Genomic DNA, 144,179 nt, shown 5'->3' with positions numbered 1-144,179 from the left:
CGATTTCGATGAAATTTTGCATATATAGTTAGTACTATAGAGGACTGGATCTAGCCAACTTTTAGTAAGATCGGTTAATAAATAAGGGTTCTATGGCCAAATTTGGGAAAATCGAGCGATACATATATATGGGAGTTATATCTAAATCTGAACCGATTTCGATGATTTTTTGCACATATAGTTAGTGCTATAGAAGACTACATTTAGCCAACTTTGAGTAAGATCGGTTGATAAATAAAGGTTTTGTGGCCAAATTTGGGAAAATCGGGCGATACATATATATGACAGCTATATCTAAATCTGAACCGATTTGAATGAAATTTTGCAGACTTGAAGTGCGATGGAAAAGATTACCTTGTGCCAAATTTGGTGACGATCCGTTTGAAAAAACGCGCAACGTGACCCTATTTGTCGAAATCGGGCGATACATATATATAGGAGCTATATCTAAATTTGATCCGATTTCTTCCAAATTCAATAGCGTTCAACATTGTGCCCAACAATTCATTAAAATCGGTTAATAATTGCGACCGGAATCCTGTAAACAACAAATACATGGACAGACGGACGGACGGATGGACACCAAGCGCTAGATCGACTCAGGAGGTGATTCTGAGTCGATCGGTATATATTCTATGGGGTCTAAAATCAATATTTCTGGTAGGCACATTTTTTGGCCGATCAAACTTATATACCCTGACCATTATGTGGTTTAGGGTATAAATATAAAAAGAGAGAGTTAAACAAGTATATACGACCGTAAGTTCGGCCAGGCCGAAGCTTATGTACCCTCCACCATGGAATGCGTAGAAACTTCTACTAAAGACTGTCATCCACAATCGAATTACTTGGGTTGCGGTAACACTTGCCGATGGCTAGGTATCTTAAAACTTCCTAACACCGTCTTCTAAATTACGCATGGAGCGTATTATATATTAAACTAAAAAAGGCCGATTAAATACGTATATAGTTAAGTTTAAAGTTTCTATAGAAATAAAATTTTGACAAAATAAAATTTTGACAACATTTTCTATAGAAGTAAAATTTGGAAAAAAAATTTCTATAGAAATAAAATTTTTACAAAATTGTCTATAGAAATAAAATTTTCACAAAATTTTCTATAGAAATAACATTTTGGCAATGTTTTCCATAAAAATAAAATTTTGGTAGATTATTTTTGGCTCGAGTGGCAACCATGAATAGGAACCGATATGGACCAATTTTTGTGTGATTGGAGATCGCCTATATATAACTATAGACCGATATGGACCAATTTTGGCATGGATATTAGCGGTCTTATACTAACACCACGTTGCAAATTTCAACCGGATCGGATGAATTTTGCTCCTCCAAGAGGCTCCGGAGATCAAATCTGGGGAACGGTTTATATGGGGGCTATATATAATTATGGACCGATATGGACCAATTCTTGCGTGTTTGTTAGAGACCACATTCTAACACCATGTTCCACATTTCAACCGGATCGGATGAATTTTGCTCCTCCAAGCGGCTCCGGAGGACAAATCTGGGAATCGAATTATATGGGGGCTATATATAATTATGGACCGATATGGACCAATTCCTGCATGGTCATTAGAGAACATATACCAACACCATGCCGGATCGGATGAAATTTGGTTCTCTTAGAGGCTCCGCAAGCCAAATCGGGGGATCGGTTTATATGGGGGCTATATGTAATTATGGACCGATATGGACCAATTTTTGCATGGTTGTTGGAGACCATATATTAGCACCATGTACCGAATTTCAGCCGGATCGGATGAAATTTGCTTCTCTTAGAGCAATCGCAAGCCAAATTTGGGGGTCCGTTTATATGGGGGCTGTACGTAAAAGTGGACCGATATGGCCCATTTGCAATACCATCCGACCTACATCAATAACAACTACTTGTGCCAAGTTTCAAGTCGATAGCTTGTTTCTTTCGGAAGTTAGCGTGATTTCAACAGACGGACGGACATGCTCAGATCGACTCAGAATTTCACCACGACCCAGAATATATATACTTTATGGGGTCTTAGAGCAATATTTCGATGTGTTACAAACGGAATGACAAAGTTAATATACCCCCATCCTATGGTGGATGGTATAAAAAAAATGAATTAAAAGAACTTCCTGTGTAGTTAACATAAAGGACTTTTTTCCTGGGATATTGATAAAAATAAAGAGTGAAATTGGTGAAAAATTTTGTTTTTTGGCTTTTAAAATTTCTTCATTCAAATGAACTTTTAAGGCACAACTTCTAAAGCAGTGAAAAGGTTCCGAAAACGAATTACTTCCGTCTATGAGTATGAGTGAAACCTCTTAAACTTTGACTCTGTAAAGCCTGTACACCTCTAAAAAGTGGAAATTTGTCGTGAGACGCTTGCTCTGCTGTAATCACACTACAACCTTCAATAATGGAGTCATCGCTTTGAATTTGGACGCAGATTTTTTTGTCTGCAAATCAATCTGGAAGATGGGCTATATCGGCCAATATTTCCATAAAGTCTTATATAAACAGACACCGCAATTGATTTGTACAGCATCTAGATACCGCAATTTTCATCCGATTTGTCATATAGGGCATCTAGACACTGCAATCCTATTTGTCTGAAATTCGAAATATAGGGGAATTTCAAATTAATGATGTGATGTGTTTTGGTATAGTCCCTATATACAGTGAAACCTCTGAAACTTGCACACTTTGAAAGCCGGGCACCTCCCAAAAGTGAACAGTTGTCTGGGGACATTCGCCATATTAACACATTAAAACTAACCTCTCATATGTGGACAAAATTTAGGCGACCGTGGGTGTCCACCTTTCAGAGGTTTCACTGTACAGGGTAGTTGACATAGAATCCAACAATGTAAAGCGATATATTTTTTCTTTATTATACCCTGCACAACAGTGTGGAACACCGTATTATAATTTAGTGAAACCCAAGAAAGATGGTCAAGGCCGGCCCCATGTCTGATCTTGCCCTGTCCGTATTTCAAAAATGATCAAAGTATAGGTTGCAGTTTTAGTCCAATCGCTACACTCAGATGACCACAGAGTTTGCACAAGGAGTAGAATTAACATTCTTACTATGAATGTTCCATATATATTTACTAACATTGTGCATCATCCTAGGACATTGGCCGGTTTAAATTTTAGGTCTAGAGATTTTAAAGAGGTTTTATAAGTTTTGTTTTTGTTTTTTTTTTTTGTAAAAATTAATTTATATTTGAATACGAGTATTAACGGTAACATCTATTGCTCAAATATCGCAATCAAGAAAAGACTTCATATTAACTCCACAACAATACCTGAAGCAAACTCAATTATAAATCCTCTTCCTGTCGTACAATGTTGGTCAGTCGTAAACTCCAACTCTGACAATTGTATTGCACTTTGATTTGTTACAATCATTTCGATTTTCATTAAGAATTGCAATTAATTCCATTTGAACAAATCTACGGAGGAAAAATCATACAAAACGATTTATTTTCATTGCTCTTGGTTGATTGTGGAGTCTTAAAGGCCAAATGTTATACATGCCCAATCTAAAGTTGTAACTCCTTAACTATTGATAACCATCCCACTACTTTATCTTATGTTATGACAAGTGGTGGCTAGCCACTGAGTAGTGGTCGCTGGATCATAGCCACAAATGTTGTTGACCACATGAAGGAAAGAGCACCATTAGCAAAACCACTTGTTTTGATCATTACACTCAACCAGCAATCACAAAACTTGGGAAAGAGAGAATATGAACAAATATTTGAACAATTGCATTCAATGCAAACCTAATTCAGTAGGATCGGAATCGAACAAATTGAAGCGGGTGTAAACTTTCAATTAATAAGCAACTGTTTCCTCAACGATTGCCAGCAAATGAAATATTGAATAGGAGATGGAATGACTCGAATAAATAGTTCACTACTCGTCTTTACACCCTGAACCTCATAGTGGTCAGGGTATAATAGCTTTGATCTGCCAAAAAAATGTGCCTACAAGAAATATTGATTTTAGACCCCATAACATTTATACCGGTCGACACAGAGTCAATCTAGCCCCTGGTCTCCGTCCGTTCGTCCATGTATTTCGTATTCGCAGGATTCCGGTCGCATTTATTAACCGATTTTGATGAAATTTAGTACACGGCGTTTCTTTTATACCCTCCACCTTAGGATGGGGGGGGGGGGGGGGTATATTAACTTTGTCATTCCGTTTGTAACACATCGAAATATTGCTCTAAGACCCCGTAAAGTATATATATTCTGGGTCGTGGTGAAATTCTGAGTCGATTTGAGCATGTCCGTCCGTCCGTCTGTTGAAATCACGCTAACTTCCGAACGAAACAAGCTATCGACTTGAAACTTGATACAAGTAGTTGTTATTGATGTAGGTCAGATGGTATTGCAAATGGGCCATATCGGTCCACTTTTACGTATAGCCCCCATATAAACGGACCCCCAAATTTGGCTTGCGATCGCTCTAAGAGAAGAAAATTTCATCCGATCCGGCTGAAATTTGGTAAATGGTGTTAGTATATGGTCTCTAACAACCATGCAAAAATTGGTCCACATCGGTCCATAATTATATATAGCCCCCATATAAACCGATCCCCCGATTTGGCTTGCGGAGCCTCTAAGAGAAGCAAATTTCATCCGATCCGGCTGAAATTTGGTACATGGTGTTAATATATGGTCTCTAACAATCATGCAAAAATTGGTCCACATCGGTCCATAATTATATATAGCACCCATATAAACCGATCCCCCGATTTGTCTTGCGGAGCCTCTAAGAGAAACAAATTTCATCCGATCCGGCTGAAATTTGGTACATGATGTAAGTATATGTTCTCTAATGACCATGCAAAGATTGGTCCATAATTATATTTAGCCCCCATATAAACCGATCACCAGATTTGACCTCCGGAGCCTCTTGGAAGACCAAAATTCTTCTGATTCAGTTGAAATTTGGTACATGATGTTAATATATGGCCTCAAACACCCATGCAAAAATTTGACCTCCGGAGCATCTTGGAAGAGCAAAATTCTTCCCATTCGGTTGAAATTTGTTACGTGATGTTAGTATATGGTATCCAACAACCATGCAGGAATTGGTTCCTATCAGTCCATAATTATATATAGCTCCCATATAAACCGATCGCCAGATTTGACCTCTGGTGCCTTTTGTATCGCCGGATATTCAAAAATTTCCAATAATAGCCTTATGTTTGACCTCATTTATTAACCGATTTTACTAAAATTTAGCGAAGCAACTCCTTCCTCTTCCCAGTGTAACTTTTTATTGCATCGGAGCTGTAGAATTCTTTGGAATTTAAATGGTTTTAGCCCAAGCTCATTTTGCAATATCCATTCTCGCGATATGTTCAGATCTCTAGTAAGTTTTCTACCACTGCAGCGTGGATTTCGATCAAATCTGGACTTTACCTCTTTTGGATCATTTCTTGTGTTGTAACAATTTTTTTTCATTTTTTGGTCCTTTTTGAGGACGCGATACACCATTGGCAGTATCATTGTAACGAGCAGTGGTACGAAAAATAAAATATTTATTCGTATTTAAATGCTGGAGATAATCGATCGTCACTTTTGGTTTTCTAGCCAAATATAAAGCAATCACACTTGAATTCCATGACAAGGAAATGTATTCCTGCATCAAAATGCTTTTGTTAGCGTATAAACAATAAAATGAACCGTCGCTGGAATAAATTTGTCTGCTTTCAAATGAGAAACGGTGAAATGAGAAACGGTGAAACAGTTGCCTCTCGAGCCAAAACAAATACATTTGCCAAAATTAATACATGGTAAAATTTGGAGAAAATTTTACCAAAAAAACTACCAACCAAAAACTGTTATTTTCCAAAATTTTTTCCTATAGACAATTTTATAATTTATAGTTTATAATTTCGATAGAAAATTTTTTCAAAATTTTAATTTTTGTTTTCGAAAGAAAATTTCTAAAAATTTTATTTCTATAGCCAATTGTGTCAAAACTTTAATTAAATAGCAAATTTTGTCAACATTTTATTTCTATAGAAAATATTGTCAAAATGCTATTTCTATAGAAAATTTTGTCAAAATATTAATTTTATTTTTATAAAACATTTTGTCACAATTTTATTTCTATGGAAAATTTTATCAAAATGTTATTTCTATAAACAATTTTTTCAAATTTTTATTTTTCTAAACTATCTTTTCAAATTTTATTTCTATACAAAATTTCGTCAAAATTTTATTTCTATAGAAAATTTTGTCAAAATTTTATCTCTATAAAAAATTTTGGCAAAATTGTATTTCTATAGAAAAGTTTGGCAAAATTTTATTTCTATAGAAAATTTTGTCAAAATTTCATTTTAATAGAAAATTTTGTCAAAATTTTATTCCTATAGAAAATTTTGTCAAAATTTTGTTTCTTTAGAAAATGTTGTTAAAATGTTATTTCTATAGAAAATTTTGTCAAAATATTATTTCTATAGAAAGTTCTGTCAAAATTTTATTTCTATAGAAAATTTTGTCAAAATTTTTTTTCGTTTTGTTTTGTTGGTTTATTCTTCAATCATTTTGTTGTTTTTTGATTTCAGCTTTAAACCATACATTGACTAAACTACAAGTGCAACTTAACCAACAGAGGAAAAGAATGTTTGTCAAATTTATTTGGACAAAGCCCCTACACGCTCACAAAAAATCGCTTCTGTAACATATACTCCCAAACATATTTTGCTTCAAGCATATACATTTTTGGGTATTGCCCAAACATTTATATGTTTGATCTCTTCCATTATATAATATGTTTGAAAGCATATTGGTCTAAACAATATATGTTTGGGTAGTCTAAGTTCCAACCTTTTTGTATTTTTGCATCCAAATTCAATAATGTTGTCTTCCAAAAAACAATATGTTATTATGTGAACATATAATATGTTTGGAAGCATTTTGCACCCAAAAATATTATATGCTTAAAAAAAATTCTCCCAAACAATATTGTGCTCAAAATTGTATTTATTTATTTATATATTTACAATCATAATGAATTATGAAAATAAACAGGTAATATAGGTGCTAACAACATAGGTTTTCGACCTGAATGCTCAAAATTTTGTTTCTGCCCAATTGTATATTCCCCCACATCTTTCTCACTTCCACGAGATTTTTTAGTTCTTAGCACCTTTTTCTGTAATATAAACATTGTAGAAGAAATTATCCAATTGTATGATTTTTTTTTTTTTTATTTTAATTTTACCTTTTGCCGGACGGGGATTCGAACAGCGGACCACACAGTTTGTAAGGATCAAGGAAGTAGCTGATCAATTGCCCAAGGAAAAATAAAATGTTAATTTTGTAATAACAAGCAACAACCACCAACTTAATTCAATATCGCTCCCTGTTAAATAGCGCTCCAAGCTACTAAACACATATATGTTTATAGGCTATTTCTAAATTAATATATGTTTGCATCCAAGCATATTATATTTACAAACATTTTATGTCCCAAACATAATATGTTCCAACATATTATCATATATGTCCCAAACATGTTATGCTAGTTTATGAACATTATATGCTTGCACTCAAAAATATTGTGTTTAAAAATTTGTGTTCCAAACATATAATGTTTATAGCCAAACATATGAAAAACAGTCTTTTTCATCCGTGTACAGACTGCAGGATGGTTGGATGGACGCAGGTTTCGGAATTACCTCCTTAGCATCCTCTACTTGCAGCAAAACTATCAACCAATTATCAGAATAAATTCAGGCAGTTCACTAAACCTAAAGTGAACCACACTTGAACCTTCCGAAAAAAGGTTTATGATAGCCGGCCTTTGCCGAAACAAATTTGTACTATCATATCTCTTTTTCTATCGTGCGTCCATCCAACCATCTTGCAGTCTATAGGGCTTTACCCAAATAAATTTGACAAACATTCTTTTCCTCTGTTGATTAAACTACAATTGTAGTTTAGTCATTGCATGGTTTTAAGCTGTAATCAAAAAACAACAAAATTTTATTTCTATAGACAATTTTATCAAAATTTTATTTCTTTGGAAAATTTTATCAAAATTTTATTTCTAGAGCTAATTTTGTCAAATTTTATTTCTATAGAAAATTTTGTCAAATCTTATTTATATAGAAAATGTTGTCAAAATTTTATTTCTAGAGCTAATTTTGTCAAATTTTATTTCTATAGAAAATTTTGTCAAAATGTTCTTTCTATTGAAAATGTTGTCAAAATTTTATTTCTATAGAAAATTTTGTCCAAATGTTATTTCTATGGAAAATTTTGTCAAAATTGTATTTCTATAGAAAATTTTGTCAAAATTTTATTTTTATAGAAAATTTTTTCAAAATTTTGTTTCTATAGAAAATGTTGTCAAAATTTTGTTTCTATAGAAAATTTTGTCAAAATGTGATTTCTATAGAAACTTCTGTCAAAATTTTATTTCTATAGAAAAATTTGTCCATATTTTATTTCTATAGAAAATGTTGTTAAGATTTTATTTCTATGGAAAATTTTGTCAACGTTTTATTTTTAGAGCAAATATTGTCAAATTTTATTTCTATAGAAAATTTTATCAAAATTTTATTTCTATAGAAAATTTTGTCAAAATCTTGTTTCTATAGAAAATGTTGTCAAAATTCATCAAAATTTTATTTCTAGAGCTAATTTTGTCAAATTTTATTTCTATAGAAAATTTTGTCAAATCTTATTTATATAGAAAATGTTGTCAAAATTTTATTTCTAGAGCTAATTTTGTCAAATTTTATTTCTATAGAAAATTTTGTCAAAATGTTCTTTCTATTGAAAATGTTGTCAAAATTTTATTTCTATAGAAAATTTTGTCCAAATGTTATTTCTATGGAAAATTTTGTCAAAATTGTATTTCTATAGAAAATTTTGTCAAAATTTTATTTTTATAGAAAATTTTTTCAAAATTTTGTTTCTATAGAAAATGTTGTCAAAATTTTGTTTCTATAGAAAATTTTGTCAAAATGTGACAAAATTGTGTTTCTATAGAAACTTCTGTCAAAATTTTATTTCTATAGAAAAATTTGTCCATATTTTATTTCTATAGAAAATGTTGTCAAGATTTTATTTCTATGGAAAATTTTGTCAACGTTTTATTTCTAGAGCAAATATTGTCAAATTTTATTTCTATAGAAAATTTTATCAAAATTTTATTTCTATAGAAAATTTTGTCAAAATCTTGTTTCTATAGAAAATGTTGTCAAAATTTTATTTCTATAGAAAATTTTGTCAAAAGGTTATTTCTATAGAAACTTCTGTCAAAATTTTATTTCTATAGAAAAATTTGTCCACATTTTATTTCTATAGAAAAATTTGTCCACATTTTATTTCTATAGAAAATTTTGGCAAGATTTTATTTCTATGGAAAATTTTGTCAACATTTTATTTCTAGAGCAAATTTTGTCAAATTTTATTTCTATAGAAAATTTTGTCAAAATTTTATTTCTATAGAAAATTTTGTCAAAATTTTATTTCTATAGAAAATTTTGTCAAAATTTTATTTATATAGAAAATGTTGTCAAATTTTTATTTCTAGAGCTAATTTTGTCAACATTTTACTTCGAGAGCTAATTTTGTCAATTTTTTTTCTATAGAAAATTTTAGCAAAATATTATTTCTATAGAAAATTTTGTCAAAATGTTATTTCTATAGAAACTTCTGTCAAAATTTTATTTCTATAGAAAAATTTGTCCACATTTTATTTCTATAGAAAAATGTTATTTCTATAGAAACTTCTGTCAAAATTTTATTTCTATAGAAAAATTTGTCCACATTTTATTTCTATAGAAAATTTTGGCAAGATTTTATTTCTATGGAAAATTTTGTCAACATTTTATTTCTAGAGCAAATTTTGTCAAATTTTATTTCTATAGAAAATTTTGTCAAAATTTTATTTCTATAGAAAATTTTGTCGAAATTTTATTTCTACAGAAACTTTTGCCAGAATTTGATCAAAATTTAACTTCTATAGACAATTTTCTAAAACATGTATTCCCATAGAAATTTCCGGATCCACCGTGGTGCAATGGTTAGCATGTCCACATTGCATACACAATGTCGTGGGTTCGAACCCAGTTTCGACCAAACACCAAAAAGTTTTTCAGCGGTGAATTATCCCCTATCAGTATTGCTGGTGATATTTCAGAGCGATTCCAAGCTTCTCTAAATGATTTCACTGCAATGTGGAATGCCGTTTGGACTCGGACTGAATAGTTAAATTGAGCCTCAAAAATAACGGGCCAACTGTAGGGTGCTCTCTTCATCGATATTCAGTCTTCATTCCCCAATGATATCCCTATTCTCAACAACTTCCAATAGCATAGAATCGATCAAAACGGTAATATCGATAATCTCCGGTAACTGTTGGCTTCCTTACAACTTGGCAACAAGATGATATCAACAAAAATCCTTTAAAGATAGACCATTGACCAAGCGACCAACAACATATGTAAGAGAGGGCGTGTCACAAAAATCATCGTTATAAAATTAATTTCCTACAACTAAGCGAAAAAGAAAAAAACGGAAAATCATTGGTACTCCCCTTGTGGGAAAAGTATTGAAGTGATTTTTATTCATTTGTAGATTTTCGTTTACATTTTATCTATGTCCATGGTTTATCCGAGGGGACAAGGCACCTAGTAGGCTTGGAGGATAGCTATTCAACCAGCTGATGCTCTAATGACTTTAGATGGAATCAATGTTATCTTCCATAGCCATTGCGTGCTTAGCTTCAATTGTATCCTTTAACATTGGTAATACCAGTCGCCTTCTTATGCCTTCTTACATCCGTTGCCAGAAGTTTGCTGTAACTCTTAAGAAAATTTCTATTGATTATGACCACAATTTGTTCAAAAATTTTTATTCTGCTCAAATGTTTTATGCAATCTGCAAAGGTCTGTCTACAAAATTATTAATTTGATTTTGTACATTTGTAATTGAATTTTCTTTACTTCGAGAAAAAAAAAACGTTAATTTCGGGTTTTTGGAGGATTGCTATCGATTTGAGTCGTTGTTAGATTTAGTATCGATTAATTTTTTGAAGTTAAGAATTTACGTATGTTGTAGCATTCTGCTCCACCCACAAAATGCCTATGAGTTTAAAGGCCAAACTATTGGTAAAATGGAAAAGGATGTTTAATTGTATTAAGGAGTTGGGGGAATATTTTTTATAAAAAAAACAGTTAATTCTACATTTGTACGTTGTAAGTATTTAGCTATTGGAAATCATATTAGCTATTTGGATAACAAAATTAACATTCGAAGTCACATGTGTCAATATTTTCTTCATGGCTTCATTTAAATTCAGAAAATATATATGCGGCCGAAACTTCCAACAGGCTGAATCTTATGTACCCTCCACCATGGATTGCGTACAAAATTCTACTAAAGACTGACATCCACAATCGTATTGCTTGGGTTGTGATGATAATAGTAGCCGATGACAAGGTATCTTAAAACATCTTAACATTGTCTTTTAATTGTCCATATATGTTACATAAAAAGGCATATTAAATACCACCATGGTGATTAGCATGTACTCCTTTGCACACAAAAGGCCATGGGTTCAATCTCAGCCTCGACCAAACACCAAAAACTGTTTCAACGATGGAATTCCCCTCTCATTCCGAGTCCAACGGACATTGTGTCTTGTCATGATCGGGGAAATGAAGACCACGTGAAACAGAGCCTTTGAGACGATATTGAATTAAGATCTATAGAGGTTCAGATCAAAAGCGCCATAGCAGCGGTGAGATTCAAGATGTTGGGAGAATTGTACAAACCATCAAAGGATAATAGTGAAGACGGTGGGTGAAGACGCAGGTGCCACAGCAACGCATGGTTGTATACCTGAGATGGCCATAGTTGCCGAATGTGACATTCTGACGCTAGTAAAATGGTCATGAGAGTATAGGACCCCAGAACAGATACCCGAGGGAAATAACTATTGGACGAAAGAACGATACTAGGCGTATTTGTGGAGGGCCCAGACACCGAGATCCTATTCCAATTACCGACTACATCACAATCTTGCAGGCAGAAGTGCGTGAACATTTTCACAGGTTGCTAGAGGGCAATGAAGGCGAACAGTATTGGGATCCAAAATCATGATCAACGAATACTGGGAATACAGTAGGATCCGCATTATATGGGTGCCGGGACATGCCGGAAAAAGAAACCTAAGAGCTTTAAAACCTAGGTTACATAGGGAAGTGAACATAAAGAACGCAAATTCAATGGATGTAAAGCCGGCCGAGTTGCAAAAATTTTCAAGGGGATCCATAAATCGATGTGGACCAATGCCGACATAAATTCTTTCTACAATCTAGCCTAACCATTCCCTCTCAGGAATCCTGGTAACATTTCTGCGTGTTTCACATCTGATATACAGGGTGACTAATATATATAATGCAAACAACTTCTGTGTGCTATCATTCTCATTCTCGTCTGACAGCTGACAGGTTTACTCCAGTGACAACTCGTTTCAGTGCTTAAAAAGAATTTTGATGGCGAATAACTTTATTTCTGAATGATAATCATAAAAATTTTATCCGTAATGGAATTTAAGCGTGATAGAGTAAATTGGTTTGGACGAGGAGTCCGATTTGTTGATGAAAAATTGTTGGTGAAACATCGTCAGTGGATAAGAACGTCCATTTATCGGTGTTCGGGAGAGTAGGGTTGGCACTATTGAAGCCTTTGGCAGACAAACATTTCGGCCGTAGAAAATGGACATTCCAACAGCACCAAACACTTAAAGGAGAGCTTAGGTTAGGATAGGTATAGTGACAGCCAGGGCTGTGGAGTCGAGCCAATTTTGCTCGACTCCGACTCCAGCATTTTTCATCAGCTCGACTCCGACTCCGGGGTCGACTCCGGGTAATATAACTAAATCTCATTTTAATACCACTAATTTGTAGTTCTGCTGTGGGGTACCGTAAGTGGATCGATATAAAGTATCGTATTTATTTATGTGTGCACAAAAAGGTCTTAATTTCACATTAGATGCCAATTGAACGCTATATTTCAAATTTAGGGCAATGTTTAATAAATAAAATAATGATATAAAAAGCCATCATAATATGAGAATATACCAACAGTATATATAGTTATTTGTGGACCAAAATTATTGATACTATGTCTAATCCTTTAAATTTGTTGCGAGCTATATATATATATATATATATATATATATATATATATATATATATATATATATATATATATATATATATATATATATATATATATATATATATATATATATATATATATATATATATATATATATATATATATATATATATATATATATATATATATATATATATATATATATATATATATATATATATATATATATATGAATCTGAATCGATTTAGACAAAATTGTATATACTTCTAAAAAATCTATGTACTTAAAATTTAAATCTAACGTTATGGGACGTAACACAATTTTAACGAAAAATAAAAATGCAAGGAAAGTCTAAAGTCGGGCGGGCCGATTATAATATACTCTGCACAACTTTGTATTTAGAGCTACATTTTGATAAAATCTCAAATCAGACAATTTCGCAAAAATGCATTTATGATTCATTCATTTAAAAATTTGAAAATTTGAGTCATTTCTACAAGTTTTCCACTTAGCAGCAAAAAATTTTGTCTAGTAAATAAAATTTTGAAAAATTTTATATAGAAATAAAATTTTGGAAAATTTTCTAAAGAAACAAAATTTTGACTAAATTTTCTATAGAAATCAAATTTTGACCAAATATATAGAAATAAAATGTTGAATAAAATTTTTATAGAAATAAAATTTGGCAAAATTTTTTATAGATATAAAAGTTTGAAAAAATTATGAATAGAAATACAATTAAAAAAAAATATATAGCAAACAAAATTTTGCAAAATTTTCTATAGAAATAAAATTTTGACTAAATTTTATATAGAAAAGAAATGTTTCTATAGTAATAAAATTTTGAATACATTTTTTATAGCAGTGAGTATCAGTGAGCATCAGTAAGAAAAAAATTGAGAAAATTTGCTAGAGAAATAAAATTTGACAATTTTTTCTTATAGAAATAAAATTTTGAAAAAATTATCAATAAAAATACAATTTTAGAAAAATTTTTGTGTAGTAAATAAAATTCTGCAAAATATTCCACAGAAACAAAATTTTGACTAAATTTTCTATAGAAATAAAATTTTGACAAAATTTTCTATAGAAATAAAATTTTGACCAAATTTTCTAATAAAAAAATCTATTACTTTAAAATTTTGGCAAAATTTTCTATAGAAATAAAATTTTGACTTAAATTTTTATAGAAATAAAATTATCAATAGAAATAAAATTTTGAAAAAATTTTTGTGTAACAAACAAAATTTTGCAAAATTTTCTATAGAAATAAAATTTTGCAAAATATTCTATAGAAACAAAATTTTGACTCAATTTTCTATAGAAATAAAGTTTTGACTAAATTTTCTATAAAAAAAAATATTTCTATAGTAATAAAATTTTGAATAAATTTTTTATAGAAATAAAATTTTGACAAAACGTTTTATAGAAATAACTTTTTTAAAATTTTGACAAAATTTTCTATAGAAATAAAATTTTGACCAAATTTTCTAATAAAAAAAATCTATTACTTTAAAATTTTGGCAAAATTTTCTATAGAAATAAAATTTTGACTTAAATTTTTATAGAAATAAAATTATCAATAGACATAAAATTTTGAAAAAATTTTTGTGTAACAAACAAAATTTTGCAAAATTTTCTATAGAAATAAAGTTTTGACTAAATTTTCTATAGAAAAAAATATTTCTATAGTAATAAAATTTTGAATAAATTTTTTATAGAAATAAAATTTTGACAAAACGTTTTATCGAAATAACTTTTTGACAAAATTTTCTATAAAAAAAACACTTTGAAAAAATTTCCTGTCAATATTCTACATTGTTCTTCAACCGTCGAACTGAACGGACGTGTTTTTTAATAGCGGAGTATTTCATCGTAATAAGTACTTATTACGAATTTCACGTGTGGTGGAAATAATAAACCACCATGCAGCGAAATTCAAAGTCATCCACTGGGTTGCTAACTTCAGGGCCCAGTGGACGGGTAACGACTGAAGTTATAAATTTGGGCATCGACCAAGAGTCAGGCCCAATTAGTCGACCTGTAGACGGGTCGACTGGCGGTGACACTTTGGCAAGTCGAACCTTTTCTAAGGTGACGACATCAAAAGGAGGCAATCCCTCTCGAAAGAGATTCAAGGAACGAAGAAATGCTTTGTTTATCCTAAAGAAATTAGGATCAGTCGACCCAAGCACGTTGTCGGCTAAGCAAAGCGATTCCTTAAAATGGGCTCAAGGAGTTCTTGAAGCTGGAAAAAGGGAACGATCACCGGATGAGCTGCCATCCTCTAAACGGGATCAAAGATCGTTTGCCTCAGTTGCAAAAGACAGCCTTGTGATGGCTATTATTAATAAAGGAGCATTGGACGGTATGATTCCAAGGCAAAAGTGGGGGGAAATTGAGAACGCGATGTCTGGTGTCTACTCAGAGGTGCGAAAAAAGTTTCCCGGACCAAGTCCTCGACGGCAAGATGCTGGATGGTATCAAGGACGATATAAGTTAATAGCTTTTGCAGACCAGAGGTCTATGGATTGCTTTAAAGCTGCATTGATGCTAATTGGTGAAGTTTGGGAAGGAGCCGCTTTGGAGTTAGTCGATAAAAAAGACATACCGGCTAAACCTAGAGCACATGCATGGATACCGGCAAACCCTCCTGATCCTGAGTCAATACTAGAGAGACTAAAAGAATGTAACCCAGATCTTCCAACCGCCGATTGGAAGGTTGGTCGTTTGGATGAGGTGGATGGACCAAGACGACATGCGGTGTTTATATTAAACATAGAGTCGCTGCCACATCTAGCCCAGACCCAAGGACGCGTAAGTTATGGCTTTCATGATATCCATATGAAGGTATACAAAAGCGATCAGCCAAAGGATTCCGAAACGGACAAGCCTCCGGTAGAGTCAGCAGTGAAAAAATCTCCTAGCGAAGCCGAAGGAGACATAAAACCTGCAGACTATGGCGAAAATCATATGCGGGAAGTTTCTACAGGCTCAAGCCTCACCAAAACTGAAACGCGGATTGTTGCGAGAGTCACCGAGATCTGTGAAGAGGAAGCCCTTGATGACTCAATTGAAGCGGCTGATGTGACGGTGGTTGAAAATTTGGATGGTTCTACGGTTCCTCCAGATAAATCTTCACCATTGTAAGGCCGCTTGTGCTGCCTTAAAAGTTCTCCTGATGAAAGGAGACATAGATATAGTTCTTATTCAAGAACCATACATATATAAGAACAAGATCTGTGAATTAAGCACTCCGGGTTTCAAACTTTTGCATAATACCGGTACCGATATAAATCGAGCATGTATAATTGCTAAAAACGAACTAAACTTGTTTCTGCTTCCTTCATTGAGCAATGCAGACACTGTCGTAGCCAGTCTAGAGATATCCACATGCAAATATTGGGTATCTTCGGTCTACATGGGTCATGATAGGGAGATGCCACCCTGTGCCGTTAAGACCTTAGTTGAGGAGTCACTAAAAACAAAGACAAAACTCATTATGGGATGCGATGCAAATGCACATCATAGTATTTGGGGAAGTAGTGATACTAATGCAAGGGGAGAGTCGCTAATAGAGTTTATTTTGCGTACTAACCTGGTAGTTTGCAATAAGGGAGATGCACCAACCTTCGTCACCAGGAACAGACAAGAGGTTTTGGACGTAACGTTGACCTCTCCGGAACTGAATGATAAGATATCTGAGTGGCAAGTTTTGAGGGAACATAGCTTCTCAGATCATCGCTACATCAGTTTCAGATTGGCTGTTCGTACTTCAAAGACCATATTTCCGCCAAATGTTAGGAAAGCTGATTGGAATAGGTATAGGGAATCGTTCAATTCGATGATACCGGAAATGCCGGAGACAAATATGAGCACTGTGCAAGATATCGAACACGCAGTGGAGCGGATTACTAAGGCCTTCAACATTTCACTGAAAGCTGCTTGCCCTAGAGGAAAGCCAAGGGGAAAAAATCGGCCGCCATGGTGGACTACGGAGTTAAGTAATATGAGGAAATCCTGCAGGAAGCTCTTTAACAAAGCAAAGTCCACAAGAGCTCCGGAGGATTGGGACACTTACAAGATGAATCTGAGAGAATATAAACGAGAACTGAGAAGGTCTCAACAAAACTCTTGGGATGATTACTGTAGCAGTATTGAGAATACGTCAGAGGCTTCCAGACTACGGAAGGTACTAGCATCCACTAACACCGCTCCAGGTTTCATTAAAACATCGGAGGGAAATTGGACAACGTCCAGTGAGGAGACGTTGGAGGTACTTTTGGACACACACTTCCCTGGAAATCAGACGGTTGAACCATGTTCCGGCGGTGTAACAGAGGCTCAGCGATCATTTCCTATCGAGGAAATTGTGTCGGAATCTAGAATAAAATGGGCTTTAAATAGCTTTGGACCATTCAAATCCCCCGGACCTGATGGAATTACTCCGGCGGAGTTACAGGCAGTGGCTGAAAGAGTTATCCCCTGGTTGACGGTGATATATAAACGATGTGTAAACTTAGCATATATTCCAGAAAAGTGGAGGGAAACAAAAGTCGTCTTCATACCTAAAGCAGGAAAAGCCTCTCACTCGAGTGCGAAGGATTTCCGACCAATCAGCTTATCCTCATTCCTACTTAAGACCCTGGAGAGGATGATAGACATGTATCTTAGAACTAGCGTGGATTCAAGTTTGCTCTCGAAACGACAGCATGCATACTCGAAGGGCAGGTCTACTGAGACCGCATTGCATGAACTAGTCAGCTTTATTGAAAGCTCACTATCTGTCAAAGAATACACAATCGTGGCGTTTCTAGACATCGAAGGGGCGTTCAATAATGTCCATCCGAGCTCGATATTAAATGGACTGACAACTCTGAATGTTGATCCAGGTATACTTATGCTGTTAGACGAACTTCTAATAAAGAGACGTATTTCAGCCACACTAGGGCAAGCAAACATACAAAGGTATGTGAACAGAGGCACTCCCCAAGGAGGAGTTCTATCACCTCTTCTTTGGAATGTTGCTATAAATAACCTTCTGGTTTCCCTAGAAAAAGAAAGGATAAAAGTGGTGGCATACGCAGATGATGTGGCGCTAGCAGTCAGGGGAAAATTCCCATCCACAATCAGAGATATTATACAGAGAGCTCTCCGGATGACTGAGAAATGGGCGAAAGATAATGGTCTTGGTGTAAATCCAGCAAAGACAGAACTAGTCATGTACTGCAAAGATCGTAAAACTCCCACGGTTAGGCCCATTTCCTTAGGGGGTACTGAAATTCCCTTTGGTGAGTGTGCAAAATACCTTGGCGTTATTTTGGACAGGAAGCTGAATTTTAGGCTTAATATTGAAGAGAGGGCGAGAAAAGCCACGGTAGCTTTGTACTCGTGCAAAAAGGCAATAGGGAAAAAGTGGGGACTAAAACCAAAAATTGTGCATTGGCTATACACTGCAGTAGTTAGACCTATAATGCTATATGGTGTTGTAGTCTGGTGGCCGGCACTTCAGAAACCAACTTGTTTAGATAAAGTTCAGCGTATGGCGAGCTTATGTATCTCAGGCGCATTTAGTAAGACAGGAACAGACTCCCTTAATGTCATGCTACATCTATTGCCTTTAGACATTTTGGCCAAACAGTCAGCTGCAACAACGGCTGTGCGGTTGCGCGAGCTATCGCTGTGGTCGGAAAAAATGTACGGTCATAGTTCGGTCCTCAAAATAATGCCAGATGTGCCTAACGTAGTGGATTATACCCTGGCAAAACCACTTTTTGACAAAAAGTTTGAAACTCTAATTCCCAACAGTGAGGCGTGGTGTACACAGACCCCGGGGAATAAGAGATATATAGATTTCTATACTGATGGCTCCAAATTGAATGGACAAGTGGGGTTCGGAGTATATTCTAAAGATCTGGAAATTCGAATAGCGAAAAGATTACCTAATCACTGTAGTGCTTTTCAGGCTGAAATATTAGCAATAAGAGAGGTGGCGAATTGGCTGAGAAGTAATGTTCCAACAAATATTGGCATTAATATATACTCAGACAGTCAACCTGCAATAAAATCCTTGGACTCTGTGTTCCTCAACTCGAAAACGGCCATCGACTGCCGCAAATCTCTCAATGAGATGGCTGAGCAGTACAATATTCACCTAATATGGGTGCCTGGCCATAGGAACATACCGGGGAACTGCGAAGCGGATGAGTTGGCAAGGCTAGGGACTACCTTACATATTCCAGGGGAACTGGAATTTGTTGGTATGCCCCTAGCTACCTGCAAGCTCATGCTGCGTGAGAAGGCTGTTAGGATGGCAAATGTTCGATGGGAGAATTGCAAGGGTTGTAACGACACCAAGCAAATATGGCCCCATTTCAACTTAAACCGCACACTAGATATGCTAATGTTCTCGAGACGTCAGATATCACTCCTGATATCTGCTATAACGGGTCGCTGCCTGATAGGCGATTTTGCAAAAACTATTGGCGCGAAGTATAATGACTATTGTATGAGCTGTCATGATGCGGAGGAAAAAGAATCAATTAAACACCTCTTGTGTGAGTGTCCTGCATTTTGTGTAAAGCGCAAGCAACTTTTAGGAGCATATAGCTTCAGATTACTTGCGGATCTGGAAAACGTTAACTTAAGCAGTCTGCTAATGTTTTTGGAACAATCTGGTTGGTTCAACAAAGAAAAATAATCAAGAAGGTTCAGCGGTTAAAACTAGAAGTGCCCATATGTAATAGGTACTTTCAGTTAATGTGGTATCACAATGGACTGAATAGTCTAAGTGAGCCTGAATCTTAATCGGGCTGCCACTTTAACCTAACCTAACCTAACCTACATATGTATATGGCCTTAAAATAAAATTAATATCGATTGTTCGAAATATTTCCAATAAATTGATATGGGCATTAAAATGGATCGATCCAGCCCATCTGCTAGTCTAACATTCTAGGAAACATAAAAAGATAGCCGTAATTGGAAGTTGATTTTCATTTACAATCATGCTGTACATTGATTGAATGAATAACGCAATGGAAACTAATTTGCGTAAAAACTTGCTTAGTTACAAAAATGTGAAGTGTTTTAAAAATCTTGGTTTAGCCGGAGTCGGAGTCGTAAAAATTTTGCTCGACTCCAGCAAAATCTTCAGACTCCGACCCCGGCTCCACAGCCCTGAGTGGCAGCCGAGATTTCAGGCTCACTTAGACTATTCAGTCCATTGTGATACCACAGTGATGAACTTCTCTCTTATCACGGCGTGCTGCCCGATTCTATGTTAAGCTCTATGATAAGGGTCCTTCTTTTTATAGCCGAGTCCTTACGGCGTTCCACATTTCAGTGAAAGCACTTAGAGAAGCTCTGAAACACTCGGAAATGTCACCAGCATTACTGAGGTAGTATAATCCACCGCTGGAAAGCTTTTTGATGTTCGGTCGAAGCAGGAATCGAACCCACACCTTGTGTATGCAAGACGGGCATGCTAACCATTGCACCACGGGGAGGTTACTCGCTTCATTGCTATCCCACAATGACCACCAAAATCTCAACCGAAAATGGAAAGTGAAACGGCGTTAGGACATGTATATATTCAGAATAAAGGTTAGGTTAGGTTTAGGTGGCAGTCCGATGTATCAGGCTCACTTAGACTATTCAGTCCATTGTGATACCACATTGGTGAACTTCTCTCTTATCACTGAGGGCTGCCCGATTCCATGTTAAGCTCAATGACCAGGGACCTCCTTTTCCGAACGGCGTTCCGCATTGCAGTGAAACCACTTAGAGAAACTTTGAAACCCAGAATGTCACCAGAATTACTGAGGTGGGATAATCCACCGCTGAAAAACTTTTTGGTGTTCGGTCGAAGCAGGAATCGAACCCAGCGTCTTGTGTATGCAAGGCTATACTCGTAGTTACGAAATATACCTTAAATAAAAGGGCAGAAGATGGTCTTTGGTACAAAGGGTGGTCAACATTTTTATTATTTTCTAATATAGAAAATATTTACGAAGTTATTTCTCAAGATCCGGGTACTATCGGGCCAACATTTTTACTTTGTTAGAATCAGAAAACCGAAATACGTAACATGTTTGAAATTTGGGTGATTTTGTGAGATGGCAGTAAAGTGCAGTTAAACCGCAAATATTAACTCTACTTAATCCACAACTTCCCATTACTCATATTTCTTTAAGAGGTTGTAAAACATGAGTGCAACAACAATTACAATCACCACTACTAAAAAGCAGTTTAGTGCATTTCTGTTTTTTCTCTCGTTGCAACATACCTTTCAAATGGTTGCACATATCACTTGAGTGGCGGTGGTGGCGGCGGCATATGTTACTTTCATTAACAATCTCAGCGACAACAATCCTTCGCAAATTATCGTTTAATTGTATATATCTGCATAAAAGAGTCTACAAACACAACACCTATGTGTTAGTTGTGACATGTAACAGAGGAAGAAACTTGCAAGGATGTGGTTTTAAGGGCCCAAAAGGGATCATAGTTACTAACGCAGTATCCTCCAAACATTCCACTTGTGGTATCAAAATGGATCAATGGTCCAAATGAGCCTAAAAACAAGTATGTAAAGTCTAAAGTCGGACGGGGCCGACTATATTATACCCTTCATCACTAGACCAAAATTTGTGTTACCATCTCAACTCCTTCAAATTTGTTGGGAGTCATCATCATGAAGGTTTATATTCCCATATACAAATATTTATATCTTAGCCGACTTGGAGACATTTTTTTTTTTACTTCTACAAAATCTCTAGAATTAAAATTTAAATCGGCTAACGCCCTGGGATGAAACACAATGTTAGTAAAAATATGGGAAATATAAAGCTAGAACAATTTTAATGCAATTGTACAAAAGATCATTTATGATTTATTGGACGATACATATGTATTCGTGATACGAGGGCGGTTCGAAGCGGCTAACAAGTTTCTTAGCCTATCAATGAAAGAGAATCGTTAGTTTTTCAAAAATATTTTTATTTTTCAATATAATCTCCTAAAACTTCAATACACATAGTCCAAAGCTTTTCTAGCAATTCTATCCCTTGACTAAAATAGTTTTCCTCAAGGTCTTCAAAATAGTGGTTTACAACTGTCTTCATTTGAGGTAAAACGCTTGCCAGCAAAGAATTTTTTTAGATTTGGGAACAAGTAAAAGTCACTGGCTGCTAAATCAGGAGAATAAGGTGGGTGATCAAGGTCTTCAAAATAGTGGTTTACAACTGTAATTGCATCTTCATTTGAGGTAAAACGCTTGCCAGCAAGGACTTTTTTAGATTTGGGAACAAGTAAAAATCACTGGGAGCTAAATTAGGAGAATAAGGTGGGTGGTCAAGCAACTTATACTTTAATTCGTTGTTTTTTTGTCTTGATGAAAAATTATTTTTATTATTTTAGAGACATAAAGAGGTGTGCCCAAAATGGTGAGAATCGGTCCGTGTTTTGGTATAGCCCCCCACATAGACTGATCTCCCTATTTTACTTCTCGGACTTCTAGAATCCGTAGTTTTTATCCAATTTGGCTGAACTTTGAAATCTACAGGTATTTTAGGGCCATAAAGAGGTGTGTCGAAAATGGTCCGTATCGGTCCATGTTTCCGTATAGCCCCCATATAGACCGATCTCCCGATTTTACTTCTTTGGCATAGAGAAACCGTAGTTTTTATCCAATTTGCTTGAAATTTTAAATCTAGAAGTATTTTAGAACTATAAAAGGTGTGCCGAAAAAGGTGAGTATCGGTCCATATTTTAGTATAACCACCATAGTCCATTGTGACACCACATTGGTGAACTTCTCTCTTATCACTGAGTGCTGCCCGATTCCATGTTAAGCTCAATGACAAGGGACCTCATTTTTATAGCCGATTCCGAACGGCGTTCCACATTGCAGTGAAACCACTTAGAGAAGCTTTGAAACCCTCAAAATGTCACCAGCATTACTGAGGTAGGGTAATCCACCGCTGATAAACTTCTTTGCCTAAAGTGGTAAATATACTGGTATTTTATACTCACAAAGACTTGTATCGGATTTAGTTTTTATCGGTACATTTGGTAAGGCCTCCATATAGACCGATTTCAATTCTTGAGGGTATAGAATGCGCAGTGATCACGAAAATTGCTGGAAACTGAATTTAAATTTCCAGATTTTACTTTTTATACCCTCCACCATAGGATGGGGGTATATTAACTTTGTCATTCCGTTTGTAACACATCGAAATATTGCTCTAAGACCCCATAAAGTATATATATTCTGGGTCGTGGTGAAATTCTGAGTCGATCTAAGCATGTCCGTCCGTCCGTCCGTCTGTCCGGCTGTCCGTCCGTCTGTGGAAATCACGCTAACTTCCGAACGAAACTAGCTATCGACTTGAAACTTGGCACAAGTAGTTGTTATTGATGTAGGTCGGATGGTATTGAAAATGGGCCATATCGGCCCACGTTTACGTATAGCCCCCATATAAACCGATCCCCAAATTTGGCTTGCGGAGCCTTCCGGAGCAGCAAAATTCATCCGATCCGGTTGAAATTTGGTACGTGGTCTAAGTATACGGTCTCTAACAACCATGCAAAAATTGGTCCATATCGGTCCATAATTATATATAGCCCCCATATAAACCGATTCCAGATTTGACCTCCGGAGCCTCTTGGAGGGGCAAAATTCATCCGATCCGGTTGAAATTTGGTACCTGATGTTAGTATACGGTCTCTAACAACCATGCAAAAATTGGTCCATATCGGTCCATAAATATATATAGCTCCCATATAAACCGATCCCCAGATTTGACCTCCGGAGCCTCTTGGAGGAGCAAACTTCATCCTACCCGATTGAAATTTGGCACATGGTGTTAGTATATGGTCTCTAACAACCATGCAAAAACTGGTGCATATCGGTCCATAATTATATATAGCTCCCATATAAACCGATCCCCAGATTTGACCTCCGGAGCCTCTTGGAGGGGCAAAATTCATCCGATCCGTTTGAAATTGGGTACCTGATGTTAGTATACGGTCTCTAATAAGCATGCAAAAATTGGTCCATATCGGTCCATAATTATATATAGCTCCCATATAAACCGATCCCCAGATTTGAACTCGGGAGCCTCTTGGATGAGCAAAATTCATCCGATCCAATTGAAATTAAGTACGCGGTTTTAGTATATGGTCTCTAACAACCATGCAAAAATTGGTCCATATCGGTCCATAATTATATATAGCTCCCATATAAACCGATCCCCAGATTTGACCTCCGGAGCCTCTTGGAGGAGCAAAAGTCATCCGATGCGGTTGAAATTTGGTACATTTCGTTAGTATATGGCCTCTAACAGCCATGTAAAAATTGTCAAATTTTATTACTATAGAAAGTTTTGTCAAAATTTCATTTCTATAGAAAGTTTTGTAAAAAGTTTATTTCTATAGCAATGTTTGTCAACATTTTATTACCATAGAAAATTTTGTCAAAATTTTATTTCTATAGAAAATTTTGTAAAAAATTTATTTCTGTAGAAAATTTTGTCAACATTTTATTTCTATAGACAATTTTGTCAACATTTTATTTCTATAGAACATTTTGTCAACATTTTATTTCTATAGAAAATTTTGTCAACATTTTATTTCTATAGAAAATTTTGTCAAAATTTTATTGCTATAGAAAATTTTGTCAACATTTTACTTCCATAGAAAATTTTGTCAACATTTTATTTCTATAGAAAATTTTGTCAAGTTTTTATTTCTATAGAAAATTTTGTCAAAATTTTATTTCTATAGAAAATTTTGTCAAACTGAATTATATACGTACTTAATCGGCCTTTTTTTTTGTTTAATATATACCCCTTATGGACTAACTTACAATTTAGAAGACAGTGTTAAAAAGTTTTACGATACCTTGCCATCGGCAAGTGTTATCGCAAGCCAAGTAATTCGATTGTGGATGACAGCCTTTAGTAGAAGTTCCTACGCAATCCATGGTGGAGGGTACATAAGATTCGGCCTGGCCGAACTTACGGCCGTATATAAAGGGTGATTTGTTAAGAGCTTGATAACTTTTTTTTAAAAAAAAACGCATAAAATTTGCAAAATCTCATCGGTTCTTTATTTGAAACGTTAGATTGGTCCATGACATTTACTTTTTGAAGATAATTTCATTTAAATGTTGACCGCGGCTGCGTCTTAGGTGGTCCATTCGGAAAGTCCAATTTTGGGCAACTTTTTCGAGCATTTCGGCCGGAATAGCCCGAATTTCTTCGGAAATGTTGTCTTCCAAAGCTGGAATAGTTGCTGGCTTATTTCTGTAGACTTTAGACTTGACGTAGCCCCACAAAAAATAGTCTAAAGGCGTCAAATCGCATGATCTTGGTGGCCAACTTACCGGTCCATTTCTTGAGATGAATTGTTCTCCGAAGTTTTCCCTCAAAATGGCCATAGAATCGCGAGCTGTGTGGCATGTAGCGCCATCTTGTTGAAACCACATGTCAACCAAGTTCAGTTCTTCCATTTTTGGCAACAAAAAGTTTGTTAGCATCGAACGATAGCGATCGCCATTCACCGTAACGTTGCGTCCAACAGCATCTTTGAAAAAATACGGTCCAATGATTCCACCAGCGTACAAACCACACCAAACAGTGCATTTTTCGGGATGCATGGGCAGTTCTTGAACGGCTTCTGGTTGCTCTTCACTCCAAATGCGGCAATTTTGCTTATTTACGTAGCCATTTAACCAGAAATGAGCCTCATCGCTGAACAAAATTTGTCGATAAAAAAGCGGATTTTCTGCCAACTTTTCTAGGGCCCATTCACTGAAAATTCGACGTTGTGGCAGATCGTAAGTCTATTCATGATGAAATGTCAAAGCATACTGAGCATCTTCCTCTTTGACACCATGTCTGAAATCCCACGTGATCTGTCAAATACTAATGCATGAAAATCCTAACCTCAAAAGAATCACCCTTTACTTGTTATTTTTTTTATACCCACCACCATATAATGGTGATGGGGGTATAATAAGTTTGTCATTCCATGTGTAACACATCGAAGTATCGACTTCCGACTATATAAAGTATATATATTCTTGATCAGGGAGAAATTCTAAGACGATATAAGCATGTCCGTCTGTCTGTCTTTTGTAATCACGTTACGTTCAATAATTGCGCTATCGTCCTGAAATTTGTCACAGATTCGTTTTTTGGTTGCAGGCAGGTCAAGTTCGAAGGTGGACTATATCAGTCCAAGTTTTGATATAGTCCCCATATAAACCGATTTCTCGATTTGGGGTCTTGGGCTTATAAAAAACCTAGTTTTTGTCCTATTAGCCTGAAATTGAAAATTTAGAGGTACTTTTGCCTGAAATTGAAAATCTAGGGGGATTTTAGGACCATAAAGAGGTGTGTCGAAAATGGTCCGTATCGGTCCATCCTTTGGTATAGCCCCCATATATACCGATCTCCCGATTTTGGTTCTTGGGCGTCTAGAAACTGTATTTTCTATCCGATTTTCCTCAAATTGAAAATCTAGAGGACCATAAAGAGGTGTGTCGAAAATGGTCCGTATCGGTCCATGTTTTGGTATAGTCGCCAATAGACCGATCTCCCGATTTTTATTGTTTGGCTTCTATAAACTGTATTTACTATCCGATTTGCCCGAAATTGGAAATGTAGAGGTATTTGGGGACCATAAAGAGGTGTGTCGAAAATGGGCCGTATCGGTTCATGTGTTGGTATAGCCCCCATATAAACCGATCTCCCGATTTTGGTTCTTGGGCGTGAAGAAACTGTATTTTCTATCCGATTTTCCTCAAATCGAAAATCTAGAAGTATTTTAGGACCATAAAGAGGTGTGTCGAAAATGGTCCGTATCGGTCCATGTTTTCGTATAGTCGTCATATAGACCGATCTCCCGATTTTTATTCTTGGACTTCTATAAACTGTATTTATTACCCGATTTGCCTGAAATTGGAAATCTAGAGATATTTTGGGACCCTAAATATGTGTGCCGAAATTGAGGTGTATCGGTCCATTTTTTGGTATAATCCCATATAGACCGATCTCTCGGTTTTACTTCTTGGGCGTCTAGAGACTATATTTTCTAGCCGATTTGCCTGAAATTGGAAATCTAGAGGTATTTTAAGATCACAAATAGGTGTGTCGCAAATGGTGCCTATTGGTCCATATTTTGGTATAGCCCCCATATATACCGATCTCCCGACTTTATTTCTTGGGCTTCTTGAATCCGTAGTTTTTATCCAAATTGCCGGAAATTAGAAATATAGACGTATCTTAGGACCATAAAGAGGTGTGTGGAAAATGGTCCTTATCGGCCTCTATATAGACTGATCTCTCGATTTTACTTCTTGGGCTTCTAGAATTCGTAGTTTTCACCAATTCGTCTGAGAGTGGAATTCTAGAGGTATTTGAGGAACATTAAGAGGTGGTGACTATTGGTCCATGTTTTGGTATAGGCCCCATATAGACCTAACTCCAGAATTTCATTCTAGGACTTCGAATCAAGGCGTTATTTCACCATATAAACGATATGTTTATGACTTCTCTAAAACTCAAACAAAATTGGTTCTCATAAACCCAAAATCTGAGCTGGTCTCCATAGGTAGAATCTTTTTTTTTTCGGGAAGAGTACTGGTTGAACTGATTTGCTTGGGAGAAGATTTGTCATCAAACCCCACACAAAGAAAATTTCATTAAAAGTCAGCCAACGAAAAATTTTCGTTGATGTAACGAAACATTTTCATTAATACAATGAAAATTTTCGTTAATAGAACGAAACATTACGTTGATTGACAAAAAATTCGTTATAATAACGAAAAATTTCGTTGTATTAACGAATTTGTTTTATTGGCTGACTTTTAACGAAACATTTCGTTAATATAACGAAACTTTTTCTATTAGTGCCCCTAAAATGCTATATATTATCAAGTAACCCGCTACGACGATGAGTTTTCAAATAAAACTATTATATTTGATTCATGGTGGTGGGTATATAAGATTCGGCCCGGCCAAACGTACTGCTGTATATATTTTTCAAAAGCAAAAAAATAATGTCGAAAAAATAATGTCTTGGCGTATTCGCTCTGTTCTTGGCGTATTCGCTCTATGTCCTTCACAGAAATTTTCCAGTATTTTCGTACAGCCCCTTTATTAAGCAGTGTTGCCAGTTTAAATGGAGCAGGGCAGGCTTGATGAAATCACCCAGAATTCAGGTGGGGCTTTCTCATTCATTGTGCAGAACGAGAAGGCATTACTTTAATCTGGGTTATAGTCCTTGTAGGAGCACTAATTAGATATGATCAGATCGCAAAATTGGCTTCTTTGGATAAAAACCAGATATGATGAGATATAATTATATGTAACTAGATATAATCTCATATATGACAAATGCTATATATAATTATATCTAAGGTATTAGATGCAGGACAATATTGAGATCTGATTAGATCTAATTCTACAGCAATTAGATATAATCATATCTTACCAATTTTCGGATCTGCTCTAATTAAATTTCTAAATTTTTACTCGGGTATGGAAAAATTCGATCTAATTACTTATAAAATGGATCCCAAGATATATTATAGATAGTTTTTTTTTTAATTATACAAAAAGGCCTTCAATCGTCTTTCCTGTCTTGACACAACTTCAATATCAGAAAAGAATCACAAAAAAACTCACAATAACTAAAAATCAAAGGAAAAAAGTGGCGACAGCAGGCAAAGTGCCACATATTAATACGCTTAAAGAAATACATACAACTCTAACAAACAACAACAACAAAAATCTCTGGAAAAGCATTATAGAAACTGCAAAAATTGCGACAAGCAGCAATTGCAGCACTATTCCAACTTAAAAGCAAACAATTCCTCCAAAAATACAACGAACTACAAACAAAACAAAAACATGCTAGGAAGTCTTGAGCTCAAAAGGATCACTTAAGATGGCACACAATAAAAATTGCAACATGCTCTCAAACATTTTTAAGTAAAAAAACAAAACAAAACCTAATAAACAAAACAAGGAAAAAAAGGTTTCATCCATAAACGATGGCGCGCATGCGCATACAGCATTCCCACACGCGATTACTTGGCCCAATGTAAAAAAACAAAAACAAACATCTAGGGGATCGGCTGGGTTTCAATCCACATCGACGGTAACCGTCAACGGGACAACACCAGCCACCGCAATGTTTTGATGTCGACCAAGCATGGAAGAGAAACCCTTCGAAGAAATATTGCCACTCTAATATTCTATGATCATGTGGATGGATGAAGATCGCGTTTAAACGCGACTCAATTACGATTATCAAATGTTTACCCATACACGCTCAAAATTTTCGAGGGCTGTGTGGAAAGTTTAGGATAGCCATGTGTTAATTTATGTGATAATTAAGAAATAAATAAAAAAACCCAAAAAATTAAGTGGTCCACAGAAAAACTCTTTGAGTAACTCTGAGGACACATCGGAGAATATTAAAATGTATCTTAGTGGTGGATTATACTTTACCCGTTTCGGCAAAATATTTGAAACACCATAATGTAGGTTGCAAATTGGCTGAGAAGTTATGTTCAACAATTGTAGGTATAAATATATACATTAGAGATGTGCACGTGAGTAATAGTTTACTCACGCTCACGCACTCTCACGATGGAAAATTCTTACTCACGCACACTCACGCACGATATTTTTTGGTAGGACTCACGCTCACGTACACTCATGAAACGAAAATTTGTACTCACGCATACTCACGCACGAAAATGTCGTGATTCACGAAAAATACCGTGACTCCCGAAAAATACCATGACTCACGAAAAACGTCGTGACTCACGAACAATTTTTTGAGTAATTTACCTTAGCGACGTGTCCGAAAACATGAGCATTATTAAAATCGAGAGCGTTATTACACCCTTCACATCCAAGGTGTCACTAAAATTGTAAATGAATTGAACTCTTAAGCGTTTTGTTGGTGAGCAGGATTTTTTTCGTGAGCGTAAATCTTTACTCACGCACACTCACGAAGATAATATTTTCGTGACTCACGCTCACGCACGATATTTGGGTTCGTTAATCACGCTCAAGCACACTCACGCCGTTGCCACGTGTACTCCTCTAATATACATAGGCCAACCTGCAATAAAATCCTTGGTCTCTGTATTTCCCAACTCAAAAACGGCCATTAACTGCCTCAAATCTCTAAACGAGAAGGCTGAGAAGTACAGTGGTATGTTCCTGGCCATAGGAACATACCACTGAACTGCAACGCAGATAAGATGGCAAGGCTAGGAAATGTCTTGATTATAGTAGGAGGCATAACCAAGGGAATGGCATAAGCCGGCTATCATGCAAACCCTTTTTTTCGGAGGGTTCAAGTGTGGTTTATTGTTGGGTTTAATGAACTGCCTGAATTTATTCTGATAATTGGTTGATAGTTTTGCTGCAAGTAGAGGATGCTGATGAGGAATGTGGTAATTCCGAAACGTGCGTCCATCCAACCATCTTGCAGTCTATAGGGCTTTGCCCAAATAAATTTGACGAACATTCTTTTTATCTGTTGGTTAAACTACACTTGTAGTTTAGTAAATGCATGGTTTTAAGCTGAAATAAAAAAAAACAACAACAATGCTTAAAGAACAAAACCAACAATAACAAAACAAAGCGAATGAAAATTTTATTTCTATAGAAAGTTTTGTCAAAATTGTATTTCTATAAAAAATTCTGCCCAAATTTGTTTATACAAAATATTGTCAAAATTTTATTTTTATAAAAATACAAATGTTGTCAACATTTTTCTTTAAACAAAACTTTGTCAAAATTGTTCGTCTATAGAAAATTGTGAACAATTTTATTTTTATAGAAAATATTGTTAAAAATTTATTTCTATAGAAAATTTTGTCAAAATTTTATTTCTAAAGAAAATTTTGTTAAAATTTTATTTTTATAGAAAATTTTGTCAAAATTTGACTTCTTTTGAAAATTTAGTCTAAATTTGACTTCTATAGAAAATTTTGTTAAAATTTGATTTCTATAGAAAAGGTTCTCAAAATTTTGTTTCTATAGAAACTTTCGTCAAAAAAAAACTTCATGGAAAATTTTGTCAGAAGTTTATTTCTATAAAAAATGTTGTCAAAATTTTATTTCTATAAATATGTTTATCAAAATTTAACGTCTATCGAACATTTTCTGAAAATTTTATTCCCAAAGAAAATTTTTCAAAATTTTATTTCTATAGAAAATGTTGTCAAAATTTTATCTCTATAGAAAATATGTTCAACAATTAATTTCTATAGAAAACTTTGTTAAAATTTATTTCTATAGAAAATCTTGTCAAAATTTCATTTCTACAGAAAATTTTGTCAAAATTTCATTTCTATAAAAAACAGATTTTGTCAACATCATTTTATAGAAAATTTTATCAAAATTTTATTTCTATTGAAAATTTTGTCATAAATTTCATTTCTATTGAAAATTTCCTTTGAAAATTCCAGGGGGGTTTGAATACAGATGTCCCCAAACAGAGCAGTTCAACCAGTAAACTTCCCGAAGATAAATTTAAAGATTCTACCTACGAAGATTATATCAGATTCAGGATTTATAAGAACCAATTTTGTTTTGAGTTTTAGAGGAATCATAAACATGTCGTATAAGCGTGCAAGAACATGATGAAATTACTCCTTGTTTTGGAATCTAAAATCTGTAGATTTTTACCCCCATTATTTAAATGATTACGGGAAGTAAAATGTGCAAATTCTACATTCAGTTTCAAGCAATTTTCATTATCAGTACGCCTTCTATACCCTCAAGAAGAGAAATAGGTCTATATGGAGGCATTACCAAATGGACTGATAAAAACTTAATCCGATACACGGACCATAGAAGCTTAAGAAGTAAAATCTTGGGATCGGTCTATATGGTGGCTATATCAAAACATGGACCGATACTCACAGTTTTCGGCACACCTTTTTTGGTCCTAAAATACTTTTAGATTTTCAATTTGAGGCAAATTGGATAAAAACTACGGATTCTATAAGCCCAAGAAGTAAAATCAGGAGATCGGTCTATATGGGGGCTATACCAAAACATGGACCGATACTCGCCATTTTTGTCACACCATTTTGTGGTCCTAAAATACCTCTATATTTGCAATTTCGGGCAAATTTCATAAAAACTACGGATTCTATAAGCTCAAGAAGTAAAATCGGGAGATCGGTCTATATGGGGGCTATATCAAAACATGGACCGATACTCACCATTTTTGGCACACCTCTTCACGGTCCTAAAATACCTCTAGATTGCCAATTTCAGGCAAATTGGATAAAAACTACGGATTCTCTAATCCCAAGAAGTAAAATCAGGAGATCGGTCTATACGGGAGCTATACCAAAACATGGACCGACACTCACCATTTGTGGCACACCTCTTTATGGTCCCAAAATACCTCTAGATTTCCAATTTCAAGCGAATTGGATAAAAACTAAAGATTCTAGGAGCTCAAGAAGTAAAATCGGAAAATCGATCTATATGGGGGCTATATTAAAACATGGACCGATACTCACCATTTTGGGCACACCTTTTTATGGTCCCAAAATACCTCTAGATTTCCAATTTCAAGCGACTTGGATAAAAACTAAAGATTCTAGAAGCCCAAGAAGTAAAATCGGGAGATCGGTCTATATGGGGACTATACCAAAACATGGACCGACACTCACCATTTTCGACAAACCTCTTTGTGCTACCAAAATACCTCTAGATTTCCAATTTCAGGTAATTTGGATAAAAACTACTGTTTCTATAAGCCCAAGACCCAAAATCGGCAGGTCGGTTTATATGGGGACTATATCAGAACCTGGACCGATATAGCCCATCTTCGATCTTGAACTGTCTGCAGACAAAAGTCGAGCTTGTGCAAAATTTCAGCACGTTTGCTTCATTATTGAAGACTGTAGCGCGACAGACAGACAGACAGACAATCGTCTTAGAATTTCTCCCTGATTGAAAATATATATACTTTATATAGTCGGAAATCGAAATTTCGGTGTGTTACAAACGGAATGACAAATTTATTAAACCCCCGTCTCCATTCTATGGTGGTGGGTATAAAAATTAATTTAAATCTACTCAACATTTATTGGCCAAAACTTTCCTTCCGCTCCTCGTTTAAGCGTTGGAGTATTCCTAGACTAGAAAGAAGACAAAATTCACTGGCTGATTTATAACTCGACAACGCCAATGTTTTTTAACAAAAAAACTCTATTTACTTTAGGAAAGATGAGCGGCTGAAAAAGAGGTGAACTTACAAATGTGTTGAATTGTTGAAAAAGTTGTATGTGGTTGTTGCAAAGACAACAGCAATCTGAGAAAAAAAGCTCTTTCCGATGGACAGACAAGAACACCAACTACAACAACTGTTATAGTAAATAGGAAAATTATGTTAAGGAAAATGAAAATTGACGGCGTTTTATTTGTGTAAATTATGGTTCGATAAAAATGATTTCATGTAAAAATCATGGGGATTTTTGCAGTTACATTACCATCTATGAACATGGCAAATATGTCTCACAGCTACGTGGTATAAAGGAGAAAAAACACCAATACTATTAGGCAAAGTACTTGGTGACAATGGCTATACAAATGGCAGATGATAAATGATCCACGAACTTAGGGTTACATATATCGAAAAGAACCAAAGAAGCAAAGCAAGATAAGGGAATGATCAAAAGTTGTAATTATAGGAAATTAAATCTAATATTCCCAGGGATCAAAAATTGCCTGAAAACCCCAAAAACAAGGAGACTAAAAACCTTGAAATCTCTTCAGCTATTGGTCGATGAAGATCATGAAGATTTGCCTTAAATCTTCTCGATCTTGTTCTCTTCGTTTAGATTGAAACAAATCCATCTTGGATTCACATCCATTTTCAATGATTTATGCGTCTGGCAAAAGTTCAAATAACACCCTCAACCGATATTGAGTGAACACACTTCATTTGCCCTAATTATAGTTGTGTTGATCGAAAAATAAAAACCTTTTCATTATCTTATATTTCTCATACTAACTTTGAGTTTTTTTTTTTTTTAATAAATTCATCCAAGATTGTGATTATGATTATTCCAAAATTATATTTAATTTACAGTTAAACGATCACGTACATAAAACGTTTTAACGCAGTTTTGATTTCAGGCGATACATCGCACAAATATCGTTTTTGAGTTTTGATTTTTTTTATAATATGCTCACGCATCATTGACCATTTACGTGACGGTATAGATGGACAGAAAAATTAGATAAAAAATTTAAAACATTGATGGTGAGATTTGTTTTGGCTTTGTATATGAGTTCCATAATCGAATATTTTATTTCGTAGTGCCTCTGATAACCCAGTGAACAAAGGAAACCATTAAATGAAGATATGTTGATATTAGAGGTCTGCACAACTCCATTTGTAAATGCAGAGTACACGTGTATTTGCTAAATGAGTACATCTATTTGAGAGAGTCGCAAAACAATTGGTACACATTTTAATGAACACCAAAAGCCACGAGTAACTTCTGATGTCTTCACTACCAACAAACACATATTCCTCTTTCTCTCTTATTGAAGTGTACTCATAGTAATCACGTCGACAACAAAACTTCTTAAAGTACTCCATATACCACGTGCAGTTTCAGAAATACAAGAAAACAGTTACTCTCCATAATATATGTTTTCGGATTGATACAAAGAACGGCTAACGTTAAGGTAAGTGTGTGACATACACACGCAAAGAAAAAAAACGTTTGGAAAACGTGTACCGAAAACGTTTTTCTTTTGTTAGAGTTTTTTGAATTGCTTCGAAAATTTTAAACTTTTATCACCAAAAAAATTCGTTTGTTACAAAATTTTTATTTTTTCAATAAAAAAAATTATTTTTGAAACAACAACACAGTCCATTTCGTTTATATCAAACACTGTTCTTTTGTGACTTTAGGTCTTTAATAAGACACATTTTACAGTTCAAAATTTAATATAGTACAATGTAATGTTCAACATTTTTTCGGAATCTTCCGAACATATCTGGAATATATGTAAAAAAAAACAAAAAAACAAAAAAAAAAACTTTGGTCGAAGCAGGGATCGAACCCACGACCCTTGGCATGCAAGTCAGACGTAGCAACCACTGCTCCACGGTGCCAAACTAACTGTTTGTTTCTGTTAAATAAACTTTGTTTATTCGGCTCATGGGCGCCGCAAGCTATGCTATATAAATATAACTTATATGGATAATTATCTATTGATGACCATAACAGGTACATAGCTCAGTGGTTAGTGTGTTGGCTTACAAAGTGCATGGTCCGCGGTTCGATTCTCCGTCCAGGCGAAAGGTAAAAAAAATAAAAATTTATAAAATCGTATAATTTCTTCTACATTGTTGGTATTACAGGAAAAGGTGTTAAGAACTAAAAAACCTCGTGGATGTGAGAAAGATGTGAGGGAAAATGCAATTAGCAAGAAAACTTTTTTTTGAGTTAGCCTTTATGAAATTGTTTTACATCCTGGAAAAGAATAAACGTTTATCACAAAAAGTATATACTTTTCTTCCAAATACACTTCCTTACAACGAAAAGCAAATTAGAAACGAACTTTGTTTGTCTAAAATTTCGTTTGGGAGGAAAGAATTATTTTTTTGCGTGCATAAATATATGAAATATGTGACATACATACATATCTATGATTAATAATTATGGAAAGTTTTGCTTCGCACATAACTGAGAAATACTTGTGGTACCACGTGAAGTGAAGAGAATCCATGTTGTACTTTTTCTCAAGTACTTACATTTTTATTGTTCCTTTTTTTCGGAACACATATTGTTTCGGATAAGTACTTGGTGGTATTTGACAAGCAAGTGTTCTCTTCACTTCACTACTTGCGCTCTGAGAGAAAGACAGTGTATGTACTATATTCGACAGCGAATTGCATACATGTAGTGAAAAGTTATTCGATGCAGACCTCTAGTTGATATACACCCAAAGAAAAAATAATTTCCCCACAAACAAATTTTCAGACAAAGGAAATTCCCTTTTGTTGCAAGGTATTTTCAGTAGGAGAAAATAATTCTGTCTAACGTTTGTCTCAACAGGCAGACATGAAGCATGGTTGTCACAATCATAATTGTAGAGCAAAGTAATACAATTAGAGCCGAATTTTAAACATCCACACCCTCAACAAAAACAAGTATATACGGCCGTAGGTTCGGCCAGGCCGAATCTTATGTACCCTCCACCATGGATTGCGTAGAAACTTCTACGAAAGACTGTCATCCACAATCGAATTACTTGGGTTGTGGTATCTTAAAACTTCTTAACATCGTTTTCTAAACTGTGATTTAGTCCATACATGGTATATATTAGACAAAAAAGTTATGTATAGGTAAGTCTACAAATAATTACGAATCGATATGGACTTTTTGTACGTAGAGGGCCAGAATTGAAATATGGGGGTCGCTTATATGGGGGCTATATACAATTATGAACTTGATATGGACAAATTTTTGTGTGATTGGGGATCGATTTATCTGAGGGCCATATATAACTATAGACCGATATGGACCTAGTTAGGCATGGTTGTTAACGACCATATACTAGCACAATGTACCAAATTTCAACTCACTCGGATGAAATTTGCTCCTCCAAGAGGCTCCAAAACCAAATCTCGGGATCGGTTTATATGGGGCTATGTATGGTTATGGACTGATATGGACCACTTTTGGCATGGTTGTTAAATATCATATACTACCACCACGTACAAATTTCAAGCAGATCCGATGAATTTTGCTTCTCCAAAAGGCACCGGAGGTCAAATCTGGGGATCGGTTTATATGGGAGCTATATATAATTATGGACTGATAGGAACCAATTCCTGCATGGTTGTTGGATACCATATACTAACACCACGTACCAAATTCCAACCGAATGGGAAGAATTTTGCTCTTCCAAGGGGCTCTGGAGGTCAAATCTGGGGATCGGTTTATATGGGGCCTATATATAATTATGGACCGATATCGACCAATTTTTGTTTGGGAGTTTGAGGCCATATATTAACACCACGTACCAAATTTCAACTGAATCAGATGAATTTTGGTCTTTCAAGAGGTTCCGGAGGTCAAATATGGTGATCGGTATATATGGGGGCTATATATAATTATGGACCGATGTGGACCAATTTTTGCATGGTTGTTAGAGACCATATACTAACATCTCGTATCAAATTTCAGCCGGATCGGATGAAATTTGCTTCTCTTAGAGGCCTTGCAAGCCAAATCGGGGGATCGGTTTATATGGGGGCTATATATAATTATGGACCGATGTGGACCAATTTTCAGCCGAATCGGATGAAATTTGCTTCTCTTAGAGGCCTCGCAAGCCAAATTTTGGGGTCCGTTTATATGGGGGCTATACGTAAAAGTGGACCGATACGGCCCATTGGCAATACCATCCGACCTACATCAATAACAACTACTTGTGCCAAGTTTGAAGTCGATAGCTTGTTTCGTTCGGAAGTTAGTGTGATTTCAACAGACGGACGGACGGACGGACATGCTCAGATCGACTCACAATTTCACCACCACCCAGAATATATATACTTTATGGGTTCTTAGAGCAATATTTCGATGTGTTACAAACGGAATGACAAAGTTAATATACGCCCCATTCTATGGTGGAGGGTATAAAAAAATGCTTCTGTAACATATACCCCAAACACATTTTGCTCCAAACATATATATTTTCAGGATTGGTGCAAATAAAATATTGTTTGTATTGTTCAAACATATTATGTTTCACCTTAGGGCATACACTGGTAGCAAACAAATTTAATGACATTTTTTTTGTGTTGATATATTTTTAAGGCGCCAATTGGTTACTTCCATTATTTTACTTGCAGCATACTCTCTAGGTCTCTCTTTCTAAACACATATATGTTTATAGGCTATTTCTAAATTAATATATATTTGCATCTAACCATATTATATTTACCAGAAAATTTTTTAAAGAAATTTTCTTAGTGTCAAAAGAAAACTTCACTTGTCTAAAATTTCGTTCCTCAGAAAAGAAATTTTTTCTTTCAGTGTAGAACTACAGATAAAACACACTACCCCATGAAGATTGTTGGCAACATCCAGAAAGAGACGAGATAGACACATGGTGTCTTTGGCAATAATGCTCAACGTTGGTCCCTGAGTCGATCTCGCCATGTCCGTCGGTCTATGAACACATTTTTGTGATCAGAGTCTAGGTCGCAGTGTAAGTTCAATCACCTTCAAACTTGGCACAAGTTTCTGTTTTGGGTCAGAATAGAACCCTATTGTTTTTGGAAGAAATCGGTTCAGATTGAGATATAGCTCCCATATATATCTTTCGCTCGATATGCACTTATATGGACCCAGAAGCCAGAGTTTTACACCGACATGCCTCACGTACATGCACAAACATAACACTTGGTCGTATAGTCAAGTGTGCAAAATTTGATTGAAATCGGTTCAGATTTAGATATAGTTCCCATATATATCTTTCACCCGATATGAACTTATATGGCCCCAGAAGCCAGAGTTTTATCCCAATTTGGTGGAAATTTTGCACTAGGAGTACAATTAGTTGTGTAGCCAAGTGTACTAAATTTTATTGAAATCGGTTCAGATTTAGATATAGCTTCCATATATATCTTTCGTCCGATTTTCCATGATATGTCCACAGAGGTCAAAGTTGTAGTCCAATTTGCGTGATATTTTGCACAGGGAATAGAATTAAAATACTAAGTATGCATGTCAAATTTGGTTGAGAGCGGTTCAGATTTCGATATAGCCTCCATATATATGTTTTTCCGATTTGGGCAAAAATGGCCAAAATACCCACATTTTCCTTATAAAATCGCCACTGCTAAGTCTAAAATTTGTAAAAGTGACTCAAATTTCCCCTTATTTCAAATACATATCTATCGACCGATAAATCATAAATACAGTTTTGCGAAGTTGCCTCAAAATTGGCTCAGATTTAAATTTTTCCCATATTTTTATACCCTCCATCATAGGATGGGGGTATATTAACTTTGTCATTCCGTTTGTAACACATCGAAATATTGCTCTAAGACCCCATAAAGTATATATATTCTGGGTCGTGGTTAAATTCTGAGTCGATCTAAGCATGTCCGTCCGTCCGTCCGTCTGTTGAAATCACGCTAACTTCCGAACGAAACAAGCTATCGACTTGAAACTTGGCACAAGTAGTTGTTATCGATGTAGGCCATATCGGTCCACTTTTACGTATAGCCCCCATATAAAGGGACCCTCAGATTTGGCTTGTGGAGCCTCTAAAAGAAGCATATTTCATCCGATCCAGCTGAAATTTGGTACACGGTGTTGGTATATGGTCTCTAACAACCACGCAAAAATTGGTCCACATCGGTCCATAATTATATATAGCCCCCATATAAACCGATCCCCAGATTTGGCTTGCGGAGCCTAAAAGAGAAGCAAATTTCATCCGATCCGGCTGAAATTTGGTACATGGTGTTGGTATATGGTCGCTAACAACCGTGCAAAAATTGGTCCATATCGGTCCTTAATTATATATAGCCCTCATATAAACCGATCCCCAGATTTGGCTTGTGGAGCCTCTAAGAGAAGCATATTTCATCCGATCCGGCTGAAATTTGGTACATGGTGTTGGTATATGGTCTCTAACAATCATGCAAAAATTGGTCCACATCGGTCCATAATTATATATAGCCCCCATATAAACTGATCCCCAGATTTGGCTTGCGGAGCCTCAAAGAGAAGCAAATTTCATACGATCCGGTTGTAATTTGGAACATGGTGTTAGTATATGATCTTTAACAACCGTGACAGAATTGGTCCATATCGGTCCATAATTATATATAGCCCCCATATAAAACGTTCTCCAGATTTGACCTCCGGAGCCTCTTGGAGGAGCAAAATTCATCCGATCCGGTTCAAATTAGGAACGTGATATTAGTATATGGTCGCTAACAACCATACCAAAATTGGTCCAATCACACAAAAATTGATCCATATCGGTTCATAATCATGGTTGCCACTAGAGCCAAAAATAATCTACCAAAATTTTATTTGTATAGAAAATTTTGTCAAAATTTTATTTCAAGAGAAAATTTTGTTAAAATTTTATTCGGTTCATAATAAAATTTTCATCATTGTCAGAATTTTATTTCTATAGAAAATTTTGTCAAAATTTTATTTCTATAGAAAATTTTGTTAAAATTTTATTCGGTTCATAATCATGGTTGCCACTCGAGCCAAAAATAATCTACCAAAATTTTATTTCTATAGAAATTTTTTTTAAAATTTTATTTCTGTAGAAATTTTTGTCAAAATTTTCTTTCTATAGAAAATTTTGTCAAAATTTTTATTTCCATAGAAAATTTTGTGAAAATTTTATTTCTATTGAAAATTTTGTTAAAATTTTATTTCTACTTTTTCAAACTGAATTATATACGTATTGGATCGATCTTTTTTGATTTAATATATACCACGTATGGACTTACATACAATTTAGAAGATGGTGTTAGGAGGTTTTAAGATACCTTGCCATTGGCAAGCGTTACCGCAACTTAGGTCATTCGATTGTGGATGGCAGTGTTTAGAAGAAGTTTCTAAGCAATCCATGATGGAGGGTACATAAGCTTCGGCCTGGCCGAACTTACGGCCGTATATACTTGTTTTTTACTAACATTGTGTTCCACCCCTGGGTACTAGCCGACTTAAACTTAAAGTCTATAAATGTTGTAGAACTCTGACAAATTTTGTCCAGATTTAAATATATATGTGTATGGGAACATAAACCTTTATATATAGCACCCAACACATTGGATATGGTATCGAGAATGTGCATCTAAAAAGTGGTGCAGGGTTTAATATAGTCCGTCCCGCCCGACTTTAGACTTTCCTTTCTTGTTTTGTTTGAGTTTAAGAGGCATCGTTAGCATCCAGCTTACAAACAAGAAATAATTCTTTCCTCCCAGCGATATTCGTCCGTCCGTATGTTGAAATCAAACTAACTACCAAACTAACCAAGATATCGAATTAAAACATGGCACAAGTAATTGTTAATGCTGAAGGTCGGATAGTATTCGGATCACCGACCCCAGATTTGGCTTGCGGATCCTCTTAGAGAAGCAAATTTCATCCGAAATTTGGTACGTTATGTAAGTATATGGACCCAAATAACCATGCAAAAATTGGATGTGCGTAAAGAAAATTGTTAATTTAACTAGTCGAGACACAAACCAGGTAGTTTTTGCCTACGCACCTAATGGGTTAATTACCATTTGGGGAGATAAAATTGTTTATTCACGCACGCTCACGCACGAACTACTTTTAAAGACTCACACTCACGCACGATTCACGACAATTCACGTGATTCGCGAAACTCACGATAACGTTTTATGCTCACGTTTTTTTCTCCATAAAATTAAAATTAGGAATACACATCTCATTTATCGAAGTTTCATTCCCTTTTTGTGTATGTATATTAAAACCCAATAAATCCTTTCAAATAGTTCACTGGGTAACCATGAAATTTTCACATTTGGCAAAATGACGAAAACTGACCTCAATTATCGATTTCAGTTTATTATTGGTTTTGTTATATATTTCTGTTATTTCCAAACATGGAGAGAAAAATTAAGGTATTTTTCGAAGACACCACCAAGACTATACCACTTTGTGAATTTTTAACAGAATTCTTCAATAAAAGACATTTCAAATGAAGATGGGTGATCAAGAAGAAACAGAATATTGGTCGAAAAAAATGAAATATTTGTTTGATTGTTGGTTTGTGACGCACTCTTAACATATTTGGGACTTTTTGGACAAACGGCATTAGATTATAGGTTACTACACACTATCCCTCCATTAATTCTACATACAATACAAAGAGATACAAAAGAGCGCAAAAAAAACTAAAAAAACTTCCTCGACTCAATTTTGATAATGTTTATAATTCGAAAATTAAAAGAACGTTTAACTGATTGACGGTTTTATGAGCCACAATTCGAGAAACGGGTATTTAGAGTACAAAACACAACAACACAGCCTGTACTGGCGATCTATCTGTGTGTATGGATGGCACAAACATGTGTTGTCCATTCCATCCATTAAGTGGATGAAGTGGTCCTTTCTTCCAAAAAGACTTTTACTTTGCACGTACAAATGGTCATCAGAAGTGTATGGGAGAATGTGCGATTTTATGGTGAAATATATGTCCTATAACTGTTTCGGCATTTAGTGCAAATCAATAAATCAAACAATTAAATTAAAAGATAATGAAAGGTGCTCCACACAAAATGAGTGTCATGTGAAATGTGAGGATATTAGCAAGTTCTTGGGAATTGAAACAAATGACTATCTTTGGGTTCTGCTATATTCTATAAGGATGAGCTAGTAGTAGAAAGTTATATCGAAATGAAAAGTTCAACGGATAAGACAACGTTATATCTACAGATTTTCGTAAATATGTTACTCTGCAAATATGTTACATTTGCGCTGTACAAAACATTTTGTCTTTATGATTTTGATATTGATTCCAAATTCAAAGAAGATGAGACACAATTCTATTGATACTACACGCAAAGAAAACAAAATGTTTGAAAACGTTGCACTTTTGTTAAGTTTTTAAGAATTTCTTCGAAAATTTCAAACTTTTATCACAAAAAACATTTTTGCACAAAAGAAATCTACAAAATTTTATTTTGGAATTTAAGATCAGATTTTGTTAAAATTTTATTACTATAGAAAATTTTGTCACATTCCTATAGCAAATTTTCTCAAGATTTTGTTTCTATCGAAAATTTTCTATTTTTTTATAGAAAATGTTCTTAAAATTTTTTTTCTATAGAAAATTTTCTCATGAATTTACTTTTATGGAAAATTTTGTCAAAATTTTATTTTTTATAGAAAAATTTGTCAACATTTTATTTCTATAGAAAAATTTGCTAATTATAATCTAGTGGTTTTTAGTGAAACAACACTCAAAACAAAGTGAACTCTCTATTTCACTAAGGCCAATTAAACTTTATTTTAGTTCATGGATTTATTATGTTTAGATAAAGTTTCCTTTACTCTAATAATTTTTTGCGTATCTAAGTTAAATTAACAAAAACCGGGAAAAAATGATACACAAATTAAGCATAAAGATTTACTAAATTCGTATACCCTCAAAAAAAATCGCTTCTCTAACATATGTTCCAAACATATTTTGCAGGAAGCACATATATTATTCGATATTGCCGAAACATTATTATACTTGTTTTATGTGAACATATTATATGTTTGGAAGCATTTTGAGCCCAAAAATATTATATGCTTGGAAGAATTTTCTCCCCAAGAAGATTGTGCTCATTCCCTCACATAATTTTCACTTCCACGAAATTTTTAGTTCTGGGCACCTTTTTCTGTAATACAAATAATGTTGAAGAAATTATTCAATTTTATAATTTTTTTAAATTTTACCTTTCGCCTGAACGGAGAATCGAACCGGGAACCATGCAATTTGTAAGCCAACACACTACCACTGGGCTACGTAGCTGTTATAGTCACCAATAGACAATTATCGTTATAAGTTACATTTATATAGTATAGCTTGCAGCGCCCACGAGCCCATGCAAACATAACATTATTTAACAGAAACATACATTTGTTGGCCACGTGGAGCAGTGGTTAGCATACGTTTCGATTTCTTTTAACGAACCAAGAAAAAAATTTTGCCCATAATGCCAAAATAATAACAAAACACATGTCCACCGTATTCTCCAGATCTGGCCCCAGCGACTTTTTCTTGTTCTCAGACCTCAAAACGATGCTCGCAGGGAAAAAATTTGGCTGCAATGTAGAAGTGATCGCCGAAACTGAGGCCTATTTTGATGCAAAACCGAAGGAGTACTACCAAAATGATATCAAAAAATGTGAAGGTCGTTATAATCGTTGTATCGCTCTTGAAGGGAACTATGTTGAGTAATAAAAACGAATTTTGACAAAAAAATGCGTTTTTCTTTGTTAGGCCGGGAACTTATCAGCCAAACTGTTAACCTAATGTTTTAACTTTTTTGTAGCGAAAGAATTTTATAACAAGTATATACGGCCGTAAGTTCGGCCAGGCCAAAGCTTATGTACCCTCCTTCATGGATTGCGTAGAAACTTCTTCTAAACACTGCCATCCAGAATCGAATTACTTAAGTTGCGGTAACGCTTGCCGATGGCAAGGTATCTTAAAACTTCCTAACACCATCTTCTAAATTATATGTAAGTCCATACGTGCTATATATTACATCAAAAAAGATCGATCCAATACGTATATAATTCAGTTTGACAAAGTATACATAAAATTTTGACAAAATTTTCTACAGAAATAAAATTTTTACAAAATTTTCTATAGAAATAAAATTTTCACAAAATTTTCTATAGAAATAAAAATTTTGACAAAATTTTCTATACAAGGAAATTTTGAAAAAAATTTTTGCAGAAATAAAATTCTAACAAAATTTTTTATAGAATAAACTTTTGACAAAATTTTCTATAGAAATAAAATCTTGGTAGATTATTTTTGGCCCGAGTGGCCACCATGATTATGAACCGAATAAACTTTGAACAAAATTTTCTATAGAAATAAAATTTTAAAAAAATTTTCTATAGAAATAAATTTTGACAAAATTTTCCATAGAAATAAAATTTTGACAATGATGAAAATTTTATTATGAACCGAATAAAATTTTAACAAAATTTTCTATAGAAATAAAATTTTGACAAAATTTTCTATAAAAAAAAAATTTTGGTAGATTATTTTTGGCTCTAGTGGCAACCATGATTATGAACCGATATGGACCAATTTTTGTGTGATTGGACCAATTTTGGTATGGTTGTTAGCGACACTAACACCACGTTCCTAATTTGAACAGGATCGGATGAATTTTGCTCCTCCAAAAGGCTCCGGGGGTCAAATCTGGAGAACGTTTTATATGGGGGCTATATATAATTATGGACCGATATGGACCAATTCTGGCACGGTTGTTAAAGATCATATACTAACACCATGTTCCAAATTACAACCGGATTGGAAGAAATTTGCTTCTCTTGGAGACTTCGCAAGCCAAATCTGGGGATCGGTTTATATGTAGGCTATATATAATTATGAACCGATGTGGACCAATTTTTGCATGGTTGTTAGAGACCATATACCAATATCATGTACCAAATTTCAGGCGGATCGGATGAAATTTGCTTCTCTTTGAGGCTCCGCAACCCAAATCTGGGGATCGGTTTATATGGATCGGATATACGCTTCTCTTAGAGGCTCCACAAGCCAAATCTGGGGATCGGTTTATATGGGGGCTATATATAATTAAGGACCGATATGAACCAATTTTTGCATGGTTGTTAGAGACCATATACCAATATCATGTACCAAATTTCAGGCGGATCGGATGAAATTTGCTTCTCTTTGAGGCTCCGCAACCCAAATCTGGGGATCGGTTTATATGGGCGCCATATATAATTATAGACCGATGTGGACCAATTTTTGCACGGTTGTTAGAGACCATATACCAACATCATGTACCAAATTTCAGCCGGATCGGATGAAATATGCTTCTCTTAGAGGCTCCACAAGCCAAATCTGGGGATCGGTTTATATGGGGGCTATATATAATTAAGGACCGATATGGACCAATTTGCCCATGGTTGTTAGAGGCCATATACCAACACCATGTACCAAATTTCAACCGGATCGGATGAAATTTGCTTCTCTTTTAGGCCCCACAAGCCAAATCTGGGGATCGGTTTATATGGGGGCTATATATAATTATGGACCGATGTGGACCAATTTTTGCATGGTTGTTAGAGACCATAAACCAACACCATATACCAAATTTCAGCCGGATCGGATGAAATATGCTTCTGTTAGAGGCTCCACAAGCCAAATCTGAGGGTCCCTTTATATGGGGGCTATACGTAAAAGTGGACCGATATGGCCCATTTTCAATACCATCCGACCTACATCGATATCAACTACTCGTGCCAAGTTTCAAGTCGATAGCTTGTTTCGTTCGGAAGTTAGCGTGATTTCAACAGACGGACGGACGGACGGACGGACATGCTTAGATCGACTCAGAATTTCACCACGACCCAGAGTATATATACTTTATGGGGTCTTAGAGCAATATTTCGATGTGTTACAAACGGAATGACAAAGTTAATATACCCCCATCCTATGATGGAGGGTATAAAAAGTGTTGTTCCACCAAGACAACGCACCGTGCCACAAGTCATTGAGAACGATGGCAAAATTTCATGAATTGGGCTTCGAATTGCTTCCCCACCCATGAATTGGGCTTCGAATTGCTTCCCCGCATTCTCCAGATCTGGCCCCCAGCGACTTTTTCTTGTTCTCAGACCTCAAAAGGATGCTCACAGGGAAAAGATTTGGCTGCAATGAAGAAGTGATCGCCGAAACTGAGGTCTATTTTGAGGCAAAACCGAAGGAGTACTACCAAAATGGTATCAAAAAATTGGAAGGTCGTTATAATCGTTGTATCGCTCTTGAAGGGAACTATGTTGAGTAATAAAAACGAATTTTGACAAAAAATGTGTTTTTCTTTGTTAGACCGGGGACTTATCAGCCAACCTGTTAACCTAATGTTTTACCTTTTTTGCAGCGAAAGAATTTTATAAAAACATTGTGTGGGTACAAACGATTTTCATTTTGCGCGTCAGTCGTGTTTTGATTGTTGCTTAGAATGGACGGAGAATACGGAATTACTGTGTTAATATATTTATCCAGAAGAGGCACGGGGTTTTATGGGAAAACAAAAAAGGAAAGTGTAATTGAAAACAATTTACCTGGTTTTTGTTCTGCATTTTGCTTATGGTATAATTTATTTTCATTTGCAGTACATGATGTCTGCGTTGGTACATTTGATGGCCACGAAGTAAATATGTAATGATTACTTATTGTTGAAATTGAACCAAAATAGAGTGTGTAAAAATATGTGATGTTGGCTTGCACAACATTATAAATACAAATAAACAATAAATTAGTTGATAAATAAATAAAATCAAAGTTAATTTTGTGTTTTCTTTTCTCAAGTGACGTCCTTTTTTTGACGACGAAAAAAGTTTTTTCATAAAGATTGTGACAAAAACGTTTCTTCTCTGCGTGCAGTGAATTCTGGCAACGCTGCATCTTACCATAGGATCAAAATACTCCGAAACGGCATCCCTTTAACATAGAGAATATGCGTCATATAATGCCAAAACAGAATGTAGCCCCCATATATATGTATCACAATTAACCAAATATCTAACGATCTGGTGTCCCAAAACAATTAATATTTTTATACCCTCCACCATAGGATGGGGGTATATTAACTTTGTCATTCCGTTTGTAACACATCGAAATATTGCTCTAAGACCCCATAAGGTATATATATTCTGCGTCGTGGTGAAATTCTGAGTCGATCTGAGCATGTCCGTCCGTCCGTCTGTTGAAATCACGCTAACTTCCGAACGAAACAAACTATCGACTTCAAACTTGGCACAAGTAGTTGTTATTAAAGTAGGTCGGATGGTATTGCAAATGGGCCATATCGGTCCACTTTTATGTATAGCTCCCATATAAACGGACCCCCAAATTTGGCTTGCAAATCCTCTAAGAGAAGCAAATTTCATCCGATCCGGCTGAAATTTGGTACATGGTGTTAGTAAATGGTCTCTAATACCCATGCAAAAATTGGTCCACATCGGTCTATATTTATATATCGCCCCCATATAAACCGATCCCCCGACTTGGCCTGCGGAACCTCTAAGAGAAGAAAATTTCATCTGATCGGATGAAATTTGGTACATTGTGTCAACATATGATCTCTAACAATCAAGCAAAAATTGGTCCACATCGATCCATAATTATATATAGCCCCCATATACACCGATCCCCCGAGCCTCTTGCTTGCGGAGCCTCTAAGAGAAGCAAATTTCATCCGATCCGGCTGAAATTTGGTCCACGGTGTCAGCATATGATCTCGAACAACCATGCCAAAATTGATCCACATCGATCCATAATTATATATATAAACCAATCCCCCGATTTGGCTTGCGGAGCCTCTAAGAGAAGCAAATTTCATCCGATCCGACTGAAATTTGGTACATGGGGTTGGTATATGGTCTCTAATGCAAAAATTGGTCCACATCGGTCCATAATTATATATAGCCCCCATATAAACCGGTCACCAGATTTGACCTCCGGAGCCTCTTGGAAGACCAAAATTCATCCGATTCGGTTGAAATTTGATACGTGATGTTAGTATATGGTATTCAACAACCATGCAGGAATTGGTTCATATCAGTCCATAATCATATATAGCCCCCAATATAAACCGATTCCGAGATTTGGTTTTGGAGCCTCTTGGAAGAGCAAATTTCATCCCAGTCAGTTGAAATTTGGTACAATGTGCTAGTATATGGCCGTTAACAACCATGCCTAACTAGGTCCATATCGTTCTATAGTTATATATAGCCCTCAGATAATTCGATCCCCAATCACAGAAAAATTGGTCCATATCAAGTTCATATTTGTATATAGCCCCCATATAAGCGACCCCCATATTTCAATTCTGCCTCTCTACGTACCGTACAAAATTCCATATCGATTCGTAATTATTTGTAGGCTTACCTATACGTACCTTTTTTGTCTAATATATACCACGTATGGACTAACTCACAATTTAGAAAACGATGTTAAGAAGTTTTAAGATACCACAACCCAAGTAATTCGATTGTGGATGACAGTCTTTCGCAGAAGTTTCTACGCAATCCATGGTGGAGGGCAGGGCTGTGGAGTGGAGCCAATTTTGCTCGACTCCAGCATTTTTCATCTGCTCGACTCCGACTCCGAAGTCGACTGCGGGTTATATAACTAAATCTCATTTTAATACCACTAATTTGTAGTTCTATTGTGGGGGTTCCGTAAGTGTATCGATATAAAGTATCGTGTTTATTTATGTGTGCAAAAAAATAGGTCTTAATTTCACATTAGATGCCAATTAAACTCTGTATTTCAAATTTAGGACAATGTTTAATAAATAAAATAATGCTATAAATACCCATTATAATATGAGAAGATACCAACAGTATATGTATTTGTGGACCAAAATTATTGATACTATCTCAAATCCCTTAAAATTTGTTGCGGGCTATATAAAGGTTTATATTCCCATATGCATGAATTTGAATCTGAATCGATTTAGACAAAATTTTATATACTTCTACAAAATCTATGTACTTTAAATTTAAATCTAACGTTATGGGACGTAACACAATTTTAACAAAAAATAAAAATGCAAGGAAAGTCTAAAGTCGGGCGGGCCGATTATAATATACTCTGCACAACTTTGTATTTAGATCTACATTTTGATAAAATCTCAAATCAGACTTCTACAAAATCTCGGGCAATATTTGGGAAATATTTATAATTGTTTAGACAATTTCGCAAAAATGCATTTATGATTCATTCATTGAAAAATTTGGAAATTTGAGTCATTTCTACAAGTTTTCGACTTAGCAGTGAGCATCAGTGAGCATACAATTTTGGAAAAATTTTTGTCTAGTAAATAAAATTTTGCAAAATTTTCTACAGAAACAAAATTTTGACTAAATTTTCTATAGAAATAAAATTTTGGCAAAATTTTTTATAGAAATCAAATTTTGACCAAATATATAGAAATAAAATTTTGAATAAAATTTTTATGGAAAAAAAATTTGGCAAAAATTTTTATAGAAATAAAAGTTTGAAAAAGTTATCCATAGAAATACAATTAAAGATGTGTAGCAAACAAAATTTTGCAAAATTTTCTATAGAAATAAAATTTTGACTAAATTTTATATAGAAAAAAATATTTCTATAGTAATAAAATTTCGAATACATTTTTTATAGCAGTGAGCAACAGTAAGAAAAAAAATTTGAGAAAATTTGCTATAGAAATAAAATTTGACAATTTTTTCCTATAGAAATAAAATTTTGAAAAAATTATCAATAAAAATACAATTTTAGAAATAAAATAAAATAAAATAAAATTTTGCAAAATATTCTACAGAAACAAAATTTTGACTAAATTTTCTATAGAAATTAAATTTTGACAAAATTTTCTAATAAAAAAATTATTACTATAAAATTTTGACAAAATTTTCTATAGAAATAAAATATTGACTTAAATTTTTATAGAATTAAAATGTCAATAGAAATAAAATTTAAAAAAAAATTGTGTAACAAACAAACTTTAGCAAAATTTTCTATAGAAATAACATTTTTCAAAATATTCTATAGAAACAAAATTTTGCAAAATATTCTATAGAAACAAAATTTTGACTCAATTTTCTATAGAAATAAAATTTTGACTAAATTTTCTATAGAAAAAAATATTTCTATAGTAATAATAATAATGAATAAATTTTTTATAGGAATAATATTTTCACAAAATTTGCTATAGAAATAAAATTTTGACAAAATTTTCTATAAAAAAACAACTTTGAAAAATTTTTCTGTGAATATTTCATATATGTATTTTAAGGCCATATACGTATGTGAAATATTGACAGAAAATAATATAAATAGAAATAAAATTTAAAAAAAAAATAATTTCGGGTATTAAAATGGATCGATCCAGCCCATCTGCTAGTCTAACATTCTAGGAAACATCAAAAGATAGCCATAATTGGAAGTTGATTTTCATTTACAATCATGCTGTACATTGATCGAATGAATAACGCAATGGAAACTAATTTGCGTAAAAACTTGCTTAGTTACAAAAATGTGAAGTGTTTTAAAAAATTTGGTTTAGCCGGAGTCGGAGTCGAGCAAAATTTTTACGGCTCCGACTCCGACTCCAGCAAAATCTTCTGACTCCGACTCCAAGACTCCGACTCCGGCTCCACAGCCCTGGTGGAGGGTACATAAGATTCGGCCTAGCCGAACTTACGGCCGTATATACATGTTTTTAATCATATTACCAAAATTTCTAGTTCACAATATAAAAATTGAAGAATTTAAGAGTGAAATGAACAACTTCGTGCGAAGATTGAAGTAACTTGTAATCAATCTTTTGATATTTGCATTATGCGTTGTCAAAGCCACGGCAGACTTTTTTAAATTTTTAACTATAATTTACCTTTTAATGTTACCTTTAATTTTTTACTGTAGCTATTTTCATTAGTAAAGAACTAACTTGATACTCACCACAATATGTTTTCGTTAAGTGTCTATAAAATTCGGTTAATGAATACATTCAAGGTTTCTATCCATTATCGATTTACCTTTAATCTATTCAAACCATTTCTAATTAAATTTTCCCAGAACCAATAAAATAAATACAAAATACACAAATTTATTGTTTTTAATAATAATTTATTTTTATTTGATTTTTGTTGTTTGTTGTTGATGTTTATCTTCTTGCTTTTTTTGTTGGTTTAATAATAATATAATAATTAATAATAGTATATATAGATGGTTTTAATTTTTTTTTGCTGTTGTATTGTTACATCATTATAATAATAATCGTAATAGTAATGATTTATAATTTATTGTTACTATTACGGGTTTTGTATTTGTTTGGAAATAAGTACGTAAGAGAGAGAGACCATAGTACTAGGAGCTTGCCATTTTAATTTATTAGTATTGATATTTTTTCACTTTATTATGTTGTTATATAAATACGAAGCATTTTATTATTTATAATAATTATATTATTAGAATTAGAGTTTTTTCTTGTGTGTGTGTGTGTATTTCATGCTTTGTTGTTAGTTATTAATTATAAATTATTATTGTTTGTTGAATATAAATATCGTATGGTGATGATGATGATGCTGACAATACTAAGAGAGGGAGATAATGAAGATTGGTGTCTCTCACTGAGTGGGTATGTGTTTATGTGTATGTGCGTGTAATAGAGTTGTGAAATTTTATTCTTCTTTATCATTATGCAAAGTCTGTTTACAATAATTTTGGATGTTTTTGTTTTTAATTATTTTTGGTTTTATTGTGGCTTTATTGATTGTGGTAGATTTTTTTTATTTTTTTTTTTTATATCCTAATTTATGGAACAAATGTGGTTTGTGTAGTCTTCTAATGTCTCCTATAAATGAATTTTGATGTGGTGTAAGGGGGGGAAGCATATGAGATTATAGTTGAATTTTATTATGCTTACAAATATTTGAATTTATTTTAAAAAATTATTAAATATTTGTTTTATAGTATTATTTTATTATATGCTTGCTTTGATTGTTTTTAATTAATTTTTGTTTTCATGTAATGCTGGAAAAAATTCTAAAATTATTATTACTATGCATAAGCCTAAAACTGTTTTGGATATTATTATTATTATTTTCTTTCTTTCTATAAATTCCTAATTATGTCTATTTACTATATATGCATTTATTTTACTTAAAACCTATAATTATTATTATTAAAAAAAATATGTTAAATAAATTTAAACTTCCAGGCCTTTCTAAGGATCTCTCTAGCATTTTACCATAAATTCATGACATATTTTGTATAAACAATATTTTAATCGGTATTAAAAATAAAAAATTTAATATTTAAAAAGGAAAAAAGAATATTACACAAAAAGCCAAAGAAAATTCTATTCTTAGAAATTATATACTACAAAATTTAACAAAACTTAAAGTTTTAAGAACTAGCTATTTCTACAAAGAAAACAAAGACTTAAAATGTGTATACCCATATTGAAGGAAAAATTTTAAAAAATTAATCAAATGAATTTGTTAAATATACATTAAAAAATTTTCTTTATGTTTAATCATTTGTTCTCACTAGCGATCATAATACTTCCTAACGAAGACATAGCCAAGATTTTATCTGGGTTAGAGGATTCCACTTCAATAATTGTTCTTGGAAATTTTACATAAGCCAAAAAGTACTCGTATATAAATTTCGCCTCTAACCCCTTGACTAAATCCCTGTCTACTCCTAAGCTTACAAAACACTAATTAAGCGAATGTCTAAAAGCTAATTAGCATAAACAATTTATTTACACATTATATATTTTTATATATTTTTTTTTTATAAATTTTTAATATAAAAAAATTTCTTATCTTTTTTAGCTTAAAAACTAAAACAAAATATTTTTAAAGAAGAGATCCTCCTCTAATTAATATTTACACAGCATATTAAAGGTTTTTTGTTTTATAAAAATTAGACTTTCAATAAAAGTTATCTCTATATATCTTTCATAAAATTTTCTTCATAAATTTTGCATATAAATATCTTCGAAACTTTTCTGGCATGTTTTTCTTTTGTTTTTTTGTTATTCTCCTCAAAAATTCACCATATTTTCTTTTTCACAATATAAATTGCACCTTGAGATCATTATTTGAAAATTATATGAACAAAATGCCAAACGTACCTAGAGTTTTTTGTATGGTTTGCCTTTAAAATAAATCACTCCATATATGGATATTCAAGATCTACTTAGTTAGCGCTTCCAAACAATACCGAATTTTTATAATAAGCCGCCGCAGCTTGTCTCTCTGCCAAAGGACTTTTCACATCACGCTCTCCACCTGCGGATCGAGTTTTACGCTCCAATTCAATTTCTTGGGCCAGAGATTCTAAAAAGAAACAAGAACCAAAAATTTGCAAAATTAGTAAATGGTAAGAAATGAATATACGAAAATAGATATAATTTAAATGAATTTTTAAACCAACGAGAGGATCACATTGATGCTCAATAAGGGGATCGGTTTCAAAGGAAGAATATCCAGTTACCATTGGGCCACTTTGGTGATAAATTTGCCACGTTTTTCAAGAGTTGGTAATTTTATGGCACTTATTTCTTTTGCCCCTAAATACACAGTAAAAAGTTTTAAAAAATCTTCAATTAAAAATTTAATTGATTCAATCACAAAAATTAATAACATAAATTAATTGTTTAATTGACTTTCAATTACTTTTTAATTGACTTTCAATTAATTTTTTAATTGACTCTCAATAATTTTTTTAATTGATACTATCATTTCTGTGATTGAAGACATTTCAATTAAACATTAATGGATCAATTAATTTCGTGATTGAAGGCAAAAAGTATTTTTTTGCGTGTACAATACTTTTTACAATTTTGTGCGACCTCTTTTTATAATGTTGTGAATTTTTTTAAATTAATTCCTTTTATACTGTAACATATATTTTGTTTCCAAATACTGTTATGATTAGGAATGTAATTGGTGTTTTACAAGTTAAAAAAAATAAATACTCTACCAATACTATATTTGCAATGACTTTTCCCTTCGCGTATCATGCATTCAATCGGTCTTATGTACCGCCTAAAACTATGCAACAAATGTTGTGTATTCTCAATTGTGTGAACTGTAAAGTAAAAGTGGTGATTTTCAATGGAATCAGTATAGCATTATTAAATTTAAATTAATTTGAAACAAAAATTTCACAATTCTATTTAGAAAAGCTTCTACATATGCAGCTTATTTGTATTGTTCTTTATGAGAAATTGAGCCACTTTTTGTGCCATTTTCTAACAATGATTGTGTCACGTTTGATATACCTAAATGCATATAATTCGTATTTTTTTTATGGGAAAATGTGCCGCCTTTTGTAGCGAATGAGACTTTTTGTGCAACTTTTTAGAAAATCTCAACGGTAACGCTGGTTATAAGCCAATATGAATCGAGAGGGATGATTTTTATGTCGCTCCTAATTATGTGACTAAAAAAAGTCAATCGGATTCTACGACATTTTTTCATTGTTATAACCAAAACTTTTCATTTAGGCAATGAAAATGTTCATTGTTAGTACAAACGTTTTCGTTATTAAATTGAAACTACGTTATAATAACGAAAAATTTCATTGCATTTATGATATTGATTTTCGATGGTTCAATTTTATTGACAAATATCGTGAAGAGTACGAAGCTTTTTCTATCTATTATGTCACGGCGGATCACATACAATGAAAATTTCATTAAAATTGAACCAGACACTTTTTAATGATATAATGACAAATGTTAAAACAATAAAAATTTCATCCTCAATAGTACAAAATTTTTCATAGTCTAAAAAACTCAAACGAAAAATTTCGTTAAATTTATGGCATTAGCTCAATAGTAATGCCATAGTTTGTTTTACTACCAGCGCAGCTACAAAATGAGTCTTTGGGACGGTTAAGAAATCATATCAGAATAAGGTGTCTATATCGTTTTAATAATGGATCGATGTGGCTCATTTTGTACATAGTTGCTAGAACGACACGTACAGAAGTTCATACGAAATTTAAAATCCATAAGGACCTGTAACCGAATAGACATAAACTAACTCGGATATACATATCAGTTAATATGGGGAATACACACAAAGAGAAATTCATTAAAATTGAGGCAGCTAAATTTTTTTTGTCATTCACATAAAGGATTTTTTAAACAACATTTTCATTATTAGTATGAAATATTTCGTTATAAAATCAAAAATTCATTACATTAACGAAAAGTTTCATTGTATTCAAGAAATAGTATTAATGATTTTTTCTAGGATTGTCTATACATTTTGAACCGATATGGACTACTATTACGGTTGCCACTCGTGCCCAAAAATATGTACCAAATTTTTTAAAGAAAATTTTACCAAAAATCTACCGAATTTAAAAGAAAAAAACTTATTTTGACGTTTGATCATAAATTTGCCCTTTTTTTAGAAAATGTTGTCATCATTTAATTTCTCTAGAAATTTTTGTAAATATTTACTTCTATAGACAATTTTGTGAAAATTTTATTTCTATAGAAAAATTTGTCAAAATTTTATTTCTATAGAAAATTTTGTCAAAATTTTATTTCGTTTTGTTTTGTTATTGTTGGTTGTTTTCTTTTAATCATTGTTGTTGTTTTTGATTTCAGCTTGAAACCATGCATTGACTAAACTACAAGTGTAGCTTAACCAACAGAGGAAAAGGATGTTTGTCAAATTTATTTGGGCAAAGCCCTATAGACTGCAAGATGGTTGGATGGACGCACGTTTCGGAATTACCACATTCCTCATCAGCATCCTCTACTTGCAGCAAAACTATCAACCAATTATCAGAATAAATTCAGGCAGTTCACTAAACCCAAAAGTGAGCCACACTTGAACCTTCCGAAAAAAGGTTTAAACGATAGCCGGCTTATGCCGAAATCAATTCATACAAACATATCTCTTTTCCTTTGCCACCGTCAAATCATCGATTTGAGTGCAGTTGGCTGGGGTTATTTTTCTTTATATAGTTATAGCAGTTGGCTGGGGTTATTTTCTTTATATAGAAAATTTTGTCAAAATTTTATGTCTATAGAAAATTTTATCAAAATTTTATTTCTATAGAAAATTTTGTCAAAATTGTATGTCTATAGAAAATTTTGTCAAAACTTACTTCTATAGAAATTGTTTTTCAAAATTTACTTCTATAGAAATTTTGTCAAAATTTTATTTCTCTAAAAAAACTTTTGTAAAAATTTATTTCTCTAAAAAAAAAACTTTTGTACAAATTTTATTTCTATAGAAAATTTGTCAACATTGTTTTCTATAGAAAATTTTCTCAAAATGTTGTTCTATAGAAATTGTTTTTCAATTTTTTTTTTTTATAGAAAATATTGTCAAGATGTTTTTGTTTTGACTAAAATTATTCAAAAAATTTTTTTATAGAAATTTTTTTTTTTAAATTGTATTTCTATAAAAATTGAAGTATATCTTAGTTGGAGAGAAATATTTTGCAAAATCTACCAAAATATCAAGAATTCTACCAAACAGTAAAAAAAATCTAGCATTTTTGGTAGAATTCTACCAACTGTGGCAACCGTGACTACTGTGGTTCATATTTAGGGATCACTGTAAATAGGACGAATACTGAGATTACGTGTTTAATTTAAAGTTGATTGGATGAAAAATGTGTCATGAAGTCACTACTGGGGATTATATATAGCCATGGACCAAGGAAATCGTTAGATTTCCCCAGATGATCATTTTATATTGGGGCTAAATTTAATTATGGTTAGCGGTTTATAATCGTGCACCGATATAGACCAATTTCTGTATGGTATTTAGAGAAGCCATATTGACTTCATAACATCAAGGGTCAAATTTAAATGGGGGCCCAGATGGCTACACTTAAAGAAAATTTCATTAAAATTGAGCCAATGATATTTTCTCATTGATACAAAGAAATATTTGCATTAGGGGAATGAAAAATTTCATTAATAATACGAAACAAAAGTTTCTTTGTAATAATGAACATTTTCGTAATATTTACCAATTTGTTTCGTTGGCGATTTTTGTAATGACATTTTTCGTGAAGCTTTTTCTACCAGTGTAAGGAGTTCAAATCAGGGGTTCAGATTATATGGGTGCTAAACATACGAGTACATACATTGCATACAAAGGATTGTGGGTTCATTCTCAGTTTCGACCGAGCACTCATTGATACCACAATGGATTGATTAGTCTAAATGAACTTGAAATATAGGGCTGCCACCTAACGTAACCTAACCCAGGTGTGGTCCGATATAATCCATTTGCAATTTCGTACGACCTACATTAATAATGAACTACTTGGGAAAAGTTTCAAATCAATTTATTGATTCGTTCAAAAGTTACCGGACGGACGGACAGACATGGCTAGATTCAAATTTCTACCAAGACCAAGAATATAAAGAGTTTTCCATTCAAAAGAGTTATTTTGGTAAACTTACCCGAATAATTTTGCCAAAATGCTCCGGTGGCCATCAAATCAATGCCAGGATAAGTCCATTGACCTTTACCATTGGCTGCCGCAGCAGCAGCTGCTGCCGCCGCAACGGCCAAACTATTTTCGGCAGCATGCGATGAAGGTGGACGATTACTATCACGATCCGATGAACGACGTTCATCATGATCATCGCGTTCATTTAGACGATCCGATGATGAATGACGATCACTGTCACTGGGATGAAGATGATGTAGCTGAGGCTGTGATGATGGTAAATCTTCGGCACTGCGCGATTCATGATCCGATTGAGGTTCACGTTTAAAACTAGGACTTTCTGAATGGGGGCGCAATGAATGTGCTGGCTGTTGTTGGAGGTGAAGACGATTATCGCTGCTATTTTCGGCGGCTGACAAATGCAAATTGTTGTTGGTATTTGTGTTGTTGTTGTTATTGTTATTAGTATTGTGGGAATTTAAAGAGGAGATTGATGATTTATCAGACTTTTCACTTTGTTTGCCATCCTGATCTATGAGGGTAAAGGGAAAGTAGAAGAAGAAGAAGAAACAGAGGACGCTATGTTGGTTAAAAAGGAGGTTATACAGAGAGAAACAAAACAAAAAGTTAAACACGCATTAGGGCGTACTTAATTTTATTGGAGGTTTGTTTTTTTGGATGAAGGAGTTAAGGGGTATTGATTTTTTTTTTCAAATTTCAATGAGGTCTTTACATTTTTTTTTTAGAAAGATTAAATATTTTTTTTGTGAAATTTACCTTGATCCGATTTACGAGTTAGATCCGTAATACTGCCACTATGTTTACTATGCATCGAGGCTGAATCAATCGATCGGACCTCATCATTGATGCTGCCAACATTTGCCGATGCTGATGATGAATTGTTGTTGTTGTTGTTGTTGCTACTGGCATTATTGCTGCTACTGTTATTGTTGCCATTACCATTTGCATTATTGTTATTACCACCGGAGTTGCCTCCACCAGACGATGACGATGCATTGGGTGATTTTCGTTTACCACCCTCCATTTGCTGTTGATAGCGAATGCGCAATTTACGCTCACGTCTATAGCGTTTTTGATATAAAACTAAAATGAGATGAAGGCAAAATTTATGTTGAATGCAATTTGATACTTTTTTTCTTCTCGAAATGCTGGATAATAGCTGGAGACCACGAAGGACGAACAAACATCACATTAAACGAGGACATAGCTACATATAAAATAGTACTTGTCTCGAATGAATGGATGGATGGATTTTCAATGCAATCGATCATATTTCTTTGGTAATCTTGAAAAAAAAAAACAACACTTGATATCGTATCGTATTGTAGTTTAGATAGGGTTTTTATTGTTGTAGTCGATTGAAAGATGCCAGTATAATTTATTAGTAAATATTCCGTCAGTTTGTGTGTGGTCAGTTTTAATGAAATCCAAAATGGAATGTGACAAGAGACCGTTATTGGCAATGAAGCCGAAGTGATTTTGAGCAAATTGTGAAAAAGGGCTATGTCCTAGGGACAAATAGGGGCTGGGTCAATTAATTAGGTTAACAGTCATAAGATTGGATATAAATACTTAAATAGGTAAATAGCCTGGTAAATTCGAAATCATAGGTAATGCCAGAAAACTTCGATTTATTATTATTGTCAGTAATTATCCTTAACAAAAAAGGCCGATTAAATACGTATATAATTCAGTTTAAAGTTTCTATAGAAATAAAATTTTGACAACATTTTCTATAGAAGTAAAATTTGGAAAAAAATTTCTATAGAAATAAAATTTTGGCAAAATTTTCTATAGAAATAAAATTTTGACAAAATTTTCTATAGAAATAAAATTTTGCCAAAATTTTCTATAGAAATAAAATTTTGACAAAATTTTCTATAGAAATAAAATTTTGACAAAAGTGTCTATAGCAATAAAATTTTGACAAAATTTTCTATAGAAATAACATTTTGACAATGTTTTCTATAAAAATAAAATTTTGGCAGATTATTTTTGGCTCGAGTGGCAACCATGATTATGAACCGATATCATATGCTGAGACCATGTACCAAATTTCAACCGGATCGGATGAAATTTGCTTCTCTTTGAGGCTCCGCAAGCCAAATCTGTGGATCGATTTATATGGGGGCTATATATAATTATGGACCGATATGGACCAATTCCTGCATGGTTGTTGGATACCATATACTAACACCACGTACCAAATTTCAACAGGATCGGATGACTTTTTCTCCTCTAAGAGGCTCGGAGTTCAAATCTGGGGATCGGTTTATATGGGGGCTATAAATAATTATGGGCCGATGTGGACCAATTTTTGCATGGTTGTTAGAGACCATATACTAACACCATGTACCAAATTTCAGCCGGATCGGATGAAATTTGCTTCTCTTAGAGCAATCGCAAGCCAAATTTGGGGGTCCGTTTATATGGGGGCTATACGTAAAAGTGGACCGATATGGCCCATTTGCAATACCATCATAACAACTACTTGTGCCAAGTTTCAAGTCGATAGCTTGTTTCGTTCGGAAGTTAGCGTGATTTAAACAGACGGACGGACATGCTCAGATCGACTCAGAATTTCACCACGACCCAGAATATATATACTTTATGGGGTCTTAGAGCAATATTACGATGTGTTACAAACGGAATGACAAAGTTAATATACCCCCATCCTATGGTGGAGGGTATACAAATCAATTAAAATCGAAAAAATTCTTCTGGTTTAGTTAGAATTAAACTAATTTGTATGTCATTGAAATTTTACTGCCAGTTAGTTCATAAAATTTTTGAGACATACTTGGAATAAAGAAAAAATCGTTGGGCTGAGGAAAAATTCTTACAAAATTTTAAAAATAAACTAAAACAAAATAAAATTTTTCCAATAAATATTAGTTTATTTTAGCATCAGTTTTAAAATAGACTTTTTTCTTGTGTATGAAAATACAACATAAAATGACTTTATTTAAAATTTTCCACTTAAGAGCTCACCAAAATGTTCCCAGCAAATTTTGCGATAAAGACTTCCTGGCCATTAATAAAAAAAATAATTAAAATAAAAAAACTCCAACACAAAACTCCTTTCAATATCTCTACAATCCATTTCAAAATCCATGATATCTGCGTTTCGAGTCTATTAGATGTCATCGAAAATAAAAATCCCACAAACAAACAATAAGAGTAGATGGATTTCAAGAAAATCAGCACAAAAAAAGGCGATTTCTTAGGAATCAAGGCATGATAGACTTCATATGAATTCATAGAGAAAATAAACTGTATTAGTCGTTTTATTATTTTTTTTTTCGTTCAAATTTTATCTTCATTGCTAGGCTTTCCTTCGATTTTTCGATGACAATGTTAGGCTTGAATGATTCGGTATTATGGAGGCCTTTAATATAAAATGACACACCTAAATGGCATAATCACTCAAGTGAAGCTCAGGAGGTCTACAATACCATCTGTCTGTCTGTCTGTCTACGTGTGTGATTTGTGCAAAAAACGTCGTTTTTTTTCAAACAATTCTGTGAACAACAAATGGCAAAATTACGATGGGATCGTTGTAAAAGCAAAAAATTATTTTGTTCCCCATTGCAATTGTAATACAAGCATGGAATTCTAGGTATTCTGGAGGTGGAGTAGAAAATAGAGATAGAAATAAAATTAAACAACAATTCTATGTTTTCATTTCATTTGCCTTAGTTTATTAGGTTTTTTTTGAGCGGCATGCAATTTTTTATGGGGTTTGTTCTATGGTTCGTGTATGGAGAATAAAACCTTGTGCATTAAGGTTTGTCATTATCGACAATTGCATATATCAACGCATTTGCCTCCACCCATTTGAAGGGAAGATCCATTAAACCAAAGACAATATCGGTAAGCAGTCATATGCCACCATTATAATGGATGTTATTGTAATGTAAGCTATTTCCTGAAAATTTAATTTAAATTCCCAACAAATATAATAGAATTAATTTCTATTACATTTGTGAATTAATTAAAAATATTATAGGTTAAATTAATTTTAATAATAAATTAATTTTCATTTCAAGCTCAAGGTCTTGAAATTATTATAAATAAAAACGATCGAAGATAATCTAATTAAACTATTAATTTAATTTAATTTTACTTATTTTAAGTTAATTTTATTTTATTTAATTAAGTTTAATTTAGCGACTTTTTAGTTTAATGTTTTGTGTTTTTTAATTAAATGTAATTTTCTGTTAATTTTACCCTTAATTCTAAATTATTTTTTTTTTTTTAATTTATTTAAGTTAAATTTTATTAATTTTTATTCGATTTAATTTATTATTAATAATACATATGAATAATTAAACTATTCATAAATAATTCAAAATTAATTTTCTATTAATTTTACCCTAAATTCTAATTTTAATTTAATTTAGTTAAATTTTATTGATTTTTTATTTGACTTGAAGAGTTAGAAATATTAACAATTAAATTATTCATCAAACCTTACTAACATAAGGTTATTTTGGTAATTTTATTTATTTTAAATTAATTTTTTTATTTAATTAATTTAAATTTAGAGATTTTTAAAGTTAATGTTTTGTGTTTTTATAATTAAATTTAATTTTTTGTTAATTTAACCTTAATTCTAAATTCATTAATTTCATTATATTAAATTTTATTAATTTTTATTCGATTTATTTTATTATAAATAAAACATATGAATAATTAAACTATTCATAAATAATTCAAATTTACTTTGCTATTAATTTTACCCTAAATTCTAACTTTAATTTAATTTAGTTAAATTTTATTGAGGTTTTATTTGATTTGAAGAGTTAGAAATATGAACAATTAAATTATTCATCAAACCTTACTAATAATATAAGGTTATTTTTGTAATTATTTTTTTACTTTTATTTATTTTAAGTTAATTTTATTTTATTTAATTTATTTTAATTTAGGGATTTTTTAAATTTAATGTTTAATGTTTTTTTTTAATTTTTCATTTTTCTGTTAATTTTACCCTTAATTCTAAACTCGATTTTATAAATATAAAATTAAATAAAATTTTATTAATTTTTATTCGATTTATTTTATTATTAATTATACATATGAATAATTAAAATATTCATAAATCATTTTTTTAATTTAATTTAGTTAAATTTTGTTGATTTTTATTTGACTTATTTTATGAATAATTCATCAAACCTTACTAAAATAAGATTATTTTTTAATTTAATTTTTTTGAATTAAAATTAATTTTTTTAATCTATAATTTTACCCCTAATTTGCATTTCAAATCTATTTTAAAATTAATTTACTTAAATTTAATCGAACTTTATTTTCTTTATTGTATTTTATTATTAAATATATCTTTTTTGTTAATTAATTTAAATTTAACGATTTTTAAATTTAATATTTTGTGATTTTTAATTAAATTTAATTTTCTGTTAATTTTACCCTTAATTCTAAATTCGATTTTTTAATTTAATTAAATTAAATTTTATTAATTTTTATTCGATTTATTTTATTATTAATAATACATATGAATAATTAAACTATTCATAAATAATTCAAATTAAATTTTCTATTAATTTTACCATGAATTCTAATTTTAATTTAATTTAGTTAAGTTTTATTGATTTTTCCTTTGACTTGAAGAGTTATAAATATTAACAATTAAATTATTCATCAAAACTTAATAATATAAGGATATTTTTGTAACTTAATTTTTTAAATTTAATTTATTTTATGTTAATTTTATTTTATTTTATTAATTTTAATTTAGCGTTTTTTTTTTAATTTAATATTTTGTGTTTTTTTAATTAATTTTATTTTTCTGTTAATTTTACTCTTAATTCTAAATTCGATTTTTTAAAGTTAATTAAATAAAATTTTATTAATTTTTATACGATTTATTTTATTATTAATTATACATATGAATAATTAAATTATTCATAAATATTTTTTTTAATTTAATTTAGTTAAATGTTTTTGATTTTTATTTGACTTATTTTATGAATAGTTATAAATATTAACAATTAAATCATTCATCAAACCTTACTAAAATAAGGTTATTTTTTAATTTAATTTTTTAAGCTAAAATTAAATTGTTAATCTATAATTTTAGCCCTAATTTTAATTTCAAATCTATTTTAAAATTAATTAACTTAAATTGAATCGAGCACTATTTTCAGTTTTGTTTTTTATTATTAAGTATATTTTTTGTTAAATGTAAATTAACCTAACATAATCTAACCTACCTTCAATTCTTATTCAATTTCTTTAATTTAATTTTTTAAATTTAATTTAGTTAAACATTTAATTTAAATTAAAAATATTATATTAAAAACAATACATAATCTTAGTTAATCTATAATTTTACCCCTAATTTTAATTTCAAATCTATTTTAAAATTAATTAACTTAAATTGAATCGAGCACTATTTTCATTTTTGTTTTTTTATTATTAAGTATATTTTTTGTTAAATGTAAATTAACCTAACATAACCTAACCTACCTTTAATTCTTATTCAATTTCTTTAATTTAATTTTTTAAATTTAATTTAGTTAAACATTTAATTTAAAGTAACAATATTATATTAAAAACAATACATAATCTTAGTAAAATTAAACTGGCTGATAAAAAAGTACTTTAGAATTAGAGGTAAAATTAGAAGAAAATAAAATTTTTTTTATTCCAAAATATTTTTAATTATCTCTGTTTATAATTATTAATAAAATATTTTATTTTATTAATAATTATAAATATAAATAATTAAACTATTCATGAATAATATAAATTTTATTTTCTTTTAATTTTACCTCTATAAATTTTATTTTCTTTATATTTTACCTCTAACTCTAAATTCATGTTTTATCAGTCAATTTAATTTAACTAAGATTATGTAATTTTTTAAAATTTAATATTATTAATTAAAATAATATTTTAATCTTTTACCTTTACCCTTATTTAATTATAAAATTAATTTAAATTTCGTATAAATTTATTTTAGTTATTTTATTTTGAATTTATTTCAATTTATTTTATATTGTATTTTTATATATTTCTTTTATTAAGTTTTCATTAATTCTTTTTTATGAAAAAAAAACTCATCTTAAGTTACAATCTTATCCTGCCATTCAGTTCATTGATTTTGCAACAAAATGATTTCGACCATTAAAGGAGTTTTTTTATGTCGACATGGCGAGACAGACAGACGGACAGATGAGATTTTGCCCATAAACCAAAACGGCTTATCCTTTGAATTATACTAACCAACAATTCAACCATTCAATCTTTTTTTGTTTTTCTATGGAAATACAATCGCATTCAAGTGTTACTAACTAATCAAATGATATTAAATTTATTCAAATAAAATATTTCAGTTGAAAAAATACAAGATGATAAAATACAGAAAACATGGCAAAATGGGGATCAAGAAAAAAAAAAACAAACACAAATGATTGGACAAAAATGAGGTAGGTTCTAACAAGTTGGTGATGAGGAGATTTTACAGGAAGAATAAGTCACAAAATATTTTGTTTTCCGGAACGAAGAAAGACTAAAATAAAATACTAGACCAGCAATTTTCCTTACCATATTTTTTTAAATTTTAATATGTATTTAAATTTTTTTTTTTAATTTATTATTTTAAATATTTTTGTTTTATTTTAATATTGTAAAAGCTTTTTCAAAATATTTCTAAAGAACAAATATTTTAAAAAGTTTGAATACTTTTTTTAACAGATTGCACACAAAAAAGTAAAACGGAACCGGTTTTTTTTAAATACTACAAACTATTATTTTTTAATTAAATCTCTTAATTTTTTATTAAATCTTTTAATTAAAAAAATCCAAAAAAACATCTTCGTCTACTCAATACTGAAGAAATTTTTCTTCATTTAAAAATCCGACATTTTTTCTCTTTTTCTACCAAAGATACTAAATAACACAATTTAAAGTTCCACAGAAAAAAATTTCACGAAATTTTTTCCAATTAAAGTCTTAAATGAATTTTAACAAATATTCAATTAAAAATTTAATTGATTCAACAAATTTTTTTAAATTGGAACAAAAATCAATCCAAACAAATTAATAGTATAAATTATTTTTTTACTTGGATAAATGTTTCAATTAATTTTTTAAATTGATACTATCATTTTTGTGATTGAAGATATTTCAATTAAAAAATTAATTGGATCAATTAACCCTGGAAAGTCATACTTATTTTTCGTTTCGTTTTCATTTTGGCTACGGCTTATTTCAAAGCGCTATAAATTGCATCATGGACAAAAATGAGAACCAAAATTGGGTTTATTTTCTTATTCAATTTGTTTTTAATCAGTACAAAACAAAAATGCATAAAATGGTTGAATTAGTATAACTTAAAGTTATCATTTCCCAATCGACCAGCATCGAGCATTTTAGATCGAAAATGAAATTATGTGTCATCATTTTGACGAAGGATGACTGCCTAGGGTTAATTTCGTGATAGAATCAGAAAAATAAAATTTTGTGTGCCTAAAGAACAAATATTTTAAAAAAATTTACTTATTTTTTTATAACAAACTGCAGACAAAAAAGTATTTTTTCGGCAACCAATTGTTTTATTTACTATAAATTATATTCTTTTTAATTAAATCTCTTAATTTGTTATCAAATCTCTCAATTAAAAAAAATCCAAAAGAACTTTTTCGTCTACTCAATACTGAAGAATGTTTTCTCTTCATTTAGAAAATCAGACGTTTTTTCTCTTTTTCTACCAAAGATATTAAATAACACAATTTAATGTTGCATTAAGCGCGGAACTTTTAACTCATGCACTCACTGATAGATCGAGACATCAGCCAAGTCAAGTAACACAAAAAAAAACAAACAAAAAAAAAAGAAATGCAACGCATCACCGAGTCCAAGGAGACAATTGTCAAAGACAAAGGAAGGAATTGACTTCATACCTCCCGCCAAGGAGATTGCTGTATAAAGAGATATAGTCTTAGTTTGCCTTCTTTCGGTTTGTATTCGCTTAGGTCGTTTAACATCATTCGATGATATCAGGTGTCATTATGGGCCATTATTTGAGTCAATTTGAATTATAAACACTTCAGTGAAGAAGGAATACAAATGTGACATATCAACTTTTACTAAATGCGACTTTTTTCTCTGCATAGATATATGGAGGAGATTTCTAAAGAAGTCACTGTGAAGATGACATAACAACACTCGAACAAAAAACCTAACAAAATATACACTCAAGTTAAAATGTCTATTAATTTTTATAAAAATATAATATTCCACTAGTAAACCGTATTATATGAAAACAAGTATATACGGCCGTAAGTTCGGCCAGGCCGAAGATTATGTACCTTCCACCATGGATTGCGTAGAAACTTCTACTGAAGACTGTCATCCACAATCGAATTACTTGGGTTGCAGTAACACTTGCCGATGGCAAGGTATCTTAAAACTTCCTAACACCGTAATATATACCACATAGTATATACGTGGTATATATCAAACTAAAAAGGCCGATTAAATACGTATATAACTAAGTTTAAAGTTTCTATAGAAATAAAATTTTGACAAAATAAAATTTTGACAACATTTTCTATAGAAGTAAAGTTTGGAAAAAATTTTCTATAGAAATAAAATTTGTTTTGTTTTGTTATTGTTGGTTTTGTTCTTTAAGCATTGTTGTTGTTTTTTATTTCAGCTTAAAACCATACATTGACTAAACTACAAGAGTAGCTTAACCAACAGAGGAAAAGAATGTTTGTCAAATTTATTTGGGCAAAGCCCTATAGACTGCAAGATGGTTGGATGGACGCACGTTTCGGAATTACCACATTCCTCATCAGCATCCTCTACTTGCAGCAAAACTATCAACCAATTATCAGAATAAATTCAGGCAGTTTATTAAACCCAACAAAAACCACACTTGAACCCTCCGAAAAAAGGTTTTACATTGATAGCCGGCTTATGCCGAAATAAATTCGAAACAAACATATCTCTTTTCCTATGCCACTGTCAAATCATCGATTTGAATTCACAAATAAAATTTGGAAAAAATTTTCTATAGAAATAAAATTTGGAAAAAATTTTCTATAGACATAAATTTGGAAAAAATTTTCTATAGAAATAATATTTTGACAAAATTTTCTATAGAAATAAAATTTGGAAAAAATGTTCTATAGAAATAAAATTTGGAAAAAAATTTCTATAGAAATAAAATTTTGACAAAATTTTCTACAGAAATAAAATTTGAAGACAATGTTTCTATAGAAATAAAATTTTGACAAAATTTTCTATAGAAATAAAATTTTGGACAAAATTTTCTATAGAAATAAAATTTTGACAAAATTTTCTATAGAAATAAAATTTTGACAAAATTTTCTGTAGAAATAAAATTTTGACAAAATTTTCTATAGAAATAAAATTTTGACAAAATTTTCTATAGAAATAAAATTTTGACAAAATTTTCTATAGAAATAAAATGTTGACAAAATTTTCTATAGAAATAAAATTTTGACAAAATTTTCTATAGAAATAAAATTTTGGTAGATTATTTTTGGCTCGAGTGGCAACCATGATTATGAACCGATATGGACCAATTTTTGTGTGATTGGGGATCGGCTATATATAACTATAGACCGATATGCACCAATTTTGGCATGGTTATTAGCGGCCTTATACTAACACCACGTTGCAAATTTCAACCGGGGGCTATATATAATTATGGGCCGATGTGGACCAATTTTTGCATGTTCATTAGAGAACATATACCAACACCATGTACCAAATTTCAGCCGGATCGGATGAAATTTGCTTCTCTTAGAGGCTCCGCAAGCCAAATCGGGGGATCGGTTTATATGGGGGTTATATATAATTATGGACCGATGTGGACCATGTACCGAATTTCAGCCGGATCGGATGAAATTTGGTTCTCTTAGAGGCTCCGCAAGCCAAATCGGGGGATCGGTTTATATGGGGGCTATATGTAATTATGGACCGATATGGACCAATTTTTGCATGGTTGTTAGAGACCATATACCAACACCATGTACCAAATTTCAGCCGGATCGGATGAAATTTGCTTCTCTTAGAACAATCGCAAGCCAAATTTGGAGGTCCCTTTATATGGGGGCTATACGTAAAAGTGGACCGATATGGCCCATTTGCAATACCATCCGACCTACATCAATAACAACTACTTGTGCCAAGTTTCAAGTCGATAGCTTGTTTCGTTCGGAAGTTAGCGTGATTTCAACAGACGGACGGACGGACATGCTCAGATCGACTCAGAATTTCACCACGACCCAGAATATATATACTTTATGGGGTCTTAGAGAAATATTTCGATGTGTTACAAACGGAATGACAAAGTTAATATGCCCCCATCCTATGGTGGGGGGTATAAAAATATCACCAAAATATATCCATTTGATTGAAGCTGAAATTTTGTTCAATTAAAAAAATAATTGATACAATTAACTTTTGTAGTCAAAAGTAAATCGGAGAAATTACGTTCAATAAATTGGAGCACATAAGGGGGTTTTCAAGAAATCAGACGTTTTCAAGGAGACAAATGGTTTAACTAAATTTCTAAAAAAAATCAATCCCACAAATACAGTAGCCCAAGCATTTGACTTGCAAGCGCCTTTGAAAAACTATAAGATTTTCAAATTTGCATTCCAAATGGACACTGTCGGTATTTTCATGGGACTTTTTTTGTTGCTCAAATGCAATCGCAAAACGTGCTATCTCCTGACCATTCATTATTCGATTAGTTTTTCCCCTCGCTTTTCTTTGTTATTTGCATAAATTCAATTAGTTCGACGTCTTGTAGATCTCCGCTAGGAAAAACTATGTAAATGTATATTAGGTTTGTTGAACTTACCTCTTAACTTCCTTTCATCAACTAATTGCCTTTCTAATGAATCTTTGACTTCACGTTCACGTAAAACATCCATTTTTAATTCAGCTGAAATGAAAAAAATAAGAACAAGAAAACAAAACAAGCATTAGAAAATCAATAGCTAACAGTAATAAAAAAAATTTTAAAAGGAAAACAGGAAACAAAAAATTTTACAAATGCCAATTTTACCCTTTGAATGACTATCATTTTTTTATTTTCAAATTCAAAAAAGTTTTCAATATTTGTACACCCATCTTACCTTTTTCATAGGTGATTTGTCGTTCCTGTTGTCTAGCATTATCTGCCGCCACCTTTAGCAAACTTTGAATATTTCTCAATAAGGTTTCCGTTGACGAAGGTAGACCAGGATCCATGGCTAAGGGGCCCAAATTAATGGCTCCTGCGGCCAAGGCAGCTGCCGCTGTTGTAGCATCTGTTGCTGCCAATTGGAGAGCTTCATTTGGTGTTAAAGCTCCACCATTTCCAGAGCCTGGTACAACACCCGTTGGGCCATTTACAGCCCCATTTGCTGCTGCAGCAGCCGCTGCCAATTGCGAGTAATTTAAAGCACGTTGATGCTGTAGTACAGCAACCGCAGCAGCATTCTGTGAGGGGGAACCATGTTGTAACACTGAATGTGAACCATCACGATCGGTTAGGGAAACAGAGCCGGCTACACGATCTGCCGACGATGTCATTGACGAGGCATTATGGGTTAAACTATGCGGGTGATGGCGTTGCGTGGAAGAAGGTGAAATGTTATCACGTTCTACATCACTTAAGTCTAAAGAGGGAGAAAAGAGGGAATAAAAATATAAAACCAAATTCTATGACCATATCTTTGAAAATTTCTTAACATTTTCTCTGATAATTTCATCAATTTTTTATATGAGTTTTCTCAAAATTTTCTATGAAAATTAAAACAAGAACAAATTTATGACAATTTCGTAAAATTTCCATGAAAATTATGAATATTTGCTATGAAAATTTCAATGGAAAATATTCTTACCTTCAACATCTTTCACCATTCGATCATCGATATCGGAAACATTATCATCACTCATGTTTTCAATATCTTCATCGTCAATATTGCGGCCATTACCACCGCTCATATCACCACCAGCTCCACTGCGACCACTCGTTCTCTCTACGCTATCATCTCGTACTGAATGCGCTGGTGAATGTATATCACTGCGTTCACTACGCTCATCACAATTACTGCCTTGATCTGTGTTGCCACCTGATTTGGAAAGATTTAAGACGGGACTTTGACGATTGGGTGAACCTTAAAATTTCAAAAAAAAAAAAAAAACAAATTCCCATGAAATAAATAGGATAAGGAAACATATATTTACAAAAAAATATTTGAAAGAATATGAAAACAAATCCTGAAACTTACAATTACGTGAACTTAAGTCTCTGGGTTTCGGCTCAATACTACCAATGGCACCGGCAGCATTTGATCCACCTCCCATTTGTTGACGTTCATCAGTGCGTTCCTCACGTAGTCTGGAATGAGAACACAAAAATAAAAGGGGGTATTATAAAAGTGTTTGCTAAAATTGAATGATTGATTTTTATTATTTTTATTATTTTTATACCCTCCATCATAGGATGGGGGTATATTAACTTTGTCATTCCGTTTGTAACACATCGAAATATTGCTCTAAGACCCCATAAAGTATATATATTCTGGGTCGTGGTGAAATTCTGAGTCGATCTAAGCATGTCCGTCCGTCCGTCCGTCCGTCCGTCCGTCCGTCTGTTGAAATCACGCTAACTTCCGAACGAAACAAGCTATCGACTTGAAACTTGGCACAAGTAGTTGTTATCGATGTAGGTCGGATGGTATTGAAAATGGGCCATATCGGTCCACTTTTACGTATAGCCCCCATATAAAGGGACCCTCAGATTTGGCTTGTAGAGCCTCTAACAGAAGCATATTTCATCCGATCCGGCTGAAATTTGGTGTATGGTGTTGGTATATGGTCTCTAACAACCATGCAAAAATTGGTCCATATCGGTCCACTTTTACGTATAGCCCCCATATAAACGGACCCCCAAATTTGGCTTGCGATTGCTCTAAGAGAAGCAAATTTCATCCGATCCGGCTGAAATTTGGTATATGGTGTTGGTATATGGTCTCTACCAACCATACAAAAATTGGTCCACATCGGTCCATAATTATATATAGTCCCCATATAAACCGATCCCCAGATTTGGCTTGCGGAGCCTAAAAGAGAAGCAACTTTCATCCGATCCGGCTGAAATTTGGTACATGATGTTGGTATATGGTCTCTAACAACCATGCAAAAATTGGTCCATATCGGTCCATAATTATATATAGCCCCCATATAAACCGATCCCCAGATTTGGCTTGTGGAGCCTCTAAGAGAAGCATATTTCGTCCGATCCGGCTGAAATTTGGTACATGGTGTTGGTATATGGTCTCTAACAACCGTGCAAAAATTGGTCCACATCGGTCCATAATGATATATAGCCCCCATATAAACCGATCCCCAGATTTGGCTTTCGGAGCCTAAAAGAGAAGCAAATTTCATCCGATCCGGCTGAAATTTGGTACATGATGTTGGTATATGGTCTCTAACAACCATGCAAAAATTGGTCCATATCGGTCCATAATGATATATAGCCCCCATATAAACCGATCCCCAGATTTGGCTTGTGGAGCCTCTAAGAGAAGCATGTTTCATCCGATCCGGCTGAAATTTGGTACATGGTGTTGGTATATGGTCTCTAACAACCGTGAAAAAATTGGTCCACATCGGTCCATAATTATATATAGCCCCCATATAAACCGATCCCCAGATTTGGCTTGCGGAGCCTAAAAGAGAAGCAAATTTCATCCGATCCGGCTGAAATTTGGTACATAATGTTGGTATATGGTGTCTAACAACCATGCAAAAATTGGTCCACATCGGTTCATAATTATATATAGCCCCCATATAAACCGATCTCCAGATTTGGCTTGCAAAGCCTCAAAGAGAAGCAAATTGCATCCGATCCGGCTGAAATTTGGTACATGGTATTGGTATATGGTTTCTAACAACCATGCAAAAATTGGTCCACATCGGTCCATAATTATATAAAGCGCCCATATAAACCGATCCCCAGATTTGGGTTGGGGAGCCTCAAAGAGAAGCAAATTTCATCCGATCCGCCTGAAATTTGGTACATGATATTGGTATATGGTCTCTAACAACCATGCAAAAATTGGTCCACATCGGTTCATAATTATATATAGCCCCCATATAAAACGTCCCCAGATTTGGCTTGCGAAGTCTCCAAGGGAAGCAAATTTCATCCAATCCGGTTGTAATTTGGAACATGGTGTTAGTATATCATCTTTAACAACCGTGCCAGAATTGGTCCATATCGGTCCATAATTATATATAGCCCCCATATAAAACGTTCTCCAGATTTGACCTCCGGAGCCTCTTGGAGGAGCAAAATTCATCCGATCTGGTTCAAATTAGGAACGTGGTGTTAGTATATAGTCGCTAACAACCATATCAAAATTGGTCCAATCACACAAAAATTGGTCCATATCGGTCCATAATCATGGTTGCCACTAGAGCCAAAAATAATCTACCAAAATTTTTTTCTATACAAAATTTTGTCAAAATTTTATTTCTATAGAAAATTTTATCAAAATTTTATTTCTAGAGAAAATTTTGTTAAAATATTATTCGGTTCATAATAAAATTTTCATCATTGTCAAAATTTTATTTCCATAGAAAATTTTGTTCAAATTTTATTCGGTTCATAATCATGGTTGCCACTCGAGCCAAAAATAATCTACCAAGATTTTATTTCTATAGAAATTTTGTCAAAAGTTTATTTCTATAGAAAATTTTGTTAAAATTTTATTTCTGTAGAAATTTTTGTCAAAATTTTCTTTCTATAGAAAATTTTGTCATACAATTTAGAAGATGGTGTTAGGAGGTTTTAAGATGCCTTGCCATCGGCAAGCGTTACCGCAACTTAAGTAATTCGATTGTGGATGGCAGTGTTTAGAAGAAGTTTCTACGCAATCCATGATGGAGGGTACATAAGCTTCGGCCTGGCCGAACTTACGGCCGTATATACTTGTTTTATTTATTTATTTATTTTTTTTTATTATTTTTTATTTATTTTTTTTTAATTTTCTTTAGGTTTTTTTTTGTTTACCTTTCCAAATGTTTCACAATATCCTCATAGGCAGCTCGACAATTTTCCCATATTCCTGATCGGGCCAAAGCATCCATGTTTGCTGCTGACATACCACTTTGTGCTGCAGCTTTTAACATTTGACTATCAGGCCTAGCATGAAGGCCATGTGGTGGCATACCGGGTGACATTAAAGCTGATCCGGGATGATGATTCATTTGCATAAATGCCATGTGATTTATAGGCGGGGGATTGTAACCATTTGCAAGAAGTGGGGATTTCATATCTAAAATGAAATAAGAATAAAGGGTTAGGATTAAAAAAAAATAATAATAATAAAATTATCATAGCAAAAATGTATTAGGTTAGGTATAGTGACAGCCCGATGTACACACAAAGAAAATTTCATTAAAATTGAGCCAACGAAAATTTTTCATTGATATAACGAAACATTTTCATTAAGACAACGAAAATGTTCGTTAATAGTACGAAACGTTTCGATGACTAACAGAAAATTCGTTATAATAACGAACAATTTCGTTATATCAATGAATTTGTTTCATTGGCTCAATTTTAATGACACATTTCATTAATATAACGAAACTTTTTCTGCCAGTGTATCAGGCTCACTTAGACAATTCAGTCCATTGTGATACCACAGTGGTGAACTTCTCTCTTATCACTGAATGCTGCCCGATTCTATGTTAAGCTCAATGGCAAGGGACCTCGTTTTTATAGACGAGGAAATATCAACAATATTGAGACAAAAATTTTATTTTTGGGGATAAGAAAATAGGCTTAATAATATGCTTTTTAATTTTTTAGCAACCATAAAAATACTATGTTCCTAGAATAAAAAATTTATCGTAGTAAAAATTATGTTGGGGCTAACATAAATAATACCATGAAAAAAATCTTTATTTTTGGGGATAACGTAATACATAGTAGATATTAAAATCTTGCATTTTCAAAAAGGCTTAATATCTGTTTGTTCTCAGAAAAAATATACATTTGGTGGCAAACATAAACATTATCGTGGCAAAAATATATATTTTTGCGAATAACACATTGGGATTGATATTAAATTTCATATTTGAATTAATAATAATAAAATGTCTTTCCTTTTCCCATTTCTCTCTACATATTTCTTCACTACAAAACGACTAAATTTCCACACAATTCCATTATTATTTTAGCAATTTTTTTCAAATGCAATTTTAATCGTTCCTTTGAGGGGCAAGACAAACCTAACAATTCATATGCGTTTGGGAGAAGTTTTTGAAATGTATTAGAGCAAATTCAAAAAAACAAGTTAAAACCTTCAATCACAATTTCAACTGAGAAAATGGCCAGCGGAATGAATTCCATTGCAAAGAAACTTGTATTCATTTCTCATGTGAATGTTGATTTCGATGTGTATCCCTCTTAGCGTTGGCAAGCAGTTAAAAATTGGTAGTAATGTAACCTGCAATTGCCATAGTCATTTCCAGCAAACAAATCAAAAAAATTTTGTTGCGAATGCAACTGCAACAAACATTCATAACGAATGATATGATGGTTGGGTATTTTCTGCACGACTCTTGAACCATTTCCAGAGAGTTTGAGATTTCGTTCAAATCTGTGTTTTCCTGTTGGGAAAATTGTTGCCGCGTTTGCAGTGCTACATGAAGAAATTATAATGGTTCGATACCTATGTTTCCGCACACCGAAAGAAAATGAGAAGGAAATGAATAGAATTTTCAAAAGAAATAAGTTGATAAAATTTTCTATAGAAATATAATTTTGAAACAATTTTCTATAGAAATATAATTTTGAAACAATTTTCCATAGAAAATAAATTTTGAGAAAATCTTCGATAGAAATAAGATTTTGACAAAATTTCCTATAGAAATGAAATTTTGACAAAATTTTCTATAGAAATTAAATTTTAACAAAATTTTCAATAGAAATTAAATTTTGATAAAATTTTCTACAGAAATAAAATTTTTGCAAAATTTTCTATAGAAATAAAATTTTTACCAAATTTTCTATAGAAAAAATTTTGACAAAATTTCTTATAGAAATAATAAATAATAATAGAATAATTATAACAAAATTTTCTATAGAAATAAAATTTTGACAAAATTTTCTGTAGAAATAAAATTTTGACAAAATTTTCTGTGGAAATAAAATTTTGACAAAATTTTCCATAGATATTAATTTTTTTCTATAGAAATGAAATTTTAACAACAATTTCAATAGAAATTAAATTTTCATAAAATTTTCTATAGAAATGAAATTTTAACAACAATTTCAATAGAAATTAAATTTTCATAAAATTTTCTATAGAAATAAAATTTTGAAAATTTTCTTATAGAAATAATAAATAATAATAGAATAATTTTAACAAAATATTCTATATAAATAAAATTTTGGCAACTGTCCTATAGAAATAACATTTGACAAAATCTTCTGTAGAAATAAAATTTTCCATAGAAATTAAATTTTGAGAAAATTTTCGATAGAAATAAGATTTTGACAAAATTTCCTATAGAAATGAAATTTTGACAAAATTTTCTATAGAAATGAAATGTTAACAAAATTTTTAATAGAAATTAAATTTTGATAAAATTTTCTATAGAAATAAAATTTTTGCAAAATTTTCTATAGAAATAAAATTTTTACAAAATTTTCTATAGGAAAAATTTTGACAAATTTTCTTATAGAAATAATAAATAATAATAGAATAATTATAAAAAATTTTCTATAGAAATAAAATTTTGGCAAACTGTCCTATAGAAATAAAATTTTGACAAAATTTTCTGTAGAAATAAAATTTTGACAAAATTTTCCATAGATATTAAATTTTTTCTATAGAAATGAAATTTTAACAACAATTTCAATAGAAGTTAAATTTTCATAAAATTTTCTATAGAAATGAAATTTTAACAACAATTTAAATAGAAATTAAATTTTCATAAAATTTTCTATAGAAATAAAATTTTGAACATTTTCTTATAGAAATAATAAATAATAATAGAATAATTTTAAAAAAGTATTCTATATAAATAAAATTTTGGCAACTGTCCTATAGAAATAACATTTGACAAAATCTTCTGTAGAAATAAAATTTTCCATAGAAATTAAATTTTGAGAAAATTTTCGATAGAAATAAGATTTTGACAAAATTTCCTATAGAAATGAAATTTTGACAAAATTTTCTATAGAAATGAAATGTTAACCAAATTTTCAATAGAAATAAATTTTGATAAAATTTTTGCAAAATTTTCTATAGAAATAAAATTTTTACAAAATTTTCTATAGGAAAAATTTTGACAAAATTTCTTATAGAAATAATAATTAATAATAGAATAATTATAACAAAAATTTCTATAGAAATAAAATTTTGATAAAAAATATAAATAAAATTTTGGCAAACTGTCCTACAGAAATAAAATTTTAACAAAATTTTCTGTAGAAATAAAATTTTCCATTGAAATTAAAACAAAATTTCCTATAGAAATTAAAATTTGACAAAATTTTCTATCGAGATGAAATTTTAACAAAATTTTCAATAGAAATTAAATTTTGATAAAATTTTCTATAGAAATAAAATGTTTGCAAAATTTTCTATTTTGACAAAATTTTCAGTAGAAATAAAATTTTGACAAAGTTTTCCATGGAAATTAAATTTTAAGAAAATTTTCGATAGAAATAACATTTTGACAAAATTTCCTATAGAAATAAAATTTTGATCTTATTTTCTATAGAAATAAAAATTTTACAAAATTTTCTATAGAAATGAAATTTGACAAAATTTTCTATCGAAATGAAATTTTAACAACATTTTCTATAGAAATAATATTTTCTTAAAATTTTCTATAGAAATTAAATTTAGATAAAATTTTCTATAGACATAAAATGTTCACAAACTTTTCTATAGAAATTAAATTTTGAGAAAATTTTCGATAGAAATAAGATTTTGACAAAATTTCCTATAAAAATTAAATTTTGACAAAATTTTATTTCTATAGAAAATTTTGTCAAAAATTTATGTCTATAGAAAATTTTGTCAAAATTTAATAAATAATTTTGTCAAAAGAAATAAAATTTTGACAAAAATTTTTATATTAAAAAAATGACAAACTGTCCTATAGAAATAAAATTTTGACAAAATTTTCAGTAGAAATAAAATTTTGACAAAGTTTTCCATAGAAATTAAATTTTAAGACAATTTTCGATAGAAATAACATTTTGTCAAAATTTCCTATAGAAATAAAATTTTGATCAAATTTTCTATAGAAATAAAATTTTGACAAAATTTTTTATATACAAAAAATTGGCAAACTGTCCTATAGAAATAAAATTTTGACAAAATTTTCAGTAGAAATTTAAATTTTGACAAAGTTTTCCATAGAAATTAAATTTTAAGACATAGAATATAGAAATAACATTTTGTCAAAATTTCCTATAGAAATAAAATTTTGATCAAATTTTCTATAGATATAAAAACTTCACAAAATTTTCTATACAAATGAAATGTTGACCAAATTTTCTATAGAAATGAAATTTTAACAACATTTTCAATAGAAATTAAATTTTGACAAAATTTTCTATAGACATAAAATTTTCACAAAATGTTCTATAGAAATAAAATTTTCACAAAATTTTCTATACACGTAGAAATTAAATGATGATATTTTTTTTATAGAAATACAATTTTGACAAAATGTTCTATAGAAATATAATTTTAAAAAAATTTTCTCAAAAAATAAAATGTTGACAAAATTTTACATAGGAATAAAAATTTCACAAAATTTTCTCTAGAAATGAAATTTTGACAAAGTTTTCCATAGAAATTAAATTTTAACACAATTTTGGATAGAAATAACATTTTGAAAAAATTTCCTATAGAAATAAAATTTTGATCAAATTTTCTATAGAAATAAAAATTTCACTAAATTTTCTATAGAAATGAAATTTTAACAAAATTTTCTATCGAAATGAAATTTTAACAACATTTTCTTAGAATTTTCTATAGAAATAAAATTTTGACAAAATTTGAAAAAAATTTTCTATAGAAATAAATTTTTGACAAAATTTTTGTATAGAAATAAAATTTTGAATCTTTTTTCTCACGTTTGATTAGAAATACGAAGAGACTTCTCGGCGACCCATATTATATATATCTCAAAATAATAACACAAATTTTATTTTTTCCTATGTACTACTCAAATGGAGACTGAAATTCGCATAACAAATGTTAAAAGGCATTTGTTTTGGAGGCATGGATTATCATTGGACTTGAATCTTGCGCATCTGAAACAACATAACTATGGCTTTTTGAATTACCCACAAATAAAAGCAAGAAAATAACAAACCATTTACACAAACCATTCGAATAACCAGAAAGAAATGGAAAATGGCTACATAAGATGATGATTGCAATAATACTGGGGTTTTGTTCCAGTGATGATTGCTTGGTGCTAGCCACATTGCACTCCATCCATATATGAGATATATGACTGATGTCAGTTGAAGTTTCTTGGGAATTGAGTCAAAAGCTTTAAGCAAAACCGAAATGTAATTTTAAATTTAGACCATTATTGATTTACCAGAGAAATTTTTCCAAAGCCAATCAAGCAATTTTTCAATCAAAAGATTGAATTTGTTATTTAAAAAAAATATTCAAATAGTTCGAAAATAAAAAATTAAAATATAAAACTAGCTAATTCCAAACACTAAGAATTTTAGAAAAAATCCTAAAAATAATTAAATAATAAAATTGTTAAAAATAATGTTTTAATAAAATTTGTTCATAAATATTTTTCCTTCTTCAAATTCTAATTAATGAAGACATCATCTACTTCAATGTAACCCGTTTTTCGTATGGCCTTAAGTCTTAGCACAAAAAGACTTTTACAAAAAAAACTACAGTAAAGACCACCTGTATATAAGCCAGAAAATAACAAAATTATCATCACTTACAACACAAATTCATAATCATCATCCTCACTAGTGGGTAGCAGCAAACACAAACACAAACCCAAACAAAAACTGGCTACATTCTTTTTCTTCACATGGTGTTTGCTAACAAAACTGCCGGTATACTGGCCAGGGTGGCAACAAATAATTGCACTTGGCATAGTGCTATGTTGCTGATGTTTCTGCTCGTATAGAACAATTTCTTGTATTCCGTTCAAATGGAATATTTAGTGGCTGCTCTTTTTGTTTTCTGTCTTAACCCTTCCTGCACTATTATTAAGGCCTATCAACCAAAAAAAAATTACTACATTTCTAAATATTTACCAATGTTGTGTCTTCTGTTTGCTATCACCCTTCGAGTTGCAAACAAAATTATTTTATCTCATTTAAGAGAAATATTAGTTGGCGAAGTTTGCAAACAGAAAAAAATAGCGCTAGTCTGGGAAAAAAATGTATTCAAAAAAGTTATGAAAATATTTGCAAATTTTTTATACCAAACATTTTGTTTTCGCGCCAATCATAAACATGATTATACATAATAAAATAAATTAAGAAAAAATACAAAAATAAAATTATATAAAATTTCTTCTGTTGTGCCATTAGTCTCATCAGTTTTGAGTAAATAGAGATATATAAAAAATAAATAAATAAATTATAAAAAATAAATAAAATTAAAAATAAAACACAATAAATAACAGTTCTTTTAAATAGTAATATTACTACACTTGCCAAAAGTTTTTAGTATTTACCCTATTTTTGTTAAAATCCCGTGTAAAAATTGTGGGATCCGATTAGATATGATTAAATCTCAAAATTGGCCAATTTAGATCTAAGCAGATATACCGAGATATGATGAGACAGAATTAGATATAATTATATATAATTCCACATATGACGAGATCTAACATCAGATCCAACTATATATAGGGATAGATCTAATCATATCTAAGACATTAGATCTAGGCCAATATTGAGATCTGATCAGATCTAATTTCATAGTAAATATGTATGATTAGATCTTACCATTTTTCGGATCTACTCACATCCAATTGTATCAATTTAGATCTCTCAATTTGTACTCGGGATATTAAGTTGACATCTGTGTTAGTTCTGGATTAAAACCACTATTTTTTGTTGATGCAATGGCATTTTCTAAATTTTCATAGGATAATTTATTTATTATAGGTGTTTACTATAATAAATAAAGTATCTTATGTAATATAATAATATAAGAAATAATAAAAATAAAAAAAATCAAATTAAAAAAAATGTCTTTATAATTATAATGCTTCCATTGGTCCATCAGTTTTGAATACATAAAAAATAAAATAAATACATAAATGAAAATAAAAATAAAATGAAATAAAATAAAATGAAATAAAATAAAAAAAACGAAAATGAAAATAACAAAAAAATTCATTATACACTTATAAATATATATTACCATTAGTGCTAAATAAAAATAAAACAAAAAGTAAATAAATCAAAATAAAAAAATAAAATAAAATAAATCAATATACCATTAATAAAACTAAATAAAATTTAAATTTCTTTATAAGTAATATTAAAGTTTTAAGTAAATAAAAATGAAATAAAAAATAAATAAAATAAAATAAAACAAAATAAAATAAAACAAAATAAAACAAAATAAAACAAAATAAATATACATTTTAAAATTGAAATATTACAATTTAAAACTGTAATATTACAATTGCTGCCATCAGTTTTTAGTATTCACCCTATTTTATTTTCGCCTGCGCGAGTTTTTTTTTTACCATATTAAAATGACATTTGTGTTAATTTTGGGTTACAGCCCCCTTTTTGGTTGGTACAATGACATTGAGAAAGACATGCGTGTTATGTTTTATTTTGGTCTGCCTATTTTTTTATGGCTATGAGGGTTTTTGCCTTTGGCTAGGCCACAATAGTGGTTCAATTTTTAGGGGTCATAACAAACTAAACCACAAAATATGGTTGAATGGTTAAATTTGCTAGCTATAATCCCTCTAGTAATGGCCGACATAATTGCAATTCAAAGGCATAGTATGAAGCGGGATTATTAGAATACCAAGAACAAATAGCAAATCAACAGAGGATTGAAGCAATTTCATTTATTTTCCTATGAGGAGTTATTTTTATGTTGTTAATTATATTATTATTTATTTTTTATTAATTTATTTATTATTATTATTTTATGTATTATTATTTTTATTAATTATACCCAGCGCCGCACTGTAGAACAGGGTATTATAAGTTAGTGCATATGTTTGCAACACCCCGAAGAAGACGAGATAGACACATGGTGTTTTTGGCAATAATGCTCAGGGTCGGTCCCTGCGACCGTCTGACTGTGAGCACATTTTGGTGACAGTTTAAGTCCAATTGCCTTCAAATTTGGCACAAGTTCCTGTTTTGGGTCAGAATAGCACTCTATTGATTTTGGAAGAAATCGGTTCAGATTTAGTTATAGCTCCCATATATATTTCGCCCGATATGGACTTATATGGCCCCCGAAGCCAGAGTTTTACTCTAATTTGCTTAAAATTTTGCACAAGAAGAACAAATAGTACTATAGTCAAGTGTGCCAAATTTTATTGAAATCGGTTCAGATTTAGATTTAGCTCCCATATATATCTTTCGCCCGATTTTCCGTCATATGCCCACATAGGTCAAAGTTGTAGTCCGATTTATGTGAAATTTTGCACAGGGAGTAGAATTAAAATACTAAATATGCATGCCAAATTTGGTTGAAATCGGTTCAGATTTCTATATAGCTTCCATATATATGTTTTTCCAATTTGGTCAAAAATGGCCAAAATACCCACATTTTCCTTATAAAATCGCACTGCTAAGTCGAAAACTTGTAAAAATTACTCAAATTTCCCTTTATTATTAGAAATATTAGAAATACATATCTATCGACCGATAAATCATAAATACACTTTTGCGGCGTTAGCCGACTTAAATTTTAAGTCTATAGATTATACATTTTGTTCAGATGGAGTCAGATTTAACTGTATGTATTTGGGACAAAAAACTTTATATATATATAGCACACAACACATTTGACGGATTTGACATAGTATCGAAAATGTGGATTTGCAAAGTGGTGCAGGGTATAATATAGTCGGCCCCGCCCGACTTTAGACTTTCCTTACTTGTTTTTTTTTGTTTAAAAACAAAAGTATAATCATATAAAGAACAGAAAACTAACATATTCGTACATAACTATGTATTTCATCAACAAAAGCATAATGAATTCAGTTTTTGTATAAAAATAAAAAAAAAACATTTTTATGATTATATTTAAGTTTTTATTTAAAAATAAAAATAAAGATCTTTAATATTTACGTATGTAATCGGGCAACGATTATCCACAATTTGATCATAAAAATTTTAACGAAATTTTCTATAGAAATGAAATTTTGCAAATATTTTTCCTAGAAATAAAAAATGTTCTATAGAAATAAATTTTTGAAAGAATGTTCTATAGAAAAAAAAATGTGCAAAAATTTTCTACAGATATAAAGTTTTGATAAAGTTTTCTATAGAAATAAAATTTTCACAAAATTTTCTTTAGAAATAAAATGTTCACAAAATTTTCAACAGAAATAAAATTTTGACAAAATTTTCCATGAAAATAAAATGTTGACAAAATTTTCTATGAAAATAAAAATGTGCAAAAATTGTCTACAGATATAAAGTTTTGAAAATGTTTTCTATATAAATAAAATTTCGACAACATTTTCTATGGAAATAAAATTTTGACAAAATTTACTTTGGAAATAAAATTTTCAAAAAATTTTGTATAGAAATAAAATTTTTACGAAATTGTCTATGAAAATAAAAATGTGCAAAAGTTTTCTACAGATATAAAATTTTGAGAAAGTTTTCTATAGAAATAAAAATTTGACAAAATTTTCTTTAGAAATAAAATTTTCACAAATTTTCTCTAGAAATAAAATTTTCACAAAATTTTCTATAGAAATAAAATTTGACAAATTTTCTATAGAAATAAAAATTTGACAAAATTTTCTGTGGAAATAAAATTTTGACAAAACTTTCTATGGAAATAAAATTTTGACAAAATTTTCTATGGAAATAAAATTTTGACAAAATTTTATACAGAAATAAAATTTTAACAAAATTTTCTATAGAAATAAAATTTTCACAAAATTTTCTATGGAAATATAATTTTGAAAAAATTTTCTATAAATTCAATATAAAACATTTCTCTGGAAAAACAAAAAAATTTTCTATAGAAATAAAATTTTGACAAAATTTTCTTTAGAAATAAAATTTTCTGTAGAAATAAAATGTTACAACATTTTCATTAAATTCAATATAAAACATTTCTCTTGAAAAAAAGTATTTCTATTTTATATTAAATACAACAATTTGATCAACAACTTCAAAATATTTTTTTTTAATTTGATAGATTTTTGGTAAAATTTTCTTAAAATTTTGGTGGATTATTTTTGGAACGAGTGGCAACCGTGATACTAATAATGTAGATGTAAATGAGCTATCTCTCTTTTTTCCTGGCTCTAAACTTCTAAACAAACTGCTACTATTCAAAATTTTTGAACGGAGCTAATATCGTCATTTTTGGGGAAAAAACCGCACATGCTATTATTTGAGTAAAAACTCGTCAAAATGCCGATAAATTGGCAGCCCTGATTGTAGGACTTATCATTGTACAACTCTCTTTGGAGCTTCTATGACAAGACTGTAAAGAGACCTATCTATTGAAAATCAGTTGAAATTGAAATAAATAAATAAATTTGTACAATTGCACTTATTTTACCACATGGTCAACAAAATCTACTCATTAACAATGTTATTAAAATAGGTATATCTAAAAATTATTTTTTTTTTTTTAATTTTTCTCAGATATATCCATAAAAATGACATAGATTTTTTATATAAAATGTATAAACAACATAATCTCTATTAAAATTGAGCGAAACCCCGTTTCAATATGGTATGATTCTTTTATTTTAACTCTCAATATTCCTGAATACTACTTTTTGTAATAATTTTTCGTTTTCTGTTAATTTGTTGTCGATATTTTTAACTCTGACATTTAAGAAACGCCTACTTTTATTGAAATACCATTGAGTGAGTGAAGACAAATCAAGGTAACGACTCTACAGTGAGGATAGATGGATGGATGGTACTTTGTACTGGCGTTGTAGATGAAGCTGAGTCCTTTTGTTCTTCGATTTTTTTTAACGCTAATGTATTCAATGATTTGATGAAATTCTTTTTAGATATTCTATTGAGATACCAAAATTATGTGAAAGCAATTCACATTCACAACAATAAAGAAAACACAACAAATTATGGGATTACACAGTGGTAAATACCGAGTTTTTTTTTTGGTTTGTGATGTTATTGGTTCGTTTTTTTTTTTTTTTTTTGAAGTTCTTAAGAAGTCATCAGTTAAAAAGAATTTCAATACCTACAATGAAAATATGACAAGTCATGGTGGCTATTTTCGGTCGGTTCGTTTGAGATGAAACCAAAGTGATCTGGTAAATGAGGTTTAAATAAAAGAGCCCAGGGGCATTGTTGAAACCTGATCAAATGGCGGCATATATTTGAAATTACATGAAGCAAAAATGCATCAAGGCTGTTTCTCATACAAATAGGCGTTAAATTTCAAATGATATGCAAGATTTCCAATTTTACAAATGAAAAAAAAAGGAGTTCACTGTGTTCTTCAATCATATTAAAAAGATTCTTTTTTTTTTTCGTAATATTAAAAAACTAATGTTTTTATCTGATGGCTATAATAACCAATTCTGTCTTACTTTTATTTCATTATCTTAAGCAATAAATAAATAAACATATTTTTTTTTTTGCTTACTACTTATATGTGGTAAGTAAAGGAGGAATTCCCTGTTTTCTTCAATCATATTTAAGGATTTTTTTAATATAAAAAAATGCTTTTGCTGATGGCCATAACAGTCAATGATTTCTTAGTTTTATATAACTTTATCTAAAACAATAAATTAATTTAAAAAAAATAAAAATATTTTCCTTATCACTTATATGGGGTAAATAAAGAAGGAATTTCCTGATTTCTTCTATCATATTTATTTTTAATATTAAAAAACTTATTAGCTGATGATCATACCATTACCTTTATTTTTATAAATTTTATCTGAAGCACTAAATAAATAAATAAATATATTTTACTTACCACTTATGTGCCCATTCTCATAGGGATATTCACCATTATCCAAGCGATGCTTTTTCAATTGCGGATGCTGTGATAGATGTGTAGGCGGTAGTGAGAGTCCAACTGGTCCACGTTTTGGCGGTCTACCCGGCCTAGAACTGCGGAATTGCAGAGAGTTACTGTTGGGTTAAATACATTTGAAGGATAAATGTGTGATAATTAGCAACGCAAATATTTGGATATTTTTAATGTCCACGTCAGTGTATGTGCAAAAGCATAAAAAAGGACTTTTTGTTTTAAAATTAACACATTATTATACATTTTCTTTTCTTTATAGATTATTATTTTTTTGTTTTGTTTAGAAATTCACATAATTTTCCTGTTTTTGTATAGAGAATTATGGAGAGTATGTAGAATTTGCGTTACTTTTAAAATTGGTGAGAAATTAATGATAACAAAAATAATAAAAAAATTTTAGAGCGTTTTTTTTTTGTGAGACGTTATATGGAAGCTTTGGGTGCCTTTCTTCCATGTAGAGGATCCTAAAATTTTATTTAAATTTCGCAGAATTTCGAAAGCTAACGAAAATGTCTATAGCCGATTAAACTTTATTTTAATTCATGAAAATTAGTTGATTTTAGTTCTGTTTCAATAAATCTGAGAACATTGTCCTGACTACACACAAAAAAATATCAATTAATTTGATTGTCAATACAATTAAAATTATGTTTAAATTTGACCTAACAACGTAATTTGTAAATACAATTACGATTTTAGTCACTGTAGCAACCAATTTTGTTATATCAACAAACATTTTGTTATATCAACAAAAAAATTGTTGAACTTAAAAAATTTCTGTTACAACAATTTATTGTTCGCTCAAAAATTATAATATTATTTTCTGTGTACAACGTTAGTTTGCTTAGATCGAAGGCATAAACAAAAAAAAAACAAAAAAAAAACAACCTTTTATACAACTATATTCGAAATTAGCAAAACATAGTTCAGATTTTTCCAAAATGAGTAAATTTTACTTAAATTGTTTTTATAAGTATCTAAAATGAGAAAATTCATTAAATTGTATTCATTTTGAACTCCATATAGCGCTAAAAATATATGTATAAACCCATCCTCAGCAAAAGACAAAAAACAAGCAAATTTTCCTTATTTTAAGTATATTTTGCTTACTTTAATGACATAAGCTAAAAATGATAAAGTTTTATACAAATGAAGAATTTTACGAAATTCGAAATATACTCTGTTTTCTAAAAGGAGTAAATTGTACATAAATCTTAAACCAGCTTAAACGGTATTTTAAACATTCCTTTAAAATATGAAATTTTCTTAAAGAACAAAATTAATTTTTTATGAAATTTCTTTAATTTGACAAAAATTGTATAAATTTAAAATTTTTTATTGAATTAAAATATCAATTAACTCAATTAACATTTTATTAAAATGAAAAAATAGTTCCCATTAAAAATATTATTGATTTTAAGTAATTTGTCTATATACATACTATTCATTGGTTTATTTAATTTTGATGCAAATTCAAACAAAAATCCAACTCTAATTATATCCGGAAAATTCATAAGAAAATATAAAATCTTGTAAAAATAGAAGAAAATTATTTTAACTAAAGGTGAGTATTAAGTTCGAGTTTAGCCGCTAAAATCGCTAAAGTGAAAACTAAATCAGAAAACAAGTATACACAGTAGTAAGTTCGGCCGGGCCGAATCTTAAATACCCACCACCATGAATCAAATATAATAGTTTCCTTTGAAAATTTCAGGGGGGTTTGATGACAGATTCCCAAGCAGATCAGTGCGCCTTCTATACCCTCAGTAAGTGAAATCGGTCTATACGGAGGCCTTACCAAATGGACCGATAAAACTAAATCATATACACTTTGTTATGGGTCTAAAATGCCAATATATTTTCAATTTGTGGCAAATCGGATAAAAACTAAAATTTTATAGAAACTCTTGGAGTTAAATCGGGAGTTCGGTGAAATGGGGGCTATAACAAAACATGGAAGGATACAAACTACGGATTCTAGAAGCTCAAGAAGTAAATCTTGAGATCGGTCTATATGGCGGCTATATCAAAACATGGTCCGATAATCACCATTTTCGGCACATCTCTTTATTTTCCTAGAATACCTCTACATTTCTAATTTCAGGCAAATTGGATAAAAACTACGGATTCTAGAAGCCCAAGAAGTAAAATCGGGAGATCGGCCTATATGGGGGCTATATCAAAACATCGACCGATAATCACCATTTTCGGCACACCTCCTTAAGGTCCTAGAATACTTCTAGATTTTCGGTTTGAGGCAAATTGGGTAAAAATTACGGATTCTAGAAGACCAAGAAGTAAACTAGGGAGATCGGTCTATATGGTGGCTATATCAAAACATGGACCGACACACCCCATTTTCGGCACACCTCTTTATGGTCCTACAATACCTCTAGATTCCAATTTCAGGCAAATCGGATACACTTTCTAGACGCCCAAGAAGCAAAATCGAGAAATCGGTCCATATGGGGGCTATATCAAAACATGGACCGATAGGCACCAATTTCGGTACACTTTTTAATGGTCCTAAAATACCTCTAGATTTCCAATTTCAGGCAAATTGGATAAAAACTACAGTTTTTATACGGGGATGTATGCCTATATCGTCTTAGAATTTCTCCCTGATAAGGAATATATATACTGTACATAGTCGGAAATCGATATTTCGATGTGTTACAAACTTATTATACCCCCGTCACCATTCTATGGTGGTGGGTATAAAAAAGGCATAAAATTATACATATTTGTTGCAAATTTTATTATAACTTGATGGGGAATAGCCCAACGCAAATTTTCACAAAGTTTGTATTCCTTAAAGTGAATTATAAAAGAAAAGTAATCGTGAAAAAATGACGATTTTAACGGCTAAACTCGAAATTGAAGAAAAAATAATTAGAAATAAATTCAAAAATAATACAATAAATAATTAATTGCCGCAATTAAAAAAATAATTAAATTTGTGGACCAAAATCAATGCTGTTTTTAATTGGACCGTTTATTTATATATTGAAATTGCCGAAGAAATCAATTAATTTTCTATTCAAGTCTATTTATTTCTTATTAAGTCTGTGATTTATACTGTCACTTTCGAGTTAAAAAAAAATTTCTTTAAAAAATTAAATGGATAAATACATTTTGTGATTGAATTATAAAACAACTCTGGGTAGCCGCCGTGGTGCAATGGTTTGCATGCCCGCCTTGCATATACAAGGTCGTGGGTTCGATTCCTGCTTCGACCGAACACCAAAAAGTTTTTCAACGGTGGATTATCCCACCTCAGTAATACTGGTGACATTTCTGAGGGTTTCAAAACTTCTCTAAGTGGTTTCACTGCAATGTGGAACACCGTTCGGACTCGGCTATAAAAAGGAGGTTCTTTTATCATTGAGCTTAACATGGAATCGGGCAGCACTCAGTGATAAGAGAGAAGTTCACCAATGTGGTATCACAATGGACTGAATAGTCTAAGTGAGCCTGATACATCGGACTGCCACCTAACCTAACCTAAATCTTGGTAACCCAACCTAACATAGGTCTAGGCTTTATGATCTAAAATTTTCTTCAGAAAAATAACATGTTCGAGAATAGTCATAAAGTTTGCCCATTTTCTGTTTGTCCCCTTTGTGGATTCTGTATTCATGGAATTTATAACCTATTACAAATATATCTGCCTCTTTTGAATAACAAAAAAAAAAAATATTTTTTTTTGCAATTAGTCATTGCTCATGGTTCATTCACTTGCACTTTCATTACATTTTCATTTTCATTTGTTTATTTCTCTTCTACAAACATTAAACCTATGATAATTACAAACCAACTACGTAAATGCCTTAGAGTATGACTGAAAACAAAAAATCTAATGTTTAAATATTAATATTAAAAATAATTTCATCTCTACATTATCTCAAGAAAAATAAATAAAATGCTTGACATGTAATTGTGCGTAAATTTTTTATCACAAAATCTACAGACAATAATAAGGAGGCATTTGTAACAAATTTTACCATATGAAATGTTGTTGTTATTTGTTAAATAAATACCTGTTTTCTCATTTAAAAAAGTAAGTAAAGTGAAAATATTTATTTAAAAATGGTACCAAGAGGGGAATAGGCAGTACTATATAACATAAAGATTAATATCCTCTGGAAAAAAATATATAAATATTTAAATTAAACAAAAAAACACAACACAACCTACAATCAGACAATTCTCAAATGCATAAACATATTTTTCGAGCAAGAGAAGAATAAAATCAGGTTTTTCAAATATTTGGTACATGACAATTTGCAAATATGTCATACAATGAGTTGTGAATATTTTGCTCGATTTGTTTCTTGGTTTTCTGTTTTTGTGTGACAACAATGTATAATTCTTTTGTCACCATCATCCCATCATCTAGTGATTCAAGATGAAAGTTGAATATCCTTACACTTCATGCATTGCATTTTAGTGACAGTTGATGTGAAGTTGTTGCAAAGATTTCTGCAATGGTTAAAGAGGTCAAGCTGATATATGTTATCAACCAATCTTATCGTTTCATTTTTAATTTTTAATTAAAAATACACACAAAAATAATAAATAATTTCTTTTTAATTTTTTTTTTTGCGATTTTAGAAAAGTTTAACATTTTTGTCTAAAACAAATATATCATAATTTTGTTTTGTCTTAATACAATGTATTGGAGTTATTATGGCTCGAGTGTATAAGTTCAATATCCTAACATTGTGGTTGAATTAGAGTTAACACGATTTTTGGAATACCAAGGTGATATTTTTTTTATCACAATTGCTTATCATAGATTTTAAAGCATATGCGTTAGATTACAAACGCCTTAGAACAATGGGTTGATAAAATGGACGGTATGACAATTGACATAGAATCGAGTTTCTTTTTTTTTTTTGCAACTATTATCAAAAAAAAATTTTTTTTTCCAATTGGCCAAATGTTTGTGATATCTTGTTTTCTTTGTAGTACAAAATAAAAATTTAAAAATTTTTCTTCGTTAAAAAAAGAGAAAAAATTAAAAGTTCACACTGTGTTTTCTAAAAAGAAAACAAAACATAATCTAAAATAAAAATAAATAACATTTAGTAGAAGTATTATTAAATATTATTTCCGGAAATGCAATCACGATAGCTTTTCTTGGCACATACTATATTTAAATAATATGTTTTTACATAACATAGAGGAACAAAATTTAACTTTTTTGTGTTGATTTTAAATTTATAGTAAATTTGTTGTAATTTTAGGTCGCTGAATCCAAATCTGCACTTGGAATAACTTGAAAATGGTTCAACATATTAAATTAAAAAAATATCAGCAAATCTCTAACAATATTTTCTTTAAGCTATGTTTACATTGTTTTCCAAACAGTTTTAGAGATATCGTTCAAGTTTTGAAAAAAAATGGAAATCTTTAACAAAAAAAAAATTTTTTTGTTCTATCAAAAATCCTAAAAAATCAAAATGGGTTAAATATATTTCGAATAAAATGAGCTTTATTTCATTACAATCGGTGCACAATTTTTGTTTAATTTGTACGAAAATCGATTTATAACAATTCAGTAAATCGTGAACAAAATCAAAAGTTGAAATAAATCTCATTTTATTCGAAATATATTTAAATAACTTTTTCATGACCAAAACTGTGATATTTGTCCCATTTTGAGTTTTTAGGAATTTTTATAGGACAAAATTTTTTTTGAAATTCTGAGTCGATCTGAGCATGTCCGTGGGTCCGTCCGTCCGTCTGTTGAAATCACGCTGACTTCCGAACGAAACAAGCTATCGACTTGAAACTTGGCACAAGTAGTTGTTATCGATGTAGGTCAGATGGTATTGAAAATGGGCCATATCGGTCCACTTTTACGTATAGCCCCCATATAAAGGGACCCTCAGATTTGGCTTGTGGAGCCTCTAACAGAAGCATATTTCATCCGATCTGGCTGAAATTTGGTATATGGTGTTGGTATATGGTCTCTAAACACCATGCAAAAATTGGTCCACATCGGTCCATAATTATATATAGCCCCCATATAAACCGATCCCCAGATTTGGCTTGCGGAGCCTAAAAGAGAAGCAAATGTCATCCGATCCGGCTGAAATTTGGTACACGGTGTTAGTATATGGTCTCTAACAATCATGCAAAAATTGGTCCATATCGGTCCATAATTATATATAGCCCCCATATAAACGGACCCCCAAATTAGGCTTGCGAGGCCTCTAAGAGAAGCAAATTTCATCCGATCCGGCTGAAATTTGGTACATAATGTTGGTATATGGTCTCTAACAACCATGCAAAAATTGGTCCATATCGGTCCATAATTATATATAGCTCCCATATTAACCGATCTCCCGATTGGGCTTGCGGAGCCTCTAAGAGAAGCAAATTTCATCCGATCCGGCTGAAATTTGGTACATGGTGTTAGTATATGGTCTCTAACAACCATGCAAAATCAATGCTGTTTTTAATTGGACCGTTTATTTATATATTGAAATTGCCGAAGAAATCAATTAATTTTCTATTCAAGTCTATTTATTTCTTATTAATTCTGTGATTTATACTGTCACTTTCGAGTTTAAAAAAATTTCTTTAAAAAATTAAATGGATCAATAAATTTTGTGATTGAATTATAAAACAACTCTGGGTAGCCGCCGTGGTGCAATGGTTAGCATGCCCGCCTTGCATATACAAGGTCGTGGGTTCGATTCCTGCTTCGACCGAACACCAAAAAGTTTTTCAACGGTGGATTATCCCACCTCAGTAATACTGGTGACATTTCTGAGGGTTTCAAAACTTCTCTAAGTGGTTTCACTGCAATGTGGAACACCGTTCGGACTCGGCTATAAAAAGGAGGTTCTTTTATCATTGAGCTTAACATGGAATCGGGCAGCACTCAGTGATAAGAGAGAAGTTCACCAATGTGGTATCACAATGGACTGAATAGTCTAAGTGAGCCTGATACATCGGACTGCCACCTAACCTAACCTAAATCTTGGTAACCCAACCTAACATAGGTCTAGGCTTTATGATCTAAAATTTTCTTCAGAAAAATAACATGTTCGAGAATAGTCATAAAGTTTGCCCATTTTCTGTTTGTCCCCTTTGTGGATTCTGTATTCATGGAATTTATAACCTATTACAAATATATCTGCCTCTTTTGAATAACAAAAAAAAAATATTTTTTTTTGCAATTAGTCATTGCTCATGGTTCATTCACTTGCACTTTCATTACATTTTCATTTTCATTTGTTTATTTCTCTTCTACAAACATTAAACCTATGATAATTACAAACCAACTACGTAAATGCCTTAGAGTATGACTGAAAACAAAAAATCTAATGTTTAAATATTAATATTAAAAATAATTTCATCTCTACATTATCTCAAGAAAAATAAATAAAATGCTTGACATGTAATTGTGCGTAAATTTTTTATCACAAAATCTACAGACAATAATAAGGAGGCATTTGTAACAAATTTTACCATATGAAATGTTGTTGTTATTTGTTAAATAAATACCTGTTTTCTCATTTAAAAAAGTAAGTAAAGTGAAAATATTTATTTAAAAATGGTACCGAGAGGGGAATAGGCAGTACTATATAACATAAAGATTAATATCCTCTGGAAAAAAATATATAAATATTTAAATTAAACAAAAAAACACAACACAACCTACAATCAGACAATTCTCAAATGCATAAACATATTTTTCGAGCAAGAGAAGAATAAAATCAGGTTTTTCAAATATTTGGTACATGACAATTTGCAAATATGTCACACAATGAGTTGTGAATATTTTGCTCGATTTGTTTCTTGGTTTACTGTTTTTGTGTGACAACAATGTATAATTCTTTTGTCACCATCATCCCATCATCTAGTGATTCAAGATGAGAGTTGAATATCCTTACACTTAATGCATTGCATTTTAGTGACAGTTGATGTGAAATTGTTGCAAAGATTTCTGCAATGGTTAAAGAGGTCAAGCTGATATATGTTATCAACCAATCTTATCGTTTCATTTTTAATTTTTAATTAAAAATACACACAAAAATAATAAATAATTTCTTTTTAATTTTTTTTTTGCGATTTTAGAAAAGTTTAACATTTTTGTCTAAAACAAATATATCATAATTTTGTTTTGTCTTAATACAATGTATTGGAGTTATTATGGCTCGAGTGTATAAGTTCAATATCCTAACATTGTGGTTGAATTAGAGTTAACACGATTTTTGGAATACCAAGGTGATATTTTTTTTATCACAATTGCTTATCATAGATTTTAAAGCATATGCGTTAGATTACAAACGCCTTAGAACAATGGGTTGATAAAATGGACGGTATGACAATTGACATAGAATCGAGTTTTTTTTTTTTTGCAAATATTATCAAAAAAAATTCAATTGGACAAATGTTTGTGATATTTTGTTTTCTTTGTAGTACAAAATAAAAATTTAAAAATTTTTCTGCATTAAAAAAGAGAAAAAATTAAAAGTTCACACTGTGTTTTTAAGGAAAAAGGAACATTTGTGTTAAAAAGAAAACAAAACATAATCTAAAATAAAAATAAATAACATTTAGTAGAAGTATTATTAAATATTATTTCCGGAAATGCAATCACGATAGCTTTTCTTGGCACATACTATATTTAAATAATATGTTTTTACATAACATAGGGGAACAAAATTGAACTTTTTTGTGTTGATTTTAAATTTATAGTAAATTTGTAGTAATTTTAGGTCGCTGAATCCAAATCTGCACTTGGAATAACTTGAAAATGGTTCAACATATTAAATTAAAAAAATATCAGCAAATCTCTAACAATATTTTCTTTAAGCTATGTTTACATTGTTTTCCAAGCAGTTTTAGAGATATCGTTCAAGTTTTGAAAAAAAATGGAAATCTTTAACAAAAAAAAATTTTTTTGTTCTATCAAAAATCCTAAAAAATCAAAAGGGGTTAAATATATTTCGAATAAAATGAGCTTTATTTCATTACAATCGGTGCACAATTTTTGTTTAATTTGTACGAAAATCGATTTATAACAATTCAGTAAATCGTGAACAAAATCAAAAGTTGAAATAAATCTCATTTTATTCGAAATATATTTAAATAACTTTTTCATGACCAAAACTGTGATATTTGTCCCATTTTGAGTTTTTAGGAATTTTTATAGGACAAAATTTTTTTTGAAATTCTGAGTCGATCTGAGCATGTCCGTGGGTCCGTCCGTCCGTCTGTTGAAATCACGCTGACTTCCGAACGAAACAAGCTATCGACTTGAAACTTGGCACAAGTAGTTGTTATCGATGTAGGTCAGATGGTATTGAAAATGGGCCATATCGGTCCACTTTTACGTATAGCCCCCATATAAAGGGACCCTCAGATTTGGCTTGTGGAGCCTCTAACAGAAGCATATTTCATCCGATCTGGCTGAAATTTGGTATATGGTGTTGGTATATGGTCTCTAAACACCATGCAAAAATTGGTCCACATCGGTCCATAATTATATATAGCCCCCATATAAACCGATCCCCAGATTTGGCTTGCGGAGCCTAAAAGAGAAGCAAATGTCATCCGATCCGGCTGAAATTTGGTACACGGTGTTAGTATATGGTCTCTAACAATCATGCAAAAATTGGTCCATATCGGTCCATAATTATATATAGCCCCCATATAAACGGACCCCCAAATTAGGCTTGCGAGGCCTCTAAGAGAAGCAAATTTCATCCGATCCGGCTGAAATTTGGTACATAATGTTGGTATATGGTCTCTAACAACCATGCAAAAATTGGTCCATATCGGTCCATAATTATATATAGCTCCCATATTAACCGATCTCCCGATTGGGCTTGCGGAGCCTCTAAGAGAAGCAAATTTCATCCGATCCGGCTGAAATTTGGTACATGGTGTTAGTATATGGTCTCTAACAACCATGCAAAAATTGGTCCATATCGGTCCATAATTATATATAGCCCCCATATAAACCGATCACCAGATTTGACCTCCGGAGCCTCTTAGAAGACCAAAATTCATCTGATTCAGTTGAAATTTGGTACGTGATGTTACGTGATGTTATAGACCGATCCCCAGATTTGACCTCCGGAGCACCTTGGAAAAGCAAAATTCTTCCCATTCGGTTGAAATTTGGTACGTGATGTTAGTATAGGGTATCCAACAACCATGCAGGAATTGGTTCCTATCAGTCCATAATAATATATAGCTCCCAAATAAACCGATCCCCAGATTTGACTTCCGGTGCCTTTTGGAGAAGCAAAATTCATCCGATCTGGTTGAAATTTGGTACGTGGTGGTAGCATATGATATTTAACAACTATGTGAGTTGAAATTTGTGGATGAGTCTTTCGTAGAAGTTTCTACGCAATCCATGGTGGAGGGTATATAAGATTCGGCCTGGCCGAACTTACGGCCGTATATACTTGTTTTATTTAATATGGTGAACCGTTTTCAAAATATTCCAATATATGTAGCGGAAGTGTCTTAATTTTGAACATAACGGATATCTCGAAAAGTCGAGCTGATAGAATAAAAACCAAGTGCAAATTTGGATTCAGTGTCTCAAATAACCTTAAAAAAAACAATATTAAGTTCTTAATCACTGTTCCCCTCTGTAATTTATTCTACTATTTTATATTATATCAGATTTTGGTATTTATAACATAATTTATGGTAGGTTCATTCATATTTTTATAATAGAACAATTTATTTCAAGTAAAAATAAAGCACAAAATATTTTTGTAGTTATTATTTTTTATATCTAGTTATTATTTTTTATATAATTTAATGTTTTTTTGGCAAAAAAATTCAAAAATTATTTTTAACATGTATTTTCATCAATCACAATTTCAAATAATTTCTGAAATGCCAAAAAAAATTTTTTATCAAAATTTTCATCAAAATTTAATGTTTTGACATTAAAGCAAAACATTCGAATTATAACGAATTGCTAAATTTGTGTTTGGTGTTTGAAGTATTTTTTGACTAGACCACCATCATAATTCATTTGAATAGGCAATAGCAACCAACTACGACAATCCATAGAAAGACAAACAAATACAAAATCGATAACAAATTTATGGTTACAAAAAAAAAAAAACAAAATACAAGTAGCTTTGGTAGCCATAAAAATAATGTTTATATATATTTAAAAATGTAATTAAATGCCCAAAGGCATTGTGCAATTACTATTATAATAAACGCTCTCACCAAATACCCAGTCACAGTCACCTTAAACAGAAGCTCTCTAATAGGTTTAGATTATACTGCAATACAGTTGTTAGTTCTACACCTAAAGAAATAATATTGTGTTTAAGCTATTTAATGGCGGCAGGCATAAGAAGGAGGTACTAGAAAGCAATTGGGTCGTTTTTTTTTATTTTATTTTATTGTAGTCTATTAAGCATCTAAGGGGAGGAGTTAATAGTTTTAAATTATGCAAATTGTCGCTGTGGTTGTTATGTATTTGTATTAGGAATAGGAAATGTATAAAAAAATATAATAAAAAATTTTAAAAAATACTATATATTATTTTATTTTTTTATATATATAGTATATAAAAATATAACATAAAAAATTGTTCATACTACAAAAACAAATTAATTTGAAAAAAAAATACAAAACACGTCAATCTTTTCTTGGTTATAGCATAAAAGAAATAGTCCTGCAGACACAAATTCGTAGGATTCAATGAAGACATTCAAAGACTGAGTTACTATACAATAAAAAATACAAGTAATAACGTGAATCCGAGTTACATTCCAGTTGTCAACATTAAGTATTGATCATGGTCTAAACGTACATATTACGATAATATTACGGATAATGGCACTGGGCCTCTGGCATGTTACTACAACCATTCTTTTGTACTCCTTAGAAGAAGAAGTAAATAAAAATAAAGAAAGAAAGAAATAAGAAGTAGTTGCAAACAACGATAATGTTGACAGCTGAGAGGATATTAACTGATATGGCAATGGTATACAAATAAATACTGCATTGAAAAAAGTCTTGAGATTTTAGAAAATAGTTCATCAAATGACGCCTTTGCGTATCTCAGACGAACTTAGTAAGTCATGAAATGGAGAACTTCTCTCTGATCAATGAGTGTTGCAAGTGTTCAATCAAAATAATGTTATTCTTACTATTATAAATTATATAATAAAATTTTTGGGAATAAATAGAACTATATTTTCAAGACAACAAATATTTTTTTGATTAAAAGAAAAAACCCAACAATAAAAAAACAAAACGAATGAAAAAAACAGATATATACGGCCGTAAGTTCGGCCAGGACGAATCTTATGTTCCCTCCACCATGGATTGCATAGAAACTTCTACTAAAGACTGTCATCCACAATCGAATTACATGGGTTGCGGTAACACATGCCGATGGCAAGGTATCTTAAATCTTCTTAGCTCCGTGTTCTCAATTGTAAGTTAGTCCATACGGGGTATATATTAAACAAAAAAGGCCGATTAAATACGTAAATAATTCAGTTTGACAAAATTTGCTATGGAAATAAAATTTTGATAAAATTTTCTATAGATATAAAATTTGGACAAAATTTTCTATAGAAATAAAATTTTGACAAAATTTTCTATAGAAATAAAATCTTGACAAAATTTTGTATAGTAATAAAATTTTGGTAGATTATTTTTGGGAATCGGCTATATATAACTATAGACCGATATGTACCAGTGTACCAAATTTCACGACGTATCAAATTTTAACCGGATCAGATGAATTTTGCTCTTCCAAGGGGCTCCGGAGGTCAAATCTGGGGATCGGTTTATATGGGGGCTACATATAATTATGCACCGATATGGTATATGGTATCTGACAACCTGCATGGTTGTCAGATACCATATACTGACACCACGTACCAAATTTCAACCGAATCGGATAAAATTTGCTTCTGTTAGTGGCTCCGCAAGCCAAATCGGGGGATCGGTTTATATGGGGGCTATATATAATTATAGACCGATTTGGACCAATTTTTGCATGGTTGTGAGAGACCATATAGTAACACCATGTACCAAATTTCAACCGGACTGGATAAATTTTGCTCCTCCAAGAGGCTCCGCAAGCCAAATCTGAGCGTCGGTTTATATGGGGGCTATACGTAAAAGTGGTCCGATATGGCCCATTTGCAATACCATCCGACCTACATCAATAACAACTACTTGTGCCAAGTTTTAAGTCGATAGCTTGTTTCATTCGGAAGTTAGCGTGATTTCAACAGACGGACATGTTTAGATCGACTCAGAATTTCACTTTATGGGGTCTTAGAGCAATATTTCGATGTGTTACAAACGGAATGACAAAGTTAATATACCCCCCATCGTATGGTGGAGGGTATAAAAAAAATATTTTTTAGCTAAATATATATTGATATGTCATAAAAAAGTTTAATCAACCTTATGTATTAAAATTATTGTGGATAAATATAAAACTATTTTCAAAGCAAAAAATATTTTTTTATCAAATATCTTTATTAGTCCGGAAAAAACAAATGTTTTTATAACAAAAATAAGCGGTTTTATAACCAAAATTTTATTTTTACTTTTATAAATTATTGGGGATAAATAAAAAAAAAATATTTTCAAGAAAAAAACCTATATTTTAGTCAAATATATTTATTTGTCAAAGAAATTCAAAAATTTTCTTAATTACTATTATAAATTATATATTAAAATTGTATTCAAGAAAAAAATAGTTTTTTTTTTTGTCAGGCAAAAACAAATTTGTTTATGACTTAAATGTTTTTACCACCAAAATTTGAATCTTACTCTTATAAATTATATATTAAAATTATTATGGATAAATAGAAAAATATTTTAATGACCAACAATTTTTTATGGATAAATAGAAAAATATTTCCAAGACCAAACAATATTTTTTAGCTAAATATATTTATTTGTCGTAATATAAAATGTGTATGGCAAAAAAAAAAATACTTTTAACATCAATATGTTATTCTTACTATTACAACCCAGCAAAAAAATGGAAGTTCTTCTAAAGGAACAACTTTAAAAGCACTTCCAAAAATGCCCTCCTAAAGATGTTCTTTAGTTTAACTACAGAGGAAGTTCTTTTAAAGCAATTTTTTATAACTCGACTTTTTTATATTTTTAATGGGTAGTTTTAACTTTTTTTGTTTCAAATAAGTTAAAAACTGAGTAAGAGTTAATAAAATGGTACAAAATTATTTGTCGAAAAAAATGCAATATATGCTACATTCAAGAAAAATTTTGCAAATTTTTGTAATTTTTTTTAGTCAAGCGTTTCTGACAAGCGTTGAAAATCATAAATAATTAAATAAATTATTTAATTATAAAATGTCACAAAATTTTTTAATTCACATCCAAAACACTGAAATCGTATCACACCTTAAGAAGTGATGCAAATTCAGTGCAACAGCTGTTAAAATGGTGGACATCCGTCCTATGACAAGCCCATGTTAAATTCATCGCTTTTGCACCAATTTTGCCCCACTTCCCGATCCAATAACAAAATTTTCACTGCTTTTTTGGCGACGCTTTTTTTGCTGGGAAATTACATACTAAAATTACTGGGATACAAAAAATTTATGTTTTAGTCAAATATCTTTATTTGTCAGGAAAAAAAACAAAAATTTTTATGACAAAAATAAATGTTTTTACCACCAAAATTTTATTCTTACTTTTATAAATTATATATTAAAATTATTATGGATAAATAGAAAAATATTTTAATGACCAAAAATATTTTTATTTTAATTTTATTTTTCAATTCACAACCAAAATTTTTTAATTCACATCCAAAACACTGAAATCGGATCACACCCTAAGAAGTGATGCAAATTCAGTGCAACAGCTGTTGAAATGGTTGTCCCGTCCTATGACAAGCCCATGTTAAATGCATCGCTTTTGCACCAATTTTGCCCCACTTCCGGATCCAACAACAACATTTTCACTGCTTTTTTGGCGACGCTTTTTTTGCTGGGAAATTACATACTAAAATTATTGGGATGCAAACAATTTATGTTTTAGTCAAATATCTTTATTTGTCAGGAAAAAAACAAACATTTTTATGACAAAAATAAATGTTTTTACCAAAATTTTATTCTTACTTTTATAAATTATATATTAAAATTATTATGGATAAATAGAAAAATATTATGACCAAAAATATTTTTATTTTAATTTTAGAGTACGACAAATAAAATTTGTTTGGCAGAAATAAATACGTTTACCACCAACATATATTGTTATTACAATTATAAATTACATATTAAAATATCTTCATCTGTCAGACAAAAGCAAAACTGTTTTGTATTATTAATTTTATAAATTATATTAAATTTATAACAAATACTAGAATAGTTATTTATTATTAAAAAAAAAACTATTTTCAAGACAAAAAAAATAATTTTAGTCAAATATTTTTTTCCGGCAAAAACATTTATGACAAAATTGTATTCTTATTTTTGTAAACTATATTATATTTTTAAAATCAAACAATTATTATTTATGATTATAAAAAATATAATAGACAAAAAATATTTTTAGTCAAATGTAGTTGTTTTTCAGGAAAAAACAAAATTTGTATGACAAAATATTATTTTTTTTACTTTTTTTTTGTCAGAATAAAAATTTATAAAGAATATTTATTATGACAAAAAAATATTTTTATGATTTTAAATTTACAAAAAATATTTATTTATTATTATAGAAATATATTTTGAAGACAAAACCTATTTCTTAACCAAATAAACCAAACAATTATGACAAAAATTTGCATTTTGCCATTAAAATTTAATTTAATTTAATTTCATGTACTGTAATACATTAAAAATTTTGTCTAGCAAAATTTTCTAATTATTCTTTTCCCATACGAAACTCCAAAAAAATAACACAAATACCTTCCAAAAAGATAAACCTATTTTGTATAGTGTTTATTTAGAATTTTAATTTTCTTAATAAACAAATGCAAAGAAGAAAAAACTCGTACTCAACATTTTCTGACCTATTTGTTGACATAGGTGTTCATATGAAAATATAAGTTAAGAATAAATAATTTAAATGAATCTTTTAGACAATATTATTCAAAGTAATTTCAAAATAAATATGCTACCGAATTCTCAGTTCTCAGCTAAGCGATTATTTTATCTTTTCTGAAGAAACAAAAAAGATTTACTCGCTTTTCTGCTACCGGTGATGCTTAATGGTGGCGCTCCAATTTTTTTATTTCTTCTATAAAATATTCTATTTGTTCAAAGCAAATAGATTCTGTTGATAGTTCTAAATGCATATCTGTGCATACGTATGATGCCATATAGATAGGAAGGTTATATGTTTATTTGTGTATATTCTTAGAAGAGATTCTAAATGATGACAACATAAATCCCTTACCGAAAAATTAGATTTTAAAGGTGCTTAATTCTTTTTTAAAGTGGGCAAATGAGCGTCAGTAACTACATAAACATTTGTATTAAAATGAGAGATAAAACTAAAGAAATGTTTGAAGAAGATTAACATAATAGGTTTTTAGCTTCTGATTTGACCTTATTTGGTTTAGTGGAGAAATGGGTATTAATGTGAATTTTGAAGACGTGCGAGATAGCTGAGACAGTAGGGATTTGGAGAAGATATCACGGGTCCATCAAGCATATACGGTCGAAAGTTCGGCCAGGCTGAATCTTATGCACCCTCCACCATTGATTGCGTACAAAGTTCCACTGAAGACTGTGCAATATATATAAAATAATAATTGCTACATAGTTTATAAGAAGGGACCGACTAAAGTGGTTTGTTTTCTTCAAATAAAGTTTGTTTAAATCAGCTTTCTGTGTGCTCAACAATGTGGTCATAAATAGATTTGTTTGTATGGGTTGGGTGATAATTTTGCATTGATAACAGTAAGAGCTATATGGCCTTGTGCATAGTGCCTTTGTTTACAAACTGGATGAAAGGTAAATTTTGTACCACGTATACACCACGTATGAAATTAGCATTTTTTTCATGTGGCACCCATTTTCCAGACTTTTGGATTTTTTCCATAGCATTTAAACGATCAGAAATTGTTTGTTGTGCAACATTTAACATTGCTGTCATTTGCCTTTGACTCAAAGTGTCATCACCATTCAATTCGGCGTCTTCAAACTATTTTGGTGGTCTTCCACGTTCTTCATTTCTCATATCAAAATCATTATTTCTGAAATTTTGAAACCATCGTGCAAATGATGTTCTTCGTGCAATGTTGCTTCTGATAGAGCATGATCACCATATTCATCGAAAAGCATTCGATGCGACTCTGCACTAGGGTTTCCAGATGGACTAGAATGAGTTGGAATTTCCAGATTTTCTATGTCATGTCCAGTTACAAGCTATTCAATAATATTTCCAGCTAAATATACTTTTGAAATAATATTTCAATAGAAAAGACTATACGTTTAGTTATGTATCTTTTTCATTCCCAATAAGGTGATTTTTGAGTGTTAATTACTTTTAACCAGTACTCAATTACACCCAGAGAGAGAAAGCGTAGTAACTTAAAATTTTTAAATTTTCACTTTTCATTAAAAAACTGTAAAATTCTCCCATTTTTTACTATTATTTCATTAAAAAAATGTTGTTATGTTTCATTTCTTGTCTTCAGAGTTAATACTTTTTTATTACAGGTTTTTTGTCTCTACTGAAAAATTAAATGAATTTTGAGTTAGTACCCTTTTGTTTAATAGGTGCAATATGTATTATCTATAAGAACCCAGCAAAAAAATTTGGAAGTTCTTCCAAAGGCACAACTTTAAAAGCACTTCCAGAAGATGCACTCCCAATGATGTTCTTTATTTTAATTACCCAGGAAGTTCTTTTAATTAATTTTTTTTAACTTGTTTTCATACTTTTAATGGGTAATTTTAATTTTTTTTTTTGTTTCAAATAGGTTAAAACCAGAGTAAGAATTCTTAAGATGGTAGAAATCATTTAAATTTTGTCGAAAAAAATGCTAAATCCAATTGAAAAGATTATGAATTTTTGAAAATATTTGAGGTCAAACGTTTCCGACATGCGTTAAAATCCATTAAAAATTTTAAAAAATTATAAAAATTATTTATTTGACAAAGTATCACAGAATTTTTTAATTTACATCCAAAATATTGAATTTGGATCACACCTAAAAAAGTGATGCAAATTCAGTGCAACGGCTGTAGAAATGGAGGACTTTCGTCCTATGACAAGCCCATGTTAAATTCATCGCTTCTGCGTCAATTTTGCACCACTACCGTATCCAAAAAGAACATTTTCATTACTTTTTTTGCTGGGAACTGCATTAAACCGTCCGTCCGTCCGTCCGTCTGTTTCAATCACGCTAACTTCCCAACGAAACAAGCTATCGACTTGAAACTTGGCATAAGTAGTTGTTATTGATGTAGGTCGGATGGTATTGCAAATGGGCCATATCGGACCACTTTTACGTATAGCCCCCATATAAACCAATCCCCAGATTTGGCTTGCGGAGCCTCTAAGCGAAGCAAATTTCATCCGATCCGGCTGAAATTTGGTACATGGTGTTGGTATATGGTCTCTAACATCCATGACAAAATTGGTCCATATCGGTCAATAATTATATAAAGCCCTTATATAAATCGATCACCAGATTTGACCTCCGGAGCCTTTTGGAGGAGAAAAATTCATCAGATCCGGTTGAAACGGTTGAAAACAACCATGCAAAAATTGGTCCATATCGGTTCATAATTACATATAGCCCCCATATAAACCGATCCCCATATTTGACCTCCGGAGCCTCTTGAAGGAATAAAATTCATCCGATTCGATTGAAATTTGGTACGTGATGTTAGTATGTGGTCTCTAACAACCATGCAAAAATTGGTCCATATCGGTCCATAATTATATATAGCCCCCATATAAATCGATCCCCATATTTGACCTCCGGAACCTCTTGGAGGAGCAAAATTCATCCGATTCGATTGAAATTTGGTACATTGTGCTAGTGTATGGCCGATAACAACCATGCCAAAATTGGTCCGTATCGATCTATATTATATATAGCCCGATCCCCAATCACAGAAAAATCACGATTGCCACTCGAGCCAAAAATAATCTACCAAAATTTTATTGTCATAGAAAATTATGTCAAAATTTTATATGTCTATAGACCATTTGGTCAAAATTTTATTTCTATAGAAAATTTTGTCCGAATTTTATTTCTGTAGAAAATATTATCAAAATGTTATTTCTACAGAAAATTTATGAAGCATTTCATTGTTGGAGAGGAATATTTTGCACAATCTTCCAAAACATCAAGAATTCTACCAATCTACTAAAGAGTACAAAATCTGCCATTTTTGGTAGACTCGTGTTCATAATTGTATATAAAGCCCCATATAAAGCGACCCCATATTTCTATAATTACATATATTCTGGCTCTGTAATTACAGCACAAAAGTTCATATCGGTTCGAATTATTTCTTCCCTATATATACCGGTCAAGAACTGAATATATACGTATTTAATCGACCTTAGTTTTGTCTACTATATATCCCGCATGGACTAACTTACATTTTAGAAGATGATATTAAGAAGTTTTAAGATGCCTTGCCATCGGCCGCAACCCAAGTAATTTAATTGTTAGGCTAGGTTAGGTGGCAGCCCCATGTATCAGACTCACTTAGACTATTCAGTCAATTGTGATACCACATTGGTGAACTTCTCTCTTATTACTGAGTGCTGCCCGATTCCATGTTAAGCTCAATGACAAGGGACCTCCTTTTTATAGCCGAGTCCGAACGGCGTTCCACATTGCAGTGAAATCACTTAGAGAAGCTTTGAAACCCTCAGAAATGTCACTAGCATTACTGAGGTGGGATAATCCACCGCTGAAAAACTTTTCGGTGTTCGATCGAAGCAGGAATCGAACCCACGACCTTGTGTATGCTAACAATTGCACCACGGTGGCTCCCAATTTAATTGTGGATGACCGTCTTTTGTAGAAGATTCTGTCTGGCAGAACTTACGGCCGTATATACGTGTTTTCTTTGTTTTTATGAGTGCAACACCTTTTTGTACCAAGTTTCATGTCATTAGTTTGTTTCGTTCGGAAGTTAGCATGATTTCAACGGATGGACAGACAGATATCGCTCGATAGACTCATAAATTCACCACGACCCAGAATATGCTTTACGGGACCTGAGACTAATATGTCGATGTGTTACAAACAGAATGACAATTTTAGTATACCCACATTCCTATGATGGAAGGTGTAATAATATCATAAAGATCTAGGATCTGTTGCAAATTTATGACACATTAATAGGTAATTTCAAGAATTTAATTTATATATTTAATTTTGAATTAAATCCTTATAACTTTTTCACATTGAACTCAATTCGCAGAGCTCGAAAAAGTCGTAAATATCAAAAAAAAAAAAAACAAATTTCTTTAATAATATATTCGAAGTACTGTAATACAATGTAAAATTTTACAAAAGCCATTTCTGATCTTGCAAAATATACATATAAGAAAACTTTAACACTTTGTTTGTTTTTTTCTCTTCTTCAAACTAATAAGGTGTTATCCGAACACAAAAACCCCATAAGTATTAATTGAGCAGAACGAAATCTACTAAACTTGGGTACTCATTCATTTGCACTGCATGATACTTCACAGGCTTAGACGATTACAACAAACTGGATACTACTGTAGTCCGGTAGTCAGAGTAATAATTTTCAATTGTTATTGTTGTTATTATTTAAAATAGTAGAAGTTGGGGAGGAAAAAAAAAATAAACTAATTATAAAATTACTTTGTTTTTGTTTTTTTTTTATTTTTCAATTTATAGTTTTACATCTCTTATTAAATATTATTAGAAGAAGCTTTAAGCAAATCTTGATAATAGTCACATAAATATATCTTGGATACAACAAACTCTGTGGGAGATCTGTGGTATAGAGTTGGCATTAAAAGAAAACAGAAGAGAATATTGAAATTTTAAAATTTATCAGGTATTGTGTATTTTGTTATTGTCTCTCTGTCCGTCCATCTGTATCTCTATTTTAAACTCGATATACTTTGTCTGTCCATCTTTCTGTCTATCTATCTATATTTTGTGCTAAATACATTTTGTCCAATAGATTACCAGCTTTGTCTTCGATTTTTTTTCATTTTTTTCACATTGCTTAAAGCAATTATTCATCATTTGTACAAATTGAGCTTGAATTTATTTAAAGGGTACTTCTGTATTGGCGTTGAAACTATTCATAAGTCATCATTAGTTTTTTCTATGTACTGCTCCATTGTATTTAAGTTGAAATCCAATTTGTTTTTGTTTGGAATTTCTTTATGTTCGTAGTTTCTTGTTTACGATTCAAAATAATTTTCTTTAATTTTCCTCTAGTTTCAAACAGAGGTGGCAAATAAATGTCTTATTAACACGCTAAATTAATTTAGGCATGGGATTTCAATTATTTTATATCGACATAGAGTTGGAATTAAACAAAGATATTTTGCATTCACTTGCTATTGAATTGGGATAATTGACAGTGGGATAATTGATGTGTGTCTATAGGAATTATGAAGATATGTGATGTACCCAACAAAATTCGAGTATAGATAGATACTTTGTTTGGGGCAAAATCCCTACCATTGAATCATGCCAGGGGAGATGTGAACGGTAGTCACAATTAACTAAACATAGATCTAGTGGCCTCGCAGAATGCGAAGATTGTCTCATCGGTCGAATATCCCTTTTTCTAGGATTTCCAAAAACTGATCAATATTTGCTACTTATAGAAAAACTATGCTACATCGTTTTAATGGGGATTATTTGAAGCTGAACAGAAAAGAAAACAGTCCGATTACGGCGAATATAATGCACCAGCTCAACCCTCGGAATGCCATTATTCGGCTAATCGATTTTTTACCACAACAAACATCGCTTTTTGTAATCCTTAAAATCAACTAATTGAATTTTTGCAAATCGAGTCAAAATTGATTAATCGACTTTTGATGTTAAAATCTAATTTAAATTAATTTAAAATTTTAGAAAAAGATTTGTAACCACAAAAATCTAAAATTAAAGGAGAATATGGAGTACACAAAAAAACATTCTTATTCAATAACGAAATTAATTAATCCAATAAAGAATCCAATTGAAATGTCTTCAATCACAGAAATGATACACAGAAAAAAATATCACCAAAATATTTCCAATTAAAAGTTAATTGAAGTTGAAAATGTTTTCAATTAATAAATTAATTCATACAATTAACTTTTTAATCAACGTAAAAACATTAAGTTAATTAAGTACATGATTGAAAATTTTAAAATTTTTAATTAAAAAATTAATTGATACAATTAACTTTTTAATCAAGGTAGAAACATTAAGTTAATTAAGTAAATTATTAAAAATTTTAAAATTGTAATTAAAAAATTAATTGATACAATTAACTTTTTAATAAAATTCGAAAGACTAAGTCAGTTAAAAAAGTGATTAACTTTTTTATACCCTCCACCATAGGATGGGAGGTACATTAACTTTGTCATTCCGTTTGTAACACATCGAAATATTGCTCTAAGACCCCATAAAGTATATATATTCTGGGTCGTGGTGAAATTCTGGGTCGATCTGAGCATGTCCGTCCGTCCGTCGGTCTGTTGAAATCACGCTAACTTCCGAACGAAACAAGCTATCGACTTGAAACTTGGCACAAGTAGTTGTTATTGATGTAGGTCGGATGGTATTGCAAATGGGCCATATCGGTCCACTTTTACGTATAACGGACCCCCAAATTTGGCTTGCGAGGCCTCTAAGAGAAGCAAATTTCATCCGATCCGGCTGAAATTTGGTATCTGGTGTTAGTATATGGTCTCTAACAACCATGCAAAAATTGGTCCACATCGGTCCATAATTATATATAGCCCCCATATAAACCGATCCCCCGATTTGGCTTGCAGAGCCTCTAAGAGAAACAATTTTCGTCCGATCCGGCTGAAATTTGGTACATGGTGTTAGTGTATGGTATCTAACAACCATGCATAAACTGGTCCATATCGGTCCATAATTATATATAGCCCCCATATAAACCTATCACCAGATTTGTCCTCCGGAGCCTCTTGGAAGACCAAAATTCATCTGATTCAGTTGAAATTTGGTACGTGATGTTAATATATGGCCTCAAACACCCATGCAAAAATTGGTCGATATCGGTCCTTAATTATATATAGGCCCCATATAAACCAATCCCCAGATTTGATCTCCGAAGCACCTTGGAAGAGCAAAATTCTTCCCATTCGGTTGAAATTTGCTACGTGATGTTAGTATATGGTATCCAACAACCATGCAGGAATTGGTTCCTATCAGTCCATAATAATATATAGCTGCCATATAAACCGATCCCAGATTTGACCTCCTGTGCCTTTTGGAGGAGCAAAATTCATCCGATCTGGTTGAAATTTGGTACGTGGTGGTAGTATATGATATTTAACAACCATGTGAGTTGAAATTTGTGGATGACAGTCTTTCGTAGAAGTTTCTACGCAATCCATGGTGGAGGGTACATAAGATTCGGCCTGGCCGAACTTACAGCCGTATATACTTGTTTTATTTTATAATTAAAAATGTATTTCAAACAATCATTTGATATTCCAAATAAAAACTCTAACAAGTTCAGAAAGTAATTGAAAATATTGACTTTTTTAATTAAAAAATTAATTGAGTTTTGTAATCAACATCAATTAAATTTTTAATTGAATCAATAAAAAAATTAATTGGAATTTGCTAATGAAATCAATTATTTTTTTAAACAAGAATTTTTTCTACGCCCAATTAAAACTGTGATTGATACTATTATTTTCGTGATTGAAGACATTTCAATTAAAAAATTAATTGGATCAATTAATTTCGTGATTGAATCACAAAATTTTTTTTTGTGTGTAGTATCAATTAAAAAAGTCAATTAAAAATTAATTAATCCAATTAAAAAATTTATTGGTACTATTAAATTTTTTTCTGTGCAGGTCGTTTTATGCCAAAAAGTCGAAAAGTTGAATTTTAATGTTAAAGGGGAGTTTTATATAGCTCTACTTGACTTTTATTATTATTTTTTTTTTTAATGAGACAAATGGAATCATCAGCTTTTAATGCGATCATAATCGACTAATCAAACTTCGAAAAACTTAAAAGTCGAATTTGAATTGTAGTTCAATTATTGCAAATTAAAAGCAATTTAAAAGCCGTAACGTCAAGTCGATTATTCGATTTATGATTTTTTTAGATCGAATCAAACCGAAAAATCGACTTTTGATATTCCTGAAAATCGAATTTTTATAGTAATCATAATTGACTAATCAAACTTTAACGAAAAAAACCTAGAATTGAAAGGGGAAATATGAATCAATAAATCGAAAAGTTGAATTTGAATTGAAAGGGGTATTTTATATAGATCTACACAACTAATCGATGTTTTTTTTTCACATTGAGACAAGCAAGGGAATACTCAGCTTTTGATTTGATCACATTCATCTAATTAATCTTCGAAAAATCGAAAAGTAGAATTTGAATAGAAAGGGGGATTTTATGTAGAGATTTTTATGCCAAAAATTCAGGAAAAATTTCGTAACTTCTACTCGACTTTTGAACTATTTTTAAGATCGAGTCAAATCGATTAATAGATTTTTAATATTGGTAAAAATCGACTAATCGAATTTTTATACTGATCATAATAGAACTTAAAAGAAATAATCGAAAAGTCGAATTTGAATTGAATGGAGAATTTGATGAAGCTCTTGTCAAAAATTCAGCAAAATTTTTAAAATCGTTAAATCACAAGAGGACTGTTCAATAAACGCAAAAATCGAAAGTGAAATTTTTCTAAATATTAAAAAGTTTGAAATCCATAAAATCGAATTCGGATTTGGATAAAGTTTCGACTTTCGCAAATGGCGACTTTATAAAAATACAAAAAAAAACTCGGAAAATTTACTTTTTAAAATGTTTACTATTCAAAAAGACGACCTTTTTGAAATGATTGGTAGGATAAAAGTGGAAGGTAGGTTAGGTAGCAGTCCGATGTATCAGGCTCACTTAGACTATTCAGTACATTGTGATACCACATTGGTGAACTTCTCTCTCATCACTGAGTGCTACTCGATTCCATGTTAAGTTCAATGATAAGGGACCTCCTTTTTATAGCCAAGTCCGAACGGCGTTCCACATTGCAGTGAAACCACTTAGAGAAGTTTTGAAACCCTCAGAAATGTCACCAGCATTACTGATGTGGGATAATCCACCGCTGAAAAACTTTTTGGTGTTCGGTCGAAGCAGGAATCGAACCCACGACCTTGTGTGTGCAAGGCGGGCACGCTAACCATTGCACCACGGTGGCTCCCAAGGTGGAAGGTAGCAAATTAGCCGGTTAGTTCGAACGACACGCAATTTTCAAAACATTAATGATATATATCTTAAAAATAATAAATTTTTAATTTTCACATTTTTAATTTTTATTTTTTTTATAAAATTTGCATCATTTCCTTAAGTTGTATGTGTTTGATGCAAGAAAAAATTTCCTTAAAGTAAAAGTAACCTTTTTGATTTAAAGAAACTAAGATATTGAATTTTATAAAATTTGCATCATTTCCTTAAGTTGTATGTGTTTGATGCAAGAAAAAATTTCCTTAAAGTAAAAGTAACCTTTTTGATTTAAAGAAACTAAGATATTGAATTGGATTAGATTAAAGTTAGATTTAGTCTTAATTTGAGGACTATATTTTTTTAAGAAAACATTTTTTCACTTTGTAGTATCTGTTATAATTTGGATTTTTAAATCGATATTTATTTGTGCTTTAATGGGATTGTGCATATATCGCAAAAAGAGAAATAAAATTCGAGAAATGAGACCTGTATACTAATTGTAATTTTCCCGCATCTTCGGGTCGCAATCAATACCAAAATCCTTAAGGGAATATCAAAATCTTTGGATCCAAGTAAACTTGTTTTTAGTGCATGAATCAATTCAGATTTTTCTTACTCAATTGAATATTTCTTTACATCTAAATACTTTGTTGCAAAATGTCCAAAAAGATAAATACATTACAGATTGACAATGTGCATAAACCACCCGCAAACAACTCATAAAAATACCGCCTAGCAAATTAATAAGAAATCAAAAAGAAAACAACTACCTTCCTTTGAACATCTAAATAAAACCTTGACCCGATCAATCGATCTATACTATTATCATCATCACTTTATTATCATTGGTTCCTTAGCAAAAATAATTTTGCAATGTTAAATCGCACTTGTCATTTTAGATTTATATTGGTTTAAACATCATTTGTCACAATTAATGTTTAACTAAACATTGTGGGTTTCCATATAACCTCCCCCTCTCTCCCTTAATTCTCCACATTAAACTTTTCGATCGAAAGGGGGTCTCCAATCTTTCATTGGTTTCAGTTGGCCAACAAATAAATTTGCATTTTCTGCGGTTTCTTTGCCATCCATAAAAAAAAAAACATATGGATCTTAAGAGAACTTTAAGTGACAGGGGGAGAGGTGGAGGAAAATCACTGGAGACAAAACACAACCAATACAAAATTAAATGACAGTTAAACAAAGTACACAGCATTTACTTACTTACGAGGTAAAAAAAAAAAACTAAAACAAAGGGACAGGCAAGAGGAACTAACAGACTCTTATATATGACCATTGTATATAGCAAAATAAGCTAACTTACAAAAATTTGAAAACTAATTAAAAACCTGTATAAAAATTTTTTAATGTGAACTAGGTCAAAACAAAACAAAAATTCTTTTTTCTTCCATTCCATATTACAAGAAAATTTACTGAAATTTTAAAAATTCTAAAAACAATTTTTCCTCATTCTTTGCAGTTAGTATATTTTACCCTAAACAACTAAAGCATTGACGTTTTATTCTTGTATTGAGTTTACCAGCAAACAACTATGCCAACATATAAATGTGGTTCCCTTGAAGCCAAACCAAACCTTATTGGTGGCTGGTGGTCCATTTCAGAATAACTTGGTCGCTTGCTGACATTTAGACTGCAGCCAACCCAATAAAAAAAAGACTCAACCTCAAGCCATGTGTCACTTGTGATCAGATCACTTACTTGATGCAACTCTTTAAGAATTGAAAGAAAAAATTATATGCGAGAATTCCTTGCAAGAAAAGAACAACACCCAGGGACAGTTGAATGATCTCTAGTAAAGCAAATTGATGGCGAAATACAGCAACAGAAAGCACATGCCAAAATGTGGTCAATAGTGGAATGGGTCGATTTAAGCTCGTTTTTGAGATGTTTAATTAAGTGATTAAATGAAGATAATTATATGTAAACCCCAAAATATAGGGGACAACCACAACAAATAAGGTATGGAAATAAAATCAAATAAAAATGGATATTTTAGTCCTAGCTGCGATATGGCTAAATTAATATGTGATTAAAAAGAGTATTTAATTTATTTAAAATAATATAATTTTCTTTGTCATAATGTTATATAATATATAATGTGATATATATATATGGGAGCCACCGTGGTGCAATGGTTAGCATGCCCGCCTTGCATACACAAGGTCGTGGGTTCGATTCCTACTTCGACCGAACACCAAAAAGTTCTTCAGCGTGCTGGTGACACCTCAGTAATGCTGGTGACATTTCTGAGGGTTTCAAAGCTTCTCCAAGTGGTTTCACTGTAATGTGGAATGCCGTTCGGACTCGGCTATAAAAAGGAGGCCCCTTGTCATTGAGCTTAACATGGAATCGGGCAACACTCAGTGATAAGAGAGAAGTTCACCAATGTGGTATCACAATGGACTGAATAGTCTAAGTGAGCCTGATACCACCTAACCTAACCTAACATAACCTAACTTCCGAACGAAACAAGCTATCGACTTGAAACTTGGCATAAGTAGTAGTTATTGATGCAGGTCGGATGGTATTGCAAATGGACCATATCGGTTCACTTTTACGTATAGCCCCCATATAAACCTATACCCAGATTTGGCTTGCGGAGCCTCTAAGAGAAGAAAATTTCATCCGATCCGGCTTAAATTTGGAACTTGGCATAAAATCTCTAACAACCATGCAAAAATTGGTTCACATCGGTTCATAATTATATATAGCCCCATATAAAAAATTGGTCCATATTGCCAAAAACAATCTACCGAAATTTCATTTCTATAGAAAATTTTGTCAAAATTTTATTACTATAGAAATTTTTGTCAAAATTTTATTTCTATACAAAATTTTGTCAAGATTGTATTTCTATAGAAAATTTTGTCAAAATTTTATTTCTATAGATAATTTTGTCAAAATTTTATTTCTATTGAAATTTTGTTAAAAATTTTATTTCTATAGAAAATTTTGTCAAAAGTTTAGTTCTATAGAAAATGCTATCAAATGTTTATTTCTATAGAAAATTTTGTTAAAATTTTATAGAAAATGCTATCAAATTTTTATTTCTATAGAAAATTTTGTTAAAATTTTATTTCTATAAAAAATTTTGTCAAAATTTTATTTCTATGGATAATTTTGTTAAAATATTATTTCTATAGAAGAATTTGTCAAAATTATATTTCTATAGAAAATTTTGGCAAAATTTTATTTCTATGGAAAATTTTGTCCAAAATTTTATTTCTATATAAAATTTTGTCAAAATTTTATTTCTATAGATAATTTTGTCAAAATTTTATTTCTATAGAAAACTTTGTCAAAATTTTATATCCATATAAAATTTTGTCAAAATTTTATTGCTATAGAAAGTTTTATCACAATTTTATTCCTATAGAAAATTTTGGTAAAATTTTATTTCTATATAAACTTTTGTCAAAATTTCTATAGAAAATTTTGTCAAAATTTTATTTCTATAGATAATTTTGTCAAAATATTATTTCTATAGAAAAATTTGTCAAAATTATATTTCTATAGAAAATTTTGGCAAAATTTTATTTCTATGGAAAATTTTCTCAAAAATTTTATTTCTATATAAAATTTTGTCAAAATTTTATTTCTATAGATAATTTTGTCAAAATAGAAAACAACCATAGAAAACTTTGTCAAAATTTTATTTCCATATAAAATTTTGTCAAAATTTTATTGCTATAGAGAGTTTTAATACAATTTTATTCCTATAGAAAATTTTGGTAAAATTTTATTTCTATATAAACTTTTGTTAAAATTTTATTTCTATAGAAAATTTTGTCAAAATTTTATTTCTATTGAAAATTTTATAAAAATTGTATTTCCATAGAAAACTAGAAAAAAGTATATATATTGTCAAAATTTTATTGCTATAGAAAGTTTTATCAAAATTTTATTTCTATAGATAATTTTGTCAAAATTTTATTTCTATAGAAAATTTTGGCAATATTTTATTTCTATATAAAATTTTGTCAATTTTGTCAAAATTTTATGTCTTTAGAAACTTTTATCAAAATTTTATTTCTATATAAAATTTTGTCAAAATTTTATTTCTATATAAAATTTTGTCAAAATTTTATTTCTATATAAAATTTTGTCAAAATTTTATTTCTATATAAAATTTTGTCAAAATTTTACTTCTATAAATAATTTTGTCAAAATTTTATTTCTATAAATAATTTTGTCAAAATTTTATTTCTATAAAAAATTTTGTCAAAATTTTTTTCCCATAAAAAATGTTATCAAAATTTTATTTCTATAGAAAATTTTGTTAAAATTTTATTTCTATAGAAAATGTTATCAAAAATTTATTTCTATAGAAAATTTTGTCAACATTTTACTTCCATCGAAAATTTTGTCAAAATTTTATTTATATAGAGAATTTTGTCGAACTGAATTATATACGTATTTAATCGGCCTTTTTTTAATATAACCCCCCTATGGACTAACTTACAATTTAGAACACGGTGTTAAGAAGTTTTAAGATACCTTCGATGCTTTAAGACAATTCGATTTTGGGTAACAGTCTTAAGTAGAAGTTTCTAAGCTATCCATGGTGGAGAGTACATTAGATTCGGCCTGGCCGAAATTACGGCCGTATATACTTGTTTTAATTATATTTTTAATATTAAATATTTTAATTAATTGAATTAGAATATTAATTAAATTATATTTTTAATTTGATTAAAATTGAATTATATACGATAATTTTCAATCGATAACGTTTCCAACTTCAATCAACTTTGTAATTTGGTGAAATATTTTGGTGATATTTTTTTTTATGCAAGGGATAAGATTTCAATATATTCTGTTAATAACTAGTATGGCAAAACATTTTCATAAATACAATGAAATTTTTCGTTAATAGTACTAATAGTTTCATGAAATAATAATAATTAATTCGGTCAGTTACCATCAGTGATAGCAACATAAGTTTTCACCAATGTGGTATGACAATGGACTGAATAGTCTAAGTGAGCCTGATACATCGGGCTGCCACCTAACCTAACCTAACATAAGTTTTACTGTGACATTACTTTAAATGTCGTGATGTAATAGTACCATATTAATGGACGTAGTTTTTTTGCATATGTGATTGACTATAAATTGAATATTCAATAACAAAATCATCCTTGATGAGGCTGGAAATAATCTTAGCGAAACGTTGGATGTAAATAATGGAATAATTCAATATTTGTTTATTCGCCTTTGAAAACCCTAAAAAACATATCCAAACAATTTGGAAATTTCTTATATGTACTAAAGAATTCGTTTCACCAAATATAACTTCGATTTTTACTAAGTTATTTAAATAAAAATTTATTGCTAGGAATAAATATAACATCTAAAATTGTGTACGATATCCAGATGTATTGACATTATACTACCATTAATTTTAGTAGTTATTGTCTTTTTCTGTTATTCTATCACGCTCTATTTATTATTTTTAGTCTTAATTCCTCAACCTTATTTTATTCCAAATTTTAATTGTTATATCTCAGATCTTAATTGGTTTGAAAACTCCTCTTTATCCATTATTTATTTGGTACCTATATTTTATGCTCTAATTATTTTATCGATTAAATTGATAGTCTTATCCTTTATTATTAGTTTCTTATTTGTATTTTCACCTTGCCAAAAATTATCAACTTTATAAAATCACCCCTTTCAATTTAATGGTAGCTTCAATTGGGCATTCAAACATTTGTCAACACCAAACTTTCTCAAAAATTGCAAACTTCAATTTTTGGTGGTAGATGATCTTCTTCTTGAGAATATTGTATAACATTCTAACTACGTTACCCTTCGATTTGCCTTATTTTTGTCGAAGGTATAATGGTATTTCCGTTTTAAGTTTTTTTTTATGTATTGATCTTTGTTTTTTTACGCTCTAAAAATTTTTAAGTACTTTTGCGGTATTCTTTTCTAATTAAAAGGTTCTGCCTGATAGTGTAAGAAAAAATGCGATTGACATTACCTCTCTGGTGGTTTTATTGATAGACATCTGAAAATAGAAGAGAACAAAGAATAATAATTAATTAGATTTTATTAAAGAAATATTAATTATGTCAAAACTTTTCTGCATATCACCACAGAACTTGTATTGATATTTTAAATTTTGCATTCTATTCAAATTAAATTAAGTAGACCATATGGGAATGATACGTGTGTTCGTTTGACTGTCTTTCCATTTGTTAAATATTGCAATTTATAGTATTTTTAAAAATAAAACCTTTATCAAGCCAAAACCTTTTTCAAACCAAAGTTTTTTATTTCAAATTAATTTTTTAAGGGCAAATGAAACCGTTTAGAATAAATTCATCTTTCACTACGAATTTTTGTTTGTTTAGATTTTTTTATTTTTTTTCTGGGAAACTACAATTGTTAAACTAAATCATTTTTCCACTGATCGCGAATCGCATCGTTAGTCGCCAGGGTTAGCTATTTGCCCTTAATAACAGAATTTGTATTCTCACGAATAACCTTATAAACCCATTATCCTACCATGCTAAGGATCCCAGGAAAAAAAATTGGAAGTTCTTCTAAAGGCACAACTTTAAAAGCACTTCCAAAAATGTCCTCCCAAAGATGTTCTTTATTTTAACTACACAGGAAGTTCTTTCAATTCAATTTTTTATAACTTGCTGTTTTCACATTTTTAATAGGTAATTTTAACTTTTTTTGTTTCAAATAGGTTAAAAACAGAGCAAGAATTAATAAAGTGGTACAAATTATAAAAAAAACAAGTATATACGGCCGTAAGTTCGGCCAGGCCGAAGCATATGTACCCTCCACCATGGTTTGCGTAGAAACTTCTACTGAAGACTGGCATCCACAATCGAATTACTTAGGTTGCGGTAACACTTGCCGATGGCAAGGTATCTTAAAACTTCCTAACACCGTAATATATACCACATAGTCCATACGTGGTATATATTAAACTAAAAATAGCCGATTAAATACGTATATAATTAAGTTTAAAGTTTCTATAGAAATAAAATTTTGACAAAATAAAATTTTGACAACATTTTCTATAGAAGTAAAATTTGGAAAAAATTTTCTATAGAAAAAAAATTTTGACAAAATTTTTTAAAGAAATAAAATGTTGACAAAATTTTCTATAGAAATTACATTTTGACAATGTTTTCTATAAAAATAGAATTTTGGTAGATTATTTTTGGCTCGAGTGGCAACCATGTTATGAATCGATATGGACCAATTTTTGTGTGATTGGGGATCGGCTATATATAACTATAGACCGATATGGACCAATTTTGGCATGGTTATTAGCGGCCTTATACTAACACCACGTTGCAAATTTCAACCGGATCGGATGAATTTTGCTCCTCCAAGAGGCTCCGGAGATCAAATCTGGGGAACGGTTTATATGGGGGCTATATATAATTATGGACCGATATGGACCAATTCTTGCGTGTTTTTTAGAGACTATATACTAACACCACGTACCAAATTTAAATCGGATCGGATGACTTTTGTTCCTCTAAGAGGCTCCGAAAGTCAAATCTGGGGATCGGTTTATATGGGGGCTTTATATAATTATGGGCCGATGTGGACCAATTTTTGCATGGTCATTAGAGAACATATACCAACACCATGTACCAAATTTCAGCCGGATAGGATGAAATTTGCTTCTCTTAGAGGCTCCGCAAGCCAAATCGGGGGATCGGTTTATATGGGGGCTATATATAATTATGGACCGATGTGGACAAATTTTTGCATGGTTGTTAGAGATCATATACCAACACCATGTACCAAATTTCAGCCGGATCGGATGAAATTTGCTTGTCTTAGAGGCTCCGCAAGCCAAATCGGGGGATCGGTTTATATGGGGGCTATATATAATTATGAACCGATATGGACCAATTTTTGCATGATTGTTAGAGACCATATACCAACACCATGTACCAAATTTCAGCCGGATCGGATGAAATTTGCTTCTCTTAGAGGCTCCGCAAGCCAAATCGGAGGATCGATTTATATGGGGGCTATATGTAATTATGGACCGATATCGACCAATTTCTGCACGGTTGATAGAGAGCCAAATCGGGGGATCGGTTTATATGGGGGCTATATGTAATTATGGACCGATATGGACCAATTTCTGCGCGGTTGTTATACTAACACCATGTACCAAATTTAAGCCGGATTGGATGAAATTTGCTTCTCTTAGAGCAATCGCAAGCCAAATTTGGCGATCCGTTTATATGGGGGCTATGCGTAAAAGTGGACCGATATGGACCAATTTTTGCATGGTGGTTAGAAACCACATACTCACAACACGGACCAAATTTCAGCCGGATCGGATGAAATTTGGAGCAATCGCAAGCCAAATTCGGGGGTCCGTTTATATGGGGGCTATACGTAAAAGTGGACCGATATGGCCCATTTTCAATACCATCCGACCTACATCAATATATTGATGTAGGTAGTTGCAAGTAGTTGCTATAGCAACTACGTGTGCCAAGTTTCAAGTCGATAGCTTGTTTCGTTCGGAAGTTAGATTTCAACAGCCGGACGGACATGCTCAGATCGACACAGTATTTCACCACGTCCCTGAATATATATACTTTATGGGGTCTTAGAGCAATATTTCGATGTGTTACAAACGGAATGACAAAGTTAACATACCCCCATCCTATGGTGGAGGGTATAAAAATGTTGAAAAAAATGCGAAATCTTTAAAAGCCATAAAACAATTATTAAAATTATTTATTTGGCAAAATATCATTAAATTTTTCAATTCACATCCAAAACACTGAATTCGGATCACTCCTTAAGAAGTGATGCAAATTCAGTGCATCTGCTATTGAACTCGTCGCTTCTGCGCCAATTACCGGATCCAAAAAGAACATTTTCACAACTTTTTTGGAGACGCTTTTTTTGCTGGGATAATGAGTTGATACACTAAAAAAACATTTTGCGGAAACGAAATTTTAGAGAAACGAAATTCCCTTTTTATAAAATATTTTCTTTATAAATAAATAAAACCTAATTTATACATCCGATGATTTTTAATCCATTTTATTTGCTTTAAAAGATTTCTTTTTGCGTCAGAAGAAAACTTTGTTCAAAATTTTGTTCCTCCGAAAAGAAAACTCTTCTTTCAGGGTAATGGCGTTTTCTTTTCTTGTAATTTTGCCATCAATATTATCAGCAAATTTTACGTTTATATAACAAATTATTGAAATAGTTGAGGACTTGATTAATTTCAACCCAAAATGGACCCACTGCTCTTAGAGAAGAGTTTCTTCTTTGAGCAACGAAATTTTAAAGAAACGAAGGTTATTTTTGGCGCTAAAATTTTCTTCAAATGCAATTAAAAATGATGGAAGACAATATGCGATGCAATATTTTCCTTAGGTTCGGCTTTATTTGCTTTTACACTGGAAAAGAAAGCATGTCCGATTCCTAAGATTTTGTCTTTACACTAGTGGTTTTGGTATTAATTCCAAGCCAAAGAAGCGGAAAATTAAAGAAAGGATACATTTAAGACATAATTCTCTTTTAAATTTAAATTAAAATTTGAGAGTATACGTTATTGATTTATAAGTATTTTTTTATTTATTGTTTATTACCGATTCTCAAAAAAATGTAACTAATTTCTAATTAATTAATTTTTTTTTTAGTTTTTTTTTTGGTTTAAATTTGCTAAACCCTAAAATCACATTCCTCCATTTTTTAGCCATTTCAAAGAAAAAAAAAGTTTGCTATAGATTTATTTCTACTGAAAGGTAATTCTTTTTTTCTCGTAGGTTTATATTGCGTATTTCCGTTCGATGTCATCGCATTTAACAATACAGGCAAAACAAATCCAACGCAACGTTTAGTATTTTGCAATTGCATGTAAAATGCATGAATACACTGCATACGTACAGATACTTATATACATAAAATAACAACAACAGCAACAAAAATTACTAGAAACTAAAATACATAGATGCATGACATTCATTGTGTATTTCTATTAATATAGGTCTACAGCACACATGTGTGTATGTATATTTAAATATATGAATATACTTAAACGTATGTCTACTATATCTATGTCTGACTGTAAACCATGTGCATCTAAATATAAGTTCTGTTTGCATTCAACCACTCCAAACCAAAAAGCAAAAAACAAAAAAAAGTTTTTCAACTTTAAATGCGAAATGCTTTTCTAGGCCTACAATTGATGAGGGGTTCCTTATTTTTTTTTTTTTTTACTACAGCAAACATAACTTGATAGTTACTTGTACTTGTGTACTTTTGGAAATGGAAAGGGAGGTACTTTTAACAAATGTTGAAGTACACCCATTAATTGTAAAATTCTTGTCGAAGACATTGAGATATACAGTGGCGTATCAATAATGCATTATGGAGAGGGAAACTAAAGATATACAAGACAATGACAAAGTATTCAAAATTAATGCTAGTTTACAGCAAGCAAACTGTTTCCCAATTGGTAAAAATTTAATTTATTTTCAAGCTAAATTTTAGGACATGAAATTCGTAAAATAGTTAGGACAAATTTCTTTAAAATAAAGAAAAGAAATTTGAATTAAAAGAATGTTCATAAATTTTTTATTAACGCAACTCTTTCAAATTTAAGTCCATCAAGACAATTTTTTCTTACGGCCATTATCAGGTAGCTCCGTTAAGCTTTAACTGCCAGTTAACAGCAATTGAAAATATCTTATCTCCAGTTAACTTTAACTGAAAAAAATTCAGCAGTTATGATCATAAATTAAATGGCTTAAGGAATTTATAGGCAAGATATCAGATATGTCCACAGTATGGACATATCTGATATCGTTAACTAACGTAGCTTCTTGAAAATGGGCGTTAAAGTAAAGAAATACATGTGTGATTTAAATAAATTATCTTTAAATTAACTAATAAATCGTGGAATTAAAGACCAAAAGCTTCAGATATAGGATCAAATTTATTTGATGATTTGACATCTTTGTTTCAATTTTTTTATTGAGAAAATAGTTTTTATTTTTTTTTTAAGTATCTGTTAAAGAACTTTTAAACCTAAATAAATATGCACGTGAATAGCTTTGTTAATATATTGCAAATTGAGAATACAAATTCAATAGATGAGATTTGTATCCTAATTTTAATTTTATAGAGCCTAGATATAAAGCTGGATGGCTTCCTAAAAAGTGTCTGTATTTTAAAGGCGCCGCATATTTAGCTCAAAAATTTTAAGGTTAAAAATCCTTAACAATTAAGGATAATAAAATTTTTGGACCAACTACGAATTAAAGAGGAGTTCATGGAAAAGTTCGAGGATTCCAAGCAAATATATTTTAAGTTATTTTTGTGTGATTTTAGACGAGCGAATTGGAACATCCCCAGCAAAAACTAATTCAGCCGTATGAGTTTAGTTGCGCTTTTTGGTATACAATAAAATAGGCAGGGCATCCACACTACCTAAATCGGTGGCAGTAACGTAAACGCCCAGCAAAAAGAACTTTAAAAGCACTTCCAGAAGATGCACTCCCAATGATGTTCCTTATTTTAACTACCAAGGAAGATCTTTTAATTCATTTTTTTATAACTTGGTTTTTTCATACTTTTAATGGGTAATTTTAACTTTTTTTGTTTCAAATAGGTTAAAAACAGAGTAAGAATTCATAAAATGGTACAAACCATTAAGATTTTGTCGAAAAAAATGCTAAATCCAATCTGAAAAAATTGTGAATTTTTGAAAATATTTTAGGTCAAACGTTTCCGACAAGCGTTAAAATCCATTAAAAATTATAAAAAATTACAAAAATTATTTATTTGACAAAATATCACAGAATTTTTTAATTTACATCCAAAACATTGAATTCGGATCACACCTGCTGAAATCGAGGACTTCTGTCTTATGACAAGCCCATGTTAATTTCATCGCTTCTGCGTCAATTTTCCGGATCCAAATAGAACATTTTCATTACTTTTTTGGCGACGCTTTTTTTGCTGAGCGAGTAATCAAACTAGTTTAATCATTCGTTTACGTTATTGCAACCAGTATAGACGCATGAAAGGTAGTCCTGTTTTCCTTCATGCCAATAATGCTATACTCAAGATTATATATCACTTCTTAGCAATAGTTCTATTAAAATGATCAATTATATCAGCGTTATGTAGAAGCTGCTCTAAATCGCCAACATCGCCCACAAAAATCAGCGCTGATTCGGTTGTTTTGTAAGCAGTTGGTACTGCCTCTCTCCCATACAATCCTGCTGAAAGAGTGCTCCATTTTTTGCTGGGATAATGGAGCTCATTATTACCGCTGTGCCACTTTAAATTTGCACACTTTTCTGTTATGCATTTAATGCGAAATTAATTTTTACATATTTGTGCCACCTTTTGTGCAACTTTATTTTACGGATGTAATAGGTGTCTTAATATAAAATCTAACTAAGCGTCCAATATTATAAATTTCAGCACTTTTCCCCTCTCACCTCAACATAGTGTTATAATGCGGATAATTGTGAAGCCTGAATATATGCAAATTTGTCTGTTCTGAGAAAAAATATAACCAAAATATATCGAATTAAAAATTTTATTGAAGTTGAAATCATAAATTGTACCAATTAATATTGTAAGTAAATAAAAAATATATCCAATTAGAAATTGAATTTGAATATTGTAATTAAATAAAAAATATATCCAATTAGAAATTGAATTTGAATTTATACGAAATTGTTCGGGAATAATTACTTTCTATATACCTACTGCTCATTGGTTCATTAAAAAATCCAACTATAATTATAATCGGAGAATTCATAAGAAAGTATAAAGCACTATAAAATCACAAGAAAAATTATTCAAATAATTATGAATTAATAATAATAATACAAGAAATTTATGAATGCTTAATTGAGTTTTGCGACCAAAATCAATTGCATTTTAGTTTTGCCAATTAAAAAATTAATGGAGTTTTGCGATAAAATTCAATTAAATTTTAGTGAAACCAAATGAAAACATGAATTTAAAGTGTCACAAATATTAATTAATTTTTTTTATTAAATATATTTTTATTTGTAATTAATTCTGTGATTGATACGATCATTTTCGTGATTGAAGAAAATTCAATTAAAAAAATTAATTGAAAGTAAACCATGTTCCTCAATGAGCGCATAATTTTAATGCTTGTTTTTCGATGAAATCAAGTATATTTTTATTTCTAATTAATTCTGTGATTGATACGATTATTTTCGTGATTGAAGAAAATGCAATTAAAAAAAATTAATTGGAAGTAAACCATGGTCCTCCATGAGCGCATAATTTTAATGCTTGTTTGGAGATAAAATGATGGTTGGAAAAGTTACTGTGGATGTTTGGCTTAATAATTTAAACCAAATTTATTTAAAGATAAATGATTTATCAAGCTTGAGATCTGTGTTTTGTAAATATTTTTTTCTTTATTTGTTGATGCTTCGCCTTAATATGTAAAGCATTTTTAAGAGGAGAATTTCCATAACAAACACGAAGAAAAACTTTAAGTATATTTATCAACCTGTTCGCTCCTGGTTCTTTTTTAACAAGAATAATTTAATTAATTAAATAAATTTTTATGTATTTTAATTCAATATTTTATAATTTAATTTCATTTCTTTGGTTTATAGTGCTGCCCGATTCACATGTTAAGCTCAATGACAAATGACCTCATTTTTATATCCGAGTCCGAACGGCGTCCACATTGCAGTGAAACCACTTCAAAACTTCTCTAAGTGGTTTCACTGCAATGTGGAACGCCGTTCGGACTCGGCTATAAAAAGGAGGTCCCTTGCCATTGAGCTTAACATGGAATCGGGCAGCACTCAGTGATAAGAGAGAAGTTCACCAATGTGGTATCACAATGGACTGAATAGTCTAAATGAGCCTGATACATCGGGCTGTCACCTAACCTAACCTAACCTTGGTTTATAGTTTCATTTTTTATTTTATTGTCGACTACTGTAATTCATAAAACCTGCGCTCGCACATTTCCATTTCCATTAGAAAACATGTCAATTGAAATTACTTTGGTAAAAGAAAATACAATATTTTTTACTATTGGAACGAACTATCAAGAAATAGACTGATGGTAGAAAATAAATTACCTACTATTTCTATTCATTGATTTGTTCAGGGAGAAGTTTAAAAAACAAGAAACAACTATTAAACGGAAACCGGAAATGAGAAATGCCCAGGAAGTGAATATCAAATGCCGCATATCCACACACAAACACACACCCGGATAGAACGTGGTGTAGAATAGTTTTGTAAACGCACTAAAACTTATTTTTCTAGCCTATATTGGTGATTTTGAAAAGTTTGAAAAATTGACAGTAAGAAAAGTTAAAACAAATAAAAACAAATTCATGAAACTTATAGAAGTATATGAATAGGGCAATACAAAAGGTTAGAAAAGGGTTATTAATAATGCAAAAGAGAATAAAAACAACGCAAGCTTTTGAAAAGTTTACAAATATAACCATCTAGTATAATATTAAGAGGGGTAAAAATTTTACCATTCTATTTGTAATAAGTCTTAATATTGATTAGAATACCACTTTAAGGTGATTTAGCATTAGATCGGTCATATCATTTCTTTGCTATGCTCTTAAATAATATAAATTTATTTTAATACCCTCTCACATCTTTGCTTTCGCCACTATCTAAAATGCTAATTTACATAGATGTAGCCGGGAAAGAAGTTCACCACTGTGGTATCACAATGGACTGAATATTCTAAGTGAGCCGGATACATCGGGCTGCCACATAACCTAACCTAACCTACATAAATGTAATTGTCCTTTCGTAAGATTTTTATAAAATTATGAAGAAGTTGATTTAAAAAAAATATTGCAAAAAAACATCAAATAAAAATATAAAAAAAAGTATTTTTATTTCAATATGAAGAGACTTTTAACTTCAGTCAGTTCAACTAAAAAAATATTTTAAATCATTTATAATAATTAAATGAAAAATGTTCCCCCAAAAAATAAGTCTAGTATTACCTTGTTAAACCATATATGAACACATCATCCTTGGTCAAACATACAAAAGTAAATAATAAGGCTCATTAAATTGGAAGCAATAAACTTATGAAAATAATTTGCCTTATTTCCCCCTACACACTCTAGTCTGAACTATAAGATATTGCTTCTATGTCCTTGCAGATAAACCTTCCTAAGTACTTGTAATTGAGTGTATAATGTGGATACGGGTGTGTGTGTGTCTATCTCTAGTGGTGTTAGTTACAGTAAAAATCTACAAAAACCACTTAAGCTCGGTTATCCACAACATTAGCCAACTACTACTGTTACTATGAAACCCATACCAATAGTCCAGTGCCACTAGATATGAATCCCCACTTTTGTTTTGCTCTCTCTCTATCCCTCTTACTTCACCATAAAGCATTGAAGTCAACCTCACACTTCATCTCTTTAGACGAGAGCCCCAAAAACAAAATCCCTTAGTCTTTTTTGATGTTTTGGCTCTTTAACTGCCTCATGGCCCACACAATAAAAGCCTGTGTAAACTCTGAGTAAACGTTAAATGCTTTAGCTTGGAGAGGAATATTACACAGTCAGTCAGTCCAGGGCAATTATTCAAAAACCAGTCCAACAATGAAGTTTTGTTTTTCGTTGCATAGAAGGGAAATCAATTTTTCGTTTCTCTACACTGGATAGTTTTTTGTTGCGTTTATTGTATCCCAAAAAGTGGTTTTAAAAACACACGATCCAGGCATTTAAGCAAATACACAGTACATTCTTTTTTAAAAGGGAACGAAAAAAGGCTCAGTGACTAAAATTGAAAAGTCATATGTGAATATAAAATTCAGTTTAGGCTGCCCATAGGAAGAGAGAGAGAGAGAGAGAGAGAGCGGAAGAATGTGAGTCGGAAAACATTTTTGTGGTCCAAAATGAAATTTTAACATTTAAGCTAAAGTTTTTCAAAATTGATTAACATGTTAGAAGGACTTTAAGAAAATAAGAGTAGTGAGTAACTATATAACGAAATTTTCTCCTAATTAAATGCTTTAAAACATTTAAACAAAAATGGAAAATTAAGTCATCGTAAAGCAGAGTCAAATATTATACTCCCCTTTGGCAACATTGAAAGTGCGCAAAATACCTCGGAGCTAGACATAACACTGGACATTAAGCTCAATGTTGAAGAAAGGAAGAGGATAGCCGCTTTCAATAGAGAAAAAGTGGAGACTAAATACATGATATGAACTCAAGAATATACACACAAAAAAATATTTTTGTGTTCAATCACGAAATTAGTTCATCCAATTAATTTTTAATTGAAATGTCTTCAATCACAGAAATGATAGTATCCGTTAAAAAATTAATTTAAAGTCTATTAAAAAATTAATTGATATATAGTATACATTAAAAAATTAATTTAGTCAATTAAAAAATTAATTGATGTATGGTATACATTAAAAAAATTAATTTAAAGTCAATTAAAAAATTAATCGATATATAGTATCCATTAAAAAAATAATTTAGTCAATAAAAAAATTAATTGATCCATTTAAAAAATAATTAATACTAATTTTTGTGATCGATTATTTTTGTAAATTAAAAAGTTGTTGAATCAATTAAATTTTTAATTGAATATTTGTTAAAATTCAATTAAGTTTTTATTTGGAAAAATTTTCCTGAAAGGTTTTTCTATGTAGATTTGTATTACTATACACTGAAAAAAATATTGTTATTCATGTCTTTAAAATACGATTACAAATTTTGCTTAGCATAGAAGACGCATTTCTCTACACTGAAAAAATATTTATGTGATATTGAAGATTTCGCAACCTAAATTTTAGGATGCGAAATTTACAAAATATTAAGGACAAATTTCTTTCAAATAATGAAATTTTAATTAAAATAAAGTTTATAATCTTTGCTTCGATTTTTTTTTTCGTTAAATTTAGGACACAAATTTTGTAAATTTGCGTCCCTCCGTTAAAGTCACATGTCTTTGAACTAAGGCTAATTTTACTTAAAGTAAAGAAACACATTTTTGATTTAAAGAAATAGTCCTTAAATTAACTGAAATATTGAAACTTTAGATTTAAGATAAAAACGCTTCAAATATAGGCTAAGTCTTATTTTGAGGATTTAGCGTCTTTGGTTTAAAGTTTTGTTTTTTGGAATTAAGAAAATGTTTTTTACTTGGAAGTATCCGTTATAATTTAGATTTTTAAACTGAGTACCTTTATTAATAAACCGCGAAAAGAGAATGAAAATTTGATAAATGAGATCTGTATCCTAATTTTAATTTTATAGGTCCTAGATTTAAAACCAGATAGGTCGTTAAAAATGTCTTTATTTTAAAGAAGCCGCATCTTTGGCTCGGAATCAATACCAAAATCTTTAAAGGAAGGTCAAAATCTTCGGATCCAAGTAAACTTTTCAATGAAGTCGTATTGTCCTTATAATTAAGTGATTTCACTTAAAAATTGGTATCATAACAAGAAAGAAAAAATGTTTGGGCTAAGGTCAACTTGACTTTAATAATTCAGAAAAATTCTTTAACTTTAATGAAATTGTCTTTAAATTTGTTGTCTCTTTGCATCTTGACTACAAAGCAAAAAATCGTTCAAATATAAGACATGTTTTTCAACACTTTATTTTAAAGACGTTTTTTACTTGAAACATAGTATAGTTTCTACTAGAAGTCGAGTCTAAATTTGGAACATAAAGTTGTCGTTAACTCGTTTTTAAAGGACTTTGATAGCATATGAAGAAAAAAAGCTGAAAAAGTGAAAAATAAAAATTTGCTTCCTAGAAGCAAGTACACAAAACCCAAATTTAGAATTGTGTCTTAAAAGTATCCTTACTTGTATTCTCCGCTTCTTTGGCTCGGAATCAATACCAAAATTTTTAAAGTAAAGACTAAATCTTTGGAACCGAGCATGCTTTTTTTCAGTGTATGGTGTTCAGGTATGATGACCAGTATTTCAGCAATCGACACTATGAACTTAGTAATTCATCTCATTTTACATCATAAGTAAAACATACAGATTATCTTAATGTCATATTGCATCTAATGCCATTAGTTATATTGGCTTAAAATTGAAAAACAGCACGGACATTCAAATCTGGGATCGATAACGGGGCTCTGTGTTACCCTTTGCCACTTTAAATTTCTACGTTTGTGTCATTTATTGCCATACTTTCTTTCATTTTTGTGTTACCTTTTTGTTATTATGTGTCACTTTAGATTAGGGATGTGCGGTGGCTTAACATCAACTTGAACTATTGCGTTCATTACTAAAATTTTGAGCACTTTTTCCTTCTCAAATTTCAATGTTATCAAGCTAATTGATAATTGTGACGTCTGTGATTGTGAAAATAAATTTATCTGTTGGAAGTAAACCCTGTTCTTCCATGAGGAAATGGGGATAAAACTATGCCTCAGGCCCAGACAGGAATCTAATCGTGGACATAGACTTGCGTTACTATATGGTGTTCCTGGTCTGATGACCGGGACTTAAGCAATCGGCTCGAGGACCGATTTTAGAAAAAAGGTGAAAAATATGTCCGCTTTTTGCATCACAGAAGTAATTAGAGAACACGTACAAATTATCAAAATGCCATATTGCAGATATTGGCTTTAGTTAAGAATTTAAATACAATACCTGGAGTAAGGATATACGTGTGTTGTCGAACAGAACACGGTTCTCTAAATTAGACTTGATCTGCCAAACTCAGTGATTTAAACTCGGCCAAAAATAGAAATTTTCAACATCAATTCCCAACAGTGAAACGTTGTCTTCTCAGATTTCTGGTTATAAAGATTACATAAATTTGCATGTCGATACACGGACGAAAAAGACTGTTTTTCATATGTTTGAGTATAAAAATTATATGTTTGGAACCCAAATTTTTAGCACATTATTTTTAAGTGCAAGCATATAATGTTCATAAACTTGCATAAGATGTTTACGTCATATATGTTAATATGTCAGAACATATTATGTATGGAACATAATTTTTTTTTTTAAATATAATATGTGTGGGTGCAAACATATATTAATTTAGAAATTGCCTATCAACATATATGTGTTTAAAAAGAGAGATCAAAAGAGTATGCTTCAAGTAAAACAAATGGAAGTAACCAATTAGCGCCTATATACACAAAAAAATACGTTAAAAGTTTTTTTTTTACCAGTGTTTGGAGCAATCCAGAAAATATATCTAGTTGAAGCAGAATGTGTTTGGGAGTATATGTTACAGAAGCGATTTTTTTTTTGTGAACTACAAACTGGTCATCAATTTTATAATAAAACAAAAACCTGGCTAAAAACGATTTACTCGCTGTTTTTGTCGTTGTTGCTTTGTTTCTAAAACAATCTTCGCAATAGTATCTACATCCTTTCTTCCCAAAACCTGCCATTGTTATATTTCGCCCCCTCCCTCATACCAACTTACCTGGCTGTTGTACAGTCACGATAGAGTATATCAAAGTCCTTGCAACACAATAGCTTACAACGATTCACCCCTGGTTGTATGGCACCCAAACCGCGCAATATTCGCACCTGTTCCACATTGCATACCAATGGCACAATGTCCAAACGTTTCAATTTAGTATAGACCGTATGTAGGCCACCGACCAAATGTTTCAGAAATAATTCAAAAGCTTGCGGCAGACACAACATCGTCTCGCCGCTTATTATGAATGCTGCAACTTTTTGCCCACGATACTCGACCAGCTTACACTCATTAGCACTGGGATCTGAGGTGGATATAGGTGGGGGACTATTGTAGGTCCTAGGCGGTACATGATGATGGGCGGCTGCCATTAGTTCCAATGGTGAGGCATGATGCATCATTTGCAATGAGTTAAGAAGACCCAGAGAATGGGGTGGCAAACCATGGGGCATGCGAGGTGGTAATCCAGCGGGTAGGCCATTTGCTGAGGGTACACCACCCATATGGGGTGGGGGTGAAAGTTGATTGTGTTGCTGTTGCATTTGTTGCATCATACTGTGATTCAAGGAAGTTACAGGACTAACGGCATTCGGATGGCGTGTAGGCGATGAGGCTGGGGAACAACTGGAACCACGACCGCCACCACCGGCTCCATGGGACGAACGACCATTGGTTCGATCATCGCCACGTTCTGTACCGCGACTACTGCTACTGTCACGTGCTCCATTTTGTTGCTGCTGCTGTTGTTGTTGCTGATGATGCATCAGCATAGTGGCCGAATTCATGGCGCTACTGTGATGATACGGAGGATATGAGGGGCTAAGTTTTTGATGTAGAGGACTTTTGTTGTTGTTGTTGAGATTATTATTGTTCATTAATAAAGAGTTGTTGTTGTTGTTATTGTTCATTTCCTTAATGGTTGCATTTATAGAAAATTCTGGTTTGACATTTATCAAAGCCCTTGGCAGTATTGTTTCATTTGTTTGATCTTTATGATATGGTTCAACTCTATTAGCATCTGGAGATCTTGTAATAGAATAAACGTTCATAGTTTTGCGACAACCGACATTTTTCAATTGAAAATTTTGAAGAAGATTAGCTTTTTCTTTTGCCCACTTCAATACAGTTTCAATTGTAGTTCTTTATTAAAAGCTTTGCACTTTTTTTCCAACACGGTTTTTAAAAGATTTTTGGTAAAGAATAATCTGAAAATTTATTTTAAAAAAATTTTATTAAATTTAATGCGAAAAAAATGCGATATAATTAACAATTAATACAAATAAGATTTATTCATATTTAGTATGTTTTTATTTTCAAAACAAAATACAGTTGAGAAAATTTTTAAATATGCAAATTTGCAATAAGGCCCTGTTTTTCTGTCTGCTATTTGTTTGTAAGAATTTCTTTCTATCTGTGTATCATGCTGAATCCCATAAGGTACATAGTTGAAATTTGGCACATACTTGTATTCTTCTGCAGGATGTTCAAGTTCCAGGGAAGTCGAGTTTTTTATATAGAGGCTATTGTCAGAGGCATAAATATTTCTTGAACCGATTAGTTTTGTTATATTAACGAAATGTGTCATTAAAAGTGAGCCAATGAAACAACTGCGTTAATACAACGAAATTTTTCGTTATTATGACGAATTTTCTCTTAATCAACGTAATGTTTCGTAATATTAACGAATATTTTCATTAAATTAATGGAAATGTTTCGTTATATCAATGACAAATTTTCATTGGTTCAATTTTAATGAAATTATCTTTGTGTGTAGGATGGTATGCTCCCTGGTAGAAAAAGAAAGCTGTTTTAAAAACGGATCCTTGGAAATGTTTTCGTCAATATATACATAGAAAAAAATTTCACCAAAATATTTAAAAAAAAAAAAATTCACCAAAATATTTCCAATTAAATTTTCAAAAGTATTCAATTAAACATTTAATTGATTTAATTAATTAATTAATTAATTATACAAAAATCAATCAAAAGACTTAATTGGATCAAATAACTTTTTAATTACCTTTGGTGATTGATACTATATTTTGCGTGACTGAAGACATTTCAATTAAAAATTTGTTGGTTCAATTAATTTTGTTATTGAATCCAAAAATTATTTTTTGTATGAAATGTACATTGGTCATTGTGGAGAAATTTGTCTTAACCTCTTCATACTTTCTTCGTAATTATTCATGATTATAATGAAATTTTTTCATTCTATAAACGAACATTTTCTTATGGTCATTTTTCTATATAGCCTTAATGTGACTCAAAAAAAGTGAACCCAACAGGAAGGAAAATTTTTCGACCAATTCAAGAAAATTCATTAGACATAATCAATTTTTTTCACTTGTTAAAGAAACTTGCGAACACTGAAAAAAATAATATCGTGCGCGAAATGATTTCTTGTCCATCAAATAAGAATGCGAGTACTATTTGGCATAGAAGTCATATTTGTCAGAAACGTAGTTTTTTCCTCGACCTAAAGTCGGCAAATTTTTCCGTGAAGTTGTATTGTCCTTAGAGTTATGATATTAGACTATAAAATGGGTATTTTTACTCTAAAGAAAATTCCACTGAACTGAGGTCAAATTTTCATAAAACAAATCTGTTCTATTATTAAAATCTCCGAATTTTTTGAACTGCAAAAGTTATTCAAAAAGACTTTATTTTAAAGACGTTCTTTACTTGAATCATGGCATAATTTGTACTTCAATTCGTATCTGAATTTGGAAATTTAAATTGTGATTAATACGTCTTAAAATTACTTAAAAAAAATTAATAATTTCATATTTAAGTCCAAATTAAATTTAAGAAGGGTGGAGTCTTAAGTCCATTCTTAATGTAATTCTCTTCGTCTTTGGCTCGACATCAATACCAAAATCGGAAAATAATTGAAAAAGTTGTCTCGTTTCAAATACGAGTATGACTCCATGTAAAATCTAGATATCTTCCTGATATGGGGTTCAATTTACATAAAAATGTAAAAAAAAATTCTGATTTTCTGAGACTATCAAAGATCATATTTCTATACACTTCAAAAAAAGAGAATCCAACAGAATAGATCATTCTGGTTTAGTGTAGAATTTTTTAAATGTCGATATCACAAAAATAAGTAAATATTTTTCGAGTAAGTTCAAGAAAATTTATTAGATATAATTATTGATGTCACTTGTTAAAGAAAACTTCATATTTAAAAAAATATATATATGGAATTAGAAATTGAAAACATGTTGTTAGCTGCATATTAAGTTTTTGGAAATTTTGAACTATATTGGGGAAAATTCGAATTTAGAAAATTTGTATGCATCATTTGTGTTTAATTTTCTTCTCTATTTTACTTCATTAAATTAAAGTGCACAAAAAAAAAGATTAAAGTGAAGGGAACTTTTTCGTACTGTTTTTAAGTTTTTAATTAGAACATAACAATTTCCATAGACTGAAATAAAATTAAATTGGCTTTAGTGCCCTGGAGGGCTAAGTACGATGGAATGTATGAAACTTTTAATTGGATATCGCCAAATAGAACTTTTTTAAGTCAAATTATAATTGACATTATAAATTGAATTGTTAACTTTTTTGAGGTTTTTGCAGTTTTTGAAATTAAGAAAACATTTTTTATTTGTGAGATATCTATTATAATTTGGATTTTTTAACTTAGGCTTATTTGTACATGAATAGCATTTTTTTAAAATCACAATCCATAAATGAAATCTGTATCCTAATTTTAACTTTATATAGCCTAGATTTATGTTAAGCTAGATAGCTCCCTACAAATTGTCTCTTTTTGAAGGAAACCGCCTCCTTGACTTGGAATCAATACTAAAATTCTTAAGGGAAGTTTAAAATCTTTGGTGATTCGTGGGTGGACCAAAATATTTTTTTGGTTAAACTTCTGAAATCGATCTAGCAATTTTCCAAAATAACGGAGATTATCTTTCACACAAAAATATTTTCTTGTGTCGAAAACTAAATTACAGCTCAGATTTTTTTTTTTTTTGGAAAATAAATTTGAAAATTTGCCTTTTGTTTTTTTTTTTTTTTTTTTTTTGTCCACACACATTTTATTTTTTAGAAACAAGAAGGTTGTCTTTTTTCATTCATAGATTTTCTTTAAGAGAATACAATAATCTGGACAATCATTTGTGATAGGTAATGATTTATTTTAATAACCAAAGGCAAAAGTAAGAAATTTTTTAAAAATTGTAATTGAAAAAAAAAATTATCCCTTTTTGTTGAGGTTTAGGTTTATGGATTAGTTAGAGTTGATTTGGAAAGTCCCACTTATTTTAATTGTTTAGAAAGAAGAAAGTTCTCTGTTTTTCCTTAATAAGTGTTCTTTAAGTGAATACAATTCTCTGGAGACAATCGTTGCTATGTTTGTCATAAATTATGATTTATTTTAATAATCAAATGGTATAGTAAGATTTTGTTTTTAAACTTGAAAAAAATTATAATTTTTTGTTGATGTTAAGGTTTATGGATTATTTGGAGCTCATTTGGAAATTTGCAAACATTTTAAAATTTTTTGTAGGCCTTACAGGGATCCATACTCAAATTATTTAAACAAAACAACTTCAAATTTGAACAGTCCTTATTTTCTTTTAAAATTAAATCTCAACTGTATTTCATTTAAATTAAAAATAATTCGGAAAGATTTAGTTATTCACCTTTGTAATTAATTATAATTTGTAATTAAATTATATTGATTTTTGTTTTGTATTTATTGTTTTATTTTGGAATTATTGTTGTCACTTTAATTTATATTTGTATGTTTTTTTTTTTTTATTTCCAGCTGTGTTATGTTTTCCATCCACTTAAAACTTGTTCATTTAAATTTTTTTAGTTTAGTAATTATTCTGTAAAGATTTACAATTCAATTTGAAAAATTAACGGAAATGTTGCAATTAAAATTCCCGAAATAATTACAATCACAAAGGTAGATGACGCGATGCACTGAATTGTATTGGGCGACGACACATTACGATGATGATGACGCGCGCGAATCACGATGACGACGATGATGCTCTTCTTAGTTGGTACTACACAACCTACTATTGTTTTGTGTATTGGCCTGAGAGATGAAGGAGGACTTAAGCTCACCAATGCACACACAAACTACAGAAAATACAAATTCACGCAATTGGAATAACTCCTCTGCAATCAGACGTACAGACACACACGCACACACACACAATCAGCCAAATGAGAAATAAACTTATGCCTTTGGTTTGATATTTAACCGTTAGGTGTTGTTAACCGACGGCGTGTCACACGACGTATGATTATTGCTGGAAAACGTTAAGCAATCGTAACCGAAAACCAAAAGTAATTGGAAATGGAAACGAACAAACCGAGATGCAAAAAAAAAAAAACATACGACACATACAAACGTACTTTTACATATATACATTTGTATGGCGATGGCGACAAAGGAAGAAAAAAAAACAAACAGTACAAAACGAAACGACATCAACGACCAACAGAAACGTAGGACAAACAATTGTCGAAAAACTCGCAAAACACTAACACATACTCATGTAAATATATGTCTTTGGAATGAGAAGTGAAGGTGGAGGGGGCAAGCACTTAAATACACACACTGACATATATACGCAATTACTCAATGAGTTGTGTCGCCTCTGCTCCTTACTCAAATACAATATAACCAAGCCACACAGTCATTGTAAGCAGCGAACTTAGCGACAGCGATGTTGTCGTTGGCGGCGTTATGCAGTGGTGTGGCAGCTTACAATCGTTGAGCAAAGACACTTTACAAATATAACACTGAAATTGTATTACTTCTTGTTGTTGTTTTTTTTTGTGTTCACAATCTTTGTTTTGTTGTTGTAATATTCGTATTTATTTGATTTTTTCTGTAGTTGTTGTAACACTCAAATGTTTTACGCGCGCGCAAAATAACGAATTGTAAAGCGTATTTTTTTTGTTTTTCCTCGGATTCAATTCTTTTATTTCCATATATTTTTGTGTGTATTTATATACAATACATATATGTATTTCTTTATATATATATATTTGTTTCTTATTCCATTACATTTCCATTTCTATTGGATTGGTTTTTGTTTTCCGTTCAATATTGAGATGGTTAGTCTCCCAATCGACGATCCCGTAACCAAGCTTAGTTATTCGTATAGTCCTTTATTTATGCCGCATATGATAAATCACCGTCACTCATTACACCTTCAACCATACGCGACAAACGAAAAAATAGACTGGGTCACAACAAACTACTTCTTGCATGTAAGTCCCAACAAAGCGACGGTAAAATGAATCGTAGATTGATTCGATACGTTTCGCTACGTTACGTTACGATTCAAGTTTCTCTCAAATATTTGTGTAGTGTATTCTCTACACTTCTACTACCTTCACTTACGAATGACAAATTCGTAATGAGAAACGAAACATTGCTACGAATATCAATGCTATATTTAAAAGGAATACACTCACGCACACATACACGCTCAGACATTCGTAGTTGGCACTGCCTTTTAAACAAATTGGGAGAGTGTACAAGCAAAGCAGCACCGGCAGTGGTACACAAAACAAAAACATTCAGTAGCAGTTGTAGAAAGAAGACGAGAAAGAACTGTTAAAATTGCTTTGATCTGTTGAACACACATACACACACACACCCATTCATATATGCATACATATCTTACAATCAAATAAAAGGCTCTCCACCACCAACACCAACAGAGCCACAACGAACTCGATTTGTGCTCAGACAAATACAGCAAATGAAATGAATTACAACAGCAGCAATAATAACGAAGAACCACCGAGGACTACTGCTACTATGGCCCAGCACACCACACCACCACTAATGTCATGACGACAACAACAACAAAGCCCACAATGCAGCAGTGACAGAGCAGCTGAAAACAGAAAAGAGAGTCGTCACAGTCAGAGTCGTACAAATATAATACTCATTCGTTTGTTCGTTGATTCGTTTGTTTGTTTGTCCGACTGTTTGTATGTATGATTGCCAAGCTCTGTGTGTAACTACTCTCCACCTCCTGTAGACATTAAGCATAGTGTTGGTTTGTTTTTTTTATTGTTGTTGTTGTTGCTTTTGGGTGGTATAATATGGTGGTGCTTTACTCATAGCAATTGGTGGTGCATTTTGTTATATTTGTTGGTCTTTCTATGACTATGAAGTAAGTGTGTTTGTGTGCTTTCAGGAGACAGTAGTCAGGATTTCAGTTTTCGTCTGCTAGCATGTGCCGCCGCACTGAGTATGAGTGAGTGAGTGAGTATCCGTGTGGATGTGTGTTTTTCTACGTTTTGTTTCCATTTCGAATGTAATATTTGTTTTTGGTTTGTATTGTATTCTTTGCGTATGGGGGAGCGTATATGTGTGAGTGATTAAGTGTGCGTATACTTTATCTCACAGTAGGGTCGACTTGTGTTTTTAGTATTTCATTTGTAATGGATTTTGTTGTTATTCAGTAGGCAGCATTCAACTATACACACGCACACACCCAAAAAGGGGATGGTTTCCATTTGTTTTTCTGCGATTTATTTGGACGAATGCGGAGCCAACAAATGGATATGTAAATGAGATGCCGTCGCAAATATAGGATTTTTTGCAGTTGTTGTTTTTCTTACAAATAGAAGAAATTTTGAATTTGTTATAGAAAGAAAGCATCCTAAGGCGAAATTGTCTTGTGGTCTTCTATTTAGATTAACGATTAGTTTTATGGAAATTTTTAAAAATTCTAAAGATAGAGCGTAAGAAAACATAAGGACTTAATATAGGGAAATATAAAAATGTATATTAAAAATGATCATCATTATCTTATATTTTTGTATTTAAAAATTTTAAGCTTACCAAGACAATTGATGGGGAGTTAACAGTGTAGATTAGATTAGGTTAGCTATAGTGGCTGCCTGATATTGCAGGCTCACTTAGACTATTCAGTCCATTGTGATACCACAGTGGTGAAGTTGTAATGAGATTGAAGAAGAAAACGTATTATGGAGTTTTCTGCAGTAGACTTTGTACATGAGAAAATATTTGGTGACCATGGGATATTATTAAGTTATAAGGACTTTAATTGAATACATAACTTAAAGATCGTTACGGATATAAACAAGAAAATTGCGTAAACCCGAACTATAAAGATAATATGTTTGTCAGTTGTGCAATACCTTCGAGAATCTTGAAAGGTCCCGTTTTCATACACTTTTCTCAAAATAAAAAAAAATAATATATGGATGCTCCATCTAAGTGATTTATAGGAATACCTTCAAGACGCATTAACTAAAATAGCAAATATATTGGGTCTGAGGGTGTAAAGAATGACTAGATAGACTGAGGTAAGTAAGCTAGATGTAACTGCTTAATCTGATACATGTAAATCGTTCTATTCTCCATCTGGAGCTATGGATAAGCTTATATAGTCCCCATATATGCCAAAGGTAAGGTTTTGTTTCAAGCCAAACAAACATGACACTGGGTACCAAGATTTATCTGTCTTTAAGGAGACAACTTTAACAAGAAAAAAAAACGACGTAGATCCAAGAAAATTTCTTGTTTGCGATCCTTGGAGGTGTGAATTCAAGATTCGGCATAACCAAACTCACCAATTTAAAATTTTCTACGGGAAATAGATCAACCCCAGGATCGGTAAAGGACTAACCTCAATGGTTTGTATGGGTCTGTCCCAGCTATGGCCAAAATGAGTGGAAGGAACCGGTCCCTTTAACATAGGTATATCATTGACGGTAAATTGGGGTAAATTTACAATCACTCATTTCACAGGAAACGTTCTGCAAAAGCTTAGAATAATTAGCCCTTACACAGATCAACAAAGGTTTTAGATCCTATAAGTTTTTAATATCAGAAGATTTATAATTTAATAACATATGTATATGAAAATTTAGTAATTGCGATCAACTCACTGATCCGTAATACTCCTGTGATAGGTGGCAATTTACACCAATTTCCCGTTGGTCCTTTATTTTCACGTATTTGAAATTGAAGCAATGTGTCTTTGTTAATTTTTCAATTACATACTTACAAAAAAATTTTTCCCTCCGCACGTTTTTCTAAAAAAACACTGTTAAAGAAATCCTGCGCTGCTATGTCTACCTATCTGAAGAAAACACCTCCTCCAAACTACCCCTACTACTATTATCCCTTATAAAAAAAAGCAATGACAATCTATTTTTTTTTTTTTTTTGCTGAATTCTTTCTTTCATTTCTTATTGTTTCTTGAATTTCATTTCGTTTACATTTTCAATTGTTCTGTCAGCAGTTGTTTGCTATCTCACTTATTCATATAACAAAATGCCAATTCTCTTGCTTTCTTTTATAGGATTAAGGATAAATATACGTATTTATGTATGAACAAATACGTATGTACAATATTTATATACATACAGACATACATAAAAATAACGTATTTATACAAATCTACATATTATTTATTTAAACTCACCCTTAAAGAACAAACTCCCTCCAATTGTCCCGGACAGAAATATGGCTCACACTTTGAAATTAATAGCTTTGGCAGAGACATTTTACCAAATATATTGAGAGGTTCTCCATTTACCACACTCATTCAATACAAAAGTTGTAACAGTTGAAATTCGTAGGTTTGTTTTCGTTTTAATTGAGGACAAGTGTGTACATCTGTGAGAATTCTCTCATTCTCTCTCACACATACATTTACATTTATCATTTGAAGCATCCTCTCACTGCAGGAATAGAAAAATAATAATAAATAACTTTACAGAAACGTATAGAAATGATGATTTCAGTGGAATGAATTGGAAAGGGACCAATATGGAAACCAAAATATAGATAAATTCAAAGGAGAACAAATGTGTATTCCTATTCTTCATTATGGCACAAAGTCTTGGAGAATAACATGCCTTATGGGTCTGAGTCCTGTTTAAATCCTGAATATCTAAAGAATTAAAGGAATTATGTAGAAGAACGTGAAATTATCCCTGATTGTAAATATTTTCTTTATGTTGGGTGAGATTTTGATTTATTACGAAGCCACATCAGACATGTGTAGTTAATGAATAAAATGTTGTCAACAATCCGTTCTAAGATAAAAATGTCTTATAACATATGTATTTAAAATAAAATATAATTAAAATAAATTTTAATTAATTATTATTACTTTTTGCTGATTGTAGAAGATAATCACTTTTTAAATACCTAGTTGAACAATCAAATCAATTTTTGGTCAACTGAAACTGAATATGATACAATTTAAAATTATTGGTTACTGGAATGGATCGATTTATTCTCAAAGATATATGGTTTGTTTTTCGGTCATTTTGAATATAAATGCACATTGAAGACATTGTTGTATACTCAAAAAAAAAAAAAAATATTGTCCTGAGGCCAAATGATTTCTTGTCTTTAAAATACGAATTTTCAGTCTTCTTTATTACATAAAATGATCTATCATTATCGATTTTTGATGGCGCGAAAAAGAACAATTTTGTTCAAGATTAAGGGGGAGGCAGCTGTTCCATATCGTCATAATTTCCCCTTGTTGCATGATTTACACGCTTCAATTCTGAAGACAATTTTCCTTATACCAAGTAAATCTTAATTAATTGTATGAACTTTACTTGGGCATTACTTGGAATTCAATGATCGTACAAATACGTTCAATGCAAATTAAAATTGAGGTACTTAGAGTTTTGACAAAATTAAAGTTTAATTAATAGAAGGATTAGTTGTATAAAATTTTTTATGCAGGTGTGCACTGAAAAAATATATTGTCTTCAGGCCAAAGATTTCATGTCCTTAAAATACGAAAGCGAATTTTGATTAGCATACACTCAAAAAAAAGTTTACTTGGATCCAAAGATTTTGACCTACCCTTAAGGATTTTGGTATTGATTCCGAGCCAAAGATGCGGCTTCTTTAAAATAAAGAAATTTTTTAGCGACCCATCTGGCTTTAAATCTATGACCAATAAAATTAAAATTAGGATACAGATTTCATTTATCAAATTTTCGTTCTTTTTTCGCGGTTTATTAATAAAGCTATTCACGTACAAACAAATGCCAGTTTAAAAATCCAAATTATAACGGATACTTCAAAGTAAAAAATGTTTTTTTAATTCCAAAAAAACATTAAACCAAAGACGCTAAATCATCCAAATAGGACTTAGCCTATATTTGAAGCATTTTTATCTTAAAAGTAAAGCTTCAATATTTCAGTTAATTTAAGGACATTCTTCAAATCAAAATGTGTGCCTTAGATCAAAAACATGCAACTTTAACGGAGAGACGCAAAATTACAAAATTTGTGTCCTAAATTTCATGAAAAAAATTTTTGAAGCAAATATTATAAACTTTATTTTAATTAAAATTGCATTATTTTAAAGAAATGTGTCCATAATATTTTGTAAATTTCGCATTCTAAAATTTGGGTTGCGTATCACGTAAATATTTGTTCAGTGTAGAAGACACATTTCTCTTATATAGCGATTTTTTCCTTGTTCAAAAGTGGATAAACTTTTTAATGAAGTGCTAATGAAATCGATTCGCTTAACTATAAAGTCATTCGACTTAAAATTGGTCTAACTTGGCTTTAATAATTCAGAAAAAATCTGCAAATTAATGAAGTTGTCATTAAATTTGTTCACGTTTTGCATCTTGACTTAAAAGCAAAAAAAGCGTTTAAAAATATGAGATATTTTTCAACATTTTATTTTAAAGACTTTTTTGAATTCCAGCCTGAATTTGGAAATGTAAGTTGTCGTTAATATATTTTTAAAGCACTTTGGCAGCACATGAAGAAAAAAAGCTGAAGAAACGAATACATTAAAATTTGTTGCCTATAATTTAAAAGAGAATTGTGTATTGTATGAATCCTTACATTAATTCTCCACTTCTTTGGCTCGGAATCAATATCAAATTCATTGGAGTTACGACAAAATTTTTGGAACCGGGTATCCTTTTTTTGTGTGGTATGGATCTCCAGGAAAATAAAAAATCATATGGGCGATAGATTGCTGCATTGCATATGTGAAATTCCTCAAAACTTGGCATAAGACTGACGAAAGTCTTAATGGCTTTATCATTTCCACTATGAACTAAATAAATTCATTCAATTTTCTTATGATTTAATTCATTTTTAACTCTTTCCTAGAATCATTGAGTTTGAAACAATTTTTATACCCTGCTCCACACTGTGGAACAGGGTATTATAAGTTAGTGCATATGTTTGCAACACCCAGAAGGAGACGAGATAGACACATGGTGTCTTTGGCAAAAATGTTCAGGGTGGGCTCTTGAGTCGATATAGCGATGTCCGTCTGTCCGTGAACACTTTTTTGTAATCAAAGTCTAGGTCGCAGTTTTAGTCCAATCGACTTCAAATTTCGCACAAGTATGTGTTTTGGCTCAGAATAGATCCCTATTGATTTTGGAAGAAATCGGTTCAGATTTAGATATAGCTCCCATATATATATTTCGCCCGATATGGACTTATATGGCCCCAAAAGCCAGAGTTTTACCCTAATTTACTTAAAATTTTGCACAAGAAGAACAATTAGTTTTATACTCAAGTGTGCCAAATTTTATTGAAATCGGTTCAGATTTAGATATAGCTCCCATATATATCTTTCGTCCGATATGGACTAATACGGTCCCAGAAGCCAGAGTTTTACCCCAATTTGGTTGAAATTTTGGACAGGGAGTAGAATTAGCATTGTAGCTATGCGTGCCAAAATTGGTTGAAATCCGTTCAGATTTAGATATAGCTCCCATATATAGCTTTCGCCCGATTTACACTCATATGACTACAAAGGCTAATTTTTTGCTCCGATTTAGTTGAAATTTTGCACGGGGAGTAGAATTAGCATTGTAGCTATGCGTGCCAAATTTGGTTGAAATCGGTTCAGATTTAGATATATCTCCCATATATAGCTTTCGACCGATTTACACTCATATTACCACGGAGGCCAATTTTTAACTCCGATTTAGTTGAAATTTTGCACAGGGAGTAGAATTAGCATTGTTACTATGCGT

The 144,179-nt window shown here is 31.2% G+C and overlaps 1 protein-coding gene across 5 annotated transcripts; it reads right to left on the bottom strand.

Moving 5' to 3' along the window:
- Positions 1–51,667: 51,667 nt before the first annotated feature.
- dac (dachshund family transcription factor) lies at positions 51,668–137,507 on the bottom strand. Of its 5 annotated transcripts, none has more exons than XM_075296507.1 (12): positions 135,821–137,505; positions 131,154–132,358; positions 117,698–117,724; positions 86,208–86,365; positions 74,057–74,321; positions 71,265–71,374; positions 70,875–71,150; positions 70,125–70,649; positions 69,848–69,931; positions 58,738–59,064; positions 57,971–58,372; positions 51,668–53,861 (listed from the first exon to the last, which is right to left on the bottom strand). In XM_075296507.1, the coding sequence occupies exons 2-12, from the start codon at positions 132,200–132,202 to the stop codon at positions 53,722–53,724; spliced, it is 3,363 nt and encodes a 1,120-aa protein (XP_075152622.1). In that variant the 5' UTR covers positions 132,203–132,358; positions 135,821–137,505; the 3' UTR covers positions 51,668–53,721. The 5 variants fall into 5 exon arrangements, with proteins under 5 accessions (XP_075152622.1, XP_075152618.1, XP_075152620.1 ...); XM_075296503.1 differs by having other exon boundaries at positions 57,971–58,492; positions 135,821–137,504; XM_075296505.1 differs by having other exon boundaries at positions 57,971–58,492; positions 86,208–86,344; positions 135,821–137,503.
- Between the last annotated feature and the right edge of the window lie 6,672 nt (positions 137,508–144,179).

This window comes from Haematobia irritans, chromosome 2, assembly GCF_050003625.1.
Source record: "Haematobia irritans isolate KBUSLIRL chromosome 2, ASM5000362v1, whole genome shotgun sequence".
NCBI lineage: Eukaryota > Metazoa > Arthropoda > Insecta > Diptera > Muscidae > Haematobia > Haematobia irritans.
The sequence above is the reverse complement of the archived record's forward strand: the minus strand, read 5'-3'. Positions and strand labels throughout refer to the sequence as shown.

Coding starts and splice junctions, on each gene's coding strand:
- dac (XM_075296503.1), bottom strand. CDS start 132,202: ATGAACGTTTATTCTATTACAAGATCTCCAGATGCTAATAGAGTTGAA. Junction 71,151..71,264: donor AGACTTAAGTTCACGTAATT/GTAAGTTTCAGG, acceptor TGAAATTTTAAG/GTTCACCCAATCGTCAAAGT. Junction 59,065..69,847: donor TGATGAAAGGAAGTTAAGAG/GTAAGTTCAACA, acceptor ATCTCATTTTAG/TTTTATATCAAAAACGCTAT.